This window comes from Wyeomyia smithii, chromosome 2, assembly GCF_029784165.1.
Source record: "Wyeomyia smithii strain HCP4-BCI-WySm-NY-G18 chromosome 2, ASM2978416v1, whole genome shotgun sequence".
Taxonomy (NCBI): domain Eukaryota; kingdom Metazoa; phylum Arthropoda; class Insecta; order Diptera; family Culicidae; genus Wyeomyia; species Wyeomyia smithii.
In genome coordinates, this window is record NC_073695.1 from 66,306,240 (window position 1) to 66,435,620 (window position 129,381).

Consider the following 129,381-nt stretch of genomic DNA (forward strand, 5'->3'; position numbering starts at 1 on the left):
AAGGTAAAGGTGGACACTCACAAAAAAGATGTAGTACGTTAAGTATTCTTTTGATTTATGTGTTAAGTGATGGCCATACATTACTCTACGTTATTAGACGTTCATGTATACATCACGTGAACAGTTTGAGAGGATGGGTTTCGATGAAGGCAAGAATTCTCCGCCTATATGGCCTGTTCTAACTGCTAAGTGATTAATATCTGCTGGTTTCTCTCGCGGGTGTACTTTGTGAACATCTGTAGTACACAATAGATGCTACATGTGAAAATTCTTGGAAAATCCGTGTGTCCATCTTTCCCTACCTTAGTGTGTCCGTCTTGCCCGACCTGGTTGAAAATTTCTCAAACGATCGTAGCTCTTCATCGGAAAATCGAAAATCTGCTGGATTTTCACTAGAAAACCGAGGAAAGACTAATTAATCACTTGACTATTGTGAACAAATGAAAACACGTAAGTTTCACGAGTTTTTCATTATTTTCCGTGGAATAAAAATTACATCAAATTGCGCGTTCACGAAAATATTCTTTGTTTTACTTACAAATTTGACAGTTTGCTTGCTGAAAACCGATAATGCAACTCAAAAGCATTAACGCACTATAAAGAAGGTATTCGCATCACTCGACTATCATAATACATTCTAGTTTGTGAAATATTAAAAGTGTCCATCTTACCCGCAGTGTCCGTCTTTACCTACTTTCCCCTACATATGATACATGCAAAATTTTGACTTTTTAAGCATGAGCTCAATTCGCGTGTAAATTAATTTTTTTTTTTTTCAATAAAATGTTCGTTGTTTCTTTCAACATCTACAAATATTTTCTAGCTGAAGAATTTATGTTTTAATTTGGTGCGAGTCGAGCAGAAAAAAATTACATTTCTGATGTTTTCGTAGTTTTGTGAATAGTAACACATTACGGGATTCGAAATACTTTTTTACTTTTACCAAAACTAGATTTTGGGACATTTGGCTGGAAGAAAGGCCGCATTTCATTGGTTTAATCTTTTGTTTTCAAATTTCCACGTAGTTATGTGTATTAAAACGTTAACTTCTTCTCAAACGTGGTCCTTGGACACCAACAAACATTTTCATTATAAAAATTCACATGTTATCTCTCTTTTAATATGATTATAGAAGAGAACTAAGCATGAATGGTCACGCTAAATTCTTCTTGCGTTGATTTCTTTCTTCTAAAAGTTACATAAAAAGAGGTTTTACTGTGAACGATTGACGAATATCCGGATATCACCCGAGTGTGGTATATTCGGAACTGGGATGACCCCACATAACATTTTCCAAAATAACGACTTCTGGTTTCAGGAAAATAATCTAAAGTGGTATTTGGCCAACCATTTCAATACTTCCGAAACTTCCGAACTCCATACGTCATTTTGAAATCCGAAATGGCGATTTCCAGTTTCTGTAAAACATCCCCAAATCACAAAATACAATCCAATATGGGTATTTCCGTTCTATGCGTTCTCAGAATGTTAAAGTACTTTAAGGGATGATGGACGTATAAGATGTGAAATATTTTTGAAGTGAGTTGTGCTAATAATGCAATGAATTTGAAAAATGATTTCTAATTTTGAAACTTTTGATCCCGTGCATCGCCGGGAACGTTCAACTAGTCATATATAAAAATGCCAATATCTCAGCTCCCCGATAAGATATCATGTATCTTTTTTCATTAAAAGCTTTGGTCGTAAGTTCCGCTTTACAATGAAAATTTTAGTTCTTGATCAAAAATTTTTTTTATTTGTGTTTTGAAGGGTTTTATCTAAAAATTATTAGTAAAATTAATTTTTCTGTGATGTTTAATGGGCTCTGGGAGTCAAAAAACTAAATGCAATGCTGAACCAAAACATGCAAAATATTCAAAAACAACCCCACAAAAATAAAAAAATATATGGAAAGTGTAGGAATCTAACAGAATTGAAAAAAGTGCAAAAGAGTGGGTTTTTAGCTTAAAAAAGTCATTTTTTCATAAATCACGTTTGGGCAACCTGAAAACAATTTTTTAGAAAGTCGAAATGTTCTACAAAAATGCTATAAATAACATTATCTTTCAATTTAGGGCTGAGCACCTTGACTTTTTCAACATCGATTTTTTTTGGGACACCTTATTGTACATGCTGTCTTTCTGAAAAAGTGCTTTTTCAGTTTTATTACAGCTACGATAAACATAATTCAAAATATATATTCGTCTTAATTAAACAATTTTTTTAATGTTTAGGCGATTCGAACACATCTAAATTTTTCGATTTTTTGCACTTTTGTGTGTATTTTTCATCGTTTATTTTTATGTTATTGTTAGTGAAAATTACCTTTTTAGTATCCAAAAACTTTACTGCAAGTTTCGAATTTCGAAGTAATGCTCATGAGGTTGCTGGTAGAAATCGTTGCCGATTCATCTATTTTGACATACATGCATACGTATCGATTTAACCCGTACATTTATTTCCAGTTTATCTCATAAACAATTGTACATTGGCTGTATATATACTGAATTGTAGCTGAACAAGCTCTGTAGCTGGTATGCTACGCAAGATAAGCAACATTTTCCTATGGATAATAGGACGAATAACTGCGAGCAGTTACTCGTCGTTTAATTTCACATTATACCGCTCCGTATGGCTTCTTAAATTTACGATTCAAATAGTATTTGCGCTTCGTTTCCTTAAAATCACCTATGCAAATATGTTTATATAGAAGTTCACAAATTTTATGTGTGCCTGGCTGCTGTCATTTTTAATATTTAATATACGAACCACATTCACAGTTTCAAAAAAAAAAAGGAAATAACTTTTGTATTTTATTCAAGTAAATCACGCACAATTGTGTGTGTCCCCATGAGCCTTCTTATGGTTTTTTGGTTTAAAACAGATTCACATCGTGTAGTATAATGTGCGCGGCTTCAATAACATTATATTGTGTAAATCGGTTTCAAATCGTTAATTTTGGTCAATTTCATGCTCTATTGAAATAAACGGAGCACCACTATGCGCTGCCCCAAAGGCATTGTTAATCTGTCTTGGTCTAAACCGGTACCAAATATAAATAAGCTAACTGCGCTCATCTAGTCAGCCGGCTGAAGATAAACTAACCAAAAACAGCTAAATAGAGACGTGTAGGAGTTCAATTTATGATCGCATCACTTATCAAAGTGAATCCAGATCCAACGAGCCCTCCCCTACTAACAAAAACCTCCTTTCTGTGACCTTTGTGGAGATGCAGAAGTCAACACGGATACTTATCACGGAAGTCACTTCACGGTGAAATATATTTCCCATTCACGCTCACTCCACGTTTTCAGACCTATCCCCAATTCCACCTAAAGTGAGGTGATAAAAATTACCTCCGTGAAGTGAGATTGACAGTGAAGTGAAAATGAGAATAGGACAAATGAAATGAGGGAGCTCAAAAATTTCTATGTCCCGGAAAGTCGATTGAGCTGAAATTTTGTATGAGGACAATTTTCTACAAGAGGAAACTTTTGAGCCCTACCATACTAACTTACGTTTCATTGACCGCAGCTCAAAAATTTGAAGGTCCCAGGCAGTCGATTTTTTAAGGGAAAAAAACGATTCGCCTTGTTACTAAAAAATAAATCCCATATATATTATCGCTAGATCACAAATCAATCGTTTTTGAAACTTCCCTATCTTCGTGAAATCATTTCACCTTTCAAAATGGTCGTGAAATTATTCCACGCGTAGCGTCGCTTTTTCTCAATTTTTTCAAATATGGGTTTTTCATGCCAATTTGTTCATTATTTGAAGACCTATCTTTTGGTATCTTCCTTTTCGTTGTTACTTATTCGTACGTTGTATAAAATCAAAAAAACAATGTGACATAGGCACCCATTTCAATACAAAAGTGGCGAAAAATTCATTCGTTTTTGGGTCGTACTAAAAAACTGATCACTTGGATCTACGTCACAATGTCATATCACGGCAGAACAGTTGGCTGCGAAGTCTGTGTCAAATAAATAGAACTGTAATTCTGTATGAGCAGAAGGACACCCAAACGTCACACGCAGTCAAATTACAGATTTCTATCAAACGTAGGTACCTATTCTACTTTTTGAACTAATCACGCTCTACAGCCAAGTTTTTTTTAACACGAGGGGAATTTTGGGATCATATTTTCGGATTTATTAATAGTTGATTTAACTATTAAACATGATAGTTTTACAAAACAAAATTTCAATCTAAAACTATATGAAATTCCAGAAAATCACATATATTTGTATAGAATTGGGTTGCTTCGACGAAATTAAACATTCAAATTACCGCTTTGAATTGATACCGATTAAAATAGTTACAGCCTGAAAAATGGCCAGTTTAGCTGATCTCAATTAGCATATTTAAAACTAAAAGCAAGGTAAAATTTTACTAGGTATTTTCAAATTGACTTGGAAAACTTCACTTGGTTTGAACAAAAACTGCATATTTTTCTAAAATTCCTAACAAAGAAATTTATCACAAAAATCAAGATCCTGATTACCCTAAAAATTAGGTCGAAATTTGTTCTACTCCATTCTGGCATGGCAGTAAAGTTCCATCACGGAAAATTGGGAATGATTTTTCGGTTTCATTATATGACAGCGCACACAGTCTATCAGCTATGTTTTGCAATATTGGTTACAAATCGACGTTCTGTACTTTTATTTACTCTAAAAGTACATTCTTCCTATGACTACAAACTAACACGATAACACAATAATTTAATGAGGGTTCACACTCGAACCTATTCTTCCGTGCCAATAAGTAATTTCATTCACAGCTGTAGCCAGACTAGGGCGATGACGTTAATAAACAGTAGTAAATTTGGTTTGAATCCAACCTTCTTACGACTATTTACTCATTAATCGGATCCATTGCGACACCTGAAGCCGCCGATAAACTGTTCGACCTTCTTTTGCTACTGCCGATAGAACTTCCGCCAGTGCTCGCGAGAAACAGTTTTAACTGCTATGACCGCTCTCAGTTTTCCGTAAAATATGGATGTGCCATCGCCTGCTCTGCACTCAGTCTTAATGTTGGACGACAGATTAACAGTTTTTGCAGCAAATCTCGACCTTTCGAATTTAAACGGGGCACAACTTGACTCCAAGAGGTGGTGGGAGGATAAACTAGAAATATAATAAATTACAACCTATAGGCTGTGAACCTTCATTTATTTGCTACTTACGAGGAAAAGGTTTATAGTCTGATAGTTGGGTTATACCAGGCCAAGTATCTTCCGTTGGTGTTCCCAGTAGTTTGAAAATTCGTTTCAGTTGATCATCAACGTCTGATCCAGGAAAAAGTGGTCGACCAGCATTGGCCAGTTCAGCAAATATGCAGCCAGCAGACCACATATCGATGCTTGTTGTGTATAATTTTGCCCCAAAAAGCACATCTGGAGGTCGATACCACAGGGTAACAACTTCCGCTGAATAGCATTTAACCGGAATACCGAAGGCTCGAGCCAATCCAAAGTCGGCTAACTTCAGTTCTCCATTCTTATTAATAAGCAGGTTTTGAGGCTTCAAATCTCGGTGCAAAACGTTATGACTATGGCAAAACGCAAGCCCTCGCAGCAGCTGATACATAAAGCTCTTCACCACATCGGGATCAATCTCCCCGTTTAGACTGTCAAAATATTTCTTGAGATCCTGATCACAATGCTCGAAGACAAGGGTCAATTTCTTATCCGAATGCAGCACATCGTAAAGTCGAACAATATTTTTATGTTTCAGTTCCTGAAACAAAGCCCGTATTCACTTCATATACTTAGAATGCGAAAATACTCACTTTTAGCAAACAAATTTCACGCAGTGCTGAGCTTGGAACGCCCTCGTCATCCTCGTCCAAGCGCACTCGTTTCAACGCAACGATTTCCAAGGTATCCCGATTTTTACCCTTGAAAACAGTCCCGTATGTTCCTTCGCCAATCTTCTCAAGTTTCTCGTATTTCTGCATTTTGAATCTCTTCGTGGTGAGGCTGCTGCCGATGGTCTCTTCTGCTGATGTTCCGAAACACTAATGAATGAGTGTAAAGATTGTACGGTTGCTAGAACACTGTTTTAATTTTAATGTTACTTTTTATATAAAACAATTTAAAATCCACTGAGCTAAGGAAGAAATCGTGCCGCAGATTTTCAATATTTTGCGAGTTTTTGTTCAGAGCTGTCAGAATAGAAAGCGTGTTTCGCTACCTAACGCTTGTTTACAATCATTAGGGGTGTTCAAACAGACAAAAAGACTACCTCCAGTTTCATACATGCTATTATTTGTTTTGAAAGAAACAGACAATGTCTATTCCAAGGGAATGGTATGGTAGCCTTCAAGCGTTACGAACATCTATTTCTGTACTGTTTATCCCAAAACTACTTTCTCTGCTGTCACAGTTTGCTTCAGTTTCTTTTGGGGCACAACTAATATCACATACCATGTAAAAACCTTGAGAAATTGCTCAAAACTGTCTGATATGCTATCAATAATTGCAGTCAACATTTAACCGGTTTGCCCGAATCTACATAAGAAAAGGGCTTTAGTTTAAAAAATAATATTAAAACAAAATATATGTCAGAGAACATTGGTTGATGATTATTTAAATATATATCTATTTTCAGTTAGTTTTAATAAAGAGGTGGGATAAAATGGAGTGAAAACTATTGAGTAAAATTGAATGTGTCTTCCCATTAGATGCGTTAATTGTATGTATTTACTACTGTCGAATTCGTTTTTACGACAGGACTATACCGTTCCGGACTACACTTTGCAGCTAAAAAAAAAAACACTTCAAAATCTACACAAAATCCATAAGCAGTTGCAATGGTGTGCGAAAAACGCGTAAAACCAGAGGTAGCTGTCACTTTGGTTTGTTTTGGTCATTATCGCCATTGTCTTTCTGTCACGTTTGTGCTACTGTACGAAAAATTTGCCAATTTACTGAAAAATGACTGAACTTAATATTAATTTGGATTTTTCTTTGAAGTGGCACGTCTATTTGTCTGTGCTTCAGATATGACTAACCAGATTGTTCTTTTGATTGTGGTATTTAAAGTAACCTGAACTGCCCATAATCGCATATTTGTAACATTTGCAAAATTGGTTGTTCGAGCAATTCGCACTTTTATATTTTGACCTTAAATGCATTGTTACTAATATATTCTCGCAAATAGACACTTTAACTAAACTTAGTATCATGAAGAAAGCACTACTTTACACTATGTATACATTGAATATTACTTTTGAAGTCAAATTGGTTGACATTTTTGCAATGATACATTTATGCCGTCACTTTCAAGCTACTTTTGGAATATATCACTAAAAAGAAGTTTTTCATGTATTCAACATGCATGAGCTGAACATCAGAAACGGATCACCGGTGGTTGGTTACCGGACCAGAATAACTTCCGAGTTCCAAAGGATGCAGATGTGGATTTGGATGGAAACTTTTTTGACAAAAAAGTTGAAAAAGTTAAGTAGTGTGACAATTATGCGGTTATTTACGCTATGTGACAAAACAACTTGGTATTTTTTACGACTTTTTTCACACAAACATAAGCATATTTTTCCAGATGTAAAAAGTACATACTATTCTAAGCATTTCCCAATAAAAAGCACGAAATTCATAAAATGTCGAATGTTACAATTATGCGATCACAGGCAGTGAACACCTTCGTATTTGCTATATTTTTCTATCATTTTCCAAATCAAATAGCATATAAAAAAGTTCTCTAACGTAAACATGCTCAGTACGAGTGTGCAAGAGTTTCATCCAGCGATGCCAAACTTTTTTTATAAAAAGCTGGAAGAATTCAAAATAAAAAACTGTATATAAAAATATGAAGCTTTTACATAAATTTATTTGATTTTCGGTTCAAAATTGCTGCACCGTATTATTGCATGTAACCAAAAAGGCTGAAAGAAAATTGTTTACACATGGAGATTATAGTCACTGGCGTACTTGAAATTGAGTAGATTTCGAATAAAATCTTACAACCGAAGCGCATAAATGCACAAAACACTGAAAAGACCATACATGTAATAGGAATGAGTTCAAAAAATGTGGTGATGAACAGAAAACTGGAACAATTTTCAAAAAACTGGAAATATTCAACCTTCAGCTGTTTCGCTGACGATCTTCAAAAAAACTGGAGATATCCAGGAAAAACTGGAGGGTTGGAAACGCTGGTTTCATCTGTAAAAATGTTATATCATAAATAACTATAGTCAGGTCCAAGTTAGCACTGACGAAGGCACTAAGTAAGTGTTGAAATACGTATATGCAAGTGATAAGTGATAGAATTGAATAGTGAAAGTGGATAAAAAGTGTAATGTGTAGTCAGGTTTTTTTAAGTGGAGGATGCGTTCCAAATTTGTATGGAACCGTGTAAAAACAGACTGAATTGAGTTGAAAAAATGACGTAGAAAATTGTCCCAAAACGTTTAAACTTTGAATATGATAAGTGCCAGTCTGAAGGGTCTGAACAGAGGGGATTCACTGCTGTCAAAATTCATATATGTGTGCGTTATCGCAGATCAACTCTGGTCCATGACGTTTGTTGGTCCATGATGTTTGTAACTATATGAACAACAATGAGGGAAAAATCACTACACAACACATTATTGAAAAATTTTCGCGGTTTCTCGAGTTTTGATAAAAAAACGTTCCAATTCTATAATTTTTCACATCGATCAATTTCATGACCAAAAAGAAACCAGAACAAACGCCATGTTGCCGAATATGTTGGTTACACGATGTTTGACAGATAGATCCCCCCTGGGTCTGAAGGCTCAAATGCAATATTATACATAGTATATACACCAAAAATTGTGATTTTCTTTTGAAAACTGATATATGATTACTTTTGTCCTAAAACGGAAAATGTGGTTAGAAAGAGGTCGATATCCTGTACCGTTTCTGAGTTACTATAGAAAGCAATCCGCGTAAAAAAACCTGACTGTATGTTTAAAGTAAGTGAACACCGACTGCATGCTGGCCTGCTTTGTACGTCATCTGTCATCGCCAATTGATTGAAGAAATGGAACGAAAAAAAGATTCGCCTTCATCTTCAACACTAGCGATATCGTAAGTGCGTTTTAAGTTTTTACAAAAATAGTAGTATATCAGCAGGATTTTGTGCCAAAAACATAACCGATATGTTACCAAACCCTTTCGGTAGCGAATGTGCGTGGAATTGTTTCCCGGAGAATGTTTTTCTCAGCGAAAAATGCCAATTTTCTGCAAGCTTTGACGTTTGAATGTTTCTGCAGCCGCTAGGGTTACTGACGAATAGCGATTTTGCACTCCCACTTTTTTTTTTCAACAAAAGTGTCGATTTTTGTTGTATCTGTTTGTTTTGTATATTCATTGGCTGAAAGTTTTCGGTTTCGCTCCATTAATTTGTGACGTGGTTAGATTGTTATCCATAACTAATTGTGTCTCGTAAGTAATAACTCTGCTGCATTATTCAATAGTTTAAATTTTGCTTATCAATGTGCAGTTTGTTGAGGGGAAATGCTGTCTGCTTGATAAAAAAGTGCCCTTGTTTGGGGCGGATGCGTTGCTTTGTGTTATTGAGCACACGAATGTTCTCGTGTAGTAGCGGATTAATAGCGATAAAATACATTTTATCAAACTAAAAAGAGATCTATTTGATGTATTACTTTTTTTTTTCGTGTTAATTTATACACTTAAAGTGGATTTTCTTTACAGAGCATAATGGACATGCTATCGCTAATGTAGATTGTGTGGATTGATATTTGGAATAAAAAACGAAGAAGCTGGTAATAGCAATTGTCAACCAATACGGTGAACGTTTGCTGCGTTAGTAAACAACGGAGAGATTGAGTAGCCACAGAAGAATCACATTATCAGCGTTTTATACGTATGCGATAAAGAGGAAATATAAGGCAACTAAGATTTTATGAGTCACAGGCAGGCTGAGAATTGACGATTCAGCATTATACAGTCGACACCGCGAGCATGGCAGCAAGAGAATGCATTGATTTAGAATGCTTTCTGGTGACAAAACATTCGTGGAAAGGTAAATACAAGCGGATTCTTTCCATAGGATCCAATGCGGTGTCTACCTATAATCTTGATAAATTTGATCTCACAAATCGTTGGCACTACAATGAAGTGGTTAGTGTCATGCCAAATAAAACCGGCAATGTAAGTGTTTAGTTACCTATATAAAATCACGAATTTCGAATGTCAATATTTTTACAGACTGCGTACGAATTTGTATTGAATTTGCGAAAAGACAAAAAAATAGACACGATTAAGCTATCATCGGAGTACCGCAATGAAATTCTTACTTCGCTGCTAAGATACTATAAAGAATTTGCGGACAAGCCAAAACATATTCTGGTAAGTAATATCGCGTTTATTTTGCACGGTTGATTATCCATCCATTATTCGGCTTGGTTGAAATTAGATTTGTGCGGAAACTTCTCTCAGTGAGTAGAAGACTACAATATCCGTACCCGATTCCACTTATTTAGCCTAACATTAGATATCCAACGAAATGAAAATGGTAAAAACTCGCTTGAATTTCCTATACGCGTTTAGATACCGGTTGGTTCAAGAGAACCACTGCGTTAATTTACGTTCATTCTGCTTTCTGTTCCAGGATGATGTAGAATGTCCTACTGAGTCCTATCAGAGTGCCTTCCCGTCTACTGCTAGTGTTAGGCTAAATAATTGGATTAGGATGCTTGTGTCGTCACTGCTGTTACAACCGGGTGTCAGCGAGTGTCTGCCATGCTGTGAGCTCGAATCCTACGTGAGTTCCCAAAAAAAAAAAATTCCCCCAATTGTTATCTGCTTGCGACCCATCCTTTTTCAATGGGAAACGTATTTTTGTTCGCTAGTATTGCACGTTTATTAGTTTGTACAATTGGGCAGAGAAGGTCTAACCTAACCTGCGGTTGAGGGAAATACTGAAACCTTCGCACATATGGTGGATGATAACTCTAACTTTCTATTAACCACGAGATGAATTTCTTAATATGGTAGAAGTATGTTACCTGGGAATAAACTAACACTAAAATATAGTTAGTACCTGCTCGCTCAATATAGGTTAATTATTGGTAAGTACAGAAAAGTATATAAATTGTTTGGTTTATTGGTAATAGAAGCATTTAACAATGAAAATAAGTTATTAAATCACTAACAAAATAATCAAGTTAATCTAACAATCTGTCGTTTATTACTGTTACATTAACTTCTCTAACACTACACTAAGCGTATCTAGTATATACAGTTTCTAGACCATCAGTTGATTACGTCAATGTTTCTTACTTATTCGTTTCCTTTGTTATAATTTTTCTAGCACTTTGTCTTCATGGATATACCACATATCCTTGACCAAGACTCTGATGGCCCGAAAAAAAATGAACATAATCTTCAATGGTTTTGTAGATAACATCTATTTACGTTTCGTTTGTTTTCGAGCACTTAGCATAAACAATTGATGGCAAATTTTGGAATCAATTATTGGTGAAAAGCGTTCCAACTACAGATTCATGCTACGATTGAATGTGTGAAAGTTTGCCTGAAGAGAAAATTTAAACATGGAATATTTGCCTTTTCTGGCAAAGCCTGAAACTTTGAATGCATGTTTATCTCATTACAATCATTTTTAGCATTACAACATTTTGTCTCATGTATTACTAATTTTGGGTAAAATGTAAATATGCTTGAAAAACAAGTTCTAGAGAGACCTGTAATAATGTAATGTAAAAAAATTAAAAAAGGATTTCGAAACTCAAAGAAATACAAAAATGTGTCGCAGTAGATCAGAAAATGTAGTCACTCTACTTATTTAGGTTCTGGGCAGAAGGGTACGGCAAGGATGCGTTTGCGGCTTTGTTTAATATCTGACAGGTCATTTTTATCTGACAGATTTTACCCCCTGAGGTGTTCAGAAGTAGTAACATATTTTTATTCATAACTGAAAATCAATTGTTTATTCTCTAGTTCGGCACATTGGACTAGATGGTTATTCGTTTTTTGTTTTCTTCCATTCCTAGAAGTTTGATGCCTTTAAGCACCACTGGTCGGGAACAACGCTTCCCGCCGTGCTGGAGGTCACTCCCTGCTCGCTGGACCAGTTGGATCCAACAACCAATACCGTTCTGGCCAGCTACAACTACAAGGACATCGATAGTGTCATCGGAATTCAGGATTATACCGATGGAATCGTACTAGCATACGGAGGTCACAGTCGGTTGCATCTTTTTCGGGTTCAAAATCATCACGATGTGGTGCAAATGATTGTGAACAATGCCCAGCAATACCTGGGCATCGACATTAAGGTGCGCAAGAATCAAATCACCCTTGATCAGTTTGAACGTGAACGGTTCGGTTCGTATGGCGGTGATCAGCATCAAACGTCACTTTCGGAATTTATCGTTCAAAAGATTACTCCTCGTCATTCTGAACCGATGCGTCGGATACTGTGCCTGACCGACACTACCATACTGGAGAGGGATCCGCAAACCTACAGTGTCTGTACGTTGAGGCCGTTGATTGAAATCTTTGCTCTCATTCGTTACGATGAAAATATACAAAAATTTTCGATTGAATACAAAAATGGATTGACTAGATCGTATCTAACTAATGACCGGTATGAATTGATTGTGCAGTTTGAATCGCGCATACTAATCTGTAATCTACAACCTTTCAGAGACTCACTGCTGGCAACTTTGTTGGATTCGGTTCGTTCCTGTGGCAACCAGGATGTTCACGTACGCATCTCTAGAACTCCTCGAGGGAAACGAGTTGGTCCTCTAACCGCGCCAGTAGATGAAGAGACTGAAGCGAACCTTCTGCGCTATATTATTAGCTGTTACCAGTACCCAGTCAAACGGCTGGACGTTTTGGAACGGTTCAATGCAAACATTCCGTACAGTGGACTGAATTACAGTGTAACACAAGAAGTAAGAATTTTCCAAGCATATTCTATTTTCGTAGGTAGTAATACAGTGTTTATTTTTATAGAGCTTATTTTCCGAAAACAAGGAACGACTGATAACGGGAGCCTTGCAAGCTTTGGTTGGCGGAGGTTCAAAGGAAGATCTCAATCAATTGAACAATGTCGACCTCGAAGCATCGTTCCACGTACTGCGCCGTTTACTAGCTAGTAAAGTCGGTTTCGCTGCCTTCACAAATCTTCCGGGGTTTCGAGAAACAATTGGTTTTCGAGTTGTGCATGCACTCAAACGCAACAATTTAGCTGTCACTTACGCAGCAATTGATATGATCAACTCCCTTATGCATCCAATGCATGCCGAGTATGAATTGAAACAGGAACAAATGAATAAGTCGTCTCTTCTTCACTCGAAGGGCTTTCTAGAGCAATTACTTGATATGTGGACGAAACATGTTAATCTGGGATCCGGGGCGTTGGTGTTGTCAGCCATGTTGGATTTCCTAACCTTTGCATTGTGCGTTCCCTATAGTGAAACGACCGATGGCAAGCAATTCGATATGCTACTGGAAATGGTAGCAACGCGTGGCCGAACGTTGTACAAACTCTTTCAACATCCCTCACTGGCAATTGTGAAAGGCAGCGGTTTAGTCATGCGAGCATTAATCGAGGAGGGTGACACAACCATTTCCAACCAGATGCAATCGTTGGCGTTAGATGAAGCAGCTCTTTGCCATCATCTTCTGGTGGCACTGTACACACCATCGCATGATTCTACCATGGCGACCCACAGGCAACTGTCCCGACATTTGGTCGGACTGTGGATTACCGATAGTAAAGATGCTATGAACTTACTCAGGAGGATTTTCGTAAGTGTTCTGTGCTGCATTTTTGCCATTAATCTAGTCCTTACCGCTTTCAATTTCAGCCCGCTGGATTGCTCTCTTTTCTCGAAAGTGAAGATCCCGTGCCGAAGGAGGACGTCGAAGAGGACAAGCTCAATTTTCGCGACAATCTGAAGTTGGCTGTACAGCATTCAAGCAAGAATAAGCGACTCAACTATTTGATCGAAAAGCACCTAGAAGGAATCAAACATTGGGGACTAAATCTAATCGATAGGCAGGAGAAAATCCAACAATCTCAAAAGAATCGGCCAATCGTGCTACGTAATCGACGGCAGAAGAAGAAGGTCGGTGATGAGATTGTCAATCTGCCGCTCTTTTTCTACCAGTTTAACAAGAATCATGCCATGCCGAATCTGATATGGAATTTGAAAACCCGCGAAGAGCTGCGGGCGGCTCTGGAGAACGAAATCCGTCAATTCAATGCAGACAAGGATTTGGCCGGCAGCATGGTGGTTGCTTGGAATTATGAAGAGTTTGAAGTGCAGTACCAGTGTCTGGCCGACGAAATCAAGATTGGCGATTACTATATACGACTACTGTTGGAACGAGATGATTGGCCGCAGAATTTAGTTAAAAATCCGTAAGTTGAAACAAAATTTTAAGTAAGCAGGTTATTTCTAATTTCAATTTTTTTTCAGAATGGAGCTATTTAATGCCCTGTACCGAAGGGTACTTTGCCGTAATAGATTAAATGACGATCAGCTCACCGTCACATCTTTGCAAGCTTTGGCTAAAGTTTACAAGCGATACTACGAAAATATTGGATATTTTAGTGATATAACGTATATCCTTCAAATGTTGGATCGAGTGAGTTGAAAACTGTTTTTATTAATTCAATCAAACATTGTATCCGCTTCGATTTTAGTGTCTATCGCCGGCGCTGCGCGATGCGCTCGTTGGGCTAATCAAGAATCTGGTACTGCATAAATCTAACTGCCGTCCACTGGTTGATCATGTCAATTGTTTAGTCGATCTGGTGACGTTGGCACACATGCACACAGGTCGCGCGATGCCGAACACCAAAACCAACGTTATCGAAGCAGGTCCCAACATGAAACTGCACGAAGAAAAAGATTGGTACTACAACGTAGAGCGAGATAACGAAAAGCCGGAACGTTGCGGGCCGGTAACATTCAGCGAGCTGAAAGAACTTTGGAATAAAGGCGGTCTCACACCGAGAACACGCTGCTGGGCGGTTGGCATGGACGGATGGCGTTCACTGCAGCAAATTCCTCAGTTAAAATGGTGTTTAATGGCTAAGGGATCGCCCTTGTACAACGAAACGGAACTGGCCCAGCATGTGCTGGATATACTTATCAAGTGTACCAGTTTCTTCCCAAGTCGAGCCCGAGACGGTGAAGCAGTTCTCATACCTGGTCCGCGGCTTTCTCGGAAACTGTCCGAGTTCATTTGTTTGCCACATATCGTTCAAGTTTGCTTAACGCATGACCCAGGACTACTGGAAAGAGTCGCTTCTCTGCTCTGCCAAATAATGGAAGACAATCCGGAAATGTCGAAAGTGTATCTCACTGGCGTTTTCTACTTCATGTTAATGTACACTGGAAGCAACATTCTTCCGATAGCCCGGTTCCTTAAAATGACCCACATGAAGCAAGCTTTCCGAAGTGAAGAGACCAACTCTCAGTCCGGTATCATGCATCGGAGCATACTCGGACAGTTACTGCCGGAGGCTATGGTATGCTATCTAGAGAATCACAGTGCGGAAAAGTTTGCTGAAACGTTCCTGGGTGAGTTCGATACGCCCGAAGTCATCTGGAGCTCAGAAATGCGACGGATGCTGATCGAGAAAATATCAGCCCACATTGCCGATTTCACACCCAAACTGAAGGGGCATACCATGGCACGATATCCATACCTGGCAATTCCTGTAATTAGCTATCCTCAGCTTGAGAACGAGCTGTTCTGCCATATCTTTTATCTGCGGCACTTGTGTGACACTAGAAAGTTCCCCAACTGGCCAATACCGGATCCGGTATGTAGTTAACCGCTTGGTACATGTTTGAGCATCTTTCAATTCATTCTTGATTCGTAATAGGTACAACTGCTTAAACACACATTGGATGCTTGGCGTAAGGAGGTCGAAAAGAAACCTTCGCAAATGACAGTAACGCAAGCCTATGAAGATCTAGGCATCGATTTGGTAAAGAATCCTCAGCCGGACGAATCTGTCATCCGTAAAAGCTATTATCGGTTGGCGCAAATGTACCATCCAGATAAGAACCCTAAAGGAAGGGTAAGTAGACTATAACTCTCAAGTGTCAAAACAATTATATTTAGTCTCTATTTCTAGGAAATCTTTGAGAGGGTAAACCGAGCTTACGAATTCCTTTGTTCCCGGCGAAGCACCAACGATGGTCCTAATCCTGGCAACATTGTGCTCATTCTACGAACGCAAAGTATTCTCTTCGATCGTTATGCCGACGTGCTCCGGCCGTACAAGTATGCCGGTTATCCGCAATTGATCAAAACTATTCAGCTGGAAACTAAGGATGAGCAGTTGTTTTCAAAAACAGTTCCACTTCTGAGTGCCGCTTCCGAGCTTTGCTATCATACGGTACACTGCTCGGCGCTGAACGCAGAGGAACTGCGCCGAGAGGAAGGCATCGAAGCTTTGCTGGAAGCGTACTCCCGTTGCGTATCTATAATGGGTGTTGATTCTCAGAAAGATTCCCTACATTATGAAGTAATATCGAACATCACCCGTTGCTTCGAAGTGGCTTGTCGATTCGAAAACTGCCGAAAGAAGATACTCGAGCTGCCACAGCTGATAGTGGATGTGTGTCGAGTTGTCTACTTCAAGCACTCTTTATCAGTAAGCTTGGTTACGAGCTTGGCCGCTAACAATTATGATCTGCAGTGCAATCTCGTACGCAATGGTGTGCTCTGGTCTCTGATGATATTCATGTTTGATTATGATTACACACTTGATGAAAGCGGTGTGGTTACTGACGAGAAATCCAACAATCAACAAGCTAGCAACAATTTAGCGAAACTTTCGCTACTAGCTTGTGTAGCGTTGGCTGGATATCATATGACATTGTTGGATGAAGATTCATCGCTTGTTCCAGGAAAAACTGCACCAAAATCGAATCCTATTTCTCGTAGTGACTCTCCACAGCAGCCAACTGCACCTAGAAGCAATTCGCTTACCCAAACTCAACCCTACACACAAAATGCGTCCAATTTAATACAGAACAATTCTAGCCTTATCCAGTCGGTAGCAACCTTCGATCGCACCCTGTCGGAGCGGTCAGAATCTCTAACTTCGACGACCGCGATGGAATCAACCGAACCAGTCGAATGCGAGAAAGGTATCAACAATAAATACAAAATTTCCAGTGCTGCCCCGACTAATATGATCGTCAAAAAGATGCTTGACAAACTGTTAACCATGTTTGTGGCGAACAAAATGGTTTCCGACAATGAAACTGAAGTGCTGAAGCTGCTTAGCTCTAATACTCGTAATCCGTATCTCATTTGGGATAACGGAACTAGAGCGCAGCTTCTTGACTTTCTGGAGTTCCAACGATCCAATGCATCCCGTCAGCAGTACGATAATATTGCTGATGTATATGAACTGGTGAAGAACTTTTCCTACGATGCACATAGGTAAGTTATTTACTAAATATCTAGAGAATTTTATTTAATCCACATTAAACCCACATCATTTCACAGAGATGAACTTAAAATTGGTGGCATTTTCATTCGCATCTACAACGAAATGCCGAGCTTCCCGATTGCTAACCCGAAATCGTTCGTGATGGATCTGCTCGAGTTCCTAAAACAAGCCTTCAATTATCTAACTGCTAAAAATATACGTCCTATTCCTCCACCGGCCAGTGTTAACAACGTCAACAGTCAGGGCATTCTCATTCCGACCAAAACGTGGAAACCTCTAGTCCCTACGAAAACCAGCAGTAACCCAGTGAACAGCAATGTGATTAACAACAATAACAATAACAACATCAACAACCACCGCAGTACTGCTAATCAGTTACAAAAGCAGCAGGATATCAGCGCCGTACTGAGCGAGTACAGCCGGGCTAAGCAACGAAGTCAATTAGCGAGGACAGATCCGTCCACCTCAGATGAGAGTTCCAAGCTCTACGATTTCGCCTCGAATCCGAACGCAATCAATCACATCGTGATGGCTTTGAAGGCACTAATCGCTGTTATCAAATCGAACAGTAACGTGGAAATTCAGTGTATTGGCCACTTCGAAATGCTATTTGGTTTTCTGTCGTCTAGTTTGTGCGATCGGGATAAAATACTCAAATCACTGTCACTAGAAGTGGTTTGCTTGGTTTCCCGAAACAAGGAATGTGTGACGGAAATATCTGCTTGCGAAATTTTCGGACTATATCTGGTGGCACTGAAGGACAAGGATTTGCGCGATGTGCAGCAGAAGGTGCTGGAGACGCTGTCTGGTTTGCTGAACGTGCCGAAAATGGTCAAAGAGGGTCACTCAAAGGGGGCGGTGATTTATTTGCTCGATCTATTCTGCAATTCCAACAATCCGCAAATTAGGGAAAGTTGTGCGGAGCTTTTGTCGAAAATGAATGCGGATAAATTGAGTGGACCGAAAGTAAGGAATTTGTCACTGAATTGATTTCATTTTTCAACACAATTTTTATCTTCCAGATTCGCATCACCGTTTGCAAGTATTTGCCGTCAGTATTCCTGGATGCCATGATTGACTCACCATCGGTGGCTGTACAAATGTACGAATCTACACACGAGCACCCGGAGTTAATATGGAACGATCGGATACGAAGCACAGTATCGGATGCCGTACACGACATGGCAGATAGCTTCTACATGCAGCAAAAGCAAAACTCAAAAACACTTTGGCGAGACCCGGAGGTTCTGCCAGAAATCATCTCAAACGAGCTTGTTGTTTCCGGAGTATATCTGCGGTTGTACATATCGAACCCAGGGTGGACTTTACGTAAGCCAAAACAGTTTCTTTCTGATCTGTTGGATTTCATAGTAGATAACATAAGCCGGAACGGGGTCGACAAAAATGTGCTAGACATTTCAACGAACGCCCTCGTACTATTGCTTAATGCGCAACCTAATTTGGCGGATTCGGTTCCAGTGCTAGGACACATACCGAAATTTTTCCGACAACTGTCTGTTCAACCGAGAAGTGCTCTCACAGTATTGCATCAGTTGTCCCTTTCTGAGGTAATTAGGTGATACAGACGGAAAAAAAACATCGAATTAAATTCTATTTACTATACAGATTTGTGTCAGTGCCATTTCTCAAACTGACTGTATTCTCGCTTTGAAGTCTTGCATGGAAAGCCACCGTGAGCTACTAGCAGCGGCATCGGAAACATTGAGTAGGCTCTTCAAATGCCAGCACGTAAGTTGTCATGGGCTTGCTTTTCGGTCAGACTAATGAAACTACGCCCTTTGTTTTCGGACAGGATTCTCTCATACGGCAGTCTCTAGAGTGCCAGCTAATCCCGTTCCTGCTGGGGCTCTTGGAAAGTCGAATAGATTCCACCACAAATCCAGCAATGGTGAAGGCACAAATCGTTGCCGCCCTGAAAGCCATGACATCGAATTTAACCTACGGCGATCGGGTTGCCCATATCCTGAATCAGAATCCGGTCTGGGCTGAGTATCGAGATCAGAAGCATGATCTGTTCATTACCGATACCAATGTGAGAGGCTATCTAACAGGTGGGTAGTTTCACTATATTAAAAAACTGCAGCGATAAAACATTTACAAATCGTTCTAGGCGCTCCCAATACCACCGCCGGCTATCTGACTCAGGGACCAGCTAAGAATGTAGAGGTACTAACATCACCGCCACCGATGGATCGCGACGATCCGCTTTTCGTTCGTAGTAGTAGTAACGATGCATAAGCATGTTATGAATCGAAAACGCTTCGAAAGTTTGGTCTAGCGAAATGCTCTACATCCTCAAAATGCGCTTCGAGCAACCAGCGCCGATTGAACTTGAGGGTGTTTTTTTTTTCGAGATTCCAGTAGTAGCAGCCAACCGGCGTACATCTCAAATACGTCCTCGGATAGCTGGGACGTGTGCTTTTCGTTTCAGTAGTTTGTGTTCTGTGAATGAACTGATTTACATATTTTAGCTAGCAGGAAAATGTGTACCGCTGGGAGAGAATATCGCAAGAATTACTTTGTAATTTACGAACATCAGATAATAGCTTCTAAAGGTATAACTGTAAACTATATATATTGAAAATTAAGGCAATGAATTTTTATTATATTGTGATATTTTTAAAATGTAATTTATATGGTGAAGTCCAAAAAACTTCGAGAAAAATAAACGTCAATACAAATTAGAACAAATTACAACTGAAGAAGAGGTTGTCATCTAACCCATTGAGTCAAATAACATAGAACGCTTCAACACTTTTATTGAAAATAGGTAACTTGAATGTAGTACAGTGCAACAAACTTTGACTAACTTCAAAATTGTTACAGAGTCCAATATGAACAGCGCTTCCATTGTTAACGGGTCGGAAAATTTATAACGTCAATCACTGTTGATACCGTATGGAAAGATTTGGGCATAGATATGCAATAGCGGATCGTGCTAAGTAATGCACAAAGAACCATCCGAAGGCAGGGTGGTCATTTTTAAGTTTTACCAGTAACATTGGAATGTTCGAAAATTATCGAAAAAAGACTGGTGTTGAAGAAACCATTGTGAACAGTGTCATAAAGAGCTGAAATGATTGTTTTTACGGAAGTTATTGGAGTATCCGAGTAAAATACACAGATGAAAGTTTGAAAAAGTAAGTATAACACCTTAACTTTGAAATGTGTGACATAAAATAGCTTGACACTCATTTTTTGAGTGTAAATAATTCGAATTCCAATGCTATGTAACAGATGATTAGTTTTTACAGCTTTTATTAGATTTTTGATCATATAATGGGGTCGATATTTATTATGCAAAGTTTCAAGCAAATTTCGCCAAACTTTGTTCATAATGATTGAAAAATGAATATCTAGTCAATTTCTTATTTGAATTGTATCATAGGCCCAGAGTTGCGTCTGTGTGGAATTAAAAAGTTTACAATGTAGTTTACAATATTCTATTTAGAGCCCCCCAATCTCGCGGTATTCCCTCTCAACAGCCGCCTCATTCACATTTTGCATGTTATCTATAATAGTAATCAACATCTTGGTACTAAATCGTAACTATCACCGTTTTTCTCAATTTTTAAATATTTTATGCATAGGAAGTAACCTTCCTTAATGCAAAACATCTCCACACAGTCAAAAAAGAATCACCTGAAAAATTGGTATCGAATTCATGCAAAAAATCATAATGAACCGATTTGCAAAATGATCGTTCAATTTTGAAAAATTTGGCATCTCCTTAGTCGACAGTATCTTTTCTATTTTTAAAAGCTTCTTGTATAAGGAAGTTTTTCTGAGTTCCAATGTTAAAATCAAAATTTTCATTTTTGTTCACGCGCAAACTGCAAATTTTCACCTGGAACTCTGGCCCCTATTACAGAAGAAGAGGCGAGCGGTGAGTTACTCGTCTGACCAATTTTAGTATCGCGAATGGCGAGTCGGCAAGATTTTGGACGAGTAGCTCGTCTGTCATCAGCCAAATTTCACTCGAGTTTACTAATACAACATTTTGCTCGCCACGTCTTCTATAATAGGGGTCTTCGACATTATTAAATTCAGTGAGCTCGGAGCTGGTGCATCGCAGCTTTTTGATTTGTAGCGAATTTCTTTATTCCACCAACTCTCCTCGTTTTGATCTGGAAGCAACCTAACTGCTGTCAAAACCCTTCTTTATTCGCCCGATTTTGATTTTGATTTCGATTTTTTTTGTGCTACCCGGAGCGCACCGTAAAATTTGTCAGCTTCAACCCAACCGCCGCACGTGCTTAGCTCGTAAACAATTATCTGGCATCTCTTTCTTACTTGCCTCGTAAATCGCATTGTCGTTTCTTTATTCCTCGACAGATTTGCCCTGCCGCAGTGGAATAAAGAAATTCGCTATTGGATTATTTTTTTTCTCGTATGCACAATGTGGCCACTTTTGTAACATCATGCGATTTCGATGAGCGCCGGGCGGAAAATGTTTCCTTTTCACTCCAATAATAAGCCATGAAAATTTGAAGTTGATCCGAGTTCATTAAATGGATCCACACAACGCTTATATTTAAAATAATATATTCTCATAAGAACGACTGTTTTTTATCTCTTTTTGAAGTTTTTTGCCTTTGTTCCTTAAAATAGTTGTATATTTTGCGTCGAAATACTCTTTAGTTATAAAACTTTATCATTAAGGTCATTCACATATTACGTAACGCTAAATTTTAGCAGTTTTGAATTCCTCGCACCCCTAAATAACGCAAATTTGGATGGTGGCCTCGCGCAATGGAACTCTTTATTGATGGCCTCGCGCAATGGAACTCTCTTATCTCCCTCTTCTAAGTACGTTACGTATTAATGAATGACAACTTATGTTCGTTAGAGAATTTGAAGCTGTCATTCAGTGATTATATTCTTAAACGTACGTCATTGCAGCAACTGCGTGATGTGAAGCGTCACAATCGGATTGGTGAAGCAAAATTATTATTTTTTTTGTATGGATTTAATGTTAGTTTTAGTATTATTATTATTAAGTATTCTATGGAACAGTTCAGCATTAGTGATCTAAATTGACTAGGGCGGTGAATTTTATCAAATATAGTCGGTAGATCAAAGTGGTCCCCGTGGTTCTGTGGTTAACAATGTCGGTCGGCTAGCTCTCCCACACTGTTGTAATATCGGGTTCGATTCCCGGTCGGGTCGAGGATCTTTTCGAGCTAGAAATTTTCTAAACTCAGCACTGGGGCACGGTGTATCGTTGTACTTATCCTACAACATGCTAAATGAGCCGAAAACAATATCGATAACGAATTCTCTCAACTAATGTAGTTGCTAGAGATCGCATTAACTCCCCAGGCTAGCGTGCGATATTGTTTATAGTCGGTAGATCTCATGTTAATCGAATTGCAATTTATATGAGTTACAATGGAACAGCAAAGTTCTTGGGCGCGCTTAAAATTGATCCAAGCTCTGGCAAAAATATAGCCTGAGAAGTTCACAATACGCTAGTTGATTGGAATAATTCGGAAAAGTTTTGAAAACTAACCAATAGTTCTTGTTCTCTTCATATCTATGAACTTCTATACAAAATATATTACATACATGGCAAAAGCTTCGGATCTTAAGAACCTTTTTTCATACGTTCTACAAGAGCATCAAATGAAATCAACAGCCAATCAACTCATTCACAACTTCAATGATCCAAAAGTTCGCTCAAAATTGTTCGATGAAGATCGCAAGCAAATCAAGTAATTTTATACAATCAAGTTCGCGGCGATTATAAAGAGCTCTTGGAGTTAGCATTCACCTTTCTTGGTTGTGAAGTGACCCTTTTTTTTCACTTATCACACGCAAAATTCATGGTAAAAACATTTATTGCCTGAAAAAATATTTGCTCTGATCATTGACCATAAATTGCATTCGAGACATGTCCCTTTTATAGTCAAACTTCACATTCAGGTGTTTTTCGGATGTACGAATGCTATCCAATGTATTAATCAAGTTATGAATTTTCTACGTGATTCTTTCGCATATGCCGAAATTGACTCAAATTAACTATTGTCTGTCCTTTTATTCGCACAGGATACAGATCAGTAAAAGCAAAAGTAATAGAGGAACGACAGAATAATGTTACCAGGAATTCATAGCATTTAATGAGATTTTCTGGAAGTGACTATAAGAAGAAAATAACCTTAACATCCATACAGTTTTCGTTTTTTTTTTTCTTTTCAATATTAACAGCAAAATATTTACAAAATACCCCAAATCGAAGTACTTTATTTTTTTAGTCGCGAGCAACGGAAATCATCCTTAAATAATTTTATTTACTGCTTCCAAAACTCAATGTCAACTCGAAAATTTGCATACTTTGAATAAAGTAACGAAAAAAGGATACGAACCCAGTGCAAATTGCTACTCAGAGCTAAATAACGTGCAAGCAATGCTGACAGTTATCGCATATGTCGATATAATAGTACAGTATATTATTCCATACATACATCAGAACCGGATACTTGTCTAGTGACCGTCTATGCCATCTAGTGATGGTCCCGATCGGGTCGGCCTGTCAGTCTCGAGCGCGTAATCGAACAGTCCGGGTCAAAAGGCGTGCAGCCGGTCGAACGTGATGTGTATGTGCACCACATACCTACTTTAATTGTGAACGCCTTTCGAAAGTTTGGTGCCCGTAATCAGAGCTTTCTAATTAACGGCATTGTCGTGGAAAATATCTGCAGGATAAATCAGGTACAAATTAGGGTTCAAGGCTGTGATCAAAATCATCTAATTGCAGAGCCTGTGGGACAATAGAGCCTTTGAGCAGTAACGTTCGGATTGAACTCGAACAAAAGAATACAGCGAGTGAAGACAAATAAAAGTTGAATTTCAATTTCTGAATTAATTCCGTTGGAATAAATAACTTGCGTATGTGCAGAAGGTTTGAAACAAAATGTAAACCCATCGAAATGCGTCTGTCGTAAATAGGCTGGTTTCGTGCGATGTAAGTGCTGATAGCCGAAAAGTTCTCGAATATTGAGGAAAATTGAAAATGATAAACTATTCCTAGGGTGGCCTTCAGTTCAATAACAAAAAACAATGTATGGAATAAATTGTTTAGAATAGTCTGGTGTAAATGTTTGTACGCTTTGATTGAAACGACAATCATTGGGCAGCAGGTACTAGAATCGTGATAGTGGAGGACACTTCGCAAACGAACGCGAGAATATTCCGACCTTTTGCTCCGCCTGAAACACTGCTGAACGTAGACGGTGCCTGTGCAGACAGCGTGTATAGTGAAATTAGGAATCAATTAACCTCTGGTGATAGATCAAATGCGTGTATTTTGATAGCAGCAATCACTCATCGTACTTCGCAGTAACACTTAGTAATGTGATATTCAAAAGTTTTTAAATTTTCCTAAAAAAGCCGAGTCGTCCGAGTGCGAATTCCAATAAATAAGCGCCATGTTATGAAAGTTGAAAAAATATTGTCAGAATTATAAACAATAGAGCAAAATGCAAGTGATTATTCTAAAGTACGTGCAGGTTCTCTGTATAACGGTTTTCTTTTCCAACAACATCAACTGCGACAAATTGCTGCTTCACAACGAACAAGAAGATCAGCACCTGTACCGAACAGGCTCGTGTGCAGCACAGTGTTTAACGGAACAAAGTACTACAAAAGTGCAGGTTTGTAACTTTACAAATAATAAAAAAAACTGACGTTCAGCTTTCATGTATTTATTCCAGTCCCTGGAGTCCTGCTACAAATTGTGCTCAGAGAGTCCTGTCGAGAAGGGACGGACACTCGTGCAAGGAGCCGGGCTAAGCTTCCACATTAAGCTGATTTGTCGTGATAGTAATAGTTTGGTAATTCAAATATACCAATCTCAGGGCGAAGAAGTAAAACTTAACTCAAGTGTAATACAGAATGATCCGAAAAAGTCAAACAAATCAAACAAGAATCGAATCGAAGATTCAGTGAGTTCGTTCGGAAGTAAAGATATCGGAGGCAAAAATACAGCGCGAACCCGAAGGAGCATTTCAGCCAACAAAAACTATACAAATAATGACGCTGTCGGCTTTGTGATTGGTGATAATGTTACTGAAGACGAGTTTTACAATAGAAATAAGAGTGATGCAAATCGGAAATCTGGGACGCGTTACATCTTCTTGATCAAAATTCAAGAAAGTGGAAAAGAGTTCAGCGACAGAATTGTTTACTTGGTGAGTACCTCTACATCTGTATTTCCAGCATTTGAAATATGTTTACATTCCGTGTACAATGAGTGTTGTGTAAGAGAGTTGGACAGAGATGCGTTTTCCTATCTGATAGAAGGTTCGCTTCAAACAATTGACCTGGGTGGATCGTTTTTCCCTTGACCCTTCCCGGTTCTCATTCATATGTATTAGGATGCTGGTTAGGGTGTCCTAAAAAAATGATGTTGCAAAAGTTAAGGTGCTCAACCCTTGTTCGAAAGATAATGTTAACTATAGTATTTTTGAAGAAAATTTCGACTTTCAAAAAAATTACCTTTTCAAGCTAAATAACCAGGAGGTAATAAAAAATACCAATGTTCAGAAAAAAAATACATTTTTGGATGAGTGATAACTCAGTAGAAAGATTAAAAATTTGGAAAAATCTGGAAAAAGTTAGAACGAAAATTTGTTGCTTATAATATGTAGGAAATAGAACCATGATAACCTTAAATTTTGTCGAAGATACCTCGGGTCTATCCCAATCTAATTAAAAAGTAAATTCTCTATTTTATTCATTGGTGGATTAATCGCTCATCTTTCTGCATTTTTGAATATCCTGAAACTTCTCCGAATATATATAATAGCTATAATCAACATTTTTTCTCGTTCACAACATTTATTTGACACGGCACAATACAAAACAATGTTTTACGGAGTTGTCTTATGGTCTAGAGTATCTTATAAGCTAAAGGCAAATTTTTTATCCTCGCTGCCGACTCCAAGCTAGAACTAAATCTATTACTAAAATTAACGTGTTTTTTTTTATCAGAGACTCGTTTCGCTGTTAAATGGGCACCTTGATGCTCCTCAAGTAGCTATAAACATGTAATGTAATCAACATTTGAATCACTGTTTAATTAATTAGGTAGATTCATGAAGTTATTAATTTCGTTTAGTTTCTGCAGATTTATCGCGTTCTTAAACGTTGGTTTTCATTAGTTTTTCATTTTTAGCGTCCCGTCTTTTTATCAGCTACCCCTGTTGTACTGTGTTAAACATCATTATTTTCTCAGCGCGCCTCTCTGGTTGCTGTTTGCCATGTGAGCCGTTGCGGAACAGAGTGGTCTAAAGACCATTTTTTTCGAAAATGAGTTTTTTGCATAAACCGCATCTACTCAAGAAGCTGAAATTGGGAGATTAAGAAAACTTCGGAAAATCGAATTTTAAAGCTGATTTATTCCGTGTTGAATTTTCGTCCGAAACAGAATGGCCGTTTTGTTTCGGAACAGAGTGGTCTATGTACATAAATCTATGTAATACTATCTTGTAACACGTAACATGTAGCATATTACATGTGATAAGGAACATGCCACTTGTGTTTTGTACATGTCACACGTGATATGTAACATGCTACACGTAATGTAACACGAAAAATGTAACATGTAAAATATTATGTAATATGTAATATCTTGTGTTACATGTAATGTAACACGTGACATCTTACATGTGACATGCTATATGTATCATATAATATGTGACACTAGCCATTTTATGCGATTTACCGTCATTTTCTTTGTCGTTTACCGGGTTATATATATATATATATATATATATATATATATATATATATATATATATATATATATATATATATATATATATAAATATATATATATATATATATATATATATATATATATATATATATATATATATATATATATATATATATATATATATATATATATATATATATATATATATATATATGAAGTCAGAGTGGTCTATGTACATTGGTGAGATAAAATCACCGATTTCGCAAAGAAACTGTCAATTTTATGTATCCCATTGTTAAACCACTTCATAACCTTTATATTAGAACATTTTATTTGGAAGAATCCGTTGAACAGAGTTTTTTTCAGAGATTTTTCGAAAATTGCTTCTCCTGAACAATTTGCTCGATGGCACATAGACCACTCTGGTTCGCAACGGCTCATGTGGTCCCCGTGGCTCTGAGGTTAGCGTAGTCGGTCGGCTAGCTCTCCCACACGGTTGTCATATCGGGTTCGATTCCCGATCCAGTCGAGGAGATCTTTTCGAGCTAAAAATTTTCTCGACTCAGCACTAAGGCACGGTGTATCGTTGTACTTATGCAAATGCTACACATGCAAAATGTGCCAAAAAACAATATCGCTAACGAATTCTCTCAGGAGCGGGGGCCTAGTGTGGTTGGTAACGTCTCCGCCAACCACGCTCGACGCCTGGGTTCGAATCCCACCGCCGACATAGGTGTCGATGGTTGTGAGGTGGCGTGATCCACTCACAACCAACCCAACTGGTCTAGATTCATTCCTAGCCGACACCGGGAGATTTTCTGAGGCGAAAAATCTATGGGATCACGCCTTCCATCGCATTAGGAAGTAAAAGCCGTTGGCGCCGGTCCGTTAATAAAACGGGTCGTGAGTTAGGGTCCTGGGTGTGGAGTCGCCTCCCTGGGCGTCGGTGATTGGCCACAACAGTGGCGGAACTAGACCGACGGAAAATAAGCGAGAATAAAGAAAACGAATTCTCTCAACTAATCTAGTTGATCGAGACCCAAGGCTAAGCGTGCGATATTGTTGTTGTTGCCTAATTCCAGCCTTTTCTCGGTTAGTTTTACATTCAATTTTAATAACTCTGCTTTCTAGTATTCGTCATAATTCTCAGTTTTATTTTAGACTGTTTCACGTTCTAGCGATGTTTTTAACCCTTTCTCGGCCATGGTTACTCTAGAGCACCACAGGTTTCGATGCAAAAAGTTTACCGAAATATGAACCTTCGAACGGTTGCTTAGCAACATTAGTTTGGTTCAATCTGTATCAATACACATAGTAGGCGCTGCAGATTAACCAGTATTTATCGGTGTTGAAAGTTTGGTCCCTTTGGCTCTGTGTTTAGCGATGTCGATCGGTTAGCTCTCCCGATCAGCTAAATCTATCAGGATTGTAACATATGTTGATATTTTGTTACGATCTGTTTTTGTAATAACTTGTGTTCTGAACTTGGGCTCGTTAATATTTGAAATATCAAAAATTAAATATTATTGTATATCGCAAATATTAGTTATTTCTATAGTTAGTTAGTTAGTTATTTCTATCAAGCTCAGATTTATTTTTGTTGGCCGTTTATAATAATTATAATTAGATCGAGGTTCCACACGGTTGTGTCATTAGGTTCGATTGCCGATCGGGTCGAGGGTTTTTCTGGAGCTGGAAATTTTCTCGACCCACTGGGGCACAGTGAATCGTTGTACTTATCCTACAACATGCAAAATGTGCCAAAAAACAATATCGACAACGAATTCTCTCAACTAATCTTGTTCACCGAGACAGGCTGGCAAGCGATATTGTTGTTGAAGAATGTTTTCAACTATAAACGCACTCTGCTCTAGAATCGCCTTTGCATGTTTTAATTTATAATCCTGCCTTGTACGTAGCTTCAAAATCTTTCTTACAACATTTCGAATATCTTGGTGGGGGAGACCGACCTGATACCACATCGCAATGGCCTCTGACGCAACAATATCAGCTCTCTCGAAAATTGATTGTTTATCATTCTCACGATGGAATCGGTAGAGGAATAAAACCTCTTGTTCGGAAGAATGTGTCTTTGATAATTTTTTCTGGGAAGCGTCTGTTAAAATGTCTTTCTTAACTTTAAGTCTGGGCGACATCGTTCAGTCTTCAAAGAACTAAATACTGGTTAATCTGCAGCGCCTACTATGTATATTGATACAGATTTAAACAAACTAATGTTGCAGTCGTAGTCAAGAATGGTTGACTCGATGCTGCACATACTGAAGATTATCGCATTTTACAATATTCTTTCCATAATAAAATTCGAATAGCTCAACAACGGTTCAAGATAGGATTTTTGTGTCTTCTAGGAAGTTTTTCCTTACAAAATTTCCCATCTTGCTGCTGTATGGGATGGTTGCTAGCGTAAAGTTTGGTACGCTTTCTAAAACTTTAATTTCAGAAAACACCAAAATTAAGAATTTTCAGAAGATTTTCCAGATTTGTAACGATGAAATTTGAGCCACAACAAGCACTAACAAAAAAATACCCCAAAGCCCAAACTGAAGTAAAATGAGAAATTATAGCTTTTTAATCGTTCTTGGGAACTTTGGTGCCCCTAAACGTTTCGGAAGTGCCTCAAGTCTTCAATGGAGTTTTCCCGTAAGTAAACGGAAAAACGCCGGCAAACAATTGCTCTTCGGCCATTTGATGTACTTCCGAGGCGGCTAGGGGCATCAAAATTCGTAGGAACAGTCAAGAAGCTATTACCTTTGATTTTTGTTTGCAGTTTGAGCTCTAGGGTAAGTTCTTGGTAAAGGGATTCGAGAAAATGTATAATAATAAAAAAAGTTGCTGTCCGTACGCAACGATCAAGAAGGGATCAGCCGATCGGCGTGAAAATTTGTAAGTTGTGGTTTTTGGATCCCGGGTAGATTTTTATGCTGGTTTGATACCCCCCTCCTCTGGAAAGGAGAATTCCAATACAAATAAAACACAAATTTACGCATAACTCAAAAACTAATCGAGCAAATGGACCCAATTTTCCGCATGTGGAGGTTTTTGGAAGCAAAGAATATTGCTCTCCTTTCATTAGAAGAGGAGGGGTCTCATGCAAATGAAACACAAAATTCTGCAAAACTCGAGAAGTAATGAACCAAATGAAACCAAACTCAGTGTCTGGATTTTCTAAGGAGTAAAAAATATTTATATGGTAGTTTGACACCCCTCCCTACTCTGAAGGTGAGGGGTCCCATACAAATGAAACACAAATTTTTGCAAAATTCGAGAACTTATAAACTAACGGTTCCAAATTTGACATGGGGAAATTTTCAAGAGCAAGAAATATCTATGTGGTAGTTCAAGACCCCACCCTCCTCGGGAAGGAAGTGTTCCCATACAAATGAAACATAATTTTTTGCATAACTCTAGAACTAATCAAGCAAATGGAAATATTGGGAATTTGAGGATTTTAGAGTATAAGAAATATTTCTATGATGATTTGACATCTTTTTTTTTATTCTAGAAGGTGGGGGAGGGTGATCCCACACAAATTAAACACGTTCTTCAACCAATTTTTTGGCAAACAGCTTAAATTGATCGACATGATGCACAGAAGTTAAAAATCGACCCCATACACTATTTTGAATTCTTAGATGGCGACTTCCGATTGCTGGAAACCAGAATGATATCCAGAGGCAAGCTTGTAAATGATCACGGTAGAACCACTTTTCACTGCGATACTTTTTCCTCTAACGGTGGCATGGCTCGCTGTCTAAACACATTCTTGAACAAACATGTCAAACAAGTACTCTCCACCACGAGGTTTTTTTCTTCAAACGTATTTTGACATTTTTTCTAGAAATGAGAATTTCGCACGTTGTGTGCGGAGATTCTGGAAAATACGTATATCACTGTCCTTGTAATAAGATTTCTCAATTTAGATAGAACAAAGTAGACAGAAATAGGCCAAAATACCATCGTCAAACGAATGGCAGTGCATCTCTTTGAAGCTTTGAGGCGTGTGAGAAGCGACCGTTATTATCAAACAAAAATACCATCAAAACGGTAAGCGCCAGTTTGTTCGATATGATGCTTTTAATCTCTGGGTAAATTTTTAAAACAACCGTTGGTAGCATTTTTGAGTTACGTCCTTTTCATGATAAAACTAGCTGATCCGGCAAACTTCGTCTCGCCTATTTTTGTGTTTAGTTCAATAATTTTAAACATTCCGAATTCATTGATTTCTTGCGATTTGTTTATACTCTAAACACGACGATTCGGCCAAAGTCAAAAGGCAAATCGTTTGAAATGATTGGTTTTATCGGAATGACAACATCCTCGACTTTTGGCTTCTGTACATCACTTCTATTCTGAAAATATTCATATTGAGTGGTATTCGATCATTTTCAGCTGTTTTTCTGGCATCAATCTGATTCCGCAAATACCCATATTGGGTGGTGTTCAGTAATTTTGTTGTTTTCCAGTTGCTGACTGCGAAGCCGAAAGAAACTCCTCTGAGTAAACTAACAGTCGATAAAAAGTATAGTTTTCCAGAAAATAAAAGTGGTCATCTTTGAATTCTAAATAGTGTCCAGGGTCAACGCTTGGCTTCTATGCATCATCTCGATTACGGAAATATTTATATTAAGCAACTAGCTGACCCGGCAAACTTCGTACCGCCGCCTTGAGTTTTATTGACTGTTGTATTGCAAAAACTGAAATATCTAACTGCTGCTAAAAACATACCTACGATATGTTTCGGCTCCGATTTGTTTTTAGTTTTTTTTTCAATCCTGCGCTCGTAAAATTCTATGTTTTTATTTCATTGAACATTATGAAGCACCTTTCAACCATAATCAAATCATTTCAATACATTTCTGAAAATAAACAGTCATTTTTTTAAATATAGACTGTTCCGATACTTCTACCTGGCCAATCTCACTGGAACAGATTTTATAAAAAACTTCCGAATTCTAAATAATTCAAGCTTAAAATTCGGAATATACGAAACATGTGAAAGTGGTCAAGGCGGTCCTAGCCACTAAATTCTATATATTCCACAATGTCGGGGTCACAATGTCAGTCCATGTGAGAAGCATGAATACTCGGAGTTTATGCCACAAATTTTCAGTGACTGTCCTTGGGTTTTATCAATAGTCATCGCGAATGCGCGACGCACGGGAAATTGCAGACGTTTAAAATTTAACGGCAAATCGGTAGGAGTAATCGAGATACACGGGATTATTACGACTTCTCCTTTGTAGTTTCCTGTCAGAATTGTCGCTTCAAGGACATTTGCCATCGGGTAGTGGCAGCAATGCATTGGTGGTAAATTTGACCTTGAATCTATAAAGTAGTAGTATTTGAAAATATTTGATTAGCATTTTTCTCTCAATTGAGTGTTTAAGTTATTATATTTTATTTTTCTTTTGTTCAAGACTCGTTTAAAGACTATGGAAACTAAGTGTGTAACTGACGATTTTGAGATATATGGGGTGTCGAACGTCGTGCATTTCGAGCTCGTCTTGTTCTTAACCGATCGACTTCCCTTCGGGACTCGTATATTTCCTGACTTTTTAATATTCTATCTTCAGTGTTGCGGAGCCTGACACTTTTATTGACCTGCTACTACTCGTGTCTTAACTCGCAAAACTGGAACAAAAACAACGAATTTAATTTTAATTCAACGGCATGTTAAGTATTTGAACATTCCACTTACAACAACTTCATCTGAACAAAAAACACTTCGACCACAGCAGAAATTTGTCAAAGTCAACTGGAAGATATGCAAGAATCAGTTTGATCATGTAGATTAGGGAACATTCCTTTTATAAAATACCCTTAGCGACATCTTCGTTAGAAAGCATTCCCACTACATGTGGAAGAAAATTAATCGAAACCAACTGAAATCAGTATGAATACTCCACAGAATTCTTGCAAAAACACATTATTATTTTTAATCTATTATGTTTATTACGTACCGACAGTGTTTTCTTCTTTCTTGACAAACAGTCACAGCACAGCACATTAACAGAAACCGACGTTGAATTTAAGTGGCATCAACAGAAACCAATACGAAAATCGCATAGAACTATTCCATAAAATATTTAAAAAAAAATGAAGGCTATCGTTTAAGTACGCCCCGGTGATGAAAACTTGTTTCGAATTTTTCCGATCAAAGGCAACAAAAAATCGTTATTCACTAAAACTCACAGAAAACCTCTCAGAATCTCAGAAGGGCGGGAAATATCATGGGTCGGTTTTTCGGGTATTTTTTTTTTTCAAACATACATGATACCAATTGTTTTTCACGTGACCATGTGACATAAAGCTGTTTATGCGAGAATTTGCATGTTTAAGGTTCAATGCCACCAGTTATCAGGGCTTTGGGCATTATCGAATATCACCCAACTGCGGAGCGCGAAGGTACATACAGACGTTTGAAATTAAATGGTAAATTGGTAGGTACACGGAGCTTCGAAATTTTCGCTTCAATGACATTAATATTTCATCTGCTTTTTGAGGCAAATCTGCTGCCTAAGCACAGTGCAATTGACACTTCGAAACATTATAGTTTTCAGTTCAACAATTAATTGTAAATTCAGAGATTTGTAGGAATGCAATAGTGCCTATTTAACGAACGTTTTTTGAGAAGCAAAAACTACACGTTTCTTTTACCAGCTTACAGAATCATTGCAGCATGAGCAAATGTTTAGATCATTGACAGTCAGTGTGCATTTTAAAGAAAATTGAACAGATTGATTAGATTCGAGCAATGGTAAATTAAATCATCGCACATGTAGTGTTATTCTTGTTCTTTCTTTTCATTTATCAGATAAATAAAACGATTATATGCAACTTTGCTCAAATAAGCCAGAAATTTAATTTACATTATCGAGTATATGCCCTTGAATAAAATCAAAGCCACGTTGAGAGTATTCACATGCATGTTGAGTTTGCTGCTACCACGCTATAGCGCTTTTGCATAGAAAAGGTGTAGTAGGCAGCGAAAACGAATATCACCTAATACGTGAATCAATAACAGGTGCTTGTTTACTCAACTACGACGCCTCAATAACGACGCTACAACAACTTGTCTACCGGTCATAGCCTACAATCGTAGTAATCTAATGACGTTGTTCTTGGAGTAAAAGGCGGGAAAAACCGAAAATATATTTCATTTTTTTTCTAACTTTATCAGTTGATTATTGTTATTTTTATGGCCTATTAACTCGTCGAAGATGAAGACAAAACAAACACAAAAAGAATCATTCAAATCCGTTGATTCTACTTCGAGTGAAACGCCGTTATACAGACACCAACTTATTTTTATTTAATAGATGACCGATATTCTTAGCAAAAAAGTCATACAAACTCGACCAGTTATTGTTTCCAGTCTCTCAGATTTCAATAGTACTTTGTAGTTATAGATATTCTGCCAACCTAGAATTAATTTTCATAGCAAAAAGTAAGCTCAAGATTTGAAAAAGGGCGTGATTTCTTCATTCCAATATAAATTCTATTATTGAGAGGTTGCTCAACCGAATTCATCTCAATGAACGCATAAACAACCAACAATACATATACTCCGTTTTACGGTTGCAAAACTCGACTACGTAAACCGAAGATAAAGTTGAAATGAAGCTGTTACCAAAAAATATAACCTTTAACTACGCCACTGTGATACAGAAAAATATATTGCACGGAGAAAACCTCGTATTTGAGAACCAACGCATATAAATTGGCGTGGTGATCGAGTTTGGTATTTTGGAGTTTACTTACTTACTTTACTTACTTTAAAGGCGACAGACCGATTATCGATCCAGTGCCGAATCCAGAATACGTCGCCATGTCCCTTGGTCTTGGGCTGCTATGCTCCAATCGCCCCTAACACCTAATTCGCGTGCATCCTCGTCGACAGCACACATCCAACGAGTGCGGGGTCTACCTCGGAGTCGTCGACCTCTATCGGGATTCCTGCTAAATATAGCCTTCGCTTGACGCTCATCCGGCATTCTCGCTACATGCCCAGCCCACTGAAGCCTGCCGTGTTTTATCCGCTTGACTATATCCGCCGATTTGTATGCCTGGTACACTTCATGGTTCATGCGTCTGCGCCAAACACCATTTTCTAGTTTGCCGACAAGGATTGAACGCAAAATCCTACGCTCAAAAACACCAAGAGCTTGCCGATCAGCCTCTTTCAGCGTCCATGATTCATGGCCGTAGAGAGCCACCGGAAGAATCAGTGTTTTATAGAGTGCAAGTTTAGTTCGGATTTGCAGACTGCGGGACCTTAACTGGTTACGTAATCCGTAAAAGGCCCTGTTTGCGGCTGCTATCCGCCTCTTTATCTCACGGCTAACCTTGTTGTCACATGTCACTAATGTTCCCAGGTAAATAAATTCGTCGACTACTTCAAATGTTTCCCCATCTAGCACCACCGCAGCACCAACCTCCGACGGACTACCACGCACTCTGCCAGCCACCATGTATTTCGTTTTGGCAGAGTTTATGACAAGCCCTAATCTCGCAGCTTCTCTCCTGAGAGGTCCGAAGGCCTCTTCCACAGCTCTACGGTTGATACCAATGATGTCGATATCGTCCGCAAAACCGAGAAGCATGTGCGACTTCGTAATGATGGTTCCGCTTCTCTGCACACCAGCCCTCCGTATAGCACCTTCCAATGCGATGTTGAACAATAAGTTCGACAGCCCGTCACCCTGCTTCAAACCATCTAACGTCACGAACGAGTCCGATATCTCACCGGCTATCCTGACGCTTGAAGTAGAACCTGCCATAACTCATTCCTCTTGACTGAATCGTACGCTGCCCTGAAGTCTATGAACAGATGGTGCGTCTGCAAGTTATATTCTCGAAATTTATCGAGGATTTGTCGCAAGGTGAACATTTGGTCCGTCGTGGAGCGTCCCCCTCGAAAACCGCATTGGTACTCGCCAACAAAGGTCTCCTGCAACGGCCTCAGTCTGTGGAACAGGATGCGGGAGAGAATTTTGTACACGGTATTGAGAAGTGTTATGCCCCGATAATTGCTACAGTCCAGGCGATGGCCTTTTTTGTAGATCGGGCATATGAGACCCTCTAACCAGTCCGAGGGCAATTCTTCATCAGACCACACTCTCAGCATGATCCGATGGATGGCACGATACAGCTGTTCGCTCCCGACTTTGAAGAGTTCGGCGGGAATGCCGTCCTTCCCGGCTGCCTTGCAGTTTCTCAGCTCTTTCACTGCTTTCTTCACCTCGTCCATGGATGGTGGATCCACAGCTTGACCATCATTCTCAATAGTCATCCTGCTCCTTTCGACTCCACTGTTTCCCTCACCGTTCAACAGCACACTGAAGTGTTCCTTCCAACGCCTGGCCACCTCCGTTTTATCGGTTATCAGGTTCCCCTCCCTATCGTTGCACATGACAGGGGCTGACACGTTTCGATTCCTGATTCCGTTGACCTTCTTGTAGAAGCTCCTCGCATCGTGCCTGGAGAAGCAACCTGCCGCCTCCGCAAGGATACGCTCCCAATGCTGTCGTTTCTTCCGGCGATGGAGTCTCATTTCAGCGGCTCTTGCATCTCGATATCTACCCATGCTCTGACGAGTCACAGCCGTGGCCAACATGTGACCCCTGGCGCGGTTCTTCTCTTCCGTCACTCGCTGGCACTCAACGTCAAACCACTCATTGGGCGCAGCTGCCGCAGTTGTACCCAACACTTCTCGTGCTGTAGTGCTGATCGAACTGTGGATGTGCCTCCACTGTTCATTCAGGTTCCCTTCAGCTCTTTCCTCAATCCGTTCATCAACTTTCTGCGAGTACTCTGCAGCCACTCCTTCAGTTGATAGCCGCTGGATGTTCAACTGCATCCTCCTCGTTGCCTTGGATTTCAGCACGTTGGACAGCCTAGCGCGGATTTTGGCTACTACGAGATAGTGATCCGAGTCAACGTTCGGTCCTCTGAACGACCTCACGTCTGTACGTCTGAAAAGTGCCGTCCATCAATCAGAACGTGGTCAATTTGAGATCAGAGCTCTCCATTCGGGTGCATCCAGGTGTGCTTACGTATGTTCCGGCGTGCAAAATAAGTGCTACAGATAGCCATCCCACTAGCTGCAGCGAAATTAACAAGCCTCAGGCCATTGTCGTTCGTAGTAGAGTGGAAGCTTTCCCTACCAGTTGAGGGGCGGAAGAAGTCTTCCTGCCCGACCTGTGCATTTGCATCTCCGATGACAATCTTTATATCGTGTCCTGGGCACTCATTGTATGTCTTTTCCAGGAGCTCATAGAACTCCTCCTTTTCGTCATCGGGTTTCTCGTTGGTCGGTGCGTACACATTTATTAGGCTGTAATTGAAGAATTTACCCTTAATTCTCAACACGCATATACGGTCACTGATCGGCCTCCATCTAATGACACGCTTCATCTGTTTTCCAATTAGCACGAAACCGACTCCTCTTTCTGCTTTCACGCCGCCGCTAAAGTAGATGTGGTACTTAAATGAAGTGTCCGCAATAGGATCTACTGCTCGGAATTCGTGTTCTCCCGATTTCGGCCACCGCACCTCTTGGATAGCTGCAACCTCCACATTCACCTTCCGCAGCTCTCTAGCCAGGATACTTGCGCGTGCCGGTTCGAGTAGAGTCCTTACATTCCAAGTACCGAGTTTCCAATAATCGTTGTCCTTTTTCGTTCGCCTAGGTCCATGCCGATTATTCCGTTTCGTATTTATAACTGGATTGTTCGTAGTATTTAATATTCAGTATGCTGCGTTACTAGGGCTGCGATACCTACTCTCGCGACGGGGCTGCCGTCTTTGATATAGCTGGCGAGACACCGCGTTTCATGATTCAGCCGCCCGCTCCGAATCAGACGCTGTTGTACGCCGCCCCTAACATGGGGAAACAGCCGCGTACGTTCCCCCTTCCCAGTCAACATACGACCAAAGTTTCCACCGGGGTTGGTTACCCGATCTCCGCTAAGGTTACTCGTATCCCGGTCGGCACCACGTGGAGGTTGGGATAGGAGTTGCTGGACAGAGGTGAATGACCACAATAGGATCTCAAGTGACACGTGTCCAACCATTTGCCATTTTGGAAATTACAAAGAACAAATTCACTGTTGCTACACCCTCTTCCAGCCCACACTAATGAGATAGATAATCTGATAGAAATCTGTTGCTGTAGCATCTCTATGTACCGGTAATCAAATTATTAGTTATTTAATGATGACATAACTAATATTCCCCTTCTTCTTCCACTTTACTACACCACTAAGTTATGGGAAAGTCTCAGATGGCACAGTAATATCAACAAACCCCGCCTCATACCCAAAAACCTTTGTATATAAAATTTGCATTTTATACTCAAAAAAGCCTAAGGGCAAATTTACACGATAATCGGTTCAGTAGTTTCCATAGGGAATAGGCAAAGAGGTGGACAGACAAACAAAGGTGCCTACTATGATTCAAATTTTCTAACGCAAACATTTGACATTTCTGTCAATTTTCAACGCCTACTACAGTTTAAGGGTTTTCTTTAGTATTCACAACATAACTTGAATTAAACTTTTGACCACTGTATTACATAAGTTTTATTGAGATGAAGAAGTTACGCCCTTCCCAAACCTTAGGCTTGTTTTTTGGTTATGCAATTTGCTTATAGGTAGGTAAAATACCTATACCTACAAAGTACCATTGAAATCTGAGAGACTAAAACCAATTACTGGACGAGTTTGTATGACTTTCCTAAGAATATCGGTCATTTTGACAAAAAAAATGGACGTAACTCAGAAATGCTTCCAACGATTTTTTCGAAGATTTACCCAGAGACGAAGAACATCATAACGAACAAACAAACCGGCGTTCACCGTTTTGATGGTTTTTCTTGTTTGATAATAACGGTCTGTGAGAGCACCGTGAAACAGCCTTATGTAGATTAACGTTAAACCTGCGGTTGTAGCTTTGTACACTACCCTTTCTGATTATTAAATGTATACTTATGAACATTTCGATGTTCCTGCAGTCGGATGCAACAATTTTCTCGAAACAGTATCAATTGTGATTTTCGTTTGATTGATTTCTAGGCTAACCAGACGCACCGTTTTGAACGGGACAGCACCGTTTTGACGTAGAACTACGTTTTACTTTAGCAAACCACACAGGGATGCAAACTGAGAAACTGGGACGAAATTTGTCCCTTTTCAAATGCTTATAGGTCGGTTGGTTTTCAACCGATTTTCTTCATTCTTGCAGCAATCGATTGGAAAACTATACACGCATCTGCCCAAATGCAGAAAAATGTTGTTTGAATCTACGAACTATTGCACTATTGAAAATTGTCAAGCCTTGTTGAAATAAAAATAACCTCTCTGATTGGCCGCTTGCTTGCTGTGTGTGTATGATATGGTATGATGGGTGTATGGTATGATGATATGGTATGATGTGTGTGTGTCTGTATGATATGGTATGATGTGTATGTGTCTGTATGATATGGTATGATGTGTGTGTGTCTATGATATGGTATGATTTGTGTGTGTGTGTGTGTGTGCTGTGTATGGTTTTTAACTCGGCACGTTCTGCTAACTGCTGAATCCGGTTCATGAAATTCACAACCCTTCATTAGTAGACATTATAACTCATTACCCAAGTAAAAATATTGGTTTTATCAGTTTCATAGCGCTCAATACAGCCAAAAAATCGGTATGGAACTTTGATAAAACCAGTTGTGTTACTAGGCTAATGAAACATTCAATGCATTTGTTAATAGTGTACGTAGTTCTACGTCATTTATGCGGTCGTGTCTTGGATACAACATCCTACTTTTTTCGACTGTTTTTAACCGTCCCGCCGTTTTACCATTTAGTACCGTTTTGAACCGTTACTCCTTACTCCTTGAAAAAAATCTTAAATAGAGCTTCGCATTGAAATTCCCCTAAATGGAAAATAAATTTCCAAGCAGCCAGGATTTTCTAATATTATTGAGTACGTTTTTTGCCTTTCTGACAGTACCATACTACTGGAAGGACATCCTAGCGTGAATTGATGAAAAAGTCGCGATTGACAGTTGAGACCATGAGAATTGTTAGTCAAAAGCTCGATCATCATGTGACAAATTTCAGGAACTCATTGCAAAAAATCACACTTTTCTGGATCGAGCATGTTCATCAAAGCAACGAATAATTGTTTGTATGCTTTGGTTAGTAAAAATTTTCAAAAATCCCGTTTTTGGAACCCATTTGTATTTCTGAACGCAACATCTCCAAAAGAGAAACTCATTTCGAATGTGTGTTCGAATGTTTTCCAGGAACATGAGTGCACTTGCAAGCTTGGCGGTGAAAAAACATAGATGTCCGATTATGTAATCGGACAAAATTATGCATGCATAAACCAATGTACTACAAGAAACGATATTTTAGGCGAAATTCAAGGCCAGAATGTTCTCATTCATTCAATAAAACCTATAATTTCAAACAATTTGCTTTCTATGTTATAACGTATCCAATATCAGATTCGACATGCATTTGCAGAACAGATTTGCAAATCGCAAGATCAATTTTTGGAAGTATGTGGAATCAATAAAGAATTCATATGCCCTCAATATTTCAAATACAGGTTTTTTTACGCGGGGGATACGTACCTTGTAAAAAAACGCGTTAATTCGAAAACCCGTGTAAAAAACCGCGTTAATTCAAAAATCCGCGTAAAAACCGCCGTAATTCAAAAATCCGCGTAAAGTAAACCATCAAAAAAGATTTTAGAAAAAAAAACATGACGCTTTATGACCAGTGTTTAAAATTGTCCTCTTTGACGGTCATTCCGGATCTTTTGGAGGGCGGAGGGTTTTGACGTAGAACTACGTTTTTCTTTAGCCTACCACATAGGGATGTAAATAGGAAAACTATTACCGAAAAGGGGACGAAATATGTCCCTTTTTAAATGCTTATAAATCGGTTTGTTTTCAACCGATTTCCTTCATTTTTGCAGCAATTGTTTTGAAAATTATACACGCATCCACCCAAATGTAGAAAATTGTTGATTGATTAAGCAAACTATTGTACTATTGATAATTGTCAAGCCTTGTTTAAACAAAAATTACGTCCTCTGATTGGTCGTTATATGATTGCTTCCCAAGCACGGTCGACAGAATCATATACCTTGCAATTGAAAACATGCTATTTTTGGCCTATATAAGAGCCTGTTTCAGCCGAAGCCGCTCATAATAGTTCTAGACAGCGACAACAGCAGTCGTCCTCCCGCAGCAGCAGCACTAGCCCTCTGGTTGGTCACCACGTCTCAGGAGCAGCGCGGTTCTTCTCAGCGTGCCTCGCCAGACTGCCATTATTCCCCCGTGTTAGGGCAGCATGAAGATCGTCATCACCAAATCCAATTTTGAACAGCAAAATGCCTTTTTCCAAGGCAAATAAACAAGTCATTGAAAGTTAATAATTTTTGACAACGTAAGCAAGCATTCTGTGTGGATTCTAGCAGTTACATCTGTCGCGGCCGTCCAATTCACAGAAGGTGAAACAGCTTCCACAGTGCATGTTGTCCGTGTATCTTAACTCCCCCACTGTTGGGGCACAAAGGTTGCGATTAGCAACCGATATTGAACAGCAAAATGCCTTTTTTCAAGACAAATAAACAAGTAATTGAAAAACTGGGACGAAATTTGTCCCTTTTCAAATGCTTATAGGTTGGTTGGTTTTCAACCGATTTTCTTCATTCTTGCAGCAATCGATTGGAAAATTATACACGCATCTCCCCAAATGCAGAAAAATGTTGTTTGAATCTACGAACTATTGCACTATTGAAAATTGTCAAGGCTTGTTGAAATAAAAATAACGTCCTCTGATTGGTCGCTTGCTTGCTGTGTGTGTATGATATGGTATGATGTGTGTATGATATGGTTAATGTGTGTAAGTGTGTATGATATGGTATGATGTGTGTATGGTATGATGATATGGTATGATGTGTGTGTCTGTATGATATGGTATGATGTGTGTGTGTCTATGATATGGTATGATTTGTGTGTGTGTGCTGTGTATGGTTTTTAACTCGGCACGTTCTGCTAACTGCTGAATCCGGTTCACGAAATTCACAACCCTTCATTAGTAGACATTATAACTCATTACCCAAGTAAAAATATTGGTTTTATCAACGTTTTATAGCGCTCAATAAGCAAAAAAAGCGCTATGAGAATATGATAAAACCAGTTGTGTTACTAGGTTACTAATGAAACACTCAATGCATTTGTTAATAGTGTACGTAGTTCTACGTCATTTATGTGGTCGTGTCTTGGATACAACCTCCTACTTTTTTTGACTAAGTCTTTTACACCTAGACGTTTTTGGTTCCCAACGCGCGTTCATTCGAAAACCTGCGAAAAAAAACCGCGTGAATTCAAAAATTCGCGTAAAAAACCTGGCTGTAATTAAATGAAGAGAGAAAAGATGGGCAGGATGAAGTTTACCGGGTCAGTTTACATAAGTTATAAATCTTACAAATTGAAGAAAAAACTTTCAAAACTAAAAAAAATCTTAAATAAGTACAAAAATATCTCGCTAAGATTCTAACAGATGAATTCTGGACAAGCAGCGAGTCCAGTCTGAATAAATAAATTGTTTGATTTTTTTACTTAGTTTTTACCTTTATTTAACATGATATAAACTGAGTTGGGGTGGATGAAATGAGAAATTTTACGATGCTTTATTATAGCAGGAGGAAGAGGGTAAGTTCCGAAACAAATCCTAACGTGAATGACATCTAAGCAATATTCAATTTATTTCGTCGTTCAATGAAGGAAAGAAGTGTGTTTGTGATGAATGTTCGAAAAAAAAATCATTCAATCACGCTGTGGATTGTTATACTTATACTTACTCATGTGAACAATATTTAAACAAGAAATTATCTACATTCATGAATAGGTTACTTCACAATTACTGATTTTGAAAGCATTTGTCTTTGTTTCTGCGAGAAATGCAAATGCCAATTCACTTGTCTCTGTACAATAACATGGAAGGAGAATAATTTCATTTATTTCACAAAATTTCAATCATTATCTATGAAGCGTATTAGTCATAGATCTGTTAGAAACAGATTAGTATAGTTATTATTGTAATTCTTTCAGAATTAACTAAGAGATTAGCTTCGATTTGAATATTTTAATTTTTTTATTTTTACGGTACCACTGGCTAAAGAAACTTTTCAGAATGACACCCTGTGTTGATACGCCTAATGCGCCTAATATCGTTTTTATAAATAATAAAATCCGCAAGTCCAGCATCACTGCCTATGACCCACCCACAACATCCTGACTGAAAGCATATTCATTCACAGCTCATTAGACTGTGTCACTTTTCTTTTCTTCTCTTCAAAAACTTATTATGTATCTTCATTTATCGGTTTGATTGAGTGTCATATTTTTGCAGTTGAAGCTAAATAACAATGTTCCATTTGCCAATATATAGGATGTAAACTAAAAGTACACTGACCTATTCTAAGCTGTGGATGTATAAGTGTTGCAGAAATAATATCAATAATACAAATAAGCACAAGGTAGACAGGTCGATTTTCACTGTAGAGGGGAATTGTATTGTTTTCTTATCGCAGCTTAAAGCCTAAAGCCATATACACTTTCGCCCAATTGGTTGATTGAACTTTAACGTATCGGCTCGGCTCGGCAGGCAAAAAACAACTGCTGGTTGTGGGTGATATGATTTTGCGATTGACTACCCATCTCAAAGCTGCCTAGAAGAGGTAAGATTTCAGCTCACCTCTCAGTCGCATCCAGGCAGCAGGATGATTGAGTACACGGAGCAGTATTTCCGCGGGCTCGATCTGTGGTCGCTGTGGGTAGATCAGGCGTTTCTCAATGCCAGCATCGATGGCTTGAGAAATTACTTCTTGTATTCTCTGTCGGAAGATTGTGAAAAGGTATTTGGTTTAAGTTTACTTTAAAAAAAACCTTACGTTTCAATAGTTCTATGATTGCAGTGTCCTTACACCAGGCTACATGAGATTAAAAACGAAGAAGACAGTGGCAATGTACTCGAACTGGATGTAGCACGGAGGTTGAATTTCAAAATATTCGAGCACAATCTCGGAAAATATGCTTTCGATAATGAGTATGAAATGATTTAAATAACAATTCTCTCGCTTATCAACCGAATCGGTTGTATCACTTTTTGTTTTCAAGATCTTTTGTGTGCCAATTGAGTGCGGCATTAGGGGAATTTGGTGTGTATGATTTGCGTATCAAAGAAGGAGGTATCACATCTTGTACGCTCGAAACCGCTAAGGAACCCGTCAATATTTATCTGCGTAAGTTACGTTAGATAATTTTAGCACGGTTTGTATTGCTGATAGGAGGTTATTTCATTGAAAGTATCTTGACAAATTGTTAGAGTTCAATTACAATCTTCGATTCACAAATATCTCCTAATATTTTTAAACTGAAGAAAACTTACCTCACCACACACACTTGATACACCCCGATAGCTTTCCTCACGATTGCACTGATAATCATTTGCCTCCTGATATTGGTTGTGCTTGGCAAAAAGCTACTGCAACGGTTTCACCAACCCTCCCGCGATGCTGAGTTGGCGCCAGCCAGTCCGGAAAGCACCAAGGCAGCGGCAGGCGCAGCGAAAACTCGCCTCCGCAGCTTGGATACCTTTCGGGGCATCGCAATCATGCTGATGATCTTCGTCAATAGTGGTGGCGGCCAGTACTGGTGGATCGAACATGCCACTTGGAACGGACTGCATGTAGCAGACTTAGTTTTTCCGTGGTTTCTGTTCATAATGGGTGTATGCATTCCGATTTCTCTACGTTCGCAGCTCAATAGAAATGTACCGAAGGCTACAATACTGAAGAATATTACGATTGTGAGTTGACAATCTGGTTTGCTTTTAGGTGGAAATAACGTAATCAACTTATTTTTTAGAGATCAATCAAATTGTTCTGTATCGGGTTATGTCTCAATTCAATGAACGGACCTACGCTGTCGGAATTGCGCATCTTCGGAGTCCTGCAAAGATTCGGCATTGCCTATTTAGTTGTATCAGTGATTCATTTGTACCTGTACCAGGAGAATGTTCAATTTGAACATCCTTTGGTGAGGCGTAACATCGACATCGCACGGCTTTGGAAGCATTGGCTCGTCGTTGGATCAATAATATTGGTCTACTTACTGATAATGTTCTTAGTGCCAGCCCCAGGTTGTCCAAGGTATTTTAGGATTTTTAAGTATCAGGGTTTCTTGACAACCACATCTTTATTCTAGTGGATACTTTGGACCAGGTGGTAAACACTTCATGACTGCTTACCAGAACTGTACTGGCGGTATTACCGGTTACATAGATCGATCGATACTCGGGGATAGTCACCTGTATCAGCATCCAACAGCTCGCTACATGTACGACGCACTATCTTTTGATCCAGAAGGACCGTTTGGTTGTTTGCCAACAATTTTCCAAGTATTCCTAGGATTACAGTGCGGAGTTCTCATGCTTACGCATACACAACCGCTAGCACGAGTGAAAAGACTGATCACTTGGGCCACAATACTGGGTCTGCTCGGTGGGATCCTGTGCGGATTCAGTAAAAACGACGGATGGATTCCGGTTAACAAAAATCTCTGGTCGGTGTCGTACGTTCTAGTGACTGCATCATTGGCTTTTTTGTTACTGTTGATCTGTTACTTGCTCGTTGATGTCAAGGGATTCTGGAATGGATCTCCCTTTCTGTATGCCGGAATGAATGCTATCATTTTATACGTTGGTCATACCGTTTTTCACAAAATGCTACCTTGGCACTGGAATATAGGTAGAATGAATACTCACTTTATGCTAACACTGGAAGCCCTCTGGAATGCTGCATTGTGGAATGTGATTGCGTTTGTGCTTTATAGGAAGAAATTATTCTATAGTTTGTAACCAATGTTTCGCGGATAATATATGCTACATTGACTACTGAGGGAGTTTCACAATCTTCTGAGAACACGAACTCTGCTTAATGTGTACTATATAATTTATCTTACACACTAACAGTGGATTTTGTCTTACCACTAAATAATAATAATGGCTGCATTTATATTAGTATTTTCAAATTGTAAAAAGATCGATATAAAATACTGTGAGCTCAATACGGTTCACGTAGAAAAACCCCGGCAACAACTAAGTAGTGTAGTCTTTTGAGTAGCTAAAGTGCGTTTGTTTTTTTTTTCTCGCTTGGGTTCTATGAAATGCTGCAATCCCAGCATACAAGCGAATAATACAGACAGGTTACCAATTTATCTTCCTTCTGGGTAAGATTTTCTTCGTCGTCGTCAACCTGTCTTAGGCTCTGCCTTTTGTTGCTCTTTTTCTTCGATCGAAACGTATCCAAGCGAGGCCCATCTGCGGTCGGGTGCAGTTTAACCGCATCAATCACATCGCTGTCGTTGATGTGGTCGATGGAGTCAATATTCTCGCAGCTGTTCTTCTTGGAATTGTTGTAACTATTGCGTCGCAGCCGGCGTCTGGTTTCACCGATAGCCAGCGTGGCCGAATTGTGCATATAGTCTGCGGATCGGCTATCGTTGTTCGAGGACATCAGCGAGGACGACGACTCCGCGTTCGAGTAGTTTCGGTTCTTTTCCTCGTCGATAAGTTCCAACGTCTCGAACTGATTATTACTTGGAATGTCTTTCTGCAAAAAAGGAATGTTCATTTAAAATTTCAGCTTTGAACTTCTTCGATTTATTAACGTCTAAACGAAAATCTTTATAACGAAATTAATGACAGGTAGAAGTGGACGTACCTTATTATTATCACCATTTAAATCGTTGAGAACAACCAGCTCTACCGACTCTGCGGCTCCATTGCACACTAAAACTTCGTCTGCTATTTCTGCTGCCACTGGAGGGGGCGGCGGTGGCTCAGCTAGGTGGCTACTGCCACTAGTTTCGCCTGCCTTATTGGAAACAATCGTGGCCAGTCCCATGGCGCCCGTTGCAGATGCCATGCCAACATCCAGGTTATCGTGAAGATCTCTGAAAAATACAATCCCATAGAATAAAATATTTTCTAACACATCGCATTACACACAAGAGCAAATCAATGGATCGATCAACCAACGTTCGAACTACAGCTCTAATCTCAGCATTCTAATACTAACTAGTCGCCAGGCGCAAACGGCCGGAATGACCCACTTGCAGCAAGTAGTTTGTAAAACCATCCTACTAGAAAAAAAAAACACAAACTACTGTAACGACCACCGATGGTATGTGATTAGCGTCTGGACGTCACAAACGCTGACAATGGGCCATTTCAGCGGCGATCCCAGCAAATGCGGTATGAATTAATTTTTAGCCTCGCGGACGACAATTATGTGGCTCAAGGTTCCACACTCTCCCGATGGTACACGCAAACCAAACAAGTTTTTTAGTTTGTCGATTGGTATGCAAATTTTGCGCCCCTTGCACCAATACAAACCGTCGAAACTGTCGATACCCGCTTTTGCACGTCGCACGCAATTGATGACTGTGGTGAAAACTGAGCAAAGCACGATGTAAGTAAAAAATGAAAAAAAAAAGAAGTGATTTGCCTACTGGCCCTTCGAGCAGACAGAGAGAGAAGAGAGTGATTGCTGAATGGGATGCACGTTGATGGTCAAGAATGGTTTCAAGCTGACCAAAAATATTTATGCCGCGATACGCAACTTATGAGCAGATAAATATGCGTAGAGCGACACAGTTAGTAGAGGTTTACTTATGGACCGTTAACAATGAAGTCATTTTGAAGTCCCATAGGGGCTTTCGCGTATCGATACGGACCGATCATTTCCGATTTAGTTGCAATTTGGCATATTTTAATAAAAATGTCTTTTTTGATAACAGTCTCTATCATTCAATCAAATTATTGCTTTTAAATTCAAAAATTGCAATAATTTAATAATAAAAAGAATTGAATTTTAAACTTATTATCTAACAAAAACATCTTATTCGAATAATATCGTGTCTTCAGCAAAGTTCGCATACGTTCTATACGCATCTGATAGCAAAAAGATGAACAATCAGGGTATCTAGTCAACTTCGGAATAAAAATCCCTGATTTTTCCAGAAGCGGTAAACGATTGTTCTAAAACGATTGTTACAGAAATACAAATGCAATGGTGGTAATTTGATTTTAATCAGGGTGGCCAGCGAACCGGGAAAACCGGGAAAAAGCCGGGAATTCGAAAATGAACTGGGGAAACTGGGAAAAAGCCGGAAATTTCAATGCTAAACCGGGAAATTCATCATGTTTATTTTAAACATTACACACTGCCTGACTTTTTTTTCTGCCTTGGATTTATTCGCAGATTTATTCTCAAAATAGCTATGCCTTGTCAGAGAGTTATGAAACACGGATTATAACGGTTGATGTGATCAAAATTCGAAAGTTCTAAGCCTGTTTTCTGTGACTGCTTAAAATAGGCACCGCTGCTTAAGCCGTTCCTTACCCTACTTTGTTTCTTTCATGAAATTGTTCCATCGAGCTAGTCATCGTATGGTCGAGCCGCGACTGAAATAATAATTGAAATACTGAATTTAACCCGGGCTTTACCTTATTTTTCGCTGCAAAATTTTTTTTTCGTTATCTTATTATTTCCTCTTTTCGAACAACATCTCATAAAGAGTTCATACCTTTCCTTTTCTGTTCGTTAAGGTTCTTCATCACTCTGTCTCCACTTTTCGAATTTTGTTAGTTTTTCTTCAAGAAATTTTTTTTCCATCCCGGTTGAATACATTTCGCCTTTTTTCCACTTATGTCCTGAATAACTATTAATCTATTTATTACGCTCGCGCTAAAAGATTGAAGAAAAACCTCTTTTGGATCATCGATCAAACCTTTTTTGGATCATCGAATCGTTTACTTTAGGCATAAGACTATCAGATCGATAGCTAGATACTGCTACATAAATATATACATATTGAGCTTATTTTAAAAAATTTAGAAGAGTTTTAGGCAACTAAACTGTCTACCTAAACCCTTTTTTTAAAATCACTTTTTGTTTATAAAATATTCTTTAGTGAAGGTTTAAACCACCTGCCACACAACATTTATTTGACACGGCACAATACGTTTAAACCACCTTTTTTAATCTTTCCAAATGATAATTCAGATAATTATCTAATAGTCTTCTTTGACAACTCTTCTTTATCTCTCGTCGTCATTACGATATATCGAATTCAAATGCTAGTCAAGATAAATTTTCGAAAAAAATACGCAAAGTTGCTTAGTTCTGCAATGACCACACACCCACAAAGCTTCGTAATAATCTGAGGGTGCTACCAGCCTTAGTAGAGTTGGCACTAAATCCGTCTATACTAACCTTTGAATTTTGTTATACAGTCAGGTTTTTCACGATTTTTCTCCCGCGGATTTCCAAATAAACGTGTTTTTTACGCGAATTTTTGAACTAACGCGGTTCTTACGCATTTTTTTTCCTGTATGCCTAAAGGGCGCTGGGTTCTGAAATGCCACTGCGACATTCTTGCTGATTGTCTTTTGTGGCGGGCCCCGATTGCTGTGCACAGGCTACGGATTGCTCGTACTCATTGATGGAGTAGTACTGTTTTGTTGTAAACCTGTACCCCAATTAGGTACAACATAGTTGATGAAACTAATGACTTGCTTGGGATTAGAGCTCCGTACTCCAGAATCGGCAGGTGTCGTTCAACACTACACCGATTTTCTTTAAATGTGTCCGGTAAGGAGTCCCGTGATTATCCGTAGTTCACTACGATTTAGACTAAGTAACTTTCTGGCGGTTCCAGGATTCGGATAGATTAATTGTTTAGCTTGTCTACAACCCTGTACCTGTTGCCATTGGGATGCTATTTCTAGCCTTTCACAAGTTAGTAGTTCGCATTTGATAGCGGAATTGAACGCACCAAGAAACGGCTCAGGGCCAATAAATCGCTGAGCTGATCCCTGTTTTGCTAGGTAGTCATCGTGTTCATTACCCTCGACTCCGCAATGTCCGGGTACCCAAAACAGAAAAACTGAGTTCTGTCGGAAAAGTTCCCGTAGAGTTTCCATGCATTCCCAAACAAGTTTGGAAGCGCATTTGACGGACTTAAGTGCTAGTAGTGCTGCTTGACTGTCTGAGAATATACCGATTTTCGCATGTCTGTAGTTGCGTTGCAGACATATTTTTGCGCAGATATATCTGGCATATACCTCTGCTTGAAAAACGGCGGGCCATTTGCCCAGGGAAAACGTTTCCCTGATACCGTGTCCATATATACCCGATCCCGTTAGGGATCCCATTTTCGAGCCATCCGTATGAAAACTGACGATGCCAGGTGGAAGATTAAGCCCTCCGTTGTTCCACATAGAGCGGTTTGTTTCAATCACTCTATACGGAATACCCATATTGGTCCTAACGTCCTGGATGGTTAGTTAGTTTGAACTCCTTAAGTATGCGAAGGTGACCGATTTGGTCCCCTTCGAGTATTGTTTTCCTCCTTTGAAACCTTAGAGCGTCAAGCTCTTCTTCCTTTTTCACATGAAAATGTAGAGGCAGTAGACAGAGCATAGCTTCCATGGCTGCAGTTGGAGTTGTTCGCATAGCGCTGGTAACCGAAAGACATGCAAGTCGTTGAACTTTTTTGAGTTTGGCTTGGGCAGTCACTTCGTCACCTTAGGCCACCACACAAGGGCAGCATAGGTGATTCTTGGTCGGGCAACGGTCTTGTAAGACCAAAGTGCCAAGTCTGATTTCAGTCCCCAGGTCTTACCGAACAGAGCTCTGCAGGCCCGGATCGCCGAGGTCGCTTTCTTAGCGGCATGATCCAGCTGTGCAGACCAGTTCAGTTTCTTATCCAGAATAATTCCGAGGGATTTGACTTCATTGCTGAAGCCCAGTCTAACTCCATTCAGTGTTCGAGGAGTTATGGAGATCTTCCTTCGTCCACTGGATGGAATTAGAACCGTTTTTGAGGGGTTTATGTTTAGACCCTCCTGTAGACACCATAACATGGTGGCATTCAGAGCCGCTTGCATTCGGCTCGCCAGAGTTGCGTCGTGTTTACCTCTGACGATGAGGACGATGTCATCAGCGTATCCAATGACCTCCTAACCAAGCTGTGAAAGCTTATTGAGAAGTGCGTCGACAACTAGTGACCATAACAAGGGCGAGAGAACTCCTCCTCGCGGGCATCCCTTGATCACCGACATTGTAACAGACGAATCTCCCAAGGTTGCCGTGATCACTATGCTAGGAAGCATTACGTGTATCCAACTCCTTGAAGTGTGGTCGATTCCCTTATTGAAGAGAGCCGTAGTAATTAATGCAAAGGACGTGTTATCGAATGTTAAATATCAAGAAAGGCACATAGCGCCGTCTCCTCATATTCCAGAGACTTTTCAATCAACGTCACTAAGCTGTGAAGAGCAGTTACTGTTGACTTGCCGCTTTGACAGGCATGTTGGTTCTTATGCAGCAAAGAGTCTTTAGGAAACTCATCACGGATATATTTATCCATTATTTTTTCCATCAACTTGAGAAGTCAGACTTATGGGTCTGAAAGTCTTAGGTAGGGGTTTGTCCTTTCTTCCAGCTTTGGGGATAAACACGACCTTCACCTTCAGCCAGTTATCCGGAATATCGCCCAGGATGAAGAGGTTTATGAATTCGTACACAATAGCTGCCTCCGATTTTTGTAGAAAGATGGGTGTTCATAAGAACCTCCAACGTTTCCTTGGTAGTGACAGTGAGGCATCCATCCTCTTTCCATACTTATCCTTAAACCATTAATATGGTCTTTGGACATCACCTTTTGGAGCCGCGTAGCTTCCGGCAGAGTTTGGATTCTTTCACAGAAACTAACTCTGGATTTCCGTTTGGCCTTGCGTAGCTCGGCGTTGTACTTAATGAGGGACGCTCTGTAGTCGTCCCAGTTAGCCGTGACTTTTGCCCTGTTGAACAACCGTCTAATTTCCCGACGAAGGTCACTGAGTTGATCATTCCACCAGGGTACGTCACGGCATACTGACCGCTGTGTTAGTGTACAGTTTGCGTTAAAAGCATCCATGATTTTGTTTTGTAGATCATTTGCTGCCGAGTTCAGGTCAGGTGTTCCTTGAAGGATTCCCAATTTGTATTCCTAGGATTCTTGAACAGCTCACTTTTCAGAGAGTGAGCCTCTATGTTAAAAACAATGTGTCTGTGATCCGACAAACTGGGTTCATCGGAGACATGCCAATTTTTTACCATTTCGGAAATATAGGCGCTACACAGAGTTAGATCAAGGTGTTATTCCCTACATTACATATATTAACATCGTTCGAAGTATTCAAGAAGGTACTCACCCCTGTTGTTGGTTCCCGTTGAATTAACACGGGTTGGGAACCGAAAGCGTCTAAGGCGTCGTACACAAATTACGTAACGCATGAATGCATGGGGAAGGGGGGTTGAGTCCGCGTTACTTATTGTTACGTAGGGAGGAGGGGGGGGGGGGTAGTTAAGACAGTTACGTAATTGTGATGTTTGCTCTAAATTGAAAATTTCGTAGGGGGGTCAGGCTGTTCAGCGTTACGTAATTTTATGGGGGAGGGGGAATCATATTGAACGTTAACTATCGTTACATAGGGGAGGAAGGGGTCTGAAATCTAGATTTTTAGCGTTATGTAATTTGTGTACGACGCCTAAGTGCTTGTTGAGTAGAAGACTTAGTCAAAAAAACCCTTCGCCTTCCGCAAGATCAGGCATGATTGTCAAAGAGGACAATTTCAAATACCAGTCGTAGGGCGTCTCGGAATTTTTTCTGATGCCTTTCCTGGTGATTTACTTTACACTGACTTTTGAAATAACGCGGTTTTTTGCGCGTATTTTCAAATAAACGTGTTTTTTACGAGGTATGTATCCCCCGTTAAAAAACCTGAATGCATATTTTTTATTTATTTTTTCTTTGGAATCGTCTCCACTATACCAATTTATGTTTATCTGTTTGATTTTTATCTGTTCATCTGTTCACTTTTCAAGACCTATTCCCGATTCCACCTAAAGTGAGGTGACAAAAATTAGCTCCGTGAAATGAGATTGACAGGGAAGTGAGAATGAGAATAGGATAACTGAAATGAGTTTCCCAGCTCGAAAACCAGTCCCAGTAAGTCGATTTTGTCCATTTTTTAGACAACACCAGATCTCGACGTTTTATGCATTTCTAAGACATTTGGCATCTGAGCCAAGTTTTTTTTCTTCAATCAACCGCCATATCGGTGCTGATTATGGGAGTCACTTCACGATGAAATATATTTCACTCTCTCGCTCACTCCACTTTTTGAGACCTATTCCCGATTCTACCTCAAGTGAGGTGACAAAAATTAGCTTCGTGAAGTGAGATTGACAGTGAAGTAAAAATGAGAATAGGACAAGTGAAATGAGGGAGCTTCCCAGCCCAAAAATTTTTAAGTCCCGGAATATCGATTGAGCTGGAAACTTTGGAAACTTTTGAACTTTTGAACCCTACCGCTGAACGAAATTCGAAGGTCAATTTTTCCCTTATATTCCATTGCACAATGGTCCAGAAACCGAATTTAGGGGGAAATTTGGGTCTAGAGCTCTATAGCAACATTTTAGAGAAAAAATTTCTTCTACAAAGTTGTTACACATGTTAAAGCGCTCATTGAAAAATTATCAAAAATTAGGGTGACCAACATTTTCGATGCAATCGAGTATCTAACTTTTTTATCTTTGTAGATAGGAGAAAAATTTGTTCTACAATGTTATAGCTCCATTAATTTTAAGTACCTTTGTAAAAAAAAAGATTTTCTCTATCTTTGAAAACAACCGATTTATATTCAAAAAACATATTTTACGCTCTAACTTTTTTATTTCAAGTTTCATCTCAAAACTGTCTTTGGACGACTTTTAGAGCTTTTTAAGAGAAACAATTTGCAATGCTGACATCGTAAATATCTCAATTTTACTCAAAGTAATTAATATTTTCCATCAAAAAATATGCGTTTTTCATTTGTATGTCATTCATTTTGGGGCAAACATAAAAAATATCTCTTGGTCTCATTTTGAAGGGCATACTTGACTCTATAAATGAAAGAACTTTCAGAGATATGTTATTTTTTTTTAATTTGAGTAAATTCAATTTAAAAACAAGACGAAAATTTCAATAATTTTATACATTATGCATATAAAAGCACCCAGATTTATTTTTGATATTTTTTCTTATAACTAGACGTGATCACCTTTAATTTGACCCACAAAGATCGAAAATCGATCAATTGGTTCAAAAGTTATGAATTTTTTTTTAAATAAAATACATCGAATATAGCCGTTTTTAATGGTCACCCTATTTGAACAAAATTGGTTTCAAATGAACGGGCTACCTGAAAAACCCTTAAATTTTGAATTTTATGAAGATTGTTTGCCATATGGTTCAAAAATTATGAAAAGAAACGTGTTCTGAAGACTGTTCAATCTCACTCATGTTTCTCAGAGATGGCTGGACCGATCTTCATAAAATCAGTGTCAAATGGAAGGTCTAATTGCCCCATGAGACCCTATTGATTTGTTTTGCAATCGGACTGTTACTTTGCCTGTTATGTTTAAAAATGTGAAATTCAGCTATGAAAAGGAACATATTCCGAAGACTACTTAAACTCGGCCATTTTTGGCTGTTTTTTCTGCCAAAAATGGCCAATTTCCGTCTAACATGAGTATCTCCAGATCTAGAATGATACACAGCAGCTGAAATCGACCACAGACCCAATTTTGGATTCAAGGTTGGCGACCTCCGGTTCCTGGGAAACAGCTGAAAACGATCGAATAACACCTAATATGGGTGTTTCTCCAACCAGAAACCAGAAGTTGCCATCCTGCAACTCATGATGGTGTCTGAGGTCAATTTTTAGCTTCTTGCAACATTCTGGCTCCGGAGATACTCATGTTGGGTGGTATTTGGTCACTTTGGGCTGATTTTCAGAAACCGAAAGTCGTGATTTTGGACTTTAAAATGCCTGTGAAATCAATTTCTATCATCTGGTAGTTATTCTGCTTCCGAAAACATTCATATTGAATGCTATTTGGTCATTTCCGGATGTTTGCCAGACATCGGGAGCCACCATCTTAAAATTCACGATTGTGTCTGTGATCAATTTTTAGCTTCTGTGCATCTTTCTGGTACCGCAGATATTCATATTTAATGGGAATCGTCCATTTCAGGCTGTTTTTCAGAAACTGGAAGTTGCAATCTTACAATTCAAAATGTTGTCTGAAGTCGATTTGTGGTTCCAGTGCACCATTCCGATTTCGGAAATACCCATATTGGGTGGTATTTGGTCGTTTTCCGCTGTTTTTCCGAAACCGGAAGTTGCCATTTTGGATTACATAATGGCATTTGGAGACAATTTCTGGATTGAACGTCATACTGGTTAAAGAAACACTCATATTGGGTGGTATCTGGTCATTATCAGCTGTTTTTCAGGAAAAAATGTTGCCTGAGGTCGATTATGGAACATTTTTGTTACCACTAAAACATTCACCTGCCAAATATGGTTCCATTTAGTTGATTAGTTCGCGAGATGTGCAGAAATTTGTGCACCACTATGGACAAATTTGTGTTTTCTTGATTGGTTATTGAGCTGTGCGAAATTTGTGTTTCATTCGTATAAGACCCCTCACTTATAGAAGAGGGAGGGGTGTCAAACCATTATGCACATATTTGTTACTTCTAAAAACATTTACCTGCCAAATTTGGTTTCATTTAGTTGGTTAACTCTCGAGATGTGCAGCAATTTCTGTTGCATTTGTATGCAACCCCTCCCTTCCAGAAAATGGAGGGGTATTAAACCATTATGCACATATTTTTTACCTCCAAAAACATTCACATGCTAAATTTGGTTCCATTTTCTCGGTTAGTTTTCAAGATATGCAGTAATTTGTGTTTTACTTGTATGGCACCCGCCCTTCAAATAGAAGGAGGGGTGTCAAAAGATTATGGACATATTTTCAACCACTTAAAAAATTTACCTGCCAAATTTGGTTCCATTTAGTTGATTAGTTCTCGAGATGTGCAGAAATTTGTATTTCATTTGTATGGAACCCCTCCCTTCCAGAAATGGGAGGGGCGTCCAACTATTATGGACATATTTTTTACCCCTTAAAGCATCCACATGCCAAATTCGGTTCCACTTGCTTGGTTTGTTCTTGAGTTGTGCATATATTGTTTACAAATAATAAGTTTAAATGAGAAAGGCTAGGTCTGACCGCTAGGTGGATTAATTTTGGTTTTTTCAATATAAATCGGTTGTTTTCAAAGATAGAGAAAATCTCTTTTTTTACAAAGTTACTTAAAATTAATGGAGCTATAACATTGTAGAACAAATTTTTCTCCTATCTACAAAGATAAAAAAGTTAGATACTTGATTGCATCGAAAATGTTGGTCACCCTAATTTTTGGTAATTTTTCAATGAGCGCTTTATCATACGTAACAACTTTGTAGAAGAAAGTTTTTCTCTAAAATGTTGCTATAGAGCTCTAGACACAAATTTCCCCCTAAATTTGGTTTCTGGACGATTGCGCATTGGTCGCAGTTCAAAAATTTGTAAGTCCCAGACAGGGCTGCCATTCGCACACTCATTGCGCTCAGTGTGTTAATTTTACGTCAAGGCACAATGAGAACGGTACATACACTTACACATCTTGACAACCAAAAGGCACATAGCGAAAGAGCGAAAACGAAAAAACTATGAAAGATATCACCAAGTGAGAAATATTTCAAGAGATGAAGAACATAAACAACACCTTGTGAAGCTTTTTGTGACACCTTGTGTGAGAACAAAGAGCTTCAGTTTGAGCCAGCTAGCTGGCATCTCTATCTTATTTGCTTTGGCAGGGCTGCAAGTTGGTCACTTTTTAGTGACTTGGTCACTTTTTTTAAGCTGGTCACTCAAAAGTCACTTTTTTCATCAAAAAGTCACTAAAGTTACTTTTTTACGAAAAAAAGTCACTAAAGTCACTTTTTTTGCCAACTTGACCAGCCCTCATCAGCCCTGCTTTTTTAATGAAATTTTTGATGCCAAATATCTTAGATATCGTCGAGATCTGTTCTTTCATAAAAATTTTTTTTTGGGAATAACCGACTTTTTGGCACTAAGAGAAAATTTTCGAAACGGGAGAGTGATTTGAATTTAATATAAAAGATTTAAATGCAACTCCTAATACGGCCAAATACCAATCGCCAATAGTGTTGTTTTGCAAAAACTCAAAGTTTGATATGTCGCAAGCAAGGTTTCGCTACCATTTTTATTCTAGCCTGTGTCTCTGGAAGAGTTCTTACCCCACGGTTCCCCTCGATAAATCCGGAACAACGGAAAATTACGAAATGTCTTCTACTGTCCTAAAAACTATGATAAATTTGTGATCTTTCGAAAAAAGTTCGATCAAAATCGGTTCAAATCTTGGTAAAAGAATTTTCATTTTTTCGCCTCAGGAAGGGTCGGGTATGCAAGTGTTGAAGTGTTCGATATCGTAACGAAAAGTTAGGTCTGAATTTTGGTCTTGTCCGGTCTGATTGAAAATCGGAACGAGCCTGGTCCTCGTGGTTCTGTGGATAGCGATGTCGGTCGGCTAGCTCTCCCAGACGGTTGTGATGTCGGGTTCGATCCCGATCAGGTCGAGGATCCTTTCGAGCTGGAAATTTTCTCAACTCAGCACTGGGGCACAGTGTGCTTATCGGGTACTTATCCTACAACATGCAAAATGTGCCAAAAATAATATCGATAACGAATTATTTCAACTAATAATCTAGTTGATCGAGACCGCATTAGCCCTCCAGGCTAGCGTGCGATATTGTTTATTGTTCTGTTGCTGTCCGTTTGGGGTGCAGTTCGTTTGGTTTCGTTCCGGTTCGGCTCCAAGTCCGGTACGGTCTGTAATTTGGGAACGAATGTTGCCAATGATTTCAATAAAACGTTATTTTAGTGAAAGAATCAATCATAAATTCATATATGCATGTTACAAACTGTTTGATTCAAAAAGAACGATTCAAAACAAGTTTTACTATTTATTTCACTATTTATAACTATTTTTAATTTGATGTATTTTTCGATTGAACAAATTGAGGACACACAAGGCTGACTTTACAGTTTTCCTAACGAATGAAATATTTGTCGAATTCTAGCTCTGCTTCAGGGGTTACGTTGTTTAGCGTTGAGAAATCACCATTTGTGATTGGACACACATTACTCATTATACTAATATTTATCTTAAATACCTAAACTACTAACAACCCCACTTAGTTAAAAAAAAAGAAAAATAAAAGCTTGACGAAATTTGGACTTGTCTCTTGTAATATAATTTGGAATGAGCTAAGTATCCTAATGAATTCAAAAACTGGCAAATTTACATGCATCCAAAGCCCTAAAAATTCAAGAACAAAAAATTGCATCCATCAAGATTTAAACATTATTGAATAAAAAAAAAATCAAGTGTATCAACATTTGTCCAAAAGCTAGGAAAATCATAAAAATAATAGGGTTAATTATGGTTAAATGACCGTAACCGATCAGAACTCTTCATGACAGACGAAGCACTTAGATATTTGTCGCGTGTGAATGATAGAAGATCAAACTCTATTGTAAAACTATCAATTCGATCTTGTGAAAGTTAGCGTGTTCAAAGATTTATAGTATCATATGAATATAGTAAAACCTACGACACGCTGAACCGCATCCGAGCCAATCTCCGCTTTTCAACCACATCAAGAAGTTAAATTTACTACCCCATGAAAACCAAAAAAATCTGTAATATTTCCAGAAAATCTGCAATCTGCATGCAGATATCTGTATGAAAAATACGCAAGAAATCTGTATAAAAGCAGACAAATCTATATATGTGGCATCACTGGTTACAACTGAAATGATCTGCTATAATTTAGAACCAAACTGCATCGCCCGAAGGCAAACAAAGCCACCAATAGCTGTCAAACGCAAGTGCGCGACGTCACCGTGCGATGGTCTATTTGCTGAACACACATTCTCATGTCAGCCTACTGCAACTTGCAAGTTGATGCAACGTAAAAAAAATCATGAACACATGAACGCGCTACCCAACACACACAGCAAGTGATCGAGAGAGAAAGAATCAGAAAATCGGCATCTTCGAAGGTGCCTCTGCGGTCGTAAGCAGCACAAAAGGCAGAAAAAAAAAACAAATTCTCTCTCGCTCACATGCCGTTCAAATCGAATGGAAGAAAAGCTGTGTGCGTTAACATAGATAGTCACAATTTTACTCTGATCCCGTTTCAAACACGACGTGAAATATCACCAAAACCAATACTTAGCTTCTGTTTCCTGTCTCTCCAGTTGCATTTTGCGAGCCAGCAGCAGGAACTAGCATTGGGCGATACGACGGAGAGTATCGATACTTCAGTATCGATACCCGAGGAACCAAAAGTATCGAGATACCCAAAATATCGGTCAAGAAGTATCGATACCAGAAGTATCGATACCAAAAGTATCGATACAATAGCTGAGATTATTTTTTGAATTTTTGATATTATTGTTCCAGTTGAAAATCGAAATATCGACTCGCGACTTTCGATTTTTTTATCTTATGCACAATGCGCATAGTGTCGCATCTAGTGCGCTGTATTGCGCGTCAGATGCGCTATACAGCGCACTGGATGCGACATTATGCGCATTGTGTATAAGGTTAAAAAATGGAAAGTCGCGAGTCATTATTTCGGTTTTCAACTGAAACAATGATACATTTACTGAAAACCAGTAATCGATTCAGTGATTCGCGGAATTACAGCAAAACTATTTGCTGAACAGAAAACAGTAAATGAATGTTTGCTGGAATCCAGCAAAAGAATTGATATGGCAAAAAATTTACGTCAAGCTGTCATTAGTAAAACGCGCCAAATCGCTGTGCAGCTGGTACGGGATCATCGCTAAGCTCCTGATAGCGAATATGGGACCATAGCTAAGTCCTTGTTGGGCTAGATGAACTTAAAAGTTGAAATGATAATCATACATCTCTAGTTCAACAGTAATTTGCCTATGATCCGATGTGTGGATGGAATCTGGTGCCTGACGGAAACATGGTTCCCTTGAACTAACTGGTTAACCAGCAAATTGATTTATGCTTTGCTGAATGAACAGCAAATTGTCATAGCTGACAACCAGCAAGTTGTATTTTGTTTTACTGAACATGCAGCAAACGACCTGTCTCATTTATGCAATTGAGCATTACTGAATAATTAGCAAATTTCATTTTGCTGAACAGATTGCTGGAAGCACAGCACACCAAAAATCAGCAAAATTTTAGTGGTTTCCAGCAATGAAAAATTTGATGTGCCGACTTTTTGTTGTGTTTCTGGTATCTATCCGCATTCTCTAGAGCAGCATGAATCAAGTGACTTCACAAACAAATACATACAGGTAATGCAGAAATTCTGAGCTCTGACAAACAAATGAATTTAACAACTTATATCTTCAAGATTTGTATTCACTGGCCCAATGGTCTGTGAAGCTCCCGTCTTATTTGTATAAATTATTGACACACTTCCATATTAATTGATGAGGAAGTTGATGACATAAAAAAGTTAGATATGTCAGCGAAAATAAGATAGTGAAATCTACCGCTGAATTTGTCTAACTAATTAATATTGCAATTTTATTTTTCACTTGTATTCTAACTTGTGTCGACGGAAAGCATGAGTTGGTTTCCGCTTGCCAATAGACCATTTCACGAGACGTTTCTGCACTCAATTGATGAATGAAATTTTGACAGAAAGCTCGGAACCGCTGACATGACGCACGTGAAAGCAGCATCAATATCAGCAGGATCCGTGACACCTGTCAGTTCGTAAAATGGTCTATATTCGATCTGAACAGTGTAACCAGAAAACTTATATTTGTTTTTGAAATACAGTCAAATTTCGCTCGTTGGGCTATGTTTAGTTGGGCTACGTTTAAGTTGGGTTCCCGCTCGTTGGGTTATAGCTCAGCTAAATCGAAGCCAAACATCATTTCTGATAACGTTGAATTTCGTTTGAGGAGTTTGTGGATGCATTTTAACGCAGAAAGTAGAATTAATTCTAATAAAAACAAATGAAGCTGAGTATAAATGTAAACAAACAATATTTTAATCAATTGTCAGAGAAACAATATAAGTTTTGTGGCCTAATAATGCAACGTAGAGCTATGCCTATTTTTGAAAGTATTTGAGAACACGTTATTATTGAGCACTCCTTTTTGGCTTTAAATGTGAGGCTTAAGTAAAACAAATTTCGAATTTGGCCCTATGCTGCGCTTGGCTCAGATTTTGACAGTTCGTTTGGCTCACAACATTATCTCTATCTATTTCTCCATCTAAGTTTTGCTAGTGCAAATAGACTTGTGCGATATTTATACTGACAGTGGCAGCTTTTCAGTGGTTCCAGCTCGTATCAACTAGCTGGCATCTCAATCCGATTTGCTTTGCTTTATCGCAGCGGTTCAACGATGTGTGGGCTCCACTGACACTGACAGACAGCATAACATAGCGTATGAAAAGTGGCGGTGATCTCGTGTACACATTGAGATGTTAGCCCTTGTAACATGGCGCGATGTCAGCTAGCTGGTCTGTATGCATGAAAGAATATCGATACAAATATCGCGGTTTTCAGTATCGATACGGTCAAATATCGGACGCTCGTGTATCGATCCAAAAATTCGAAATATCGCCTCAAAAGTATCGATATTTCCGATACCGATACAATATCGCCCATTGCTAGCAGGAACCACAAATGCAAGAAAGCTTTGCACTTCGCTGCGCGCAAAGCTCAGCGGAAGATAAAAAAAAACACACAAACCCAATCGATGTCAGTGGAGAGGACGTGTTGAACCTCATTCCTTCTTTACGGTTTCCACTCTCTTTTCACTAACATTACCGTTCACTTGGTAAAACTCAAAACGTACACGAATGGCGAACTATATCTTCTGTGCCAATTTACACCTCATAATCACTTCCAATTTTGATCTTCTAATTTTCACTCCACTCTAACTAATTTGTATCTACACACGCGACACCCGATATACTTGAAAATTTACAACCTTTCATGACCTCTAGTGCGAAAATACCAGACATCCTTAAAGCTTCTAAAAATCGAAAAATACCAAATAACTTTTACTGAAGTGATTTTAGAGGCCTACTATGTTCTAGACATTTTTTCATATTTAACATCCTGCCGAACATACCTAGGGCAAATTTTCAGTTTTTTCATAGGGTTTATAACATTTTAGATAAAAAAATGCACCTTTCCAAAATAAAATTTCTCGAAAAGCTGCAAAAAGCTACAAAAACAACAGTCTTCACTCGGAAGATGGGGATTAGTACTAGCTTCCCCAGGTGGTTTCACTAGTTTCTTGCAGTCTCTTAAAAGCTTGGGCGTGGGTGAAAAAAATTAGTTTATTTTTATTTTTCGGCATTTTTTCATGTTTTTTTTCTTAAAAGATGTACAGAACCGAAACGATTTTTGATTTTTCATTGAAAAGTACGAAAAGCATTTATATTTACGGCATTGTGTATTATTTGGAAAACATAAAAATAGAAAAAATTTATTTTTCCGAAAATAATTGTTATGTCACTAGTGTATGCAAATGCCAAGGTTTTTTTTTGACAAAACTAGCAAACATTCTTTGACGTTTTTCCAATGCTTGAATTCTGAAAAGAACCTGTCAGCTCAGAGATAGATACCCTTATTTATTTAAAAAAAAAAGAATCCTACCGCGTGTTTTTTTTTAGGGGGGGGGGAGTTTGTAATGATTTATTTATGTACTAAAATATCTATTCAGAATTAGTATTGTGTGTTCTGCCACAAATGGTGACATTTCAACACTATTATATATATTTGTACGCTTTTTAGTATTATTGAATGTTATTAGCTTTCGCAGTTAAGATAATGTAATTGTAGGAAAATTATTAAACCTACTTGTCAAGAAAAAAAAAGTAATAAAAGGAAAAAAACGAAACTTAAAATGAAATTAAAATAAACTTAAAACTATCTTACTGACTATAAAGTGAGCTAATCGTTGCTATTGAGGATTGCAACGATTTTTGTCGGAATTTGTTGATAATTTGGCTTGGCATATTTTCTAATGTTTCTACATTAGTGAGCCTATGTAGCTCGTTCGTGCTAAACCAGGGAGGACACTTCAAAATCATTTTCAAAAGTTTATTCTGAATCCTTTGAAGTGTCTTCTTCCTGGTTGCACAACAACTTGTCCAGATGGGAACTGCATATAACATTGCTGGTAATAAATATTTGTTTGTAAATTAACAGTTTATTCTTGAGACAAAGTCTAGAATTCCTGTTGATAAGAGGATATAAACATTTGATATACTTATTGCACTTTGACTGGATATTTTCAATGTGCTCCTTGAAAGTAAGATTCTTATCATAAATTAGCCCTAAGTATTTAACTTGATCAGACCAATTTAAGACCACACCGTTCATCTTAATAACGTGGTTATGGGTGGGTTTGAGAAATGAAACTCTTGGCTTATGAGGAAAAATAATAAACTGTGTTTTTGAAGCATTAGGGGAAATCTTCCATTTTTGTAAGTATGAAGAAAATATATCTAAACTTTTTTGAAGCCGACTGCGTTTAACACGAAGGCTTTTTCCTTTTGCGGAAATGCTTGTATCGTCACAAAACAGAGATTTCTCACAACCTGGTGGTAAATCAGGAAGATCAGAAGTAAAAATGTTATATAAGATTGGGCCAAAGAGACTCCCCTGAGGCACACCAGCTCTAACAGGCAATCTACTAGATTTACCATTTAGATAGTTAACCTGGAGAATGCGGTCAGTTAAATAACTTTGTATCATTTTTGTGAGGTAAAGCGGAAAACTAAAATTTGACATTTTAGCTATTAAACCTTTATGCCAAACACTGTCGAATGCCTTTTCTATATCTAGAAGAGCAGCTCCAGTCGAATAGCCTTCAGATTTATTAGTTCGAATCATATTTGTTACTCTAAGTAACTGATGAGTAGTGGAATGCCCATGGCGAAAACCAAACTGCTCATTTGCAAAAATTGAGTTCTCATTAATATGTGTTATCATTCTATTAAGAATTATTCTTTCAAAAAGTTTGCTACGAGAGGAAAGTAAACTAATTGGTCGATAACTTGATGCCTCAGCTGGATTCTTTTCGGGTTTTAAAATTGGAGTGACTTTGGCATTTTTCCATTTCGTAGGAAAATGTGCTAGTGCAAAGCATCTGTTAAAAATTTTAACCAAGAAATTTAAAGAGTTTTCGGGAAGTCTTTTGATGAGGATATAGAAAATCCCATCATCTCCTGGTGCTTTCATGTTTTTGAATTTTTTGAGAATGGTTCGCACCTCATTCAAGTTTGTCTCCAATACCTCTTCGGAAAGAAATTCTTGGGTGGTGATCTGAACATACTTTTGGTTTACTTCATTTTCAATAGGACTTACTACGTTCAAATTGGAGTTATGAACACTCTCAAACTGCTGAGCAAGTTTTTGAGATTTTTGTTCATTCGTTAGAAAAATGCAATCACCATCTTTAAGGACTGGCATGGGCTTCGAGGGTTGCTTAAGAACCTTCGAAAGCTTCCAGAAAGGTTCTTAATAAGGTTTTAGTTGTTCAACTTCTCTCATGAAATTCTCATTTCGCAAGAGATTGAATCTATGTTTAATTTCCTTTTGTAATTATTGAAAAATAATTTTCAAAGCAGGATCACGAGATCTTTGGTATTGACGTCTCCGTATGTTCTTCAAACGTATAAGAAGTTGAAGTTCACTGTCAATAATTGGTGCATTAAATTTCACTCTTGCCTTAGGAACTGATAAATTCCGGGCATTGAGTATTAAGCTGCTAAAATTTTCTAATGCTCTGTCAATGTCAGCACTATTTTGTAAAATAATATCATCATTCAAATTTTTTTCGATCGTATAACGATATCTATCCCAATTAGTCTTGTGATAATTTAACACAGATCTAGTGGGATTTAAAATAGTTTCATGGGAAATAGAAAATTTTATGGGAAGATGATCAGAATCAAAGTCAGCATGAGTTGATAAATCACTGCATGAATGGCTTTGATTTGTTAGTACCAAATCAATTGTAGATGGATTCCTAATAGAAGAATAACATGTGGGACCATTTGGAAATAAAACTGAATAAAATCCAGCCGAGCAATCATTAAACAATATTTTTCCATTGGAATTGCTTTGAGCATTATTTAAAGATCGATCAGTGCGTCTTGAACTGCCCTACAGATCAGACGTTTTTTCGGTTGCTTGTGGACTGGTCTTTGACTGCCTATAGCTTCAAAGTTTGTGTTTTGTCAGTGTGTCTTTTAAAGACTACCTGAAAGTTATTTCCCATCAGTCTTTCTCAAGACTACCTACTTTTGAATTTAACATTTGTTTTAACTTTTTTCGTATCACCTGAAATGGCTGGACGGAAAAAGAAACCTCGCATCGCTGCGGGGAGGAAAAGAGAGGCATCTCTTTCTGACACTTCGAGTGTCTGTAGTGACAATCCTTTTGATATTTTGCCTGAGCAAGAAGCTGGTGAAATGGAAGTTATTAATAATGAAAATATACAAAATATAAAATCTTTAAAAAAGGAGAAAGTTCCACCTATTGTGGTAACTATTTCTTCTGAATTTAATATATTCAAAAAGGAACTTTCAACGTTTGTTTCTGACGTTAAAGTTACCTATCAAATTGGCCGTAGAGGTGAATGCCGCTTATTAGCCGACTCAGTAAAGGGTCGTGATCGTCTTGTTCAGTATTTAACTGACAAGATGTACAAATTTTTTACATATGACACCAAGAACGCCAAGCCGTTCAAGGTTGTCTTGAAAGGTCTCACCAACGATCAAACCGTTGATGAGATCAAACTTACTTTAACAGAATTACTTGGCATAGCCCCTACCCAAGTAATTCTAATGAAACAAAAATCACGAGGCGAAAACAGTCAGAGAACTGGAATTTCCCTTGTTAATTATTTAATTCATTTTAACCGCAATGAGGTTAACAACTTAAATTTTTTGAAAAAGCACATGCTTTGTATAATGTGCGTGTAAAGTGGGAAATTTATAGGAAGTATGGCGGAGGTGAAAAGCATATCACCCAATGCCGTACTTGCCAACGTTATGGCCATGGTTCCAAATTCTGTAACATGGACCAAAAATGTCTTAATTGTGGAGACTCTTCTCACAAAAAGGACACATGTCCTGTGAAAGAGAGTAAAAATTTTCGCTGTGCGAATTGTAACGGCAACCATATGTCAAATTTTTATCAATGCCCAGTCCGTTTAGCAATTGTTAAGGCAAGGCAAGGTAAACAAAATTCAATTTCTCAATTAAAACCAACTTCAAAACAAAATTCTCCAAGCGTACCAGTGACGCATAGTTTACCTACTCCTTGGCATACCCGTTTAACTTATGCACAGGTTACAGGTAGTTCGAACGTTATACCGCCTAGTGTTGGTAGTTCGAAAATGACCGTTAATATGGGTAAGCAAAACACGCTAGAAAATAATTGTACACCTATTACTCCAGCTAATATTGCTGCCGAAAATATTTTTTCTAATGTCAACTGCCTGGGGCCTATTACGGCAGGTAAACTTTCTTTTTTGCAACAGGCAATGTTCGATCTTATGAACGCCATGTTGCAGGCAAAATCAATGTTTGAAGCCATTCAAATAGGCACAAATTTTACTATTAAAATTGTTTCTAATTTAAAATTTAGCAATGATTTTAAATAAAACAATTAAAATATTAAATTGGAATGCTCGCTCATTGAAGGCCAATGAGAATGAGCTTTTTAATTTTTTAACAGTAAATAATGTGCATATTGCAATTATTACTGAAACATTTTTGAAACCTAACATAAAATTAAAATATGATCCCAATTACGTGGTTCATAGATATGATAGGATTCAGGGTTCCGGCGGTGGAGTTGCAATTGTTATTCATCGCCGAATCAAACATCGTGCTCTTCCCCATCTTGAGACGAAAGTTATTGAAACTTTGGGAATTGAAGTTCAAACTGAACTTGAGATTTTATTTATTGCCGCAGCATATTTACCATTTCAATGCACACGCGAGCTCAAAAATTATTTTAAAGGTGATTTACAAAAACTCACCAGAAATCGTTCGAAATTTTTCATAATCGGCGATTTTAACGCTAAACATCGTTCATGGAATAATTCTCAAAGTAATTCCAATGGCAAAATTTTATTCAATGATTGTTCTTCAGGATACTATTCTATTTTGTCTCCGAATAGTCCTACATGCTTTTCTTCTGTAAGAAACCCTTCAACAATTGATTTGGTGCTAACAGATCAAAGTCATGTATGTAGTGATTTGATCACACATGCTGACTTTGATTCTGACCATCTTCCAATAACTTTTTCTTTATCACATGAATCTGTTTTAAACCCTATGAGCTCTGTTTTTAATTATAACAAGGCTAATTGGGAAAGATACAAAACTCATATTGAGAGAAATTTGAATAATGAGCTTGATTTGCAAAACCAAGTGAATATTGATTCTGCTTTGGAAGCATTAAAATGTACAATTGTTGATGCCAGGAATTATTCTGTTCCAAAGGCTCAAGTGAAATTTGATTCACCAATAATTGACGAAAATCTTCAACTTCTAATTCGTTTGAAAAATGTCCGCAGACGTCAATATCAACGTTCTCGTGACCCTGTTTTTAAAACTATTTATAAACATTTACAGAAAGAGATTAAACATAGATTTACTCTTCTGAGAAATCAAAATTTTGAGACTAAAGTTGAAAAATTGAAACCATATTCAAAACCTTTTTGGAAGCTGTCGAAGATTCTTAAGAAACCTTCAAAGCCTCTTCCAGTTTTAAAAGATGGTGAACGTTTTCTTGTATCCAATGAACAAAAGGCTCAGAGACTTGCTCAGCAGTTTGAGAGTGTTCATAACTCAAATTTGAATTTTGTGAGTCCAATTGAAAATGAAGTCACACGTCAATTTGATTTAATTTCTTCCCAGAATTTTTTACCTGCAGAAATAATTGAAACTAACTTGAATGAGATTAAATTTAAAAAAAAAAAATTTAAAATTTCAAAAATATGAAAGCACCTGGTGACGATGGAATCTTTAATACACTAATCAAACATCTCCCTGAGAGCACAATAGAATTTTTAGTGAAAATTTTCAATTGCTGCTTCAAAGTTGCATATTTTCCCAAATTATGGAAAAATGCAAAAATTACTCCAATTTTAAAACCGGATAAGAACCCAGCTGAAGTTTCAAGTTATCGACCAATCAGTTTGCTTTCTTCAATAAGTAAACTGTTTGAGAGAATTATTCTTAACAGAATGATGTCACACATCAACGAAAATTCAATTTTTGCAAATGAACAGTTTGGATTTCGCCATGGGCATTCCACAACTCATCAATTGCTCAGAGTTACTTATATGATACGAGCTAACAAATCTGAAGGTTATTCCACTGGAGCTGCTCTTTTAGACATAGAAAAAGCATTCGACAGTGTTTGGCATAAAGGTTTGATTGCGAAATTGCAAACTTTTAATTTTCCAATTTTCCTAATCAAAATTTTAAAAAAATATCTTACTGATCGAACTCTGCAGGTTGTCTATCAGAATTCAAAATCTGATAGATTTCCTGTCAGAGCAGGTGTACCTCAAGGTTCAGTCTTGGGTCCAGTCCTGTACAACATATTCACTTCAGATCTTCCTGATTTGCCTCCAGGATGCACAAAGTCATTGTTCTGCGATGACACAAGCATTTCCGTAAAAGGAAAAAGTCTTCGTGTCATATGCAGTCGATTGCAGAAAAGTTTAGATATTTTTTCTTCCTACTTGCAAAAGTGGAAAATCTCTCCCAATGCTTCTAAAACTCAAATGATAATTTTTCCGCATAAGCCTAGGGCTTCTTTCCTCAAGCCAAACAATAATCACGTTGTCAAGATGAATGGGGTTATTTTAAGTTGGTCCGACAAGGTTAAGTACTTGGGACTAATTTATGATAAAAAACTTATTTTCAAAGAGCACATTGAGAGTATACAAGCCAAGTGCATCAAATATACAAGATGTTTATATCCTCTCATCAACAGGAATTCTAAACTTTGTTTAAAGAACAAACTTTTGATTTACAAACAAATTTTTAGACCAGCAATGCTTTATGCTGTACCGATCTGGTCAAGTTGCTGTTCAACAAGGAAGAAAACGCTCCAAAGGATTCAGAATAAAATTCTGAAAATGATTTTGAAGCGTCCTCCTTGGTTTGGTACACTCGAATTACATAGACTTACTGGTGTTGAACCATTAGAAGCTATGTCAAATAGAATTATCAACAATTTTCGACAAAAATCGTTGCAATCCTCAATTGCTACGATAAGCTCTCTTTATAGCCAATAAGTTAGCAATTAAGTTAGTTGTAAGTTAACTTCCCCTTTTCTGACAAGTAGGTTTAAATCCCTACGAATGATAAGTCCTAATTGCGAAAGCAAACAAATCCTAACAATTAAAATTACAAATTTCTAACAGTGTTGAGAAGTCACCATTTGTGATTGGACACACATACTCATTATTTACTAATATTTATCATAAATACTTAAGCTACTAACAAATCCCCCCTTAAAAAAAAAAAAAAAAGATCGATGTTTCGCATTGAAATCACCGATGATTAAAAATTTAGATTTATTTCTTGTGAGTTTTTGCAAATCTCCCTTGAAATAATTTTTTCGCTCACCAGTGCATTGAAAAGGCAAATACACTGCGGCTATAAATAAAATGCCAATACTTGTTTCAATTTCAATTCCCAAACTCTCGATAACTTTGGTTTCAAGATGGGGTAAAACACGATGTTTTATTCGACGGTGAATAACTATTGCAACTCCACCACCGGCAACATCAATTCTATCAAACCTATGAACTATAAAATTTGGGTTCTTTTTTAGTTTAATATTTGGCTTTAAAATCGTTGCAGTCACAACTGCAATATGCACATCGTGGACTGTTAGAAAATTGAAAAATTCATCCTCGTTCGCTTTTAAAGAGCGAGCATTCCAATTTAGAAAATTTACAGCATTATTTAAAATCATTGCTGAATTTCAATTTCATAACAATATTAGTTGTAAATTTTATACCTTCTTGAACAGCCTCGTACATCGAGTTACAGTTCAACAAAACGGACATTAGCTGCAGCATGGATTGTTTTAGGTATTCAATCTTTTCGGGAGTTGGATTACCTAAACCAATACTGGCTGACTTTTCAGCACCAAACACGAATGGTTTGTTACTGTTTGAATTTGAAATATACCCTGAAAGGACACTGGCATATGAACAGCCTGGTGTTGCCTGAACAGGATTATTTTTCTGAAATTTGTTATCTGAATTTAAATTATTACCTACAGACACACCTGCTAATGAAAGTGCTGGTGATGCCTGAACAGTACTGAAAGTCTTTTGATTACCCACATTGACAACAGGTTGTTTAGAATTCCTACGTTGTCTAGAAGCAATAATTTTTGACCTTACAGGACAATTAAAGAAATTAGATTTGTGATTTCCCCCACAATTTACACATTTGAAACTATTAGTGGTTTCTTTCACGGGGCAGATATCTTTCGTGTGACTAGTGTCACACGAAAGGGAGGGCGAATAATTAAACTGGTAAACACAGGTTCTGTTCAAAATTGGAAAAAATGAAAGATTCTAGCTTTTCAACCATTTCTTTGAATTTTGATGCTCCTAGCAAAGATAACTTTTTCAGAGATTTAAATAAGTTTTTCCGTGAGCAACAAACGTAAAAGCGACGAACCCGGCGCGCAATTATTCTGCGGCGTTTTGACGCACTTCTACATTTACTAAGGGCCTCAAAACTCTTAGGAACGAACAGAGGAGTGCCTAGAACAAAAAGCTGGCAAAAATAAGAAAAAAGTTTTTTTAGGCTTTTTGGTGCCGCTATATTTTTTCTGCAGCTTGAATAAATGCTTCACGAAATGCAATCACTCGATTAACCCTCTAGTGCCCAAATTAATTTTCAGACGGACTTCGAAAAAATCACTTTAAAACTTTATAAACTTTTTTCGAGTACTGATTGAAGGTTTTTAGAGGTTCAACTGATGACCGTCTAAAGGCGGCACTGGGCACTAGAGGGTTAAGTTTTAACTGCATTTACAAATGCTGAGAGTGCTGTACTGCCGTTCTACGCATAGTTGTCCCATGTTACTTTTGGTCGATTTTCGTTTTTTATCAGCAATGAGTCTATTTTCATGTATATTTTTGAAAAACTTTAAAAAAAACATTGTTTGTTCTAAAAATCTTGAAAAACCATACCAAATCTGTTTGTCTCATCGATGATTTTCTACACATATTTGTCCCACTAGATTTTTTCTATTCTAATTCATCCCACTAACCACTAATTCCCATATTTACAACTTGAGAAGTGCACCAGAGCACTAAAGACTCTTCCTAACAACGTTTGGTTACATTACGGGTTTCAGAAATTCGGTATCGAAAATCATTTTGCTTGATTATTTTAATGCGGTACGTTCATATCTTTTTTAGGGATGCCTAAACCTTGTTTGCTGGTTTGTAACCTGAATACTTTTCCTTTTCGAGCATATAAGAAGATAAACGCAGTAGATTCATACTAATTGAAAGTTGTAAGAACTGTCTTTTGTGTGTAGAACTGTCTTTTGGTGAAAGCCCAGCAACGTTCAAATATGATAGGAATGGGTAACCTAAAAATAACAATTCCCCTTTGTAGTGGTAAGTCATCTGATACTTATTCAATTAACCTAACTTTCATCTCGACTATCATCACTGCTGTATAAAGACAACAAGATTTGCGTGATCATTTTCGTGAAAGATTAAACAGCCAAGTATTCCAAGTACGAACTTTGTATTGGGAAACATCGAATGCACGTGGTGGGACTGATATGCGTAGAAATTACCTATTGGAAGGCAAATTTCTCGGCATTATTGTCCCAGTGGGTATTTTTATGGAAAAGAGTGTTAAATCTAAAAACCTTCAACTAGATTTATTGAAAACAGTCTATTGCAAGTTAAAACTGGTTAGAAACGTACAATTGCATTTGTCACATTGACACAAAGCGTAAAAGTATTTTAAAACTTTAACATCGTTTTTCTCGTTTGCGTGATTTGAAACATGGGACAAATATGCGTAGAACGGCAGTGTAAACATTGACAAATTTTCAAGCTTTTGGGAATCGAATCATCTAACAACTTGTGCCAAGCGTCAAAAAATGATATTTGATCAATATTTTGCAGTAAATGAGTTCTCTATGTTCAATTCCAGTAAACCGGTTGATAGAAATTCCGGCACTGAAAAACTATAACTACTCTTAGAAACTTTTCGAAATTAGTGATTTTTCTGTATTTTGAAGGTAAAAATTCCGTGGAATCCTATCATATAATCTTCGGGGGAATGAAAGTTCATATCATCACGAGCATATTCTTGTTAATATCTCATCCGCAAACGTCCGGATTGACATTTGCGACCCGTTTGAAAAGCGCTTTTTTAACAAATTTTGACGTTAAGAGCTTACGCGTATGTACATGGTAAAAAGAAAAAAATACCTGTTGGGTCTCTGCCTCATACTCCAAACAGAATTCCAGCTCGACAATGATTAAATGAAATCAAATTAATTTTCGCTTCACAATCAAATATTACCCAAATTTCACTCGGGTTACTCCTCTGTAGAACAGTTAAAAAAGTTATAATTTTTCCAGTTAAAGTTTAGAGAAATTTTTCTTTGCTTCTGTCGACCAGTGCAGTGCTATCAATTACCAATTGTCAATTGAAAATGACCGTGCTTACGCTACTGATTTTGATGATGTTAACGGACATTTGCTGTTGCTAAGCTAAGACGTGTTAAAATCGGCTAAACCATGAATTTGTATTAAACTGAATAAATGCTGTTATTCCTTCCCAGCTGTTCTTGAAATACGATGCTGGCCTAACAAGCCAGTCGTCGCAGGTTCGAATCCCGGTTCGGGTGAGAAAATATTAGTGTCGTAGCGCTAGCCCCGCAATCGTCCTGTACACTAAACCAGTTGGCTGCGATGTCTATGTAAAATAAACAGAAGGTCGAGTTCCGATACGGAATGTAGCACCAAAGCTTTGCTTTGCTTTAAATGCTGTTATTATTTCATTTGAAAATATAATAAATTACAATTACTGGTTACAAGATGATTTTACTGCAACGTGGATGGAGGGTGTTGACTTGCAAATTTTCCGCTCGGGTGTTACCCAGCGTTTTGCCACTGATTGTCATGAATATCTCAGCAATTGCAATCAAATCCTCCATTCACTCTCCAAGCTCGATAATTTTCTAGGTACCGTAAACCGGGGTGACTTTGATCAGCGGGGTAACTTCGATCACTCTTCCTCTTTTTTGAATTTGTGATGAAAAGCGCTTGTAGAGCTTGAGATTTGTCGTAATCTTCACAGATTGTGTTTAGATATGTGTACATGGTCACTATTGCATACATTTCATGCTATTTAAAGAATGTTTTTCATGCTAAAATGTGAATAGAAAATAAACTGGATTTTGAGCGTTTTTTATTGCATACAAACAATCGGTTCAAGCAGATACAAAACAACTAGCTGCGATACGTAAAGTTTTTCAATTTTGTTCCCAGATTAGTTCTTAAGATAAAAAAAATACTGTCACAACGATTTTCACAATTATTGTTGATTTTTTTTCCACAAAATCTATGATGAGTCCTAATAATCTCGTAGCATATTACATGTTTTCTTCTTAACGACAACCCAAGACGTCATGTAACATGCAACTTTGGATTATTGGATAAGGCATATCCTACGTGGACTAGTTTCTGGTTATTTTAGACCTCCCTTTCTCCCTGTGTACAATCATTCATATACATTTTAAAAATTTTGTATCAATCTTGGATATCCGTCAACATAAACTATTCACGTGGTATGTGAATGGCCCCCAAATGGCTTCTCATGTTTATAAACACATTCAAGTCGCTATAGACTGTTCTAATTTGTTAAAGGAGTAAAGTTTCACTCCAGATTCAGGGAAACAATAAAGTGATCAAAGTCACCCCGGAATGATGATTGATGAAAAAATTTTTAAGCATATTTAAAACAGCTGAATTGTTACTAAACTTTTAAAGTAGTTACTGGATCTTGCTCATTGCATACCAGTACTCATTATAAAAATATCAGACATTTCTATATTCAGTATATTCTCAATATATTTAAGATATATTCAAAAAAGTGATCAAAGTCACCCCAGTTTACGGTACCAAGTCAATTTATTTCAAAAATAAACAGAGACGAAAATCGACTTTTCGAAGTAAAAATTTTTTATGAAAGCGTCGAAATATATTTTTTTATGCTAAATGTCTTGCATTAAAATAATAAAATTATTAAACCGTCTCAGTTTTTTTTTTTTTGAAAAAATCGACTTTCTGGGAACTTTTTAGCTGAGGCCAATGGAATGCCTGAAAAAAATATAGTCCTTCGAATTTCGTTTAGCGGTAGGGCTAAAAGTTTCGTGTTCTCACCTTTGGATGCAAAATTCAGCTCAATTAGATTTTTTTCGCGCTCGTAGTGAGCAAAGGTTTATTTTTTTTGACCGATGAAAAAAATCGAAGCTCAATTCTTTCCTATACATTCAATTGGCACTGTAATCGATCGGCTGCATCATGGAGAGTTGGTTGTATGTGCAAGTTTATGCAAGTGATAGCTTTGCAATTCCCCTATTCAATGTTTTACAGGGTTAGGGTCTTTAGAAAACATTAGAAAATCTGGAAGGTGTTCATTAGTTAAGGAAAAAATATTTTTTTCTCATGGAACAATAAGTAACTCATCGGAAAACAGTATAAAACTACGCTTTAGTGGATATTTTTTGAATTTTTAATTGGGAAAGCAAAAACAGCTTTTTCCTCTGTGTTGGATTCGATTCTCTTTGTTTTAAATTGGAAATGCTTTATAGTGTTTTTATCTCTGCTTTTTTATACTGGAAGGCCTCCTGAATTGTTGAATTGTAATCACTGCTCTTAGCTTTATCGGTTTATCAACGTTTTTCGTATTGTAGCGTAATGTTCTGTTATTCAAATATTCATTTTAATTTCATGAAAAATCCCACATGATTTTTGGAAAAAAAAACTGCTCCCTGTTGAATGATTTATGCAAGATAATCAGAAAAAGCCTGGTCACTTTTTTCAAGTTTCCAAGTCACTTCTTGGTAACTTTTTTCAAGCTTTGAAGTCACTTTTTTCAAAGTTTTGGTCACTAAAGTCACTTTTTCTGACCAGTTTGACCACTTTCAGCCCTGCTTTGGGCTTGCGGGTAGAAAAAATAGCAGGAAAAAGGAACCAAGAAATTGATTTGTCGAAATTTTTCAGCCGAAAGAAATGGATTTCGGAAAATAGAAAAGTAAGTTGAGAAGGAGAGGGAAGTAGACTAATGTACAAGAGCCATATACATTTTTCAGAATTCATTTAAATATGATTCTCAATGGCGGCGTGGACGTGTTTCTTAGGACATATTATGCACGTCCAGACATGTTACTGTCCCGGTATTCATATACAAGCGCTACATGCATTCACTACTTATACTGTTCATTAGAGTGGTAATCACTTGTATGGCATAAAATTGTCCTTCGTCGCATTTAGAAATTCGCTCAGTCGAAAAGTAAAACTTTGACCGCTTTAGATTGAGCTGACATTGAAAACATTTTTTGAGTAGACGAAACTGTTGAGCTTTATTGCTAAACGAAGCTTGAAGGTCTCGTTTTCCCATACGTTCCACTGGCCGCAGCTCAAGAATTTTCAATTCCAAGAAAGTCGATTTTTTGAATTTTTGATTTTGGATAACACCAGATCTCGACGTTTCATGCATTTTTCTTTTTTCATTTATTTATTTTTTTTATTTCTGAACTACTTGTGCATTTTTTTCATCGGTAAAAAATAATGCTTGCGTGTTCCCGAAGTTTAGTTCAGCTGAAGTTTAGAATGGGGACTTTTTTCGAAGACAAAACTTCTGAGCCCTACTTCTTAACGAAATTCGGAAAATCGGTTTCTATTGCCACCCTACTGTTCATGTACGAGACATATTGCGGCTATCTCCGAGAAGATACCATTATTAGTTTTCAAATAAAGCCCATCGAGCGGCACTAAAAATTAGTTCCAAAATTATTTCTGGACAGGAGTCAAATGAAGTGCCAAAACTAAAAATAAATTTTATACAATAATCGTTATACCAAAATGAATATACCGCGTAGAAAATGGAATTATTACACCGCATCAATACATCCAACATTAATAGCATACATATAAATGTCTTAGCACACGTTAGTCAAATCCGATAAACATTGCCCCAAGCACACAAAGAAAGGCACAATGTGTAGTGTCGCACATTTTGGCAAATGCACAAAGAGTACTCATTCGTATTTTTTGGTGCGAAAGAAATGCAAAAGAGCAAATGGGTGGGGAGAAGAGAACACAAAAGAAATATCGGGAGTGGCACACACGGTTTGATGGCAAATGTGTTGTGTACAAATTTGTGTGGCTCTGTCTGCACTGAGGTGAATTTCAGTCCTGGTCCCAGAGAGTCGATTTTTTTCAAGAAAAAAAAAAAGATTCGCCTTGTTACTGGAAAATAAATCCCATATATATTATCACTAGATCACAAATCAAATCAATTTTTAAACTTCCCTATCTTCATGAAATCATTTCACCGTTCAAAATGGTCGTGAAATAATTCCACGCGAAACGTCGCTTTTTCCGTTTTCACTTCACTCATATGACACTCATAATAACCCAGATTTCACGTTTTTCTTACTTGCGACGTTTTTCTTACTTGCGACGTTTTTCTCACTTACGTGAGTCCCGTAATAGGATTTTAATCACTTCACTCTGATTTCACCGTGAAGTGACTCCCGTAATAAACACCATCATCTTTACCATTTACTTAGTGACTTTTGTAATAAGAGTAAGGAGAAAGGAGAGTAAGATTGTGCCGTACAAACCCATTGTGCAAGACTATTCTTCTAACCCGGAAGAGATGACTGACAAATCACAGGTTGGACGGCACAACCTCACCCCAACTTACAGTAGTGCTGTTGTAATTTCAAGTGACTAAAAACACGTTAAGTAAAACAAAACAAAAATTCTAAAAACCTATGTGAAGATAAAAAAAAAATTGAAAATGAAAGCAATTATATTTTTTTTAACCTTTTCTAAACAAAAAAAAACAATCTAAAGTAGTTCAATAAACAAAAATGAGGTTGTTTAGTTATTTACGGATTTCGGATTTTTATAAATCACCTAAAAATGTGTAATTTTCTGAGCGGAATGTGACTTTTAAAATTTTTATACCGTCCTTCGGTTTTTAAATGAAGAAAAAAATCGCTCTAAATCGCTTAAATGACAGTTGGTACATGGGCGATCAGTCATTGAAGTTAAAAAAAGGGCTGTAAAATGTTTCGCAGGTAAAGAAGAAACAGAAGGAAAAATGGTCTGAAATTTAGTTTGAAAAAGCCTTTAGAAAACGGATAAAGCAAATAAGGTATTACGAACCAACCTTAAATGCTTAAGAACGGCCCTGAAATACAAAAAAAAACTAAGAAAATGATCTTAAATTTGGTTCAAAATAATAAATTAATTAAAAGCCTCCCCAGCTGGTCTCGAGGTACGATGCTGGCTTTACAAGCCAGTCGTCGTATGTTCGAGTCTTGGCTCTGGAGAGACTGTTAGTGTCAGTAGGATCGTAGCGCTAGCCCCCCAATTGTCCTGTACACTTAACGGTTGGCTGCGAAGTCTGTGTATAGTAAACAAAAGGTCAAATTCCGAATCGGAATGTAACACCAATGCTTTGCTTCAAAAAATTAATTCTATGGAGAGCAAAAGGTCAATGAGAAAATGATTTAAATTCAGCCAAATGGCTAAAAGAATAGAAGCCTTCCGAAAGAAAAGGGCGAAGCAGAAAATTATGCCAAATTTAGCGGAAAGTGAATTGATAGATGAACGAAACTGAAGACAAAACTTTTCTCAAATTGAGCCTAGTTGGAGGTGCCCCAAAGACCTCTGCTAACGAAAGAAAATGATTAGAAAAAAATGTATATTAGAAGCCAAATATATCACAAACACAGCTGATAACGACAACGACCAGAAGCTATAGATTTTTCATTGCTGACCAATATTTTTCTAATAAAGATTTCCATTTTTTTGAAAAAATAGGTGGAAATTATCATTATCCCCTACCCCCCTACCGTGGACAAGCGTGGACATTTGCGTACCCTCTACCCCCCTTCCCCCCCACCCCCCTTCTCAGTTGTCCACGTGGAATGTGGATAGCCCCTAAGCGATATGTTTCTTCAGGATGGCTCTTGATCACACATCACACAAAACTTCATAAGGGGCCATTCACTTTTCACATGAACAGCACAGTGCACAGTGGTCTAACTGTGAATTTGACTGTGAAAAGATGATTTTATGTACTCAACGTATTCAGCAAAATTGTTTCATAGAACAAGGCTTTTTTCGGCGTTTCCAGTTTTTCGATCAATACACCTAACAGTTGGATGAAATAAATTCTTTTTTTCAACTTTCAATATTTCAAATTGCTTACTTTAGCAAAGTAGTGAAAAAATTAGTTCCTCAAAACGCTTTTGAACGAATCAAAGGTTTTTTTTCTAACAAAAACTTTTTTGTCTAACACTATTTCACGTTGAAAATGTTTCATTGGCATGAAAAACTTTTTGTTAAAATTTTTTTTTTCATTAACCTTACACTTTGATTTTTTTTGACGTAGGACTACGTCTAACCGCACTATATCGAGATACATTCCGCGAAAACTAAAACCAAGATGTAACGCCGGAATGAAAGATTTCAAACGGTTATACTGATGTAACCACATGATGGATCACAATAATCAATATGTCGTTGGATTGATAAAATGATGGACAATTTTGTGATTCTTCAATTTTCATTATCACTTCATTGTTAAACAGCGAAAATTGAATAAAAGTTTCAAGGTCAAATTTTCACCAACAATGTACCAATCATATGCGAGCACGCCTAGCACAGACTTCATGAATAGACACCAACTGCATGCTGTGATATCCTGTATAGCAGTGCCAAAAAAAATTTTGACAGAATCTCCCCGTCCCAATAGGTCAACTAATGTTAGTTTCCATGAGCCTAGACTATTTTGATGTCTTGAAGGTGAAGCTTTCTCGGAAAGTTCGTAACCACCTCCACTATTAAACAGTATGACGTTCTGCTGTTAATAAATATGTTAATGTTAATAAAACTGATGTCTTGAAGGAAAACATGCTGGCACAGGCAACAGTACTGCACCGAGCATTGTATGAATAGAGCGCTGGTCATTCGTCGTCTATCAGTGCAGAAAAACTCGATATTCATTTGTGTGCAGCCAAGCCAAGTGAAAACTACATTGCCGCTGTTGACGCACGGTGGGGCGTGGAACACAATCGAATTGCCGTTTGAATTGTCTTCTTCTTCTTCTTCTTGTTTCGTATAGCAGCAAATATCAGAATTTAATTTGATTTTTCGGGTACCGCAGAATACGCTGCGCTGCCGGGGACAACAAAATGCGTTGTTTATTTTTGAACTCTACATTCTGCTTTTTTTCAGATTTATTTAATTAACTGAATATGGTATTTGAAAGACAATAGAAAACAAAAATGCTCCGTACATATCTTTGAATAGTTAGTTAAACGTGCTGTACTGATGATTATATTTTACTAGCTAAATGAATTTAGTCCAATATGACAATATTAGTTGCATCCTGCGGTGGCGGTATAGAGGAAAACCAAATTCATTTTATCTTGATATTAGAGTTCCGACATTAGTATTTGTGTTTTTCAATTAAATTTTTTTTTTTAATTTGCATTTACAAGAAAATATTACTTTCCATAACCTTACTTGTAATTGAACAACGCTATGCAAACATTAATTGCCGTGGCTAATGTTGTGCATCACTCTTGCCCAGTTTATTTTCGAAAATAACAGACATATAACCTTCAAATATGATATCTTCGTTGTTCTTTGGTATCTTGAAACTAATCAAATTTTTTCTGATTGATTCTGTATACTGATAAAATGTTTAAATTGACCTGAATTGAATGTTAACATGTTCATAAAATTCTATGTCAATTTCAAATTTTCTGTGAATATACATTTTCTACTAAAACTGTCATTCATTATCTATATTTTTTCCACGAGCTTGTAACTGCAGGAAAAAAATTGATGTGACATCTTTGCCGCTTTGTGTTCGGTGAGTGAGCCAACTTTAACAAGACAAATAGATATAGAAGGAAGAAGTTTAATTTCTACTAAATCGTACTCAATTAAATATTTTATATAAGGTTGCCTTCTCGCGTGTTAAAGAAAATTCGCTGTATTAGAATGAAAGGTATCCATCAATAGTCTGGAAACCAAATTTAGGGGGAAATTTGGGTCTAGAGCTCTATAGCAATATTTTAGAGAAAAACTTTCTTCAACAAAGTTGTTACATATGATAAAGCGCTTATTGAAAAAGTATCAAGAATTGGGGTGACCAAAATTTTCAATGCTATCAAGTATCTTCCTTTTTATTTTATTAGATAGAAAACCTTGTTCTACAATTTTATAGCTCCAATAATTTTAAGTAACTTTGTAAAAAAAAAAGATTTTCTCTAAAACATTGCTATATAGCTCTAGACCCAAAATTTCCCCTAAATTTGGTTCCTGGACCATTGTGAATGTTGAAGAGAATATTTTTTCTTCTAAGGTAGAGTGGTACAAAGAAATAATCAAAATACAGACCCCGTTCGATTTTGGCAACACGCCAGAATATTTTCTGTTGCCAAAATCGAACCATGCCAAAAATGAACGGTTCTTTTTTCATGACTTTTTTGACTTTTTAAGTGGTCAAAGACGACCTTAACAGTATAAATGGCCACCAATGAGCTAGTTTTAGTTCCAAGTCGTTTAAGGTGTCGCTTGATGAATTCGGGCTGACGACCTAGATACTTGATATTACCACCCGAACCAAAATACCTCCCTTTTGGAAGATGTTGAGTATAAATTGGTTAAAATAAATCAAGCAAACTACAAAAGTAAAACGAGCTCAAATCAAACATAGCTTTAAAATAAAAATATAAAATTATTGTAGTCCTACGTCAACTATGCGGTCGTGTCTTGGATACCACCCTCCTACTATTTATTCATGATTTACGTGCGCAGGCGTAATTATGAACATACTTTTTTTTAAACTTATGACAGCAAATTGTCTAGTAGGAATCTAGAAGCATTAATTGAAAAGTAATGCATTGGATTTCTAACTGCTTCAAAGCAAAATTAAAAGTGATATACAGTCATATCATTTTTTAATCATAATTCCTTTTTTGAATGTCTCATTTTCTTTCAGCATGAGTAATTAAATTTTTCGATTACCTGAATGGATTATTATCTACCATAAACCACGTGCCAGTTTCAATCTTTGATGATATCATGACGAAACTCTCTAGTATAACGTGTTGCCAAAAAATCATTGAAATGCACTTTCCTTTACCGCACTCTGGTTACATTCTATTCGGTACGACGTATTTCTTCGGCAGAACTGAGCGATGGTGAGCTCCGTCCAGGCGCATCATCGTGTCGATAGCTTAATCTTATCGCCCGAGTTAGCAGAACATATATACGTATATCTTTCGCTTATCGTCATGTATCCAAATTTCTATCTATTCTTTTGTTTCGTGAAACCACTCACCAAGATCTACGTTTTATAATTACGGTTACGATAAATGTTTATTGATCAATAAAAACTGCACTGCTAACTCTATACTGAAAACGGTGGTATTATGATTAATAAACGTGACTAAACTCAGCGATGCTTGAAATTAGCCTGTAGTTTTATTTACTGTCAATAATTTGTATCTCCGGCTAATTGTACCTAAGATAACTAATTTGTGAAATGCTTATTTTGCATGATACAGAAGAAATAAAATAAACCAAAACTACTAGTGAAACTGTACTAGCACAAAACTACAAAGACTTGGGTTTGCCTGTGAATTGCAAAGCTTGTTATCGAGAAATTTATGATTACAGAATCGCTCTCGTAGTTTTAGAGTGTTATTCACTCTAATTTGTGAACACTCTTCAACATTAGGTTCAATTTCCAATCAAGTCTAGATCATTTTCGGGTTCGAGATGTTTTGGATGAGGTTTGGATTGGAAACTCGTATATTTTTTTAATTATGGGTATTCTTTTGGAGAGTCACAACCTGTGTCGGAAATTATTACCCGCGTTAGAAGTGCATTTTTTGTTTGCGAACAAGTTACATTGTATGTTTTGAAAAATATTTTATATAGATCATCCAGCTCAAACCGATGTAGAGGTATGATGTGGTACCGCCATAATCATCAATTTGCTACAAACAAAACTGTATTATAAACAGTTCAGTGGCTCGAAAACATAATAGGGGTCTTCACATCGAGCTCGTATACGAATACCCAGTCGTAAACTGTGTATCTTCCATTACTCGCCAATGGAGGTGAGTATTTTTACGGCTGGGTATTTGTTTACGAGCTCGACATGAATACCCATAATAACAAAGATCGGTTAACTTTGTATTTTTCCAAAAAATAAGATTAAATACCAAAAATTTTCCAAAAAATAAGCCTTAAATACCCATTCTAACAAGGCGAGTGATTTCGCGTTTGTATCTCAAAAATGAGCAAAGACCATTTCCTGTCCCATTCCGCCTCCTAGCATTGAAAGCATCTATTGTACTTACGCGTTAATGATTTTATTATGATTGCTGCTGCCTCCAAGCGTCCAGGGCTCGATTTTACGCTGCTGATTGGCATGGTATTGTGGAATGTTATTTTTGGTTGTATTGTATACCCCTTTGCGATTATGCTTTTTCCTGCCTGGGATCCACAGAATCCTCAAGCCACTGGAAGATTTACTCTTACTCGAAGACATACTAGCTCCCTGTTACAACTGAAAAAAAAGAACAAAATCATTAGTAAAACATGGCAAATTTTAAGCTCTCAGCTAGACATTGTACCTTCAAATTAACAATATTAAATTCGGAGAAATAAAAGGTTTTTAGATTACTTCTTGCTATTCATCGTTTCTTATGAATCACATTCATGTAAGATCTACTATATCAACAAACAAAAGATTATGGTAACACAGCAGTAAATACCAATAAACAACAGCGAGATTAGAAACCAAATTCGATAAAAAAAAACTTAAAATAAAACAATCACAGACGAAGTGGACTAAACCGTGCCACCATATTCTATTTCATGCTGCGGAGCTGGCATTGCTGAGCCAAACGTCAGATACGTAATAGGTGTATGTTTAGTAGCATGATTTCATTCAGGCGTGCTGGTATGCGCACAAGCGATGTGCGTTTCACGAAAGGTGTAGTAACTAGATGTTACATGCGTTTGTATTGAAAAGTATTATTATTATATCGCATAGGAGCGTTTCCATGCCAAATGATCAGGAAATTCGCCTTCAGACAATCTCATGTAGAAAAATTTTGCTGAAAACACTTTTGTTCTATCTCTTGAAAATCGACCACATACAAAACAAATATCACACGCTTAGCCTTGGGGCTAATAGCAGTCTCGATCAACTAGATTAGTTGAGAGAATTCGTTATCGATATTGTTTTTGGCACATTTTGTATGTGTAGGATAAAGTACAACGATACACCGTGCCCCAGTGCTGAGTCGAGTAAATTGAGCTTGAAAAGATCCTCGGACTCGATCGGGAATCGAACCCGATATCCCAACCGTGTGCGAGAGCTAGCCGACCGACATCGCTAACCACAGAGCCACGGGGACCACATACAGGTAGTTTTATACACAGACATTCTTAAAATTTGTGATGTGATTTTAGAGGCTTGCTGTGTTCTAGATACTTTTTTATATTTAAAAAATACATCATTCTGCCGAATATCTTAGGAAATTTTTTTTTTTACCAAAAAAATTAAAAAATAAACATTAATAAACATTAAAAATAAAAATTTTTTTTTAAAGAAACTTGACGTTGATACGCAACCTTTAAAAAAAAGTCCAGGATGGGGAAATGAAAAATATTTTTTTTATGGTAGATTAATTTTTTTATGAAAATTCTTATTCAAACATTTTTCAAAATATTTTTATTCTGATGATTTTAAAATATGCAAAGAGTCATTTTGAATCAAAAAGCTCTTGGTAGTCAACATTCTAAAGGCATTGGTTTTCGAGTTATTTTTAATTTAAGCTCGAAAAATTATAATTATTTAGGAAAATACACGTTTTTCTTAATTTGTTCATGGCTCTCCAGCGAAAACCATACGTTCATTGGAATGCTTGATCAAAAATATTCAATTCATTCTTTGACAACAAAACGATTGGGCGAACGGTTCTCAAGAAAAAAGTTAAATGTTCTAAGTGATATAAATATATATGAGAGTCAAATATTTATTTTCGAGTTTTATTATCTTAGGAACATATTTTTTAATGACATAGATACTTTACAGAACTAGTTTCACCTTTTATTTTATATACATCATAAGTAAATGATTCGTCATCTCTTGAAAACAGCTTCGTTTGTATCTTATTTTCTGAAATCGGAACAAAAGAGTAATACTTTTGTGTGGCAGCTATTATTATAGATTTTTTGAAAATATTGCTCCATTCTGTTACTCCTTGTTCATATTCTTCATATGATACCCAACTAAATGACATTTTTGATGAATTTTTATTACTTTTCTGATTAGACCAATCATACAATTCTTCTGCGCTTGTAATGGGATGTTCATGTTCTTAAGCTAAACTTGCATTTCCTGCCATTCGTTTTAATATGCCGCCAATTGCATCGCATGGTCCTCTAACATGAGAAGTCGCAAAAAAATGCCACTCTGCGTCGACGTTATATTTTGTTTTGAACTTGCAAAGACTTGCAAAGTTTTTTCTATTTTTATATTGTGAGGCAGCTCCATCAGACATCAATATCGCTTTTTTCAACTCTATTGTTGTTTTCAAAAAAACTCATTAATTTGGCAATGAACACCTGAACCGAAACAGTATCATGATGGAATACTTCCGATATTATGATGAAGCTGATATTCTTAAGTGTTCCAGATTCTGAATAGTAAACAACGAAGGGATGAATGGTGGCTTGACTATCATTCCAATAACTACACGAATCACAAATTGATAAAGACGTATTAAAATGAGCTTGGCTGTTCAATATTTTTAATTTTGCAATAACGTTTTCGTTCAATTTGCGTAAGCTTGATGAGCACCGTTGATCAGGAAAGGTTTACAGCATTTGGGCTTGGTGTATTCCATTTTCACTTTATTCATCTTCACAAAATGCAAACAGTTACTAACACTTCTGGAGAAGTGCAATCGTATTTATATACGAAAACAGATATTATAGGTAACCCAGTAGTTATTGGTTGCGTACTTTACAAACAGCTATTATTAGTGAATAAGTAGGTAGTGTTGCACGACAAACATATTTTTTTATAAAACATTCGGCAAGGAGTAACGTGTAGGTAGGATAAGGTACAGCGCTTGAGTTATTTATCCAATCGTTTTGTTGTCAAAAAATGAATTGTATATTTTTGATCAAGCATTCCAATGAACGTATGGTTTTTGCTGGAGAACCACGGACAAATTGAGAAAAACGTGTAGTTTCCTAAATATTAATAATTTTTCGAGCGTAAAAAAAAAATAACTCGAAAACCGATGCCTTTAGAATGTTTACTACCAAGAGCTTCTTGATTCAAAATGACTCTCTGCATCTTTTAAAATCATCAGAATACAAATATTTTGAGAATGTTTAAATTAGAATTTTTATAAAAAATTAATCCACCATAAAAAAATTATTTTTCATTTCTTCATCCTGGACTTTTTTTAAAAAGTTGCGTATTAACGTCAAGTTTCTTTAAAAAAAAATTAAAAAAAAACCAACTCTTTTTTTTTAATTGAAATTTAATGTTTATTTTTAATTTTTTTTTTATTAAAAAAAAATTTTTTGTACAGTGTATATTTGTTTTATGATGCATTTTTGATTCCCTACAACTCATTCTCAGACAGTTTTTCTATACAACCAACGGTTTCTGGGCTACAATGCTTCGAATAAAACCTATGCCAAAATGCATACGCCCTTTTAGAATGTAACTCATGGGTGTAAAAAATCTCTCCATCTGTGAAAAATGCTCAGTTTGCTAAGCCAAATACGTGTGCAAAGTTTCATTCAAATCAAAAATGGTCGATTAAATTTTCGCGTATTTCCAGGCGATTTGAAATGATTTTGCTCAGTAACTAGATGTTACATGCGTTTGTATTGAAAAATATTACAGTGATCACCCGATTATATCTCACCCTGATGATTTTTGGCGCGATAAAATAGGGACAGTGATAAAATCGGGAAATTTTTAAATTTTTTTTTTTATTGAAGATGTTAAATCAATAACTAAATAGGTTAAATCAGCGATTTTGATTTTTTTTTGGAAAATTTATCTGTACAAACATATGAAAAAAGCTGCAGTTGTTTTTTCATAAATCGATATATCTGAATAATGACAAAAGATAGAGAAAAGTTGTCGAGTGATGAATTTGAGAAAACTGTCGGAGCTTTTATAAAAAATATTTTAAAAATTTAATTTGAGATCCTGTACTGAAAAAAAATTTCAAAAACAAAAAGTGACTATAATCGATCATCACTATTTTTTTAAAACATTTTTTTAGATAGATAATTCAGTTGCCTACAACTTTCCTGAACAAACCTAAAAAAATAAAAAACCTGAAAACATCGATGTAAAATTGCAAATAAATTACAATTAAGTTTTTTATTCGTTCATGTTTTTGTTTGAATTGGTAAAATGAATTACATGCTTTTTTGTAGCGCAGTACCATAAGCAAAATATTAGATTTTCTCACAACACTAAACTTTGCCGAAGACAGCATGCTGATATCTCTCACATATTGCAACCAGAAAAATCTTAAAATGTAAATAACGATTTTTAATGCCTTCTCATAGAAAAATTCATGTTGCTTGCAATATGTAAGAGATAGAAACATGATGTCTTCTGTAAAGTTTGTCTAAGACACCAAGCGTCTATCTTTATCTAATGAAAAAGTAAATATTCTATCTCACTTTTAGGAGGATTGATCACCCAGCTTTCTACATCAAAAGATGCGTTTTCAAATATTTTGAAACTTCTCCGAACATATTATACGGTTTTAAGAAACATTTGTATCAGTTATCAATTATTCGCACGATAACAGCAAAATATAACATTGTGCATCGGTTGAATTTTTAATGTAAGCTGCATCCAGAAGGATACACAGAATTATGAAAAATATCTTAAATATTGAAGCGTAATAGAAAATCAGTTCACCCTGACATTTTTTTAATTAAATGTTTTATGATGATAAAATCGGGGGCAGATACAATCGGGTACAGATATAATCGGGTGATTACTGTATTATTATATCGCATACGAGCGTTTCCATGCCAAATGGTCTGGAAATCCGCAAAAATTTTCTCGACCATTTTTGATTTCAATGAAACTTTGCACACGTGTTTGGTTAAGCAAAGTGAGTATTTCTCACAGATGGAGGCATTTCTAAGGTTGAAAAAATACTACTAAAAACATACGGCATCATTGGAATTTGATTATTTTCAAAAATGTTGAAATTTGAAAAAAAAATGAAACTTTATTTTATGTAAAAATTTGTTTTGCATTTCTCCATCCAGAACTTTTTATCAAACGTTTAGGAATAATGTCAAGTTTCAACAAAAATAATTTGAAGAGGAAATTTATTCCTTTTATTATTTAAAGTATAATTTAAATAAAAGTTATTTTGAATTTAATTTTCTAATTCTCTCAAATCAAATTTAAAGTAACTTTAAAACAGATGCATTCTCGTAGTTAATTATTATGAGCTTTTTAATTTAAAGTGACTATTTCCATTGCTGGAAATCACTTACTATAAATAATTTGAAAAATATCGAAATTAATTTCTTTTTAAACTTAACTCTCTATAAAAACATATATTTTTTATTTCTTCATCCTAGACTTTTTATCAAAAAAAATCATCTATTATAATGCAATTTAAATTCATTCTCTCAAGCATTCTTTTTTTCCTTTTGATATTGAAATATCTGGTATATGTAAATTTGTTTGTTAAACACAAATTTTCAGTGTCGGTGGGCAGATTTTTGTTGATTTACAATTATTTGCTGTGTTTTCATAGTTTCTGCAGATTTTTGCCACAGTCTCTTGCGTGGATTTCCCCAAATGTGTGCTGATATTAGCATGGACGAGTGCAGTTTTTACGAAACTAGGTACCGGTCGTTTTTTTTTTTATTTCAAGCAGGTTTTAACTACAAATACTCAAAGGAAAATGTTATAAGCCAAACGAACTGTCAAAATCTCAACCAAACGAACAAAAAAGATAACACCATATTGACGAATGCGCTAATGACTTTTTTACGCGAATTTGTATGGAAACACCTAGAAAAGACTTTTGAGTTGAAAATATAACAAAGAAAACCATCCTAAAATGTTGGAACCCTATTGGGTTATAAGAGTTGTCAACCTAAAGGCCAAAATACAATATTTTAAACTTTCATTTTTACATCAAAAATTGTGAATATTTTTGAAAACGGAAATGTGATTAGGGGCTGTCCACGTGGACAACTTAGAAGGAAGGGGGGAGTTAGGGGATACGCAAATGTCTACGCTTGTCTACGGTAGGAGGGGAGGGGTTAGTGATAATGTTCACGTGGACTGGATATTTTTCCAAAATAAAAATTCCAATAAAAAAATTAACACTTCCAATTTTTGAATTGTAAATTTAGCTTCTAAGATATACTTTTTTTTAAACAATTTCTTTTGTTAGCAGAGGTCTTAGCACTTTCAACTAAGCTCAATTTGGAATAAACTTTGTCTTTAGCCTCATCCATTTATCAATCCACTTTTCGCTACACTTGGAATCATTTTCTGCTCTGCCCTTTTTTCCAGAACGCTTGTATTCTTCAAACATTTGGCTGAATTTAAAGCATTTTTGTTTCTGACCTTCCTCTTTTATAGAATAAATTTATTAATTAGAACCCAATTTAAGATCATTTTTTTAGTTTTTTTTTGCATTTCAGTAGTGTTCCAAACCATTTTATTTTAGTTCTAAATACCTAATTAGCTTTATCGGTTTCCTAAAGGCTCTTCAACATAATTTTAGACGATTTTTCCCTCCGTTTGTTCTTTACCTGCGAGATATTTTACAGCCCTTCTTGGTTAATTTATGATAATATTTCGTTTTAATTTTTACTGTCTAAATAAAGCTGTCGTAATCCATTATTTGTGATTGTATTTCTTTCGGTTTCTTCTGAATAATAAAGACGTTTGCTTTCCCCATCTCTGTTAATTTTTTGCATTTCTCGGCTCTCTTAGACTGAATTTTGATTAGATTCTTTTCATTTATGGCTTTTATGATCTAGGTGGTTTTGGGCTGACCTAGACCATAAAAGCTATAAATGAAAAGAATCTCATCAAAATTCAGCCTAAGAGAGCCGAGAAATGCAAAAAATTAACAGAGATGGGGAAAGCAAACGACTTTATTATTCAAAATTATTTTTGTTATTATTTTGCCTTTTTTTTTTTTGATGAATCACTAAATGAAGCTACAGAAAAAAAACATTTTTCGACTTTTCATTGTAATAAAAATGTCCGCGTGGACAAAAAGGGGGGGGTGGTTTGTCTACGCTTGTTCACGAGGGGGGACGGGGAGGGGGGGAGGTTTGTTCTTGAATGAAGATTTTTGTGTCCACGTGGAGTGTGGACGGTCCCTTATGGCCTAAAATGAAAAACGTGGTTGAAAGGTCAATATCTTCTACCGTTTCTGAGTAGTAAAAAAAGCAGCCCACGTAAAAAAGACCTTAGTATATTGTAGTTGAGTATAATTAAGATCGTGTTTATTTTTATAGTATTTCTTTTTTCTATTGCTAAATTTTTAGTTAGGAATGCTTAAAAGTTACATTATTTCAGTGTTTCTCAACCGGGGCTTCATGTACCTGTTTATATTCAACAAAATTATGATCAATTGTGGTGAAAGTGTATGAGATTAAACATGAACACGCCTCCAGAAATTACAGATATAGTACTTTATTTATTATTCCTATAGATTTTTATTGTCACCATCGATTAAATCGATGATTATACTATATCCATGACGGAAAGGTTTCCATCCTTATTTTTCAAATAATCTCATTTTCTTAGTTTCGTGGCGTAACGGAATGACTTTAATTCCACCATTTTAAATGTATTAAAATTTTACACGAATCATAAAATCATCATCTTTAATACCTTTTCTGCTACATAACCATTTTTTCACTATTATTCTCCTAATTACAGAGTAACACCTCTATGGTGAACATAGAAGACTTAGCTCCAAACAAGCAGTACAACATAACTGCAACGGTGCTTAGCTCGAACCATGAGTACTTCTATGTGGACAGGAAGCAGCAGTTTAAAACATTACCATTGGACTATGTTCCGGGCAAGATTTACACAGTCAATGTCGTCAGCTTCAACACCAACCGGCTAAACAGCAGACGACTGGATGCAACTGTTGCTTGGAAGCCAGCAATTGGTGAGTATCCCTGGAGAACAAAACTCTGGAGAACTCTGAACTATCGTAGTTAGGTAATACATTTTGATTCCAGATCAAACATGTCATTATGAGATCCTGTGCTACAGCAGTGTTCAACCTGACTTCCATCACAAACCAATTGACGTGCAAAAGGTATCTGAATGATTTGAGAATACTCTTCGTGTCACTATCACTTATATTACTCTTTTCGTTGTAGCCCGAAGAGCTTTATCGATATACCATACCCGCACTAGAACATAGCATGGAGTATTCGATAGCCGTTCGGGCAAAGAACACCAAAAACCCACATCGAGAAGGTGGCCTCGAATGGCACATATTCGTTACGCCCAGCTGTACCGACTGGCACAATAATAGCCGAATTTGCGGTATACATCAGTGCGTATTTCTTGAAAACTTAGCTCTAACGTTTTCGTCTTGTTTTTTTTTTTGTTTCAGCTCCAGAAGACATAAAGAACATGCGCGTGAACTCCAAGTCTATTTCTGACGACAATTACCAATTTAATATCTCGTGGGATGAACCACAAATTATGCCCGACTACTACGTTGTGAATCTGTTTGATCTTAATCCGGTCATGGATGGGGGAACGCCGAATTCCTTTTCGCAGAATGTCTCAGGTGTAAGTGCAACATTGGCTCCAGAACGATTTTTTCGAATGGATTTGTCTTAGGTTTACTGGTTCAAAGAAACTCATGTTCCCCGAACTGTCAGATTTAGCCAATCATAAAAATAACCCACGTTTTTTTTTTTCAATATGCCAAATGATACATTCCTAATTTACTAGGTCCATAACTCTGCCGACCGTGTTTGGGAAAGCAATCGTATAACAACCAATCTGAGGTGGAATTTTGTGTTTTGACAAGGCTTAAGAATTTTCAATAGTACAATAGTTCGAATGATAAAATTGCAATGTCATGCATTTGGTAGGAATCTTAGACGATTTTCTAATCGATTGCTGCAAAAACGAAGGAAACCCATCGAAAACTAACCGATTTATTAGCATTTGAAATTTTTCTCACTTTTTGAAGTAGAATACTTCTCTCAGGAAGTTCGGCTACATAGGGATGTGAAATGAAAATCTAAAACCGAAGAAAGTGAAAAATATTTCCAATTTCAAATGCTAATAAATCGATTAGTAATCGATGGATTTCCCCCGTTCTTGCAGCAATAGATTGGAAAATCTTCTAAGATTCTTCCCAAAATAAGATAATTGTAATTTTATTACTCACACTATTGTACTATTGAAAATAGTCAAGCCTTGTCAAAACGAAAAATTCGACCTCTGATTGGTCGTTATATGATTGCTTCCCAAGTACGGTCGACAGAATCATATACCTTGCAATTGGAAAGATGCTATTTGGCCTATATAAGAGCTTGTTTCAGCCGAAGCCGCTCATAATAGTTCTAGACAGCGACAACAGCAGTCGTCCTTCTTAGCAGCTGCACTAGCTCTGTGGTTGGTAAACACGTCTCAGGAGCAGCTCGGTTTTTCTCAGCGTGTGTCGCCAGACTGCCATTATTCCCCCCGTGTTGGGGCAGCATGAAGATTGCCATCAGGAAATCCAATTTTAGGAATCAATAAACAAGTCATTGAAAGTTAATAATTTTTGACAACGCAAGCAAGATTCTGTGTTGGATCCTAGCAATTTGAATTTATCGCACCCGTCTAATTTAGTGAATGTGAAATAGATTCCACAGTGCATGTTGTCTGTGTATCTTAATTCCCCCACTGTTAGAGCAGCTCAAAGGTTGTGATCAGCAACCGATTTTGAACCACAAAATGCCTTTTTCAAGGCAAATAAACAAATAATTGAAGGTTAATAATTTTCTGGCATCAACACAAGCAGACATTCTGTGCGGGATGCAATCAAATTCTGTTGTAGTTGTCTAATTCTTACTTTATTTAGTAAACCCCCCACTGTAAGGGCAGCGCAAAGGCTGCGATCAGCATAACCGACTTTGAATAACAAACTGCCCTGTTAGAACGCATTCACAAAAGCAGTTAGTTCGACTATGCAGAGCTAATATGGAGTCGATTCAATCAATCAGCATTAACAGAATTTCGTCGTCTCCCAGCTGCCAAGTTGCAACATGATGCAACACGCAACAGCGAGCAAACGAAATCGCTTGATGTTACAAACCGCAATAAGATACGGGTTAAAACCGTTGCGTGTGTGAGAGCACCATCGGTGTTTATTCGCTGGAAACAAAAATCAAATGCGAATTGTGGAATAATTCGTCTAAAGAACATTAGGAAATGGTAAAACTGAACTGAAAGGCGTGGCCTATTACGTAACACCCTTCGGCTATAAAAAAGTGTTTCTGGGAAAACTAGCTACATTCATTAGTCGGAAGGTGAGCTGGATAGACCTCCACAACGTTGACAGCAGTAGCAGCAGATATCAGCGCTCAGCAGTAACTTCTGAGCACAGCCTCTTCTCAGCAGTGCCTTCAAATTAAACAAATCACTTGCCCTGTGGTTGGTCACCACGTCTCAGGCCTCTGCCAGGCTGAACGCCAACGCGAGTGATCGGGCGAGATTTTTGCCGTACATCAGCCGGCACTTCCTCTAATGGAAAAGTTGGATCATTTTGTTCAGAAGAATATTACTGTCGGTAATATTACAGAGATGCGATTGCATTATATCCGATATGGAATTGAACAATTGTTCTTTTAAGGACAAATAAAATACTTAATTTGAAGAGTTAATAGCTTTGGGTACCAGTAGCAGTATGGTAACAGCCTCAGCGGTAGGTGCAGCCGGTACTTCCATGAGGCCGATGTTGTAAGGAAGTAAATGGAAGCGGCACGGCGAAACAGTTCGGGTGTGCTTAGACGCGCGTCATTTTTCGTTGTTGATATTCCCCACATGAAACGACGCGCTTTCGTATGATAGCGGTGGTATTAGCGGTGGATGCATTTGCCAACACTTACTCCAGTAAAGCCGTGTCTAATTTTCAATGTGAAAACACCTTTCTATTGTGTTGGCCGTGCGCATTAGGCCTCTGTCAGGCTAAACGCGAAAAGCGGCGCGAACCAATTCGCGCGGCCGTATGTTAATGTACAGCCGTAAGTAGAGCTGTACATTAACCTACGGCCGGGTGAATAGAATAGAATCTCTAACTACGATGCCGAAACCACTATTTTTCTGCTATCGGAGCATCCTTACCGGTTGAGGGTTTCGGCCTTCCTCCGGTGAAGCTCTGCCTTATTTTCGCAACACAAGCATTCTGGATTTTGGCAATCAAAACTTCTGCTGGCTGTCTGATTTTCAGTGTGAAAACAGCCTTTAACTTTGTTATCAGAGTGCCTGACTATGATTTGGTAATATTGTTTGAATTAAATGCTTACAAAATTTTACAATATTCCTCTTTCTCCCATTCAATAAAACAGGTAATACGATGCCTTCGTCATACGCAAGTTCACTATAACTCCCGCTATCGGCGTAACACAAAGATGCAATCAGCGTCATATCTGATTTTTTTTTTCAACAACAAACTGTCCTTTTTAGGTCAACCATACAAATGAATTGAAGATTTAAAATTTTCTCGTTCTGAGCTTTAACCAAAAGTTAGTTATCTTAATTTGAATTCACATGTACATATATTCTGACTGTTGAAACTTGTTGGCGCCGCAAAGAGTTTGTACTTTTCCTGTTCAGTGAGGTCGTATTTATATGTGCAAACTGAAAAAATTACTGACACGCAAGCAGCCGGGTAAACTCTCTTGTAAAAGTATTCTACTTTAACCTTGCGATCGTGGCTTTGCACACAACCTTCCTGTGATTTTTTAGTTTTAGATTTTCATTTCACATCCTTATGTAGCCGAACTTCCTGAGAGAAGTATTCTACTTCAAAATTAAATCTTCATCAATTCATTTGTTGTCCTTATAAGGACAATTGTTCAATTTATCATAGAATGTAGTGTTCATCTTACATCTCTGTGTCACCTTGACAGTGAGGACTAAGGGGCACGGTCAACACAATAAGAAAGGTGTTTTCACATTGAAAATTAGACACGGCTTTACTGGAGGAAGTGTTGACAAATGCATCTACCGCTAATACCGCCGCTATCATACGAAAGCGCGTCGTTTCATGTGGGGAATATCAACAACGAAAAATGACGCGCGTCTAAGCATAACCCGAACTGTTTCGCCGTGCTGCTTCCATTTACTTCCACATCGGTCTCAGGGAAGTACCGGCTGCATCTACCGCTGAGGCTGTCACTATACTGCTATTGGTACCAAAAGCTATTGAGCAAGATCGCGCCAAATGACCTATGGTCAAATATCGACCATTTTTGATTTGAATCAAACTTTGCACACGTATTTGGCTTAGCAAACTGAGCATTTTTCACAGATGGAGAGATTTTTACACCCATGAGTTACATTCTAAAAGGGCGTATGCCTTTTGGCATAGGTTTTATTCGAAGCATTGTAGCCCAGAAACCGTTGGTTGTATAGAAAAACTGTCTGAGAATGAGTTGTAGGGAATTGAAAATGCACCATAAAGAAAATATACACTGTACAAAAAATTTTTTTTTGACAAAAAAATATTAAAAATAAACATTAAATTTCAATTTAAAAAAAAGAGTTGAATTTTTTCTTTATTTTTTTTTTAAGAAACTTGACGTTAAAACGCAACTTTTAAAAAAAAAGTCCAGGTCCATCCATCCAGTCCAGTCCAAATGAAAAATAATTCTTTTATGGTAGATTATTTTTTTTTTTAAATTCTCATTTAAATATTTTTCAAAATATTTGTATTCTGATGATTTTAAAAGATGCAGAGAGTCATTTTGAATCAAACAGCTCTTGGTAGTACACATTCTAAAGGCATCGGTTTTCGAGTTATTTTTAATTTAAGCTCGAAAAATTATAATTATTTAGGAAAATACACGTTTTTCTTCATTTGTCCATGGTTCTCCAGCAAAAACCATACATTCATTGGAATGCTTGATCAAAAATATACAATTCATTCTTTGACAACAAAACGATTGGGCGAACGGTTCTCAAGAAAAGAGTTAAATGTTCTAAGTGATATAAATATATATAAGAATCAAATAATTATTTTCGAGTTTTATTATCTTAGGAACATATTTTTTTATGACATAGATCCGTGTAGAACATATTGTCGCAGTTGATGTTTCGATATTTATTGGAAAAATTTTTGGGGATCTGTTGCACGCGTAAATGATCCGGGATTCCACGAATTTCTTCTATCATGGATGTGTCGAAAAACACAATAGAATCCGAAGTATTTGATAAGTTGACACGATTTGGAATATTCGAAGAAGGGTTAATATTTTGGGACATGTGATTGAAATACAATGTCATAAAACGGGTTTGAGAATTAAGCTCGATTAACCTTTCAAAATTTTCAATCACAGGACGGTTCAAGACCTTACATTTGGTAAGAATACGAGAAGACAGGCTCCAGAAGCGGTTTTTGAATGGTAGTACTCCAGCTCAGACCTCCAAACTCATCGTATGGGTCGACTGCATGCAACCCAAGGCGATACGCAAACAACGATATTGTATTCGCTCCAGTTTGATCAAATGTGTGTTTGCTGCGGAGCGGAAGCAGGAACACCCGTACTCAATGACAGACAATATCGTTGTTTGGTAAAGCCTTATAAGGTCTCCTGGGTGGGCTCCCCACCATTGTCCGGTTATTGTACGAAGAAAATTCACTCTTTGTTGAAATTTTTTCATCAGATACCTCACGTGACAACTCCAGGTGCCTTTAGAGTCGAACCAGATACCAAGATATTTGTGTACCAAAACCTGAGGAATCGTTTTACCCATTAATTGTGTTTGAAGCTGAGCAGGTTCATGCTTCCTAGAAAAAACTACTATCTCAGTCTTCTCCGGAGAGAATTCGATACCTAGCTGTAAAGCCCAAGCAGACAAATTGTCCAAGGTATCTTGCAATGGTCCTTGCAAATCGGCTTTGGCTCCTGTAACAGAGATTACACTGTGGTCTGCAAGTTGTCTTATCGTGCATGAATTTGCCAGACATTCGTCGATGTCATTTACATAAAAGTTGTAAAGAAGGGGGCTTAAACATGAGCCCTGAGAAGACCCATGTAGCTAATGCTAAAAGTTGCCAAATCGCCGTGCGTAAAATGCATGTGCTTTTCGGACCCAATGGTCTAAACGACGGAGTATCATTTTTTCCATCAATTTCCGGATACAGGATAGCATTGAAATCGGCCTATAAGAGTTGTGATCAGAAGCTGGTTTCCCTGGGTTTTGGATGGCGATCACCTTCACTTGCCTCCAATCCTGCGGTACAATGTTTTGCTCCAGGAACTTATTGAACAAGTTCAACAAGCGCCTCTTGGCATTGTCGGGTAGATTCTTCAACAAGTTGAATTTGATTCTATCTAACCCAGGCGCGTTATTGGTGCAGGACAGGAGGGCAACTGAAAATTCTGCCATCGTAAAAGGTGATTCTATCGCATCGTGGCCCGGAATCGCATCGCGAACAATGCAAGTTATCGCAAATGTTATAGATTAAAGAGGAGCGGTTATCATTGTAGGGGGAACCCTAAGCCACACCATGAGAGTTGAAGTCTCCCAAAATCAAACGTGGCGAGGGAAGAAGTTCTATTAAATCAAAGAGAAACCGTTGCCCAACCTGTGCTCTGGGAGGAATATATATTGAGGCAATACAAAGCTCTTTACCTTGTACTGTCATTTGACATGCGACAACTTCGATGCCTGGAATCGAGGGGAGGTTAATAAGATAGAAAGAATAGCACTTTTTAATCCCTAAAAGTACTCCTCCATATGGGGTGTCTCGATCAAGGCGAATAATATTAAAATCATGGAAGTTGAGATCAATAATTGAAGTAAGCCAAGTTTCACAGCGGGAAAATGCATCGCATTTGTTTTTATTTATTAAAACTTTAAATAAATCAATTTTTGGTAAAATACTTCTTCAATTCCACTGTAAAACAGAGATAGAATCCTTCATATACGCAGATGAATTAGGCATCGAAGGATACAATCGCTGCAAGGAGGGCCATTGGGCAGTCAACTGCTTCAAAAATGATCTAACTGTTGGGAGGAATGCTGTAAGAAAAACTTTAATTGGATCCAGAGCTTGTTTCATTAACTGGGTGTGCAAAAGGAACAACTGGGGTTTTAGATGTTCCTGGCAGTGCTGGAAACTCCTTCTGGGACTTTAAATTTGCAAGCCCAGGAGGAGTTTGCTTCGGTTTTTCCGCAGCACTGTTTGTTTTGTTTGTAACTTTCATTTGTTATGGATGTTATGGTAGAAGTGGTCACGGTCTTCTTCAGCATCTCAGCGTAAGATCGCTTTGAACGCTCCTTAAGTGACCGCTTGATTTTATCTCTGCGCTGCATGTACACCGGGCATGTGGAGAGCTCATGCTGATTTTCCCCGCAGTGAATACATTTTTCAGCATTTACACTGCAAGAATCGTCCGCATGAGTTTCTCCACACTTGCTACATCGTGCCTTATTGCAGCAGTAGGCGGCTGTGTGGCCTAACTGCTTGCAATTGGTGCAATTCATAACACGGAATACATACAATCGCACAGGCAGACGAACCCGATCGATCGAGACGTGGCTAGGGAGAGCAGATCCGGCAAACGTAACACGAAACGAGTCTGACGGAGTGTACACTTTTGTGCCGTTGACAAGAGACACAGACCGCAATTGCTTGCAATCTATGATCTTTTTGAAGCAGCCAAAAGCATTTTTGAAGCAGCCAAAACCGCTTGCCAAAATACACTCGACCGACAGACTCGAATCGGTTATGACACCGTCGATCTCCACGTCTCGTGCGGGTATATAAACGCGATACTCGCGTGTGAAAAGCTCGGAGCGAGCAATAACGTTGGCCTGTTCCAGGTCGCTGACCACGACACGGAGCTTGTTGGGTCTGACCTTGGAGATTTCGGTCACGGCCTTGGACCCCTTCGTCAGGTCTTTCGAAAACTGCAGGATGTTTAACGGTTTCGATTTCGGTCCTGCTTTTGGCCGAAAGAAAACAGTAAAGCTGCCCTGAGATCCGTCCGGGTAAAGCCTGGAGCGAGGGGGGAATTAACAGAGGAAGGGTTGGCAGGAGGGACAGGGTCGAAGGGGTTCGGGGATGGTGGCGCGGGAGGCGAGGGATCTACATCCATCGCGCTAAGTCTAGCGCACTAGCGCCGACAGAACACGTACCTCTTTACTCCTTCCTTTCAGCAGGGTTGGTTGTCCGATCGGTCGAAGCTGCAGCCGTTACAGCCAGCAGCACCAATACAGCAGCACCAATACAGCAGCTCCAAACAGCCACCAGCAGCGAGCCGGGTGTGAGATCACTCTGCACAGCGACACAACTCACTGTCAACTGTTGGCTTCTTCTTTTTCCTCTTTTGTGTTGAAATTCTCGTCCACTGCTATAGCACAAATCAGTTAGCAGTCAAATCGGCTTACGCACCAGCAAACAGCCACGATGCGAAATAGTTGCACAAAGGCGGGCGACCTTGAACGCGAATTTATTTCACTCGACCAGGCAAACAATGCCAACACTCGCTCACGCGTCTTTTGTTTTATATTCTATCGAGGCGATCACCAAACACGTCCGATACTGATGCGTGTTCGGCACAGAATGTACAATAATGTTTATGTTTGATCGTTTTTAGCCTTTACTCAAACTGGAAGTTCAAGTTCATATCAGGCTTCAACATGGCTTTAAGGGCGACATGTCGTCAACAACCCACTGCTAAATCCAGAATACGTTTCCAAACCACTCGATCTTCCAAACCACTCGCCCTAAACACCCGCCGATCGGACGCCCTCATCCACACCACACATCCAACGAGTACGGGGTCTACTACGAAGTCGCCGACTTCTGTTCTGCCAGGTATTAAAAGCAGGTTCCTACGCTCGAAGATTTCAAGTGTTCGCCAATCCTTCATCGACCAACTCCCCATACAGCCATAGAGTTGATATTCTTGTTTATTATATACACTACCCGTCATAAGTTTGAAATCGCTTTACTGAGTATTGCAACACCCAGTTTGAATATTGCAACACCTCCCGAAAAGTTTAGCATCACCTGGAATAGGCAAACATAGCGTGTTTTTGACAACCTTGAAAGTTGCGGTTTTCAGCAAACTTGTTCAGAATGTCAAAGCCTACTTTATAGTAGACAATTAAGTGTGAAGTTTTACCGCTATATGGCGCTAGTGGGCACATAATGTGTCGTATTTTGAACTTAACTAATCTCACGATTCCGACTTGCTAGAAAGTTGCGGTGTTCAGCAAACTTGTTCAGGAGGCTAAAGGCTTCTACATGGTAGACAATTAAATACTGAATTACCCCGCTATGCGACGCTAGGGTGCATGCAGTTTTTCATATTTATACTTCAACTTATCGCGTGATTATTACTACCCACAAAGTTGCGATCTTCGGCTTGTGCCACCAGCTCTGGTCAAGCATGTCGAAATGCAGTATGCAGTATGTCGTGTATACATTTCGGGTGTCTGCTCGTTGGATGGGGCTTACACGCGCCTTCTTGAACGCACCATGTACTGAAGTCACAACCATTCGGCTTGCCGAATGGCCGACGGCGTTGCGTATTCGGTCTTCAGCTTGCAGCGGAAAGTAATACGAAATGCCCTCTGTGGTGTTCAAATCCCTTAACATCGGATCAGAGACATGTCTACTGCAAATGTTTGCAGCCGAGATAATCAATTTAGTCGCGATATCGTCAATTTTACCCATTGTGAAACAGGTTGTGAATGTTGGTGATCAAACTGTCAACATACCAACACAGTCGCATGCTACATGTTGTAACCTCCTCAAATGAAGGCACTTCTATGTAATAAGCATACACTACCTTACGTATTGTGTGAAGGGATCAATCTGTCAACATTCAAATTGGTTTCACTTCGTCATGTGTAAACAATCAGTGCTTTATGTAATTGCGTAAATAAAAAGTGTTACTATCTTGCAATATTCAGGCAACTAACTAAACGGAGTTTAAGATAGAGTAATCTGAAAACACTAAAAGCTTTATGCACACTAGCAGCATATTGAAAAAAAATCCAGACTAAACTGTTAGCCAACCAGAAACTCTTGATCTTTTGAGTAACTTTGCTTAAAATCGCAACTCTCTAAATGATGGGGTTATTGAGCTAAACTGAATTCGAAACGCTTAAAACTACATGCACACTAGCGCTGCGTTGCGGCTGAATTTCGCACTATACTTACCGCCAATTACAAGCCCTTGACCTCCTGAGTAACTTTGCTGAAAATCGCAACTCTCTAAATGGCGGGATTATTGAGTTAAATAACGTTCAAAACACTCGAAACTACATGCACACTAGCGCGGCGTTGCGGTTGAATTTCGCACTGTCTGCCAATTACAAGCCCTCGACCTCTTAAGGAACTTTGCTGAAGACCACAACTCTCTAGGTTTCCAGAATCAAAAAATAGATTTACAGGAATCTGCCCATTTTAAGTGATGCTTAACTTTTCGGGGTGTTGCAATATTCAAACTGTATGTTGCAATACTCAGTAACGCGATTCCAAACTTATGACGGGTAGTGTATACATATTTCGCAGCTAACTCTCTGCTGTACAGGGCTATTGAGAAATTAGCGCTACGATCCAACTGGCATTAACAGACGCTTCCGAGCCGGGACTCGAACCTACGACACGACTGGCTTGTTAAACCAGCATCGTACTTCGAGACCAACTGGAGGGTACGACTCAGCATCCTGTAGAGCGCAAATTCCGAGCGGACATGTCATGCCTGATTGCGGCTACTATCCGTCTTTTTACTTCGCGGCCAACATAGTTGTCACGCGTCACAAGAGTACCTTACTTACTCTACTTTGTAGGCCGACGGACCCTTTACCTGTCTAAAGTTTCACGAATTAGAGGTGTCCGGCTTATTCTGTCTTGAACAGCCGTTCTCCAGTCAACTCGTACACCAGCATCTTCTTCCACCGCGCACCACCAACGAGTGCGAGACATACAACGGAGCCGACGGCCTTTTCCAGGTTCTCTGCAGAAGATAGTTATGATGGCTCTCTCGTCAGGCATTCTGGCTACATGTCCAGCCCACTGAAACCTGCCACGCTGTATCCTTCACTATATCAGCATGTTTGTATATCTGGTACAATTCGTGATTCATGCGACTGCGCCACACTCCATATTTTAATTTACCGCCAAGTATGGATCGCAGAACTTTACGCTCAAAAACTCCGAGCACTCGTCGAGCGTCCACGCCTCATTTCCGTAAAAGGCCACCGGGAGGATCAGTGTTCTATACAGCGCTACTTCCGTGCACTGGTATCGTTGTCACATGTCACAAGCGTAACAAGATAAACGAATTTATCAACCACTTTAATTCGTTTCCCATCAATCTTCACTTCAACACCAACACCACCGGAACTCCCACGCTCCCTACCAGCTACCATGTACTTTGATTTGGTAGAGCTGAAGGTCTCTTTCAATGTCGTCCGCCAAACCAAGGAGCATGTAAGATTTCGTGATGATCGTACCGCTTCTTTGCCTTCTTTACTCTCCGTACTGCACCTTCAAGGGCGATGTTGAACAGAGTTGGAGAGCGCATCCTCCTGCTTCAGTCCATCTAGCGATACGAACGCGACTGATTTCTCGTTAGCTATCTGCACGCATGATTTCGCTGCTAGTTTCTTTTCACTGAGTCGCATGCCGCCTTAAAATCTACAAACAGATGGTGAGTCTGCAAGTCTACTCTCGGAACTTCTCGAGGATTTGTTACAGGGTGAACATTTGATCCGTCGTTAAACGACCCTGTTGAAAAATAGCCTGGCATTCGCCGACGAAGGATTCCGTTGACGGTCTCAATCTAAAGAACAGAATACGGAAGAACACTTTGTATGCGGAATTGAGCAACGTAATGCCTCGAGAGCTGCAACAATCCAGTCGATGGCCCTTCTTGTAGATTGGGCATATGAGGCTTTCCAACCAATCATTCGGCATTTGTTCATCCACTCAGATCCTCAGTATGATCTCGCATCTCGCATAGTAGAGCCGCTCGCTTACCGCTTTTAGAAGTTCGGCCGGGATAGTGCAACCGTGCAACCGTCGGTTTGTCCTTGAGCAGGTTGCTGTCCTTGTCATTACACATCACCGGCACAAAGAAATTGTTACTGACTCTTTCGACTGTTCTATAGAAGCCCCATGCGTCGTTACTAGCAAAGTTGTCCTCTGCGCTGGTGAGCACGTGTTCTTCGTGCTGACGCTTTATCCGACGGTGGATTCTATTTTCGGCAGCTCTCGCCTCCCTATACTCTATCATGATTCGTAACCGTAGTGAGTATGCGGCTCCTGGCACAGTTCTTCTCGTCCATCACTTTTAGGCACTCAGCATCAAACCGGTTGTTGTGCTATCTTCCACGCATCGTACTTACTACCTCTCTCGCAGTCGTTTCATGGGCACCGTGAGAACGAGCCAGCGCTTCATAACTTCCGATGAAGGCCGATGATCCTATGGTGAAAATTGACCCGGATCATCCTGTCCTGGGCGTGACTGAAGTAGTGCCTATTGCACTTGAATTCAGAGGCGACGCGTGACCAAGTGGGCTACCTGTTCAGTCAGCAACAGTATCGTGATAACAGTTTCGAAAACTTTTATCTTTCTACATTTATCTATTTGGCAAAGAAATTCTACGGTCTATTATGACCGCGAGTTTTCAGATAATTTTCTCGTAGAATAATGATATCTGCATCATTTCATAGAGGAAATCTTTATCCACATTTATCACATCATGATTCTCAATGATCGGTTTCAGTCGTAAATAACTCTTGATCCGTCGAAGAACTAGAAAAGTTCACTCGACGGATGGCGTTGTGATATGCAATGTCAGTATCATTCAGGTTTTGTCTAACGATAATTAAAATTATGTTTATGATCTTTTTGCCTCTAAACTTTTCGCATGAGTAAAAAACCTATCTTTGTTTATCAAATCTTAGTTCAATGCTGAAGCGTTTCCTTTGACGATGTTAAAATTTTAAACTAAAAAGAAAGCAGCGCGTAAGAAGACAAACGTATACTATGCGAGGTTCAAGTTTTAGAATGAACAAAATGGGTGTAGAGGTTTGAATGAAACTATACATCGACGGAAGAATTCCACCACATTGACAGAAATAATGAATGAATTTGCTCGTTTTCATTTGCACTACGAAAGCTCTGAAGCCGCGAACTCTCGCGGCCACGTGGTCTGTCTCAAATTTCAATGACGTCGAGAATAGAAACAGAAAGGCATAACGAAACAGATTACCAGACACTAAAGAGAGGTGGTGTGTAATGAATGTTTTCTCTCGCGGACATCGGTTTTGTTTAGCAGAAAGTTTGAACCAAAAATGTCATTTTTACGCGAGGCGTCGCATTAGTAGTGGTGAGTATAAATGACTGCGTCTACCCTGCCGCACTTGAAGGTGCAGAGAAGTATTGAACGACGGTTAGTTCAGGTGAAAGGTCTGAACAAACGGTAGGGGAACTGTGGGTAAAATGGACAGGGGTTCTAAAATGGACACCCATTTAAATCTCGACTATTACGTTGAAAAATAGCACAAACTTTTTTGGCATCTTATCTTAGAGGCACTAGAAGTTTTTTGAGACAAAGTATGCGACATGATACAGTCAAACAGTCAAAATAATAAACAAACACAAAAAACACGTGTACATTCGTGGTGTTATTTTTGGCCTACAAAAAATAAGGTTTGTTCTAGTGTAAAACAGTATTTTATAACGATTTTTCTGCAAATATCTATACTCAGACTACTAACCAACAGAAATCATCAAAGGTCAGTAATTGTTTAAATGATTTTTTCGATATATTTAGGTATTTTCAATAATATGTATGTGCGGGTAAAATGGACAGCCCATGGTGATGGGGAAAAATGTGTTAATTTCCATTGAAAAATCTAGATGCTTCGTGTTTATATCGGAAAAACGCAAAGGTAAACTCGGACCGATGAACAGATGACTGCGGCTAATCGTACCGTTGAATGCGGAATGTCCGTAAAAAAAACTTCCGCCATTTCTCAGTTTCTTGCGGATATGGTCATATATTGTTATTAATTCTACGACAAACGATGAAAATTGAACTGTTGGTGAATGCATAAGTGTATCAAGTGCTATGGAACAACATTTTACTATCTGTGAAGGGATAATTATTGTTCACGCCCAAGGTGTTCATATTACCACCTCCATATGTTCATTTTACCAACACGTGTCCATTTTACCCCCAAAAAACTGCTTTCGAAAATGCTCATGAAAACTACGAAAAATACTATATTTGAGTACTTCTTCTTATTTTTTGTATTAACCATTAGTGGCTCAGTTAATGTGCGCTATCCACTCATAGTTGTAGTGTTAAACTGTGGAGGAAATTGGAAAATGGCTTAGGGTGTCCATTTTATCACCCCTTCCCTTAGTCATTATTGCGTTTGGGTTACGTTGCGTGTGAGTTGTATGGCGTAGTCTGAAGTGTAGCTCATCAGGTTACATTCTTCATGGTGCATAAATTTCCACTATGTAGAAAATAAAATAAGGATGTTCGGGATAACATTAAAATTACAAATAAATTACCTTCGATGATTTTTCATCCACTCTACAAATGTGAAAAAATCACTTTTTTTCTGAGATTGTCTACCTGTCCTATGAACAGGTTGAACAGGTGGACGAGACGCCTCTGCTTAAATTAGCTTCACAACATCGTGGATGCGATTTTAAGCAGGTTGATTACGATGTGCTGAACATAACGCTATTATCAGCAATTGACTGGCGGTTCATTTATTCGCAACGGAATTTGACAGACATTGTCGACATGTTTACCACAGAGATTCGAACAGTAACTGGAACTCATGTTCCACTGCAACGATCGCCGATAAAACCTGCTTGGGCTAACCGACATCTTTGTGAGCATAAACGTCGTAGACGAGGTGCTCAACGAAACTATAAAACAAATCGCACGTTTCTGGCAATGCACTGTTTAAACTCACAAGCAACACATGTGAATTTTACAACCAATTCCTGTACTCGTTACATTGAACAAACCCAACGAAGTTTACGTCGACATCCAAACAAGTTCTGGCCTTTTGTTCGTTCTAAACGAAAGAAAAATGGATTACCAGCTTCCATGTCCCACGGTGATTTGTCTGCTAACACAGCTTCTTCTAAATGCGAATTGCTTGCTGAACATTTTAAAGCCGCTTTTGCGTCTTTAGATGTTATGCCACATCAGATTGACGCTGCACTACGTGATATTCCGCAGGACAGTTTCGATTGTGGAGTATTACAAATGACAGACACACTTCACACTTGTCCAGGACCAGACGGGATCCCGCTATTTATGTTCAAGCCTCTTGTGTAGCTGTTCAATCTTTCTCTGCAACAAGGATTGTTTCCTGCTAGTTGGAAACATTCATTGCTCACATGGATACACAAAAAGGAGACAAGTGCAACATTGCTGATTATCGAGGAATTACAAAATTATGCGTTTGTTCCAAAGTTTTCGAAAGATTCATCTGAACATTGCTGTTTGAATCGTGCAAAAACTACATTTTAGTGACCAACACGATTTTTATCTTTAGAGATCCTTCAGAACTAATCTGTCGAAGTTTTGACGTTGACTAACGTCTATATCGAAGTTAGGCCCCTGAATTTGAAAATCTAGTAATTCAACCAGGGAAAACCAGAGAAAAGTGGTCCGGTTTTGAGCGCTTATTTTGCAGTCATCTTTAATCAGGTTTTCGAGGTTTTGGCATCAATCGATCAGAAATTCTTTTACGGTTGAATTTATGTAACAAAAACAAACTATTGTTTGAGATACACTATTGAAAAATTGGTAATTAATATCGATTGTCTAAATCATACCGCGCAGCCAATCACTACCTCTCTTCCCAAGCACAGTCGACACTAACGGATACAATCGATCTGACTTTGTTGTTATTGTTGTTGTCACTTTCTGTTTCCGATGTTTATGCTGCTGCTAGCGGAAAAAACCTTGCAAATATGCATCTTTTTGTTGGTGTTAATTTTACGACAGCGGCCGGCGCCCCATCATTCTGATTCCAAAACCGCACCAGTGACATGCGGACGCTAGGTGATAGCAGCTGAAAGGAGGAAATACAAAATAGTACCGGTCATCTCGTGCCGGTTTCACCCGTAATGCTGGTGGCTTTAGTAGTAAATGGCTACTGCAAAACACTTAAATGGCTGGAATTCTGGACGGACTAACCAGGAAACTATAATCGGCAACTGGCACCTTTTGGTGCCTCGAAATTTTGGCACAGAAGCGGCTAATTGAATTTTCTGTTTTACCAAATGCTGCTGCTAGCGGAAAAAACCTTGCAAGAATGCATGTTTGTGTTGGTGTTAATATTACGACAGCGGCCGGCGCAGCTTTCAAGAAACATTTGTCTCTACCATTCCATCATCTATGTAGCCCCTCCCTTTTTCTAATTATCTGACGAAGCCTTGGTATAAAACGTATCGTTTGAACATTTCACCCCATCAGTTTCATTATTAAACCGTACCGGGTACATACGGACGCTCGGTGTTAGCAGCTAAAAGGAGGAAAAACAAAATAGTACCGGTCATCTCGTGCCGGTTTCACCCGTGATGCTGGTGGCTACTGCAAAATACTAAAATGGCTGGAATTCTGGACGGAAACCAGTAAACAAGAAATCGGCAACTGGCACCTTTTGGTGCCTAGCAGTTTTATAATAGAAGCGGTTAGTTGAATTTTATGTTTTACAATTGCTGTTGCTAGCGGAAAAAACCTTGCAAAAATGCATGTTTATGTTGATGTTAATTTCACGACAGCGCTAGGTGTTAGCAGCTGAAAGGAGGAAAGACAAAATAGTACCGGTCATCTCGTGCCGGTTTCACCCGTTATGCTGGTGGCTTTTAGTAGATTAACCAGAAAACAACAATGTAATCGGCAACTGGCACCTTTTGGTGCCTCGAAATTTTGTTACAGAAGCGGCAAATTGAATTTTCTGTTTTACCAAATGCTGCTGCTAGCGGAAAAAACCTTGCAAAAATGCATGTTTGTGTTGGTGTTAATATTATGACAGCGGCCGGCGCAGCTTTCAAGAAACATTTGTCTCTACCATTCCATCATCTATGTAGCCCCTCCCTCTTTCTAATTATCTGACGAAGCCTTGGTATAAAACGTATCGTTCGAACATTTCACCCCATCAGTTTCATTATTAAACCGTACCGGATACATACGGACGCTCGGTGTTAGCAGCTAGAAGGAGGAAAAACAAAATAGTACCGGTCATCTCGTGCCGGTTTGACCCGTGATGCTGGTGGCTACTGCAAAATACTAAAATGGCTGGAATTCTGGACGGAAACCAGTAAACAAGAAATCGGCAACTGGCACCTTTTGGTGCCTCGCAGTTTTATAATAGAAGCGGTTAGTTGAATTTTATGTTTTACAATTGCTGTTGCTAGCGGAAAAAACCTTGCAAAAATGCATGTTTATGTTGATGTTAATTTCACGACAGCGCTAGGTGTTAGCAGCTGAAAGGAGGAAAGACAAAATAGTACCGGTCATCTCGTGCCGGTTTCACCCGTTATGCTGGTGGCTGTTAGTAATAAATGGCTACTGCAAAATACTAAAATGGCTGGAATTCTGGACGAGAATAATCGGAAACTGGTACCTTTTGGAGCCTCGAAATTTTGTTACAGAAGTTTTGTAAAAGAAGCGTTGCAATTCCCTCTACTATTTGCTTCAATGGAATATTTTTTTGTTAAGAATACGGTAGTCAACGTCATGCGGTCGTGTCTTGAATACAACCCTCCTACTTTTTTTGTAGTGTCCTCGCTCAATTGATGCGAGATTGCAAGTGTATGCTGTGTACACGGACTTGGGCTACGTTCGATCGTGTAAATCATGACATCCTTATATTTAAGCTGGATAAACTAGGGCTCTCTGCCGTGCTCGTGAGATGGTTTCGTTCGTACCTGCCCGGCAGAATTACACACAGTTACAACTCCTTCTAGAGTGCCGCAAGGAAGTATCACACATAGATTTTATTGCCAAGAATTCAACAGCTGATAAATTCAGCGAAATGTTCTACAAGTTTTCGGCAGAATTTTCAAGAATTTCGGCAAACAAAATGTCAATACATGCTGGTTTACGGTAGATCGATATATCTGCTGAATGTTCGTCGAAATATATTGCTTACATTCGTTAAAAATTTTGCAGAGCTCAATCAGCTGTTGGGAAGTTTGCCGAGATAAAATAAGTGTGTGGTCTGGGCCCACTTTTGATCTTACTTTTTATCAACGACGTTGCTTCAGTTTTACCGTGAGGTACACGGCTCCTTTTCGCAGATGAAATAAAAAGCGCTTATTTTTGTGTTATCAAATAATAGGATGACAAACATTTTTGAAGAGATAAAAAATAACTTTCTTGCTTTCGAAGGTTGAGAGTAACAGTGTCCTTCAAAGTTGTAGTTCTACTAATTTGAAACAATTTTGTAAAATAACAAATATAGCATAAAAATGAAGCACATGTGCATCGCTTTATGTGAGTTCTCGTGTATCGAAAGTTGGCGCGAACTATTCAATAGGATTTCTGCAAAAACTGAACATGTTACAAACACTCTGAGTTCATATTCAGAATCAGCGACCCCAAATTTAAAACGTGTTTTAAGTAACTTAAGACTTTTTTCCAACTTTTGTATGGAGTTACATCACTGTGCGACGATCACAACTCCTACAGAGAACTTGAGTTGGAGACTGTCTGAAACTACAAAAGTTGCTAGATGCTTTCAGTGATTGGAGCAACCGCAATCTTTGTGCCCTGTGTGTAAAAAATGCAATGTAATTACGTTCAGCAGAAAGCTTCAATTAAATTACGTTCAGCAGAAAGCTTCAATTATTTGGCTTTCCATACAGTTTGTCCGGACAAGCTCTCCAGCCCGTAAACCAAGTTGAAAATCTTGGCGTAATTTTGAAAAACCAGCTTACATTCCAGGCACATTACGAAGATGTCATTTCAAGAGCCAACACGCAGCTGGGATTCATTTTCAGAATCGCCGCTGGACTCCGCGATCCACTGTGCATGAAAGCTTCGTACTAGTGCTGGGACTTTTAACCGGATATATTCGTGATCCGGTTATCCGAAGCTCGGATCACGGATGTGTAAACGTATACTATTCGCATGTCCGGATATCCGGATACGGATGATCGAATAGTCGGATATCCGGATATACTATCCGGATATCCAGATTTTTTTTTCTGTCTTCTAGACCCGTTCGAATGAAATGTAATGCGAAAAATGGCTTATTACACAATCCCCCATCCCCCCGTAAGTAATTATTTACATAATTCTCATTAAACTATGTTCGGATACAATATCCGGATATCCGACTATCCAAAAATCCGGATATCCTGTCGGATAATATCCGAATATCCGGTTTGATCCGGATTTTGGATATTTGTCGGATATCCGAGGTCGGATATCCGGATATTTTAATCCGGATAGTCCCAGCACTACTTCGTACAGTACCCTGGTACGTTCGAGCCTCGCATCAGCGGATGTAGCTTGGTGTCCGTTCAACAAAGTCTAGATCAATCGCATGCAAGCTCTCCGTGCGTATGGCACTGAGGCATCTTCTGCGGCATGATGCTACGAGACGATGGAGAGAAAGAGATCTAACGCACAAATCATCTTCGTTGCGAAGGTTCTGAATAATAAAATTGATTTGTCTGCTATTCTCGCGGAATTGAATCTCTATTCTCCGGAAAGGAATCTGCGGAGATGTCAACTTCTGAACTTAGAGGCAAGGTATAGTCGGTACGGTAAGTATGATACGATTAGGTTTTTATCAACGAAGTTCAACGAGGTTGCATTACTATTCAACTTCAACGAACCCATCAACACTTGTTTGCGTCGCGTTTCCGTTTTCTGTTTCTATGTTCGTAGCCTAGGTCTTTGCCGATTGTTCTGTTCTGTATTTTTTAATCTCGTTGTTCGTGGTTAGGAGAAGTTTCGGTATGATACCTTGCCAAGGTTGCGATACCTACATCCTGCTGATGGGGCTGCCATGCGAATACAGCATTGCATAAATGCTCGCTTCGAGTTATACGCTGTTGTACGCTGCACCTAACACGGGGATACAGGTGCGTACGACCCCTCTTTCCAGTCAGCATACGACCAAAGCTTCCACAGAGTGTTGGTTACCCGGTTTTCGCTAAGGTTACTCGTATCCCGGTCTGCACCTCGTGGAGGTTTGGATAGCATATACAGATATACAGTTCGGAACTGATCCATATAAATATACAAAAAATCATATGAAAATGATCTGAATCGACTTGTGTGTTTTTTTTTTCAAAGCATGCTCAACATTGGTATACCTACTTGTTCTTTATCGAAAAACTTTATACCCGTATGTTTTTGTTTGGTCCTTAGGGTGATCTTTTTTGAATTAGAGTTGCCAAAAATCGACGATAATTTTTCAAAAATTTGTAGCTTTTGAGCCGTTTGACCGATTAAAAGATTGAACGGAAAATTGAAGGTATTTCCCAACAAACAATTTTGTTGGATAATGGTTTGTTAAGCTTTAGTTCAGTTGAAATCCACTGAATAATAGTTTATTAAGCTGTAAATCAACAAAATTGTTTGTTGGGTTGATAGGCCTTTCAATGAAAAATTTTCATGAAATTTTGGGAAAAAAAATATATCACATACATTGCCACACACACTGACTCACACATACACACACGCACACACACACACACACTCACACTGACACACACATACACACTGACACACACACACTAACACACACACACACACACACACACACACACACACACACACACACACACACACACACACACACTGACACACACACACTGACACACACGCACTGACACACACACTCGCACACACGCACGCACACACACGCACACTCACTCACACACACACGCACACACACATGCGCGCGCGATGCACGAACGCATACTCAGTTTCTAGTTTGAATAATTGGAAAAGGGTAATTTTTTTTGGCCTATGGTGGAATCACCGTGCAATGCATAAGAATTGCAATTATCATTCCGTAATCCTAATGCCACCTTCTACTGTGTAGTAAGCAACCAGTGATACTACAAAACTCACATTTTTTTACCCTTTCCACATTACCCCAAACACTGTCCATATTACCCCAACAGCTGGTTAATTTCACCCCAAACGATTTTCTTATGTCCGAAAATCATTATTTTAATTTTCGTTATTTTGAAGTAGAATACTTCTCTCAGGAAGTTCGGCTACATAGGGATGTGAAATGAAAATCTAAAACCGAAAAGAGTGGAAAATATGTCCAATTTCAAATGCTAATAAATCAGTTAGTATTCGATGGATTTCTTTCGTTCATGCAGCAATAGATTAGAAAATCTTCTAAGATTCTTCCCAAAATAAGATAATTGTAATTCTATTATTCACACTATTGTACTATTGAAAATAGTCAAGCCTTGTCAAAACGAAAAATTCGACCTCTGATTGGTCGTTATATGCTTGCTTCTCAAGCACGGTCGACAGGATCATATACCTTGCAATTGAAAACATGCTACTTGGCCTATATAAGAGCCTGTTTCAGCCGGAGCCGCTCATAACAGTTATATACAGCGACAACAGCAGTCCTCTCTTAGTAGCAGCAGTAGCAGTGCAGTGGATATCAGCGATAGCGGATAGCGGCCACAACTGTGGCATGACTACGGATAGCGTAGCAGTTCCAGCGGGTATCAGCATCGATAGCAGCTGATGCAGTGAGGCACTTTGGTGAAATGCAGTCTTTGTGCAATTGCCAGCACTAGTATGCATTCCATGAAAAGTTGACTCATTTTGACACTACATGAGCCATCTAGTTTTGATAAATGACTGACACGCAAGCAGCCGGGTTATCTTCCTTGTAAAAGTATTCTACTTTAACCTTGCGGTCGTGGCTTTGCATACAACCCTCCTGTGATTTTTTTGTTCTTTTGACCTCAATATCATGATTTTTTCGTGTAAAAACATAGAAAACAGATCAATATTACTCTAATACATTACGTTTATGGTATAGAAAACACAGGCTATGAAATAACAGAAGTTTTCCTTAGGGGGTCCAAATTACCCCAAACTACCCTAATCCAACATTTTCGGGCAACTTTGTTTCGGCAATCAAATGTACTTGAGAAAAAAAAACGCATTCGATAAAATATTTTTTGCATGAAATTTTATTTTGAACGTTGGTTTTTTAAAGCTAGGATTAATAATAATGTATTTTTTTTTTCAGAACGCAACAAACTTGATCATCGAAAGCTTCCCCATGCGTGGACCGCAGTACGAGGTTCTGCTAACCGCCCATGCCAACAATCGGACTTCGATGGAACAAATTTTAAAACCTTTACACGTTAGTCGTATTGCCGGTGAGAAAAGAATTAGAATAGAACACACAAGCTTAGAAATTTGTTTTTGTGCATTGAAAGTTTTGAGAGTCTATTTCAGATCACTGGCATGGAGGACAGCTGGCTGTAATTATTCTGACGCCCATCTTGACGGTTGGATTGATAAAGATTTTCGTGTCGCTTATATGTCGGCGCAGGGCAAAAATGAAACGCTACGAACAGCGTTGTGAATATTTTAAGGTAAGTTCACGATTCTTGTTTTTTGTGCTTACTAAAAATGTATCTTTGCCTCTGCATTAGGAACTGGAACAGAAGGCTCCGGTGGATCCAACCACTGAGTTCGACATCAAAGTTAAGAACAACCAGGAGATTATCCAACCGGTTGGCTTCCCGGACGATTTGATCGCTCCAATCAATGATGAAATGGAAATTAATCTGGATCAAATTAAGTTACACGACATATTGGGTGAGGGGGCATTCGGACTAGTCAAGAAAGGTATCCTCATCCAGCCCCTAGGTACATATATCCCAGTTGCCGTCAAAATGTTGAAAGGTAAACGGACGTTTCGAGCACTCAGAATTGGTAAAATTGATATTCCATTTACCTATTTCTAGAATGTCCAAGCTTGGAGGATATCAAAGAGTTTCGCCGGGAAATAGAAGTTATGAAATCGGTTGGAACTCACCCGAACGTGGTCTGTATCGTAGGACACTACACCCAGAATATCAACCAGATGATGCTGCTGACGGAGTATTGCAGCGAGGGTAATCTGTTAAACTATCTTAGGTGATGGCTGTTGAATGAGTATAAATCATCTTTTTAACTGCGTCTAATTATAGAAACGAATGGCACAAAGTGTTGCGCAAAAGGAACCGCGTCCGCCGTCAGCAGAAGCAGGATTTGGCCTCGAAACCACTCGCGATGCTAAGCGCGGAAGACTCGATTCCAGGTCGAGGAGATTGTCTTACCTCAAGTTTACAAAGCAATAAAAAACCAGAAAACGCTTTCAATCTGGATACCGCCATGGTTAATGATAAAAAAGCTCTAACGTACAAGGAAATCCCCGAGCATAACAACTCGCAGAATACTTTAATCGAAAATCGACTGTACCATCTGATCGACTGCGACAAATACGGTAGCCCGGGCCTTTGCACGAACGCTTGTAAATGTCGGGTGGAAATTCTTGACTTACAAGACGGCATATGCCAAAATGCAAAGCATTGCAATATCAAAATCGAGGGATGTGAATGTAACTTAGATAAACAGGCGATCAAGAACTTTAAACTGTCTAATTTAGTAGTGAATCAGTGCTACTATGACACAAACTGTGACGATAGGGATGCGGACAGTAGTTTTACGAGTACTCAGTTGATTGAATTCGCTCGGCAGATCGCAGTTGGAATGGTACGCACGAATAACACTCCAACAAAGATTCCTCATTTTAACTTTTTTGCAGGAATTTCTGGCACGTAACAAAGTGGTTCACCGTGATTTGGCAGCTCGAAATGTGCTTGTCTGTGAGAATAAAACCGTAAAAATTTCAGATTTTGGGTAAACGATCCAGAAAAGTATCTAATTAAACTCCTTGCTCAATTTGTTTTTTACTTTCATATTTAGTCTAAGCAGAGATGTTTATCAAGACAATTTGTACCGTAAAACTGGCAGTGGAAAACTTCCTATCAAGTGGCTCGCGTTGGAATCCCTAACCCATCAAGTATACACATCACAAAGTGACGTGTGGGCGTTCGGTATTCTACTCTACGAAATTTGCACTCTCGGTGGGAATCCGTACCCTCTGCTGTCGACGAACGATTTAATAATCGAACTCAAGCGAGGCTACCGTATGGAAATTCCCTCCGGTTGCAGCAGGGAACTGTATGTTATATTTGAAAAAAAAAAAAGATGTATTGACTCATACGTAATTTTAGATACGACATAATGTTGTCCTGCTGGAATGCATTACCAATTGATCGGCCCACTTTCCCCGCTATCCAGATACGATTAGAGGAAATAATAAGACAGAGTAAGGAGAGCAACACACCTGTGATTAATCTGCATACTATTATTGATTCCCAGAAGTAAGCATAAGAATATTTTCAACTAGAACGCATTTTATTATTGGTTCTTTCTTTTTTGTAGTGTTCAGCAAACTTCGAGTGAACATTCCTACTTAAAACCTGTAGAGTATTAGGAGGACCTTTCGTGGTACGAGGCAGTTTTTTGTGGCCGAAAAACGGATTCCTATTTTATCTCAATAATGTGACAGCATGGACGAAACATTGCATGCGTGTTGAAAATTGTATATTACAATAATTTTAATATAACACTCTATTTTAAATAACTTGTTTCACCTGAAATACATTAACGAAAAATTTTGTGTGGATCATTTTGTTTTTATTCATTTTTCTCCGTAAAGCATCAGTATTTGCTTAATATAGAAAATGCATGCTGCTTAAAATTTATATTTCGCAGTTTTATTTCTACTGACCGATTAATAGAACCCTTCCGACCTTCATTTATGTTTCGACGTGCCCACAGATCTAAAAAATTCAAAAACGTTCAAATAATTGTACCCTCATAAGCCCTAATACGCGCTTACCTGCATATGTTTGCGTTGATGTAGTGGAATCCAACCACTAGTAGAAACAGGAAAACGCCCAAAACGTTACAGAACACGGCCAGCTGAACATCGGAAATCATTTTCAGCTGAAAAAATCAAAGTATCTAATAACTAATTCATATTATCAATTTATGTGAGACAATTTTCAGATGTTTATTTTTGTGGCATTGATACCGGAAAACTACACGTCACCGGTACTCCACGAAAGGATAACAGTGCATTCGATCAAACATTTATATTCAAACGATCTGTTTAAACAATGATTACTCACTTTTGAAAGTTATGCGAAGTTTGGAACTACAGAATTATGCAGGAAACTGAATAATAATCAGTGCTGATCGTACGTATCGGCAAACTGAGCTCTGACAACAGTTTAAAAAACATGGAAACATCACCACATAATCATCAATTTTGTAGTCAGCCGTGTGTACACTAAAAATAATGATGCACGCTTATTTCTTATTACGCATTCGCTAAGAAATTGTATCACATACACACATCAATATATCTCAGCAAGAACGAGGTGCAGGCACCATTTAAACGCGGAGCAGGGATGCCAGGTCTTTCTTCCAAATGTCTTCACGTCCCAATAAAAAATGTCTTCACATGTCTTCCAACCCGAGATGGCCCGTTAGAACCGACCCGAAAACTGATAAAGTTTAAATTTTTTCACTTCTGTTCGAGCGTCTTGATAGAAAATTTTCACTACACTTTACACTTTTTACTCACTCTCACTATTTAAATCTATCACTTTTCACTTTTCACTTGCATATACGTATTTCAACACTTACATAATGCCTTCGTCAGTGCTTATTTGGACAGTCCAAATAAGCACTGACGAAGGCACTATGTAAGGGTTGAAATACGTATATGCAAGTGAAAAGTGATAGAATTAAATAGTGAAAGTGGATAAAAAGTGTGAAGTGATAAAGTTACCGGCAAATCAAAAACTGCAAAAAAAAGGTCACACCCTCTGCAAAATGCGGATCATATCTCATATTTTCTAATGTCTTCACATATTTTCGAATGTCTTTTATCTGTCTTCGCAAACAAAGATGTCTTCACCGCAGGGTAAATGTCTCGAGCACATTTTTCCGGTTTTTCGAGCAGTTGCAGACATTTTTCAAAAACATCTGGCATCTCTGAGTGGGATAGTGCTCTAGTCGTCACCTTCATGTCGGCATCGTCCTTCTCCGGAGAAGAACTGTGGCTTCAAGGCGACAAATAAAATTCGAACACATTTTTGAAGATTGACGTTTTTTAATCTTTTTTCAACTGCAAGATGACAACAAAGAAAGCTAATTTTGTACATCAGTGAAATGATGTATCTGGTGGTAATATTTAGATACAGATAAGAACTGATAGTTCCTCCTACTTTGAGAAATACAATATTATCGATGTACAGTCGTCGTCGATAACAGCAACATGTTTACATTGCAGTTATCGAATGCCGTTCGATAACTGCAACACTTGACACATGCCAAAATTTGGGGTGGATCCGTCACTACCATTGTTGTTTTCAATGATGTTGAAATATATTTTTTTATTTGGAATAGTGGCAAAAAATAGCAAGAACCTAAAATAGGCAAGCTTTTCGAGTAATCAATTTGATATTCATATTTCCACATCATAGTTTATTGCGTTTTAGTAACTTCTTTAAATAACCAATATGTAGGCGAAAATAAAGTTCATCACTACAATAAACTATTTTACGAGATGTTTCTGAAACTCAATTCACGAATGAAATTTTGAAAGAAAGCTCGGAACAAGGAATATAATTATAAGAAAAACTCTTATAATAATCACGGAAAGTGAACCACATAACATGGTGGTTTTGCTTCATTGATTAATAGATGAGATCTATAATCTCCCATCTAAAATGAAGAGACAGCAAGTTAACGAAATCGAAACAGTTTGAGAGGTTGTTTATAAGACACGACCGCAGAGTTAACGTAGAATACGACAGCCTGTCTTATGTCAATGTATTTCTTGGAATAGGTTTGGGAATACACAAATCGGTCAAAAAAGGTTAATTGTGTTCGTCAATGCCATTTATGGACAGCTGAAGGATTGTTTTCAACATAGCAATTTTTTTATTTAGTTTATAAACACACGCTATATAGCTGTCTCGCTATAAACATACACACACGCTATACAGCTAGCCTCGCACGCTATATAGCAAGCCACACACGCTATATAGTAAGCCACGCACGCTAACCACACACCTTATATAGCTAGCGACACACGCTATGGATATTCACACACTCTATATACATACGCTGGATGATGGTGGCTTTTCAAACCACCTGGCGGTGAGAGTCTCTTTCAGTCTCGGGTTGTATTCACCCAACGATATATGAATTGGATTACCGCTGGTGGGGTCCAACTCAGATCGAAGGGAAGCCGAACTAAAAGTGGTAGGAACTGCAGCTAACCACTACCACCGCCTCTGTTGCTCGCTGCTGATCCACGCTGCCTTCGCCTACTGCCATCGGTGTTGATGTCCGCTGCTGCTGCCTGCTGCTAGTAAACTGATTTGCTTGAAGAAAAACAGTCTCTTATATAGCCCAAATAGTGCATGCCCGGCTAACTAGGTACTCTATTCTGTCGTCCTTTTTAGGGAAAGGCAGCAAGCGACCAATCAAAAGTCGATATTTGCGTTCCGACAATGTTCAACAATTTTCAATAGTACAATAGTTCGAACAAGCAGATCACAATTATCTGCATTTGGACGGGTGCCTAAATGATTTTCCAATCGATTTCTGCAAAAATGATAGAAATCGGTTGGAAACTGAAAGAGTTCAAAACGTTTGAAATTGGACAATTTTCGTGACGCTCTCGACGCTTTCGGGTTTAAAATTGGATCCCTGTATTGAAGTTGAGTCCCTGTATATGTTGCCGTAAGACGTATTCTACGTCAAAAACAAATCGAAAGAAAATTAAATGTTTACAGAGATCTGTCACTTCAATGTCAAATATGACTTTGACATCAGATTTGACGGATTGCGGTCCGGTAACTGCAAAGTTGTTACTGCACTGCAAAGTTGTGCAAAAAAAGCGTTACAGTTGAAAGTTTTGCAGTTATCGAACGGCGACTGTATATGTATTGTTGCGCAATTTCTAATTCTAATAATTCGCGATGCAAACGATTTGTTGCCTTAAAGTGATGAAAAAGAATAAGATACACAAGTGTCAGATATTCTATACCTTACGAATGTCAAGTAAAGTGGCGCCTCCGAACGGCTGCCAGAAACATTAGTGGTGAATGTGTGTGTAATGCGCATGAACTGTCAAAGCTTGACAATCCCAACTACAGGAATGTTTTGTCAAACCGGTAACACGCGCACAAACACAGTTGATGTTTCTTGAACGCTTTGAAGAAGCTTCGACCTTGTTGACAGTCACATTCATTCGAAAATGAAGGTTTTTCGAAAGTTTGAAACAGCCCTCTCTCTTAAACAATTGGTTACCCTGCTGTTAGAACCTAATAAAAACTGTTGTCTTGAAAGGAAACATGCTGGTGAAGGCAATAGTACTGTACAGTACAGAAGGAGAAGAACGCCGCTGGTATATTCTTCCAGCGGCACATGCTTTCTATTCGTGTGCAATTAATCAAAAACTGCAATGTTGCTGCTGATGGTAATTAATAGTTCATCTCATGAATATGGTTACCATAAAAACCTTGAATTACTCAACAAGAATTGAACATTTTCGCGGCGGTTATTTAATTTTATCTTTGATGTTCACTAAATGAATATCGAAAGAGTAAATCCTAAAAATACAAATTTATAGAAGAGCAAGAGCCGGTGAATGCTCGTGAATAGTTTGTACATTTACTAAGATTCATTCAGAATCCTTTTTTAGGACATTTTCAGCGGTGGTCTATTTTTGGAACAACGTTACACTAGATTTGCACCAGCGAAACCCGAATAGAACCAGCTAATATAGTCCAACTTTGCGTTCTTCGTATGTACTGGTGTTGTATATCTTGTTGTTTTAAGTCGCAGACATCTGTCACCCTGTCAACAATTCAATACCCATGCTCTCGGTTCCCCATGAGACTTGTTATAAAAATGGACTCAATATTCAACAAAAAAAAACTCGATAATTTTTACGCACATTAAACGATTCCTTTGGCAAATCATTTTATATCCACAACACTGTATGTAGGTTTGAGCCAAACGTCGCGTCAGTGACATTTTCCAGGATGGATTAGTATGATCGAAAAATTTGTGTTGCTTGGGTTGTGGGCTTCGAAAAATAGCGAAAAATATTTGATCGCGTAGATATTCGTCATCCGTTTCTATTTTATCAATCTCTTGAAATATTTTTAAAACTTTTTAATTTGGGTTCGTTCTTGAGAATATTGTAACAAGCCTGCATCTTGAACGTTTTCAGATCAGTATCTTCGGGGAACATTTTTCTGGCCTCTTGAACCGGATGGTTCTTGGTAGTGCCACTACCAGTGCTCTGATCAATCCTTTTTTCTACCGAACACAAAAATATCAGTCATTCAATTTCATCTTATCCGTTTTGTGCGAGACTTCGTACACCGTTCGTCTCTCCGAGCTGTCGCGTTCAATTTCGTTTTCCGATTGCAAAATAAAACGAACGGGCATTACGATCATCTCTTTTTCTCTCTAGTGTAGAATCCTCGCAATCCTGTTCGCACTACTTTATGACCATTTTTTCGCATTTTCCTTTTGTTCAATATCCATTGATTTTTAGTGGCAATGAACGACCGGAAAAAAATTCATTTGACCGGCAGTCGCTGTATGCTTCTGATGCGTATGTTCTGTTACAGCGTTTTGGTGGCTGGAGGCGCTTGTTTTTGTTGTTGTTGTTGTTAATGTTTAGCGATTATGGAAAAGTAAGGTGTTAAAGCTGTTTGATTAATTCTTCATACATCTCTCAAAGCATCCATGGAAATCAAAGCATCGCGTTTGGACATGAGTAGTGTAGTTACATCTGCCAACGCGGCTAGCACTTTATGTTGCGCAGCTCGCGTCGCGGCGGTGCACAGTGGGGCGGCTTCATACAAATGCTGGCCAAGCGAAAAATTATCTTCAAATCATGGAAAATACATGGTTTTTATATAATTTTGGGACGCTGAGTACGAATTTGATATTATTTTTGCATGAAAATGCGTATTTTTGACGCCAGGGAAAATTTCATGTTTTTTATATATATTATATGAGGAAAATTTTACGTCGGCTTCAATCTTTTGGAAAATAAAATGCATGATGCTTGAAAGACTTTCATATGCCATAAAAAACATTAAATATTAATCAGTTATCAAGAAAAGAAAAAAAAATTAAAAATATGCTTCGTGTTAAAAATTACTTAAGACTTGTTTTTTTTTTTCAAAGTGACTATTGATTCTTTTTATCGCATTCGCATTTTTTTCCATTTGCATTTTTTTCCATTCACTTTCACCTTCATCTTTATTTTTGTGTTCATTTTCAATACAGTTTTAATATCTTCAAGAAGGGTTTTCAAGATGCAGTTTCTAACGTCAAAATAACTATTCACTATTTGCTCTGTAGAAATTAGCAGGTGATGTATTATGTCATGGTTTATGTTTACACGATTGTTTTTACATGTGACTGCTATGATATAAACTTAAAACATGATTTTGGTAGTCAGTGCTGGTGATCCAAAACATAAACAATGACTAGTTTTTGATACTTCGTAAATTATCGAAATATAGATCAGTTAAACTTGTTAATATGCAAATAGTGTGATTAAATATACTGAAACTTGTTCGAAAACGTTGTTATTATCAGACTAATATGAGCCATTTGTTATTATGTAGACGGTTTGCAGTGTACAATTCAAATTAACATTTTTGAAATCCGACATGTGCCGAACACTCGTTGTTTCTCTTCGAAAGAAAGGTACTCTGCGCAACTCTGCGCAAGATCGGACTAGATGCATTTTAAGGCATTTTTTCCAAGCTATCTTTTAAAACTAGTGCCAATAGTGCCAAACCCTGCCGTTCAAACTTTAAACGCTGTTTTAAAAAAAAATACGTAATTTTTTGATTCCGTCAATTTATACATATATACATTATCCAATGATGAGGATTATACATTATCCAACGATTAGGATTTATTCTCCACTATTTTATAGACAACTTTTACTTAGACGTCATCAAGATTCAAGTTACTCTTGGGGCTTCAGCAAATTTCGCAACATTGCATTTTTTTTTTCAAGAAAAACGCTAAAAAACGCTGACTCAGTACACTTTGAAAAATCATAGAAAATTCAAATTTTGTCGTAATGCTCTAAAAATTTGGATCCTGTCACTTCAATAGTATACAACTATAGGAAGAATATAATTGAAATGAAATTCACATTTTCAATTTTGGGTCGATGGCCAGCGATTCCCCACTGTGCGGTGGTGTACTTTGTCCGAAGCTAATTTAGATTTTCGCATCGCTAAGTACAGGTCACACTCGATTATATATAGTCTCTGATTTTTTTCCACTATATATAATCGAATTTTATATATAATCTAATGAGAGAAAAAATGTATTTTATTCATTTTACATGAATGTTTTATTATTTTCGAATGAATAGGAAGAATTTTATTTTTGACCCATCCCCCTAAAAGTCAGCAAACACAGTTCTTATGAAAATTATACATATATCTTGTAGTTATTCTTGTAGTTATTCCTGGTGTCAAATGGAAAGAAAAAGTTAGATTAGTATATATTGATTTGTCAACTCGTTCGTTTTTAATTTCTCAAATTTTTGAAAATTTTCAAATTATTCGTTTGTTCCTAAATTTTTTTAATTTCTTTTTTTTTATTTTTGAAATTTTTTTTATTAAAGTAATTTTATTTAGGGTTTTTCAATTTCTTTTAATTTTTAAATTCCAAAAACCAAAAAACCAAAATTTTTCATTGTTTTTAATTATTTTTTATTTTTTTCCCTTTCTATCAAGCGTAACGTATTTTCTGGATGTTCTCTTACGAAATGTTCGCTCTAGATCACATTTGAAATTAAAAAAAAAAATTTTTGCTACTATATATACTGCCGTTCTTATGCACGCTGGGACAACTATGCTTGGAACGGCAGTATAATCGAGTTTGAAATTATATATAATAGAATCATATACATATAATCGAGTCAATATAAAATCGAGTCTCTATATAATCGAATCCGACCTTTATATCATCGGCCTAACAGATAGATACTTTTGAATTCGATAGTTATCAGGAAGCTAATTTTTCAAGTCAATTTGTATGCGGGAAATTCTTTTTCGTTATACATTAATAGTGTTCTCCATACATTGTTGATATCCTATTCATGCATCAAACATCAATTTTGAAGTCCGCCTGCTTCGCCTTCGCCTTAATCCGCTCCTGGGTACCAGAAACAACTAACAACTCACAACTAAAATTGAGCTAGTTTCAACAATTCAATTTAGGTGGCCTCTAATGTTTCTGCTGATTTGCAATCTACCTTTAATTTTTTGCATCTAAAAAAACCCAGTTTGTAAGACGGTTATCAACCAATACATCACAAAACTATCAACTTAATTGTAGAACGTGATTTGTCAGGGCATAAGGATTGTCTTTTTCCACTATTTATGCATAACGAATCAGAAAAAAAAATTGACTGAAAAATTAGCCTACTGATAACGATGGATATAAAAAGAATAGAGTATATATCGGCTTATCTGTTGGGCCAATGATATAAGCGAAGCAAGAATCTGAATAAGCTTCGGAAAAATATAAATTACAGCCGCGCGCAACGCAACATATGGTATAATGCTAGCCGCGTAGGCAGAAGTAAAAACACTACTTGTGCCTGTCGGCGCTTTGCGACGCATAACAACGACGGACTTCAGCATTTCGCATGAAGAAATATTCAAACTATATCTCCACCTCATTTGTCCTCGAGCAATTATCGCTAAACATCAACAACAACAACAACAAACTTCTCCACCAAAAAATAACGTGCATCTGTAAGCAGTGCCCCAATCCCATCCGATGCAGCGAAAAAGCATTCATCGACCGTTTTTTGACCGTTTAGACAGCCAGTCAAGAACCAGTCGAGAACGAGAGAAACGAAAATAAAACACGCCACATGCTGCCGATCATACTCTAGTTTGCTCCGTTCAACATAAATTCAAATGATCGAGCGAGAGAGTTTTAAAATCGACTTCTCCGAAACTGCGGTCGCTATCGTTAGAAAAAAAATCGTCACACGAGAGAAAGAGAAAAACTTTTTTTCCTTCGCCCGATCGTTTCTGCCGTTCAATTCAAACGAAAAAAGCATGTGCATTCATCGCAGTCACAATCAAATTTCGATCCCTTCTCAAGCACTGGGCCGCTACAAAGGCGGTTAACGATGGATAGATAGCCAACATATTTGGCTACCTGGTTAATGGTTGCAAACCAAATAGTTGAACCTGATCCTTTATGGCCTTCAAGAATTCTCTCTTTTGCTTGTCGGTTTCCTTTTTCGGAAAAGCAGCAAAAATGGATTGTGAATTGATGTGAAAAATGTTTGTTTTGTTTTTCCCACAACCAGGCTTAGGGAAAAGACTGTAGAGCGACACTATACTGGCGACTTTTCTCTAACAGCTTCATGAATAAGTTATTCATGAGAGCTCACATACAGCTACAGTTTACACAAGACAACGAAACTGTCTTTTGTTGCACACGGCAGCTCATTTTTGCGCATGTATTTTGTTCGTTCGAACATGACAGCCTAGTTTGCTCATTTTGAGGATGTCCTGTAACAGGACTCCTGTTGGCTTGGCTTGCACTGTTAAAAGCCTGCATATTGAATACAAAGCAAAGCAAAGTAATAGAGCTGAGTCTATACGATTTGAAACGATTTATTTTCGAAATAATTTGTAAAATGATATGAAAAGAATATGACAAACTCAGCTGCATTACTGTAACAACTTTGCTTTTATACACTTATTTTTCTTAATTGATAAGAAAATGGAAATAACTTAAAACTATGTTGTGATTCGAAGATTTTCTTTTCTGTGTCAAAAGAAAAAAGAGTTTGCATACTGTAATTGTTATATATACAGTCGTTTTAAATCTGCATCTTCAAGATTTCCTTTCCATCTTCAAGATTTCCAATCATATAATCATCATTCAGCGTTGACCTCGCACTGGAAAACACCAGGCCAAAGCACTAAAGGCACGCTCCACGGATACTTGGTTCGATGGGGTAGCCAATACTACTTCGACCACAGCGCTCAGTTCCGGATGTGTCCCTTTCATTCTACCCAGTATTTCCAGACATCAAAGTCGAATGCTCGTCTTCTGATTTCTAATGATTTCAACTGCTGCATGAAATTATTTTCTGGGAATTTTGACATTGCCATCGCTTCTACTTTGGCGTCTGTGATGAAATCTGTCCCCAGGCGCACATGGGGTATACCTAGGTACCTTAGGAGCCGATCCTAAACCACGTGGTCATATTTTGATCCCTTTTTATAACCCCCTACCCCCCCTTCCCCCCCCCCCCCCCCCCGTGGTCTTTTGGCCAACACTTGCGACTTTAACCACGTGGTCTTTTCATTTATCTAGTGCCAAGAATTCGCTTAAATTTTTATTATTAAACATTCGGTACATTCTATATTTCTAAAATACAAAAGCTTTTGCTCTTGACTTGGTGGCAACAATAAATTATAAGTCAGAAAAAAAGATTACGTGATCATTTCGTTAACCCCCCACCCCCATGCGTGGTCTTACGTGGTCTTTTGACAAACCCCCCCGTCCCCCTCTTTATGACCACGTGGTTTAGGAACGGTCCCTTAAAAGTAGTAAGCCCATGTAGTCGAGTCACCATTGCAACCCCAACAAAATTTTGTTGATTTACAGCTTTGTTAAGCTTTTATTTATTAAGCGGATTTCGAAGCTGTACTTCAGCAAAATTGTGCATTAGGACGTTTCGACGATTTTCTTCTGGGTGCCCATAATTATCTGGATTTTCCGAATTGCTACTGTCGCCACTTTCTGCATGAACGTTTTTTTTGTCCTGTTTTTCCGCATTCATGGCAAACTATTGCCTTCCCCTTCCTTGCAGATTGCAGTTCGTTTGGTTGGTTAGCTTTCATCACTACTTGTGGATTCCAGGATTTTGACGTTTCACACTGCTCTCTTCGGCGTCTATGAACATTCGCATGACTTGTTCTAGCGGCATTTGCTCTAATTCGCCCTTCGTTAGCGCAAACTTCAATACAACTCGTGGAAAAATATAAATTTTTCAACTTCAACGATAGATTTCAAAATCCTCATAGTGATTGAACCACAGAGAACAGACTAACAGGCGCCGAACAAACGGTCTAAAAAAAGTGTGTAAATTGTGCATGAGTGCCTCGAAATTTCCTCGGAAAAAAACCCCTCGTTATGCTAAATGGCAAAGTAAAGTGTGATGTCGCTACCGTTGCTAAACAACCTGCGTGTTCATCAGTGTATGCCGTTCGCTCCACAGCTACAGTAGCCACATCACATCTTAGTTTACCACTCAGCATGACGAGGGGTGTAATTCGGAGAGTATATTTTTGCGCACACAACTGTTTTACACACTTTTTATCGTTTGCTTGTTAGTTTGTTCTCTGTGATTGAACCTCGCGTGAAAAATAATTTGATAGATTTTCACGAAAATATAAACAATAAAAACTCACCTGTATCTCCTCTTTTTCGTCGGCAGTGAACAGTGTAGAACCAGCGAAATTTAATCTAGGATCTAAGGCGGCATTCATAAATTACGTAACGCTTTTAGGGTGGAGGGGGGTTTCCTTGAATGTTACGATTTGTTACACAGGGAAGGGGGGTTCAGCGTTCCGTAACAAAAAATCTCTGGAGACACTCTCCATAAACGAGCATTTTTATCAGGCAAATCCTTCTACAGCTACTTCTACATATGGGGGCTGGGGGTTCAAAAGCTGGGTTTTTTGCGTTACGTAAATTATGGATGTCGCCTAAATACAATGCCGTTTCAAGAGCTCTTGACCCACGTAAATTGGTCAGGCGTGTAGCAAAAAGTGGTGACGGGACCTTCAGAGAAAGGATTTTCTCCAAAGCTTCAATTTTTTTAACTGTAACCGCCCATTGCAAACAAAAATCACTTAATGTGATATGTGGTGATTGCATCTCTCTGGTCAAAAATAGTGGTTTAAAGGCATGCTCGTAGTCCCTGGCAAATTTCCGGCTGTTCGAGAGGTCTAACTTTAAAAAATATGTATTAACTGATAAATTCATGCCAGTTAAATATTGCCCATTTCTGAAAACTGTTCCACTAGCTTTTCAGAAAATTGACGCTGTTGTTAAAAAACTGGATACCATTTTATATATGCCACCCCACGAAAATATAAACAATAAAAACTCACCTGTATCTCCTCTTTTTCGTCGGCAGTGAACAGTGTAGAACCAGCGAAATTTAATCTAGGATCTAAGGCGGCATTCATAAATTACGTAACGCTTTTAGGGTGGAGGGGGGTTTCCTTGAATGTTACGATTTGTTACACAGGGAAGGGGGGTTCAGCGTTCCGTAACAAAAAATCTCTGGAGACACTCTCCATAAACGAGCATTTTTATCAGGCAAATCCTTCTACAGCTACTTCTACATATGGGGGCTGGGGGTTCAAAAGCTGGGTTTTTTGCGTTACGTAAATTATGGATGTCGCCTAAATACAATGCCGTTTCAAGAGCTCTTGACCCACGTAAAATGGTCAGGCGTGTAGCAAAAAGTGGTGACGAGACCTTCAGAGAAAGGATTTTCTCCAAAGCTTCAATTTTTTTAACTGTAACCGCCCATTGCAAACAAAAATCACTTAATGTGATATGTGGTGATTGCATCTCTCTGGTCAAAAATAGTGGTTTAAAGGCATGCTCGTAGTCCCTGGTAAATTTCCGGCTGTTCGAGAGGTCTAACTTTAAAAAATATGTATTAACTGATAAATTCATGCCAGTTAAATATTGCCCATTTCTGAAAACTGTTCCACTAGCTTTTCAGAAAATTGACGCTGTTGTTAAAAAACTGGATACCATTTTATATATGCCACCCCATTGCGTTTGCCCCCTTAGTGTATATTTTAAAGATCTACATTTTTTTGCAATATCATTAAGTTTTTTTTACGCAAATGTTAGACTTACTAACAACAACCAACTGGAGAGTATGACCGGCACAGCGCACTAAATTTTAATTTTTCTTCGAGCTAGTCGTTTAACTCTTCAGTAAATAGGTTTTGGTCGATTTCCTATTCAATATTGAACACTGTGCATACTCGGAAATTTCTTTTTTTACACAGCAGCTATCATATTTGCATCATTATCGCAAGTATCAGCACAAAATTAGCTAACGATACATTGATAATGATAATAACAATTATTATTTTGTCTAGTTTAATTACTATGGTTGTTTTTACGAATGTTTCGATTATTGTTACTTTAATGTGGCTGTTTTATTGTTTTTGTTTTATCATTACGATGATAATTTCATCATTTTTGTCATTAATTTTGTTATTATTAATATTTAACTTAAAATAGTTAACTTACCAAGACTGCAGATTAAAACGTTCCCATGAAGAGACCCAACACGCTGCGATGATACCGAGTAGCGGAATCTACTTTTAAGGACACAAGCTCACGCTTCATTTCTGCGCGGATTACCCCTTTAATTTTTTCGGAGCTATTTTGCGAATGAATTTTTATTCACCTTGCGTTCACCGACTCACCAATAGCTTGAAATGTTGGTTCTAACAACCAATAGGAATGAAAACTGGGTAGCTGTCAATTTGTCTTGTTTTGGTCTTTATCGCCGTCGTCTTTTTGTTCCGTTTCAATTTCATATTTTCATTTCGCAAATGTGCTGAAAAATTTACATGACACTTTACCGCGTGTACCGAGAATCAAAACAAACCAATTTTGACACATTCATGAAAATGTATTGGTGTCTTTCAAACTACACCCTGCCTCTTTCGAGTGTAGTCCGAGATAGAGAAAGTATAGTCCGAGACAGGAAAAGTGTAGTCTGGAAAGTGAAAAAAAAAACAGTTACAGTGTAAAAAGTGTAGTCCGAGTGTAATTACACCGCTAAAACGAATTTGACATGATAGACGGCGCACAGGGTAACGACCAGGTATCCAGATTTATCTGAATCATCCCAATTTTGAACAAAAGGTCGTCATTTCCAATTTTGAACAAAATTTTGCAATTTTTCACCTCAAATTTTACGTACCTCAAGAATATCATCCAAAAAAATAACTTTTGTTCCTCAAAATGATTGCTGGATTTTTTTTCAAACTTGTTTTTACTTTTTCGACCTGGCAACGCTGGTTCGACAGACCATTATACATTTTTGAACAACGAATTTAAGCCGAATTTTCTAGTAGACATCCTTCTTCAATTCT

At 38.0% G+C, this 129,381-nt stretch overlaps 5 protein-coding genes across 9 annotated transcripts; 3 read left to right on the forward strand and 2 right to left on the reverse strand.

The window, feature by feature from the left end:
• Positions 1–4,626: 4,626 nt before the first annotated feature.
• On the reverse strand, positions 4,627–6,177 carry LOC129722061 (cyclin-dependent kinase 5 homolog). Its single transcript, XM_055675281.1, has 4 exons — positions 6,088–6,177; positions 5,800–6,027; positions 5,195–5,747; positions 4,627–5,135 (listed from the first exon to the last, which is right to left on the reverse strand). The coding sequence occupies exons 2-4, from the start codon at positions 5,965–5,967 to the stop codon at positions 4,987–4,989; spliced, it is 870 nt and encodes a 289-aa protein (XP_055531256.1). The 5' UTR covers positions 5,968–6,027; positions 6,088–6,177; the 3' UTR covers positions 4,627–4,986.
• A 2,831-nt stretch (positions 6,178–9,008) lies between these two features.
• LOC129722972 (dnaJ homolog subfamily C member 13) lies at positions 9,009–20,195 on the forward strand. Of its 3 annotated transcripts, XM_055676867.1 has the most exons (18): positions 9,164–9,442; positions 9,501–9,656; positions 9,713–10,171; positions 10,229–10,369; positions 10,632–10,784; positions 12,034–12,629; positions 12,690–12,942; positions 13,004–13,801; positions 13,861–14,417; positions 14,476–14,644; positions 14,703–15,830; positions 15,894–16,091; positions 16,149–17,467; positions 17,534–18,443; positions 18,500–19,045; positions 19,104–19,226; positions 19,291–19,549; positions 19,609–20,195. In XM_055676867.1, the coding sequence occupies exons 3-18, from the start codon at positions 9,983–9,985 to the stop codon at positions 19,734–19,736; spliced, it is 7,467 nt and encodes a 2,488-aa protein (XP_055532842.1). In that variant the 5' UTR covers positions 9,164–9,442; positions 9,501–9,656; positions 9,713–9,982; the 3' UTR covers positions 19,737–20,195. The 3 variants fall into 3 exon arrangements, with proteins under 3 accessions (XP_055532841.1, XP_055532843.1, XP_055532842.1); XM_055676866.1 differs by lacking the exons at positions 9,164–9,442; positions 9,501–9,656 and adding an exon at positions 9,009–9,085; XM_055676868.1 differs by lacking the exons at positions 9,164–9,442; positions 9,501–9,656; positions 10,632–10,784 and adding an exon at positions 9,009–9,085.
• A 3,766-nt stretch (positions 20,196–23,961) lies between these two features.
• Positions 23,962–115,764, forward strand: LOC129721444 (tyrosine-protein kinase receptor torso-like). 2 transcript variants are annotated; one of them, XM_055673998.1, is made up of 16 exons: positions 23,962–24,209; positions 24,888–25,150; positions 25,211–25,687; positions 90,692–90,929; positions 91,003–91,082; positions 91,147–91,315; positions 91,386–91,567; positions 113,259–113,391; positions 113,471–113,610; positions 113,671–113,923; positions 113,986–114,157; positions 114,211–114,775; positions 114,828–114,922; positions 114,989–115,246; positions 115,300–115,449; positions 115,511–115,764. In XM_055673998.1, exons 2-16 carry the CDS (start codon positions 24,977–24,979, stop codon positions 115,560–115,562), a joined length of 3,138 nt encoding a protein of 1,045 aa, XP_055529973.1. In that variant the 5' UTR covers positions 23,962–24,209; positions 24,888–24,976; the 3' UTR covers positions 115,563–115,764. The 2 variants fall into 2 exon arrangements, with proteins under 2 accessions (XP_055529973.1, XP_055529972.1); XM_055673997.1 differs by having other exon boundaries at positions 23,962–25,150.
• Positions 43,579–46,199, forward strand: LOC129721445 (heparan-alpha-glucosaminide N-acetyltransferase). Of its 2 annotated transcripts, XM_055674001.1 has the most exons (7): positions 43,579–43,782; positions 43,837–44,160; positions 44,221–44,351; positions 44,423–44,547; positions 44,725–45,113; positions 45,173–45,456; positions 45,512–46,199. In XM_055674001.1, the coding sequence occupies exons 2-7, from the start codon at positions 44,026–44,028 to the stop codon at positions 46,161–46,163; spliced, it is 1,716 nt and encodes a 571-aa protein (XP_055529976.1). In that variant the 5' UTR covers positions 43,579–43,782; positions 43,837–44,025; the 3' UTR covers positions 46,164–46,199. The 2 variants fall into 2 exon arrangements, with proteins under 2 accessions (XP_055529976.1, XP_055529975.1); XM_055674000.1 differs by having other exon boundaries at positions 43,579–44,160.
• LOC129721446 (uncharacterized) lies at positions 46,240–83,593 on the reverse strand. The gene is made up of 4 exons (XM_055674002.1): positions 83,334–83,593; positions 83,058–83,266; positions 47,029–47,260; positions 46,240–46,917 (listed from the first exon to the last, which is right to left on the reverse strand). Exons 2-4 carry the CDS (start codon positions 83,246–83,248, stop codon positions 46,465–46,467), a joined length of 876 nt encoding a protein of 291 aa, XP_055529977.1. The 5' UTR covers positions 83,249–83,266; positions 83,334–83,593; the 3' UTR covers positions 46,240–46,464.
• Positions 115,765–129,381: the final 13,617 nt, after the last annotated feature.

What these genes read in the sequence shown, in the direction of transcription:
- LOC129722061 (XM_055675281.1), bottom strand. Translation starts at nt 5,967, where the DNA reads ATGCAGAAATACGAGAAACTTGAGAAGATTGGCGAAGGAACATACGGG. An exon ending in GTGAAATTTGTTTGCTAAAA is followed by an intron (nt 5,748 to 5,799) that starts GTGAGTATTTTC and finishes GCTTTGTTTCAG; the next exon opens with GAACTGAAACATAAAAATAT. An exon ending in AGACTATAAACCTTTTCCTC is followed by an intron (nt 5,136 to 5,194) that starts GTAAGTAGCAAA and finishes TTATATTTCTAG; the next exon opens with TTTATCCTCCCACCACCTCT.
- LOC129721444 (XM_055673997.1), top strand. Translation starts at nt 24,977, where the DNA reads ATGCAAGTGATTATTCTAAAGTACGTGCAGGTTCTCTGTATAACGGTT. An exon ending in GCGACAGAATTGTTTACTTG is followed by an intron (nt 25,688 to 90,691) that starts GTGAGTACCTCT and finishes TCCTAATTACAG; the next exon opens with AGTAACACCTCTATGGTGAA. An exon ending in ACTATTATTGATTCCCAGAA is followed by an intron (nt 115,450 to 115,510) that starts GTAAGCATAAGA and finishes TCTTTTTTGTAG; the next exon opens with TGTTCAGCAAACTTCGAGTG.
- LOC129721446 (XM_055674002.1), bottom strand. Translation starts at nt 83,248, where the DNA reads ATGTCTTCGAGTAAGAGTAAATCTTCCAGTGGCTTGAGGATTCTGTGG. An exon ending in CATAATAAAATCATTAACGC is followed by an intron (nt 47,261 to 83,057) that starts GTAAGTACAATA and finishes TGTATTTTTCAG; the next exon opens with AGATCTTCACGATAACCTGG. An exon ending in TAAATGGTGATAATAATAAG is followed by an intron (nt 46,918 to 47,028) that starts GTACGTCCACTT and finishes CCTTTTTTGCAG; the next exon opens with AAAGACATTCCAAGTAATAA.
- LOC129722972 (XM_055676866.1), top strand. Translation starts at nt 9,983, where the DNA reads ATGGCAGCAAGAGAATGCATTGATTTAGAATGCTTTCTGGTGACAAAA. An exon ending in GCTGTGAGCTCGAATCCTAC is followed by an intron (nt 10,785 to 12,033) that starts GTGAGTTCCCAA and finishes TTCCATTCCTAG; the next exon opens with AAGTTTGATGCCTTTAAGCA. An exon ending in GGCTCTTCAAATGCCAGCAC is followed by an intron (nt 19,227 to 19,290) that starts GTAAGTTGTCAT and finishes GTTTTCGGACAG; the next exon opens with GATTCTCTCATACGGCAGTC.
- LOC129721445 (XM_055674000.1), top strand. Translation starts at nt 44,026, where the DNA reads ATGATTGAGTACACGGAGCAGTATTTCCGCGGGCTCGATCTGTGGTCG. An exon ending in TGTCGGAAGATTGTGAAAAG is followed by an intron (nt 44,161 to 44,220) that starts GTATTTGGTTTA and finishes CTATGATTGCAG; the next exon opens with TGTCCTTACACCAGGCTACA. An exon ending in TACTGAAGAATATTACGATT is followed by an intron (nt 45,114 to 45,172) that starts GTGAGTTGACAA and finishes CTTATTTTTTAG; the next exon opens with AGATCAATCAAATTGTTCTG.